General features: G+C 40.2%; 8 protein-coding genes and 1 long non-coding RNA gene across 13 annotated transcripts; 4 read left to right on the top strand and 5 right to left on the bottom strand.

Moving 5' to 3' along the window:
- Positions 1 to 7776: 7776 nt before the first annotated feature.
- prlhr2b (prolactin releasing hormone receptor 2b) lies at positions 7777 to 11892 on the top strand. The gene is made up of 3 exons (XM_046375218.1): positions 7777 to 8341; positions 9450 to 10162; positions 11375 to 11892. Exons 1-2 carry the CDS (start codon positions 7914 to 7916, stop codon positions 10081 to 10083), a joined length of 1062 nt encoding a protein of 353 aa, XP_046231174.1. The 5' UTR covers positions 7777 to 7913; the 3' UTR covers positions 10084 to 10162; positions 11375 to 11892.
- Positions 11893 to 12047: 155 nt separating this feature from the next.
- brf2 (BRF2 RNA polymerase III transcription initiation factor subunit) lies at positions 12048 to 16497 on the bottom strand. The gene is made up of 4 exons (XM_046375217.1): positions 16102 to 16497; positions 14989 to 15048; positions 14540 to 14861; positions 12048 to 13727 (listed from the first exon to the last, which is right to left on the bottom strand). Exons 1-4 carry the CDS (start codon positions 16247 to 16249, stop codon positions 12890 to 12892), a joined length of 1368 nt encoding a protein of 455 aa, XP_046231173.1. The 5' UTR covers positions 16250 to 16497; the 3' UTR covers positions 12048 to 12889.
- Positions 16498 to 16966: 469 nt separating this feature from the next.
- rab11fip1b (RAB11 family interacting protein 1 (class I) b) lies at positions 16967 to 29844 on the bottom strand. Of its 2 annotated transcripts, XM_046375216.1 has the most exons (7): positions 29285 to 29844; positions 22390 to 22817; positions 20381 to 22289; positions 18423 to 19062; positions 18217 to 18311; positions 17759 to 17873; positions 16967 to 17522 (listed from the first exon to the last, which is right to left on the bottom strand). In XM_046375216.1, exons 1-7 carry the CDS (start codon positions 29644 to 29646, stop codon positions 17316 to 17318), a joined length of 3756 nt encoding a protein of 1251 aa, XP_046231172.1. In that variant the 5' UTR covers positions 29647 to 29844; the 3' UTR covers positions 16967 to 17315. The 2 variants fall into 2 exon arrangements, with proteins under 2 accessions (XP_046231172.1, XP_046231169.1); XM_046375213.1 differs by having other exon boundaries at positions 18217 to 19062; positions 29285 to 29843.
- Positions 29845 to 32630: 2786 nt separating this feature from the next.
- Positions 32631 to 38798, bottom strand: LOC124052072 (glycerol-3-phosphate acyltransferase 4-like). Of its 2 annotated transcripts, XM_046375978.1 has the most exons (13): positions 38431 to 38797; positions 37663 to 37940; positions 36657 to 36726; positions 36263 to 36560; positions 36063 to 36137; positions 35732 to 35821; positions 35414 to 35507; positions 35160 to 35275; positions 34236 to 34291; positions 34058 to 34143; positions 33842 to 33970; positions 33639 to 33718; positions 32631 to 32965 (listed from the first exon to the last, which is right to left on the bottom strand). In XM_046375978.1, the coding sequence occupies exons 2-13, from the start codon at positions 37828 to 37830 to the stop codon at positions 32797 to 32799; spliced, it is 1431 nt and encodes a 476-aa protein (XP_046231934.1). In that variant the 5' UTR covers positions 37831 to 37940; positions 38431 to 38797; the 3' UTR covers positions 32631 to 32796. The 2 variants fall into 2 exon arrangements, with proteins under 2 accessions (XP_046231934.1, XP_046231933.1); XM_046375977.1 differs by having other exon boundaries at positions 33842 to 34143; positions 38431 to 38798.
- LOC124052073 lies at positions 33853 to 35761 on the top strand. The gene is made up of 3 exons (XR_006841925.1): positions 33853 to 34010; positions 35208 to 35296; positions 35538 to 35761. It is a non-coding gene; the product is annotated as an uncharacterized LOC124052073 (long non-coding RNA).
- A 2095-nt stretch (positions 38799 to 40893) lies between the features above and the next one.
- On the bottom strand, positions 40894 to 55810 carry cabp1b (calcium binding protein 1b). Of its 3 annotated transcripts, XM_046375941.1 has the most exons (8): positions 47961 to 48460; positions 44751 to 44918; positions 43737 to 43767; positions 43487 to 43630; positions 43165 to 43274; positions 42726 to 42800; positions 42523 to 42595; positions 40894 to 41922 (listed from the first exon to the last, which is right to left on the bottom strand). In XM_046375941.1, exons 1-8 carry the CDS (start codon positions 48009 to 48011, stop codon positions 41897 to 41899), a joined length of 678 nt encoding a protein of 225 aa, XP_046231897.1. In that variant the 5' UTR covers positions 48012 to 48460; the 3' UTR covers positions 40894 to 41896. The 3 variants fall into 3 exon arrangements, with proteins under 3 accessions (XP_046231897.1, XP_046231895.1, XP_046231896.1); XM_046375939.1 differs by lacking the exons at positions 44751 to 44918; positions 47961 to 48460 and adding an exon at positions 54665 to 55810; XM_046375940.1 differs by lacking the exon at positions 47961 to 48460 and having other exon boundaries at positions 44751 to 45559.
- Positions 55811 to 67561: 11751 nt separating this feature from the next.
- Positions 67562 to 75355, top strand: ggt5b (gamma-glutamyltransferase 5b). The gene is made up of 12 exons (XM_046375829.1): positions 67562 to 67878; positions 69598 to 69725; positions 69823 to 69921; positions 70401 to 70596; positions 71307 to 71467; positions 71616 to 71762; positions 71939 to 72069; positions 73067 to 73251; positions 73368 to 73459; positions 73576 to 73685; positions 73765 to 73875; positions 74092 to 75355. The coding sequence occupies exons 1-12, from the start codon at positions 67685 to 67687 to the stop codon at positions 74236 to 74238; spliced, it is 1701 nt and encodes a 566-aa protein (XP_046231785.1). The 5' UTR covers positions 67562 to 67684; the 3' UTR covers positions 74239 to 75355.
- A 2966-nt stretch (positions 75356 to 78321) lies between these two features.
- On the bottom strand, positions 78322 to 89289 carry ggt1b (gamma-glutamyltransferase 1b). Its single transcript, XM_046375855.1, has 14 exons — positions 89032 to 89289; positions 88412 to 88470; positions 85963 to 86167; positions 85584 to 85714; positions 85361 to 85450; positions 84952 to 85144; positions 84683 to 84843; positions 84091 to 84240; positions 81560 to 81696; positions 80435 to 80622; positions 80194 to 80321; positions 79604 to 79716; positions 79362 to 79475; positions 78322 to 78718 (listed from the first exon to the last, which is right to left on the bottom strand). The coding sequence occupies exons 3-14, from the start codon at positions 86127 to 86129 to the stop codon at positions 78572 to 78574; spliced, it is 1719 nt and encodes a 572-aa protein (XP_046231811.1). The 5' UTR covers positions 86130 to 86167; positions 88412 to 88470; positions 89032 to 89289; the 3' UTR covers positions 78322 to 78571.
- A 4214-nt stretch (positions 89290 to 93503) lies between these two features.
- lrrc75bb (leucine rich repeat containing 75Bb) lies at positions 93504 to 120154 on the top strand. The gene is made up of 4 exons (XM_046375583.1): positions 93504 to 94054; positions 99141 to 99269; positions 102718 to 102830; positions 117626 to 120154. Exons 1-4 carry the CDS (start codon positions 93770 to 93772, stop codon positions 118227 to 118229), a joined length of 1131 nt encoding a protein of 376 aa, XP_046231539.1. The 5' UTR covers positions 93504 to 93769; the 3' UTR covers positions 118230 to 120154.
- The last annotated feature ends 1523 nt before the right edge of the window (positions 120155 to 121677 follow it).

Here is a 121677-nt window from a genome sequence, read left to right as displayed (position 1 = left end):
GTAAAATCTGTCAGCATCCTCTGTGTTTATGAGGAGTACAGCCCACAATGTCATGTTTTTCATTGAGCACCAAAATATGACTCACCTGCATTGTTTCTTAGTAAAACTGATGCAGTGTAAATAACATGCTCTGCAGGCTAAGTTCAACATAAGCCTGTTTCTTCTCTTAGTAAACCTAACGTTCTGTTTACAGACATTGATATAAAACCAATTCAGGCTTTACAGCAAAACACTCAACACTGCAGGTTTCCACTCACTCTGTGGCACAAACAGGAAGAAGGAACAATATTGCTAAACCCCCATCAGAGTGATTTTCACCAGTCACTATTATCAGACAATCGAGCGGCTGCATCCATTTACGTCTTTCACTGAAGGGCTGCCACCCTCTGTGGCCATCTGGTGAAAGTCTCATTTTTTCATTTCACAGTGTCAGCGGGTTTTCAAGACAGCTATGCAGTCGATTCAGGGCCCAACTACTCTATTGACCTCCAGGTGGTAAATTCAATTTTTTTTTTTTATACTGAAAATACACGCAAAATATAGACATGCACATACAGGAACCATAGATGAGCAATTGTGGGGGGCGTGAGAAAGATGGGGCTGTCACAAAGTCCCTCAAACAGTTAGGAGTTTGGGGTTTTGTTCAATGTGCTCAGGAAGTAAGTAGTTTTAGCTACCATTCCACACTGTGTACACGATCGGAGTGTTACAGATTGAACCGGCCACTCTGCAGGTATCCAGCCAAGTCCCCACAGACTGAGCTACTGTACAGTACAGCTACTGACAGCCATGCTCTATGTTTGTATACGTCTAATTCTTGTGAATGTGATATCTCAGAAATGCCTCTAGAGAATTTTCTTTCAGCTTGCACAAACGTCCTCTTAGACTTAAGAATGAACTGATTAGATTTTAGTGGTCACAAAACACTTTTTTAAAAACCATCAATCACGAATTATAGACTCTCTAATAGTCTAATGGGAAGTGGTGACATTTTGTATTCAAAAGATCAAACGTCAGTTTCACTGTGACATTAAGATGTTTACTTTGGCTTATTCAACTCATGGACAGAACACATTATGACCATATTTAACATTTGGTCAGATATTTGAGACACTTTAGTCCACCGCAAGCTCATTGGCTTGGCTGATATGAGCTTCAGGTGATTATCATTGCACCACGTGGAGAAGCATTATATCAGTGCTCTGTAAAGATTATACATTCATGACTCGACATGAATGTACCCTGCAACTTGATTGGTTGATGGAAGGACACAACTGTGAGGCAGTAATTCTAGTTGATTTGTGGTGATGCATTTTTTCCATCTGTGTCCATACAGGCAGCAACTGTAGTCTCTGTCTTGTTGATTTTAAATATTTGACATCATAATCAGAGAAAAGTATCAGCATGTGATTGAAACAAAATGTTTCCACACAGTTTTTTAAACTTTAAAAAAAACCTTTATTGTGTTCAGTACAAATTCCTTATAAAAACCCCTTAATTTTATTTGAATTCATGGAGTCTATTTATTAGACACAAAGAGGATTTGCACAATAAACACAATCTACTGAAAGTAAACACTTGTTTACAGCCAAGATTATTAGAGCGTTTTACTTTATACATCCACGCACTCACTTTTGATTAAAAAAAATATGTTACTTTGTGAGGTTTGGGACGTGCAGAAAATCTGCGATGAATGCTGAAAAGCCCTGGCAGACGTAATAAATTAGTGAGATAAACTGGGTACAGCAAACAAGAACAACAACCCAAGGTCATGCAGGGAGGCAGTTTGTCCTTTTCCACTTTCTCAACTTTGTGAATATGATTGAATAACTGAAAGAACACAGAATTGGAAAATATCACCATAGCAGCAGACAACAAAACCCCATCCTTACTGTGCACTCAACAATCTGGCTGCAGATAAACGTAGGTGGTAAGCTGTGGTATGATCATTAACATCATGAAAATAAAGAAGACCGCAGTTCTTCGGCATGAAACCAAAGGGATGCAACTGTTGCTTCGACTGTGGTAAAGCGTCAGTGTTGCTGAGGTCGGAACCGAAATGTGGAAATGTGAAGCAGAGATGTGAAGCAGAAATGACAAAGTCCAGGGTTAAAGTATGAAACGATAACACTAAACAGAAAACTGAAAACAGCAGAAGAACCAATGGAAAAAAATTCAAGGCCGGAAAACTCTATTTTTTAATAAATGCACTGACTGCTGCCAGATGCAAACAGGCATTGACCTTCAACAATCACAGTGAGGTGCATCTACAGTAAATTCATGATGTCTGACCTGTGTAAACTTTTCTTCTGAATTAGAGCAACAGGACAAAGAAATGTGGTATTTTGGGATGTAAAAAGTTTTCTTTCAGAAGAAACTGCTAACTAAGTCCTTCCTGTAGTGTCCATCGAACACCCGTAAGTTAGGTGCTGGAGCAATGAAGAGCTGCTGCTGACCTGAGAGTTTTACTTAACAGAATGATGGTGTGCGACTTGTTCAACTGCAGACATCATGACTTGTAGGCAAAGCTCAAGTATTAATAATTACCTTAAGATGATCAGATCAGTGTAACTACATGTTAGCAGGAATAAAATTATAGCCATGTATGATATCACTGTTGAATTTTACTAATTAAATGGCATTGGATATTCTCGGTTGATTCAGCATGCTTGGTACCTGCCAGCCATTCCTGGCATTGAATGATGAATGAAGACCCTGTGAAATAAACCCATTTTAGCACAATAAGAAGAACTGACACAATAAAATATTAACCTTCATAAATCCCAGGGGTTGATGTGAATCTAGTACTGCATAGTTGCTACAAGACTGTGTTATAGCATGGCAATAAAAGGAGGTTTTTACTTTTTGATCCCGAAAAATAAATTATGGCTTCATATGTAAAATCTGTGGAGTGCACCTTTAATACTGATGGCACTTGTTTCAACAAGACATCACCAGAGGAAAATTAAAAAATATTTTTTTCCCTTTTCTTTTTTTCTTTTTCTGAGACTTTAGTGGAACCAATCCTTTAAAAGAGCCTTTTCTGCCCTGTGATTTCAGCCTTTCCCATATCGGTGTTCTTGGATCCAACTCTTCAACAAGTCAGCAGCCACATCATCAGTGTGTGATGTAGAGATTTGACCTTATATGGCAGAGTCAGATTTGTCTACATGTAACGTGGGAAGAGCTTGCCAGTCTCTTGAGTCAGACGAGGGTGTGATTCTAAGGGGCTACAGCACAGTTTGTACTGGACGGGATTTGCTCAACCTGAACAGAGCATCAAGACTCGATGTTGACGAAATGTTCCTGAGGGATCAAAGCTCCCTCAGTGGATCATCATAAAAAAAAATAAATCTGCTTCGGTGCAGAGCTCAAACAGCTGTCTCTGGTGTCTCTGGTGCTCAGATATGTGTTCATTAGCAATGCTTTATACTTGCTGTTACTGTGAACTGCCAACCTGCTATTAGCTGTCACAAAGTGGCAGCAATCACCGCAGAGTACATGGAAAGGTGAGTTGTGGTTGCCTTTCCTCAAAGCGTAGTATATTTTCTATTGTTAAAACTGAAATTTCTGTGGAAATTATATTACAGCAGGATAAATATTATGATCAGAGCATACTTAAATCTGCAACAAGCTTAGTTGCAAAACTGTGGTTGTGAAGGAATACCACTTGTGGTGTTTCACTCAAGTCATGCGTCATTTTTCACATACCGCAGATGATTAGCATTAGCAGAATTAGCATATGTCAGTACTTTCTTTGCACAGAGAAATCTGCATATCTTGTTTTTCCTCCATAAGTCGAGAATGCAGTGGACAGGTGGTAATCAAAATTCTGTAAGACCCACCAGGCAATGTAAAAAAAAAAAAAAGCAAATCCTGCATAAATGTTCCTGGGCACTTACAGATAACATTCAGTCGTGCTCTCACTACTGAATGACATGTTCCTTTTTTATACACCCTTTTTCAATTGGTTTTGGGCCACCTAATGTAGTAAAATTTTCTGGGCCATTGATTTTATATAGACTTTTATGCTTAGCAGCTCCTCTAAACCTGTAGTTGAGGAGAAAGCACACAGACACATCACACTTAGGTAGAATATACATATGTTATATATGTTATTCTTCAAATTCACCATATTTTTCATTTATATTCCCTCTGGCCAGCAGTGTCCCATTTCTTTAAAAATTGATCCTTTCACTTGCTCAGTGCTCCGGTATGAAAGCTCAAGTTTAACTAAAGAGAGAAGTGCTCCTACAATACATCATGCTCATTTCAAGTCAACATTAAGATGATTACTGTTTGTTTGTTATTTTTAAGTCACAATTGCGTGACTTTTTTTTTAAATGACACTTCACCATAATGTAGCCTAGTGGGGCCATAGGAGCAGGTGGTCCATCTCCTTGACAACTGACCACTCTATATTTTTATTTTCAGGTTTTTTTCTTTCAGTACCCCCTCTTTGGCAGCTAACTCCATCTGGTTTTTGTATTTTATCATTACTTCAGCCTCAGGCACGCTTTTCTGGATGAAAGCATTGCACTGGCAGATAAACATGTTGTTTCCAGCCACGCTGTCCTCTAAACCTGTGATCATTTTTTGTCCATGGATAGATTTCTTCCGGCTCCTCGAGGAATAAATTGAGTCTTTTTCCGGTGTCTCGTGGATTTACAAAGGATGGCAGTGTTGTCATTATGTACATTTAATGTATACGAAACATGGATGTTTTCACAGTGTAGATATTGCCCTCTAGTATTTTCCATCCCATATTGATGCAGATTTTTATTTTGTGTGTTTTCACTCTGTTATCTTTTTTCTCACACAGTTGACAAGGTTTGCTGCTTTCACAAAGCCTCATTTATAATTGTCTTTTACCACTGAAGGCTACCAAAATGGGTCGCACTGTCTCCAGGGAAGCTTTTTTTTCGATGGTGGCTCCTTTTGACATTTTGGTACAAATTTTCATCTTGAGAAACGACTGACCTCTGTTGTGCATGTTCTTATGTAAAGTGCCTGCCAATTAATAGGAAGTAGAAGGAATAACAGCCGAGACATAACTGCTGCCTGATGTCCATCATTCATTCTCCGTCTGCAATGAAAAGGTCATTTTGTTATTATTTTCAGCAAGAGAAATTACATGTCTCAGCCTTACTCTGCCATTTGGAACTGAACAACACATAACAGTGAATCACAGTGCACTTGTAAACCTTTTATCAATGGCGAGTTTGTGGACAATGGAATTACTGTGAGCACTCAGATGGGAGTTTAGGACACCAAATGGAGATATTTCCAAGAAAATGTATTTTTAAAACCTAGAAGCTCTTCGTGTTCTCCTTCACTCGCAATTTTAGTTTTGCTGGGGACAAGGTTTAATCATCAAGTTATTACAAAGGCTGCAAGCAAAATTTTAATTCCCAAAATGACTCTGTGCACGATGAACTCACCATCCTTGAGCTTAGGAACAATGCATGAAAAATTTAAATTAATTAACTAGAAACATCTAAATACAAATGGCAACAACTCATAGTTATTAAATCATTTGCAGATAGTTTTAGGTCAATTTCCAGAAATATGTTTACTTGTTTCAAAACCCTGCAGTCAGCGCCATCCATAATAATGCACGATTTCTGAGTGTTCAATCAAAAGGCAATTGGCAATGCATCATTGACAGTCCTGCACATCTGTGAACAGATCAATAATTACAGAAGCTGTCACTATCCTTAAATCTAATTTATCAGCTCAAGATCAAACGTCATCGTCAAGTCCAACATAGACATAAATCTTGTTGGAGTCTCTGCCATCTTATTGGTTTACTGTCATTTCCACATGCATCTCCCTCCCTGTGTCTCCTCTCTATGCCCCCCCTCCACCCCTCTTCGCTCTCTTTCTAAAACTGCAGCAGCTTCAGCTCATTCGCTGTGGAGAAGCGCACAAAGAGAGTCCTCTCTTCATACTCACTCAACTCATCTTTACACAGAGAGAAACACCAACACAGGTCAGTTACTGGGTCATTTTTGATTGTATGTTTGTTCATTTCTTTTGTTTGCATGCCTCAGGTCATAGGTAGTAGGAACATCTTTCCTACAAGACAAAACAAAATAAATGAACAGAGTAAAACCGAAATATAAGCACAGGTAGAGTAATAAAGTAGTGGATATATTTTAATAGATGCAATATCATGCGCACTATCCTCCTTCAAATGTCATTGTGTAAGAATTTCACGTCATGTGTCATGCTGTTAATGAACTGATGATAATTTCCAATTTGCATGTAATGCAGACCAGATTTATTTGCACACGAAAGCTTTGCATATCTATTTCTAAAATGCCAATTTTTAGAAGTAGACAAATTAATGGGCAAAGTGTTGATATGAGCAGGAGCCCTCTTATGTAAGACTTCTTGACATTGTAATTCAGAGGCCTATAGCTAGACTTCTAGGGTGGGAGATAAAAGCTTTATATATGGTATTCAAATGAGCGAGAATGGTACAGAATCTGTGAATGTGAACAAATCTCTCCCAAAAGAATAAAAACAAGCAATATAGAAGAAAGTACTTTCTTTTCGTGCCATAACATCCAAGTCGACGAGTCCTTTGGTCTGAGCACATATCGTATGTGTAGTTTCAGCTTTAAAATGAAAGTACTTCTTTGACTTATGAAGGTGAATATTTGAGCATTTCATTTATGCAGATTGGATACTTTGAACCAATAGAACTGTTCCACTGATAAACAACAGCGGTCAGACTGCAAAATGAGCTCATCAAATGAGCTTTATCAAAAAGATTACATTCTCAACATGTAAGTCTAAGCCCTTCCATTGCATCCTACTGACTGTAGTGGAAATGAATTTCATATGGAAAAAGGTCTCATGATCACCCTAAGTCACACTAATTAAAAGCTATCTGTGTGTGTGTGTGTGTGTGTGTGTGGTCTCTAACAGAAACCTGACAGCAACACGAGACCTGCAGAAAGGTAGTCACTGCAGATGCTGCAGTTGCAAATTATGCTGTTGTGAGGTGAAAATGTCTATAAAATTTGCATGAAATTTTGTCCAAAACATAAAAAAGCCACTTTAGCAAAGAGGAAGTGCAGTCAAGTACCTCACAATGTTGGCACTGAAAAACCAGTTCAAGCTGCGGCCGTAAAAAATTGACCATCAAGATAAAACCTCACAAAAATAATTTAAAACAATGCTCAAATTGTCAAAGTTATGGGGTTCCTAAGAGTTTGCTTCTGCATGAGTATCATGTTGTAAAGTGTTTTAGTTGTTTTGTCCAAAGCTTGTAGCTGTCAAGCGTGCTAATTGTCACACATTCAACAGATATATGTAAATACATTTGACTGATTAAAAAGGAAATCCTGAGGACACTTAATCATCTTTTATTTCAGATTACCCTTACGTGCTAAACATTTTATTTGTTCTTTATTGTTGTAGAAAATCAAAAGCAAAGTCACGCTCCAGATGTGGGATCAAGTGGAATATTGTGTTACGATATAACCTTTTCTCTGTAGGCTAATTCATTATTCTCTAAGAAATTATGGCACGCACAATACTGTGCTGCCCATCTTACCTGATCTCATTTGAAAGCCTTCATGGCTGTAAACCTTTTAATAATGTGCTCCTGGCCTCATACGAGAGAGAGAGAGAGAGAGAGAGAGAGAGAGAGAGAGAGAGAGAGAGAGAGAGAGAGAGAGAAAAAATGTTTTGGTAAAAGCATTCAGTAATGGCCATCCATTTTTTTAAATGTCATGACCTGTTTTCATCTGAATGCTGTTAAAATTTTGCATGGATGGAATGCACTAATTTGATTAACACTTGGCCTTTTGAAAAGCCATTAATTTTCTTTCATAACAACTGCAGACCTGTGTTATTGTATTTTGGACAGTGCAGGCACTGACAGATCTGACTTTGCAGCCATGGAGGGTAATCACAGTGGCTTGGCTGGCATCACGCAGGCAGATGAACACATTTATGAGGTTGCGGTGCAGAGCAACTCCACCAACCACACCTCCCAGTTTGCAGATGTGGCCCTGCTGCAGACGTTCAAGCCTCTGATCATCCCCTGTTATGTGCTTGTTGTGGCGGTGGGCGTCTTTGGAAATTACCTGCTCCTCTATGTGATCTGCCGAACCCGCAAGATGCACAATGTCACCAACTTCTTCATCGGAAACCTGGCCTTCTCTGACATGCTCATGTGTGTGACCTGCGTCCCTTTCACTCTCGCCTACGCCTTCAACCCACGTGGATGGGTTTTTGGCCGCTCCATGTGCTATCTGGTGTTTCTCATCCAACCAGTCACAGTCTATGTTTCAGTCTTCACACTCACTGCCATCGCTGTGGACAGGTGGGTGGATCTCTCTTCACTCCAGGAATTATTCCACTCAGCTCTCAAGTGACATTTTGAATTCTTGTTTTAAGTTTTTAAAGACCAAATAACAAAAGGTAAATTCCTTTTACATTCATTTTACACACCTTTCCAAGTCAGAAATTAGATTCGGTCATAGCCTGTCAAGATATTTCATTTATACTCATTCAGAAAATATGACGATGTGCAGACAGATTGAGTGCTTACTTAATTTTAGCAGCTTTAACAATAAGGAATCACTAGCGATGCTTAATAAATTCATGACTAATGGTCCAGTGAATTCCTCTGGCTTTGTATTCATCAGTGATTAGTTTCTTATTAGCTCATGTGATAGATGATAACTTAAATAAAAGTCATAAATTAACTGACAACACTTATATCTGCATGAGCCAAACTCTCATTTAATTATCATGAACTGGCAAGCTTGTAAATCCATTAGTTAACAAAAACCAACAGCAAAATTGCAGCAGTATGTACCTGATGGTATTGGTCCAAGTCTTTCAGCTTTATACTTCATGCACAGGAGGAACAGTCAGGGCATGTGCAGCAACAGACAGTCCACGACTCGGCTCTACAGCAAAGCATCTGCCTGCAGTCTTGCTTTCACAGAGCCGATTTTAGAGCAGAGGATGTCACATGAGGAGCAGCTGTAGACTCATTTTGCCTTTGCTTTGCTCCGCTGTTGTTGTATTATGTACACCTCTTTTCAAAGTTTAAAACTGAAAATGATTTCCCTCTTTTTCTTGTACAGATCAAACTGTCTGCTTTCTCCTATAATTGTATGGCTGTCTTGATATAAAGCACTTTGCACTGCATAGAAAATAATTAAAGGTGCTATTTAAATCAAAGTCATTTTTTTTCTCGACTATTATACTGTTTTCTTTTGAGATGTCGCACACTAACTAGTTTAAAGCCAGTGGACATTTTTTTTTACATCATCACAGAAGCTAAAAGTGACTCTGCTGCAGGACCTAATGATAAATCATGCATTAATTCATACATTGGATCATGGTTAGTCCTGCGTTAATTAAACATAAGCGTTACACCCTTACTAGAAAAAAAACCTCCTGCTCTTTCTTTATTGCAGATATTATGCGACAGTTCATCCCCTGAAGAAGCGCACCACCGTGGCCACCTGTGCCTCCGTTCTCACTGGCATCTGGCTGCTGTCCTGTGGGCTTGTAGCTCCAGCAGTCACCCACACTTACCACGTAGAGTTCAAAGACGAAGGCTTCACCATATGTGAGGAATTTTGGTTGGGTCAAGAGAAAGAAAGACGTGCCTATGCATACAGCACCTTGCTGGTCACGTATGTCCTGCCACTGTCTGCTGTCTTTGTCTCTTATCTCTGTATTACTGTCAAACTGAGAAACTGTGTCGCACCAGGACACAGGACCCAAGACCAGACAGGCGCTCAACAAGCTCGCAAGAGAAAGATCTTTCGCCTGGTTGCGCTCTTGGTGTCTGCCTTTGCAGCATGTTGGCTTCCCATTCATGTATTCAATGTGCTGCGAGACATAGACATTCACCTCATTAACAAGCGCTACTTTTTACTCATCCAACTGCTGTGCCACCTGTGCGCCATGAGCTCGTCTTGTTGCAACCCCTTCCTTTACGCGTGGCTACACGACCGCTTCCGCGCCGAGTTACGGAAGATGTTCAAGTGCCATCGTCGCATTGGAGTGCCTGCCAATCACTGCGCTGCCAGTGTGGTCTTGTAATTGCCTGGTGGAGAAAAGACTTTGTCTTTATTTTTCATGTGCTCTACTGATTCATCTTGAGTAAAAAGTCCATTTAAAGGTAATCTCCACATTACAATGTGAGCTATAAAATGAGAAAAAACAGAAACTTTGGTCTTGATGAAAGCAACCGGAAGGTGAGTTCATGCTGGAGTATTTATCCTCTGTGAACCTTGAATATCCATTAATTATAATGGAATATAGTCATTAAATATCTCGTGTAAAAAGTTGGTAATTGGAGGTCGTCACTAGCGTTAAGCTCAAAGAGATCAGTGGGTCACTAGTAACACTATGACTTATCCTCTGGGGAACATGCAAATTAGGCCATTTGGGCATGAATCAAATCTAAAGACAGCTGAGAAACACCACTGGAATCATCCTTTGAAAACTATAAATATCTATACCAAAGTCCAGTAGCTGTGTGAATATATTTCACTGGAATAAAGTGCTGGATGGCCAGATGGATAGACTGACCAGCACTGCTACTGAAGCAAGGACAACCAGCCTCGATTAAAAGATGCTTAGGTCAAAGTTGACTCTTTGTAGCTTATTCAGCCAATAAAAATGAATTATTGTGTATCTTAATCTTTAACGTAGTTTATTGTACATATGCTGTAAATCCACCCTGTCTGAAATTATGAAAATTAATGTTCTAACCTTTGTGATGAGGGGATAATGAACATGTGAGTGAAACGAGAGGAACCCTTAAGGGTGTCGCTTTTCCTTTAACAAATGAATGAGGATAAAAATGCACATGAAATGAGGAAATGCTATGAGCTGTGCATGATGACCAAATTACATGTATATTGGATATGAACAGATAATGAGACTGTCAGTTTAAACTGTATTCGAAAATGGCCTGTGGATGTGATTGTTTTCACCAGGTCACTGATGACAGAACTAATTCTCATGTGGTACTCCTTCTTGGAGCTCCGTGGAATAAATGAAATTTATGAACTTGCTCCCCTGGGCTTAAATTTTCTACTTGATGAATATGCACCTGAACATGTTATTTATCAAATTATAGAACTGTGTGTTGGCTGTAAAACTGAAACCATTGCAGTGTACTGGTTGGTTCTGTGGTGTTTTCTGTGTTCTCTAGTTTGTTTCTATTGCTTCTTGATATTTTGCTCAAAATGCATAAGACTGATTTAAATGGCATAAATTAATCAAGCTTACTCCGGTTCACTGAATAACAGAACAGGTTGTCTGTTTGTTTTCCCTGTCTTCATACGGTTTTACTTACTCCGCGTGATTTATCGCCTTCCTGCAGGCACACGGGACAGATTTATTTCTGCAGCAGGGACAACTCAACAACAAGTTTGACTGTGACTGTCATTGAAGTGATGAAACCTCACATCCTCCACCATGCTCTGGATGTAAAACACGTGCCTTCATTTTTGCTCTTGTCCCATCATTATTTTCTCGTACTCAGTGACTGAATGGTTTTGGCGCACACTGTGTATGGTGTCTGTCCTTTTTATTAATACCAAGCTAGTTGTAAATGTTGCATATGATTTTTGGTGAAAAACTTTTATTATTTGATCTGTAGCCTGTACTAACAGTAACTCTGTGGAAAATTGTGAATAAAAATGCAGAAATTGAATGACCTCTGTGCTTCAGATCGATGTAAGTGCATGATGGCAGGACTTGGAATAATATTATGTCCAATTTGGTGAGAGTGCAGTTACACCACTGAATTCACTAATTAAATAACTGGGAAGACAGTGTTGTCTGCATATTAACTGGATCTGTTGAATACATTAAAACAATGTGAGAATTTATAGATCTCCCCGGTCATTTGAGCACGCTTGTTGCTTGCAGAGTCTTAAACCTCCTTCAGGTGACCGCTGTAAATTCATGTTACCCTGTGAAATAAGACTGTTACCGTTTCTGTTCATCACATTTGAATTTTTGATCAAATTGTGAGTACAATGCAGCAGAACCTCGGTTGAGTTAATATTTCATTTTATTTAGGTATGAACATTCTGTTCACTGCTGAGTTCTACACTGTACAATTTGTGCACTGCAGTGGGTAACACTGAATTATTATCTATCATGCTTGATCATATTCTAAAGAAGCTCAGCACACTCAGAAATGAAATAAAATATTAAACTTTCTTGAGGGTTGAAGTCAGTCTTGCACTGTCGTTGCTCTGCTCTTTAAAAAAATCTTACAATTCTATCATGTACTGTAGAAATGAAAAGACGTTTCTTACTCTGAAATATTCAATAGTACAATCACGCAGTCATGCATATTGTTCCGCCTGTCATGCTTGTATTTTCAGTGAATTTAGAAATGAGAAGTAATACCATATACTTTATTTTTTTAGGTTTTATGAAACCACTCACTGTGTTGATATTCAATCAACACAATGAAGCCCTCATTGGAGGCTTGGTCTAATAGACCTTCATTTCATTTTGATTTGTCACAGATGACATTAAAAATGGATGCATTCTATTCAAGTGTCCCACGGAGCAACACTGAGCCAGGATGAACAATACCATTCATACAATGAAAACAACTGCGATTTCCTTCCTGTACAAGTCTTCCATGGAAAACACACAGAAGACGTGTCTTGTGTGTGCAATCACGTTAATTTATTCTTTCCTTTTTCCTGATGTTTAACCATCTCAACAGAGCTTTATTTGCAAACAACCAAAACAAAACACCCTGCATCCTTATTAAATTAGGCCTAAAACAGAAACTGCATTTAAGTTTAAATATTTGCTTATGCTTACATAACCTACAACAAAATATATATCAGTGGTCTCTATAAACAGCTGGCTATGACTTCTCACTCTCGGATAAGGACAAAATCTTCTGCGCCAGAGCAAAATCTCGCGCTTCTCGAGGGGTGCGAATGTACGAGTCAATTTCACTGTCAGAGATTTCCTCTTCACCAGTCACATCCTTGAGCTCAGGCTGCTCCACCCTCCTTTTCTTAGCATGAATCACACACGGGGGAGCAAACAGCACCCTCTTCCCCCAGCCTGGTGCTGGATCTTGGCTCTCCTCAGCGTCACTGCGCAGCTCAGGTACTGCGCATGGATCGTCATTTCCATCTCCTGTTCGCTGGGCCTGTTCAGTATTCGGTTCACATCGTTCTACAGAGGATTCATTTGGACTCTGCTCTACAAACTCAGAGATGTTGGAGAGAGCGGTCTCCTCATTTGGAGAATCTTTAAAGCTGGCCTGACACTCTGCCAGCACAGCATCCTCATGCGTTCGCAGAGCCCTTCTGAGCAGGGCATACCTATATTTTAGAATATCCTCCACCTGGTGAACAACATTATCCGGTGTCACCGTTTCCCTGAGCCAGGGTATCTCCTTACCCAGCTTACACAGCACCTCCTTTATCTCAGTGATTCTCTTCAAAGCAGGCTTGTGCTTATTGACTTTGGCAATCTGGCAGAATTTGTCCAGGGAGAATTTCAAGCGGTGCTTGTTGGGCCTCAAGGACTGCCATGCTAAATAGATAGCCGCCATCATGATAGGGATGGGCTTCCGGCCAGTCACAATCCAGGTATCTGCTGCCAGCTCCACCAGGGCCACGGCACGTTTCGTCAAGTCCTTGGAGTCCTCAGCCAATTCTTCAGGAACATGAAGTGAGCTGATTTTGTACCTGACAGAAAGAAAAACATTCTTAGCAACCATAGGCCCAATATGAAAAACTTATCAGAGACATGCTCAGAGGCTAAAACACCTCTTCTGTATGATTAAGAGCCCTGTTGGTTTTCTATTCTGCCTGCTTTTCAGATAGATACAACTCAGAGATTAGTTCTTTTAAAAAACAAAACAAAAAAAACAAACAAATACGAACCAACCTTCGAACATTTGTAAATAAAAGCTACATTACTGAGCCTAAGGGACTCAGGAGTAATTTATAGCAGGCCTGGGTCAGTAAAATAAGTCATGATGTTATGAAAAAAAGGCTGAGATGTTAACACTCGCAGTGAACAGACAGCCATGTGTGTGAGATTTAACCAACAAGCAAATAATCTCATTAAAAAAAAAAAAAAAAAGTAGTTACATGATGTATAAGTCAATAACCAGATGTGTTTTGAAGCAGCATCTCGTGTCCAGAAGGGACTTGGTTTTATCCAGACAGCTGAAACATCAGTCATGACATCAGAACATCATTAAACCTCAGTGGGCTTTATGTAAATGATGTGAAAAGCAGACAGAATTTGTGCTCTAGTCTGCTCTGCATGATGTTACAGCTCTGGAGTTTGTAAATGAGTTAGTCCCATTCACACAGAGTAACGTGAGCATTCGACAGTCACATAACCCTTTGTGGGACTGTCTCTGCAATGGGGAAGCAGATGTGCAGTGTATTATGACTCTTCAGTTTAACCATCACATTGCCGACAAGGGGGGTCTAGTGCGGCATTTTCCTCTCAAACACAAACGCTCAGACTATTGTTCTTCACTTACTCTTGACCGTGTGCCTCCATGACATCAGTGACGTTGATGATAGGTGCCTCAATGTTGAGAATCTTGATCATCTCTTGATAAACCACTCCCACCACCATAGGGTCTGCATCCAGCAGGGAGCTGATGGTTCCCATGGTGACTGGCCAATTGAGCAGCCTGCAACTTACAAGAACACAGCATCCAGCAAGAACTTCTTTCTTCTGGAGGCTCACTTTGATGAAACTCTCATGCTGATAGGCCTGCCTAAAATATGTCTCAGAGAGATCTTCAGTCTCTTTGTTGACCCTGAGAATCCGACAAATGGCCTTCACACGTTGCACACCTGCAAAGATATAACAAACCTATAAGAGCATGTGCATGTGAGAACAGCTGGATCAACTATATATAGACGAGCTACTATGTAATATTAATTTAGCGAGCAAAAGCTCCCCTTGGAGAGAACATCTCACCTTTTACCAGGTTTGTGCATGGCTTTTTGGCCACGGCTGTGGTTCGGCTGTAACTGACTTCTGCAAGAAACACACAGAGGCAAGACAACGACAAACTATAATGAAAAATATAACTTGCCAGAGTGTTATGATTAGCAGAGACACCAACAGAGCTTGTGCACAAACAACCATGCTATTTACCAATATAGAAACACACTGGATGACGGTAAACCATGTGTAAAAAAGATTATAAGTACACTGATTTGACCTGGCCAGCTAGGGAGTGTTGTCACTTACTATATAATGACCAGCCATGTGTTTCTTCACATTCATAGTCGCTGTAAAGCTACTCACTTCAACCATAAAAACACTACCGGTCATCCAATCCACTTCACACAAACAGCACAGATCATTATTATTTCATTCAATGGAGCAGCAGACAAATTAGTGCTACGCCCAAGACAGAGCTGAGTTTTGGTGTTTCCTCTCTAACCTTCTGACCCAGAGCCGGACTGCTCACCAGGCAAAGTGGGCCCCAAACCCTCAGGGATACTGAAGGTCCCATATTCACCATGTGACCAAAAGGTGATGGTGGCACTAATGATGGTTTTGGTGGGGTTTTTTTTATGACAAATATTCATACAACAACTTGTATCACCCATCTTTGAAAACCATAGAATTATGATCTGATTCTTAGTTAACTTTTGAGAATACTATAATCTGAATAACACCTTAAATTGGACTAAGTGTTCCCCAGTAAAGCTGACAAGTCACAAGATACTGCAGTACAGAAATGCTAAACTCAGAAAAAGTGTCTCCATTATACAGTCTAATCTGTCCACCAGAGAGCACTGGCACGTTGTTTTCTTAACTGTAAAACGTCATATTTAGTTTGCATCTTGGTCACAATTGCAAAAAATAAATCCAGAAGTTAAAATAATCGGTTTTAAATTTTGAGGTTCGTCTTATACTTCAGTCTTTTGCGGTTACACGCGTTTAATTTAACGGGTTTGGGTCTGAAAGTGGCTAAAAATCTCTTTGCAAAGAGTATCTCGAGGTGAGTGAGAGCACATTTTAGCATCTCTTTAATAATATCTGGAGGAGACAGGCAGACGGTAAGGTCGCTGTTCGTACCTGAACCTCCGACTGGTTCATGGGCCAGCACACCCTCGGACACCACTGAGCCGCAGTCCACGCACACCAGCTGGGCCTGAGAGTACAAATCGTCTTCTACGATGTTTGAGGAGCCGCAGCCAGGGCAGCTCAAACCCACACGAGACATCGTCCAAATACACCGAAACAAGCAACATTAACACTATAATGCAGGTGTCACATCCATGTAAACACCTGCAACACAAACTGTATGAACTGTACACATCTCTTGAACGACCAATGAGCAGTGGCTAGTCAGTGTGATGGGGCGGGTAAAATATGTCCGGCCAGATACAACGTTCGGTATGACGATGGTTCCGCTTTGTTCTATCAGTAAATAGTACGCCTGAAACAACGGAGCGTGGCTGTTCGAAACTTAAGTCTTTTCTGGACAGTCCTACTTTTCTTTTTCAAGAGATGAGACCTTAGAAACAAAGGAGGCTCTCCGTTGATAATGATTTTAATTGTTAAAAAGTGAAATACGAATAGTTGTAGTAGATTTGGAGGAAAATACAGGGAACCCAAATACACATAATGAAGAAACCGGAAATGGTCGTAGAAAAAATACATATACATATGTATAAGAAAACATATTTTCAGAAAAGGACGAGGTGTATTTTTATCAGAATAATTTATTTTATTTTTCATATCTTTAATGTGATATTGCAGTACAGTGCAGTAAAATGTGTACATAAAGTAAGCTGAGTAAAGTGCCTTTTGTGGGTTAGTAGAATCATGTAAACTTTGACATTCAGTACTAGAGCAAGAATCTACATTAACTAGTGCATAGTTTTGAGAGATATCTCCAGGGGACAGGAAGCGAACAGAATATAAAAAGAACAGTCAATATATTTTAATCATTTAATATTCAGTACTTAAGTCAGACATGATAGCAATAGTCAACATTTACCAAAGTTATTTCTGGAACTAATTTTATGCTCAACATGAAAATAGGGTTGTTTGAACTTCACACATATACATACTGTGACAAAGGGTCCAAAATATGACTAAATGTTTAGAAAAAATATCTTTCTCTGATTGCAAATTGACATAATGGTAACAGCCTCTGTAAGACTCATTTTACAAAATATATTTAATCATTATTTATTTTTCAGTATTTTGAACTTCAACCATAAACTGTTCAAACCTCGTAAAAACCAGGATGTTTCACTGGGAATAAAGTGCTGCAAGTCCACCTATGCAGTTTTTTTCATAGAGTTCAATGACATGAGAATACTCGGTTTCTCTTCCATGACACGCACAAGCAAGTTGTCAATGTACTCCTCCAGCTCTGATATCTTTTTGTTTCTCTCTGAGAGCTGGTTTTCTTGTTTAAGCAGCAGAGCGATGAGTTCCTCCCGAGTCAGCTGGGAGTATGGCCCTTTCAGTCCGGTGTCATTTACCTGTGAGAGTACATAATACAAGGTGAGGATGTGTGTGTGTGTGTGTATATGGAACACAAATACGACACATGACACAAAAACAATTGACAGAAGTTTCAAATGAATGCTTATTGATAAGCCAGAAAAATAAACAGTTACTTATATACGCACAAACCTTCCGGGGTTCATTTATTTTGATAACCAAAATACAAAATTCATTGACTGCCATAAAAGTTTTAATCAAAGAAAAGAAATACCTTTGTCTTCTCCTGAACTTCACTGAGGATTCCTGTTGATTTGTTGTGTATTTCCACTTGAACTACTGAGACAGGCTGCTGTGCCTGAGGATTAAGGGGCTTTACTGGTAGAAGCCTGCCACACAAAAAAAGAAGAAAGAAAGATTAAAGCACTAGCTGGATGGGACTGAAAGTGAGTGTTGTTATGCTGGTCAAAGAGAATACAGTAGTTTGCATTAATGCTGCATGTTTATTCATTCACACCAACTCTATAAGATACAACACACAATAATAAAAGCTAAGATGAATGTGTATAAATCATGCCAGCAAAATTATGATAAATAATGAGAAATATCCAGCATTGTGGATCTCTTTATGAAATATATTTCGACATGATATTGGGTGGTCTGTGGTCTATGATGGTCTACAGATGGAGACGTCATGCATGAATACTTTGTCGAGGAACTGAACTGGCTCACCTCCGGGAAGCTGCAGGAGGCCCCTCCTTCTTTTCACCTGGCTTCTCCCCTGTGCTTTGCATCACTGCAGGCCGCGACTCTTGAACTGCAGTCTCCTGGACACACGGGTAGGTTACACCGTTATCAGGTACAGTCACATCATTTGTATCATAGCTTCCTTGAGTGTTTTTGGTGACTGAAGTGCTCCACGTGGCAGCCGTCTTTACAGGAAACGAGGGAGCACGGGTCTTCTTCGAGGATTTAATTTTTGCTTGAGAGTCGCCATCTTTATCAGCAGCTTGGGCCACAGCTGGAGGCCATCGAACTGGACCAGTATTAGTTGTTGTATCATCTTGGGCTGTGAGCTCATTTTCATCTTCATCATCTTCAAATGGATTTAAGCCATAAACGGTCGGCTCTTGTTTTGCCTCTGAGCTACTGGGAATCTTGCTATCAGAAGACGAGGCTGTTTTTGGTCCAGATGATGACCCGTTATCCACGGAACGGGGTCTAGATGGTGCAGGGCGTTTACCGTGTTTAACTGCATTAGTTGTCACTTTGGCTGTACTACTTTCCATCAAGCTCTGGGCGCTCTTTGCATCTGTGGGGGACTTACTCAGAGGAGTGATCATTTGCACCGAGCGCTGCGGGAGAATGCTGACTGTTTTGACATCTTTGTCTTTGCTTTGTTTGTTAATTTGTGCCAGATGTCGTGTAGATCCGTCATGCTCCCTGTGATTCTCTCTCTGAGCTTGAGTTCTTCCTGGAGGCTGAGGAGCTTGTCGCTTCTCCCGTTGAGTGCTAATAAGATCCTTTTCATCAGTGATAGCAGTCTTGCTTCCCAGCGATGACACAGCAGATTGACTCCTGGAAACGAGACACAGACTGCATTACATTTAAGTAGACTCGAGCACTGAACTGAAAGGGGTCTCAAAGGGAACACAAAACACTCTAATGGTGCAAGAAAATACATTCGTAGAGAAGAAGTGCATCACCCACCCGCCTTGAATAATTATCTAAAACATGTCATCAAGTATGTTGAAAAGGAGATAGAAGATATTAAAATCTTGTGTAAAATCATGTGTTGCAAAACTAGAGAACAAATAAAGGAGAACTTAGAAAGTATCTGTTCATTTTCTTCCTTTGAAAAAGCGGTGTAACAGGAGGATTTATTTAAACATACCAAGCACATCTCATTCCCTCTCTGTGAAATTAGCATCCATCTTCACTGTGACTCAGAGTAATTACCTATTGTTTCAAGTCATTTTCACTCCTCGTTTATATGACACCTGATGTAGCGATGTAAGACTGCGCAATGAGACCCCAGTCTCCGCTGACAGAAGAAACATATCCTTGCTCAGGGACATGCATAGGTCCACAAGCCACGCACACACACACAAACAAGCACAGAGCCATGTAACTTTCATGAAGGTGTCAGCTTTAGGTTGCATCTAAAAAAGAAGCGCTCCGTAGAGTGGTTGTTATGGTCGTGTCATGACTGACTGAAAAACAGATGATAAACTACATTCAGATAATACACTCTGCAGATGTAAATGACTCTGACTTCATATCATTTCTATTTGGCATTCAAATTTTGTTTTACTACCTCCTTTGCTGTTCTGTTCCTGGTCCTATTCTGCTGATAACTAAGGCATTTTAATTAAGCTCTGACGAGTGTGTGCACAGACTTTAGCACTTTTTAATGCTCTTTGTATATGGTCTACATTTTGCAGACTGAAATATCTCAAAAACTATTTGATGAACTGCCAACAGAATGAATCCTACAGACAACTGTACTTCAACAGCTACTGAATGGACTGGAACAATATGTTTGTAGAAATATTCAGGGTTTCCAGATTTTCAGAATCAGAATTAGAAAAACCTTATTAATCTCTAGGGGAAACTGGGAAACAAACAGGAAACAGAAAAAACAGGCTGCACGCAAGATTGGCGCATGCGTACGCACAATTTCGTGATCCCCTGACTTTCTGCCACTTCAAGGTTGACATTTGAGATTTTGAAATGTCTCAACAACTATTTGGGAGATTGACATTAAATTTGAGGGTAAAGTTTAACTATGATTGTGTTTTATTTGTACCCAAGAGTTACATTGGTTTTGGAATTAAAGGCACTGTACGTGTGGCAGTGTTTGTGCTCCACGCAGGCTAAGATGACTTGAACCAACCTTTGTTGAACCACTGGCCCTTTGGCTGTGCTGCTGTCAGGTCCAGCAGATGAGTTGTGACTCTCCTCAGAAGGATTATTGGAAAAGTTTTCATCAAATAGATTACTAGAAGTGACTTCTACAGAGCTCTCCACTTTGGATTTTGTCCCAGCATCGTTGTGTTTTGTTTTCTTTTCTGTACTCTTCTGTTCCTCTGCATTTCTTGTTACTTTCTCTTTTTCCAGCTTCCTGGCCTCCTCTTCAGCTTTCTCCTCCCTCTTAATTCTCTCCTCTTCCTCCCTTTGAATTTTCTCCTTCTCAAGAATCTTGTTTTCTTCCTCTTGTCTCCTTCTCTCATTCTCCATCCTAATTCTTTCCTGCTCTTCCTGTCTAGTTCTCTCCTCTTCTTCAATCCTTTCCCTTTCTTTTTCCTCTTGTTTCCTCTTTTCTTCTGCCAATCTCTCATATTCTTCCTTTTCCTTCCTAGCCCTCTCTTCTTCCTCTTGTCTCCTCTCGTCTTCTTTCCTAATCCTTTCCTCTTCCTCTCTTTGCCTTTTTTCTTCTTCCTCAACTCTCCTCCTTTCTTGCTCTTCCAGTCGTGTCTTTTCCTCTGCTAACTTCTTCCACTCTTCTTCTTGCTTCCTGACATTCTCCTCTTCATTCCTCTTTCTCTCTTCCTCCACCCTCACTCTTTCCTCCTCCTCCTCAATCTGTTTCCTTTCTTCCTCCTCTAGTTTCCTCTTTTCTTCTACCAATCTCTCATATTCCTCCTTTTCCCTCCTAGTCTTTTCCTCTTCCTCTTTCCTCTTCCTTTCCTCTTCCTCCCTTTGCCTTCTTTCTTGTTCCTCGAGCCTCCTCTTTTCCTCACGCTCTTCTTCTTGTCTTTTCACCATCTCTTCCTCTTGTTTCTTCTTCTCTTCCTGCTCCTTCCTTCTCCTCCCCTCTTCCTCCTGTCTAACCTTCTCTTCTTCATTCCTTCTTCTTTCTTCTTCCTCTAGTCTCCTCTTTTCCTCTGCTAATTTATGCTCTTCTTCCTGTCTCCTAGCCCTCTCTTCTTCCTCCTTTCTCCTCCTCTCTTCCTGAGCCCTTTCCTCCTCCATCTTAATCTTTTTCTCCTCCTCCTCATCTCTTTGCCGTTTTTCTTCTTCTTCAATTCTCCTTCTTTCTGCTTCCTCTACTCTCCTCTTTTCCTCAGCCAATCGTTCACGCTCTTCTTCTCGTCTTGCTCTCTCCTCTTCCTCTCGTCTCCTCCTCTCTTCCTGAGCTCTCTCCTCTTCCTCCTTTTTGACTTTCTCTTCTTCAGTTCTCTTTCTTTCTTCTTCCTCCAGTCTCCTCTTTTCTTCTGCTAATTTACACTCTTCTTCTTGTCTCCTCTTTTCCTGAGCTCTTTCTTCCTCCCTCCTAATCCTTTCCTCCTCCTCTCTTTGCCTTTTTTCTTCTTCCTCAGTTCTTCTTCTTTCGTGTTCCTCTCGTCTTCTCTTTTCCTCAGCCAACCTCTCAGCCTCCTCTTCTTGTTTTCTAACCCTCTCCTCTTCCTCTTCTTTTCTCCTTTCTTCCTCCATCCTAATCCTTTCCTCTTCCTCCCTTCTTAGTCCATCCTCACTCTCTTTTATATTTTCTACTTCAGCTGTCTCTTCCTCCTCCTCTTCCTCTGTCCACGGTGAATATTGCCCCACTGCCCTTAGTGAATCAACAGATGGGGGAGAGCTTTCAGGGACGTCTTCCATGGATCCGTGGCCTGAACTGGCCAGACTGAAGTTTGAGCCGATGCGAGAGGTCCGGGGCAGCGGCTCCTCGCAGTATATATGACTGCCATTAATGCACAAGTTACTCTGTTCAGCAGCGGCGTGTTTTTGGTGGCCGGAGGAGGAATCTTTGCTGTCTGAGCTGCCTGAACGTTTGTGTATCATGAACTTAAACTTCTTTTTACCTGGAAGGACATATGAGAGTTAACATGGAACAACACAGATGACAACAGAAAACAGATTGAAAAACGGTGAGAAAGTGAATTAAAAACTGTTGCTCCCAACCTTCAGAGGAATCCACATTTAGACCAGATGACTGGCTACCGCTCAGCGAGGAGTTCTTTGCAGGCAGAACAGACATGGACTGAGACATGTTCCTCTGCAGATTAGACTTGGGAGAAAACAATGACTTCATCTTATGTTTCTTCTTTTTTCCATCCTTGCCCGCCGCTACCTCACCGTCTCCATTTCCCTCCTCCTCGCTGTCTGTCAGAACCTGAGTGAAGGATGGCACCACGGTGGACGCAGAATCTGATTCCTTTTTCTTGCCACGAACTTTGTCCTTGAACTTGCCCAGGCGAGATCTGGATTTACCGGCAGAAGAAAGGTCAAACATGCTGGCAGTCATGTTGTTTCTCATGAACTGGATGTCCACAAGCACCTCTCCTCTGTCCTTGTCTGCCTTGCCAGCCTTGTCCAGTAGTTTAAACCATCTGTTAAAGAGAGTCACCTATTAGAATTTCATTTTTCAAAGACATGTTCACAAATGTATCAATCCAGGATATGTTAATTTCTGCAGGACAGGTATAATTAAATCTATGATAATCAAAGATAATTCTTAGTGTAATGATTTGTTTAAGGTTAACAAGGCTTTATGTTTGACAGGAGATCAATGTGACAAGCACCATTGTTTTGGACTGGCTTTTTCATGGTGACGGAAACATCATTTGTAACTACGTCCATATAAGATAATATTTGAGGTAAAATGAGAAAAGCATGTCTAAAAGTTGCTATACAGATAAGATATGAAAATCAGAGAGTTTCATTATGAAGGTCTGGAGTTTGAAATGTATTTATCACAGTATGGCTGTGGTTCACAGTTATGCATTTTTACTGTTCAAGTGTTTTTAAAAGGGAAACTTCAGTGACTAATTTTGTTTTGTTTTTGTAATTAAATTGTCTTGAAATCATCTGAACAAAATATGGCAAGATGAAACACAGTATCATGATGTGATTCCACTAAAAATGCTGTCTACTTTGCATAATTCACTTTACTAACTTTTAAGATCTAATGCGCCACACACTCACTGCAATAACACCCAGAAGAGTTATGTTAATGAAACATTGTTCCCCTGCAAGTTATTATTCACCATAATGTCAGCTACTGAATGGTTTAAAAGGAAATCATGGACACAAAGAGGGAGATTCATGTACAGCAAGTTGACTCCCAGTCATCAGCTTCTTTATGGAAACTGTTACCCAGCCAAATGGAGAATGACTCAGCAGCCACTTGAATGTTTTTGGAAAGTCTGTGAGGACCTTAGAACAACCAGAAAACTAACCACGCAGGAAAGTTTCTTTTTTTGTTTTGTTTTTTGTTTTTTAAAGATAATACTGTCCTTGACTTTATCATTGCACTGTGTGTACTTCATCAGGATCAGCCCCGTCGTGTGGACTTCACAGGCTCTCTTACAGCTTGTGAACAATTATGCTTTGGAAACGTGTGGCATGCTTGACGTTGTGCCTCTACTGGATGTTCCCTGAAATCCTGCTCTGCAGACAGTCAACAGACAGATTCGGTTCCCTGATGGATGAAGCCTTTATCTTTAGATTAGTCTCTGTTTCTCACAAAACTATTCAGGCTCACAGAGAACCAATCTGTAATGAACAGCATCATCATCCTTTAAACATACTTAGGTAGGTGCATTGAGATATACCAACAAGTCAGGAAGGGAATCCAACATAAACACTCGCTACAACCTCAAACTAGTAACTCAAAATGTAAATCTGCAATAAAATTCAGGAAAACAGACTCAGTAAGATGCCTACTGAGAAGTTTTGTCAGCTGTGCGCTGCTCCTGAAGCTTTGTCATGGTCCAATACTGACAGAAGTGCCTCAGAATAAACAGAATAATTTAACAGAACAATGAAAAAGGAGAAGTCAGCATAAAAAGTGCCTATCAGGCAGAAATCTGAGGTCAGTCTGCCACTGAACAAACAACTCCAACCGAAATCTGGATTCCTGGGGAAATGAGAAAATGAGGAAGGGGCCGCATGTCCAAGATTGTATGTGTGTGTGTGTGTGTGTGTGTGTAAAAAGAACATATTTCCGTGTTGTGGCTGCATCATAAACTGTTGACTGTTTACAATGTAAAGCAAGTTACCTTCAGAATGAACAAATCTGGCTCAAACATTTGGTTTTAAAAACAAACACACTGAAGGAGTAGGCAGATGTAATTGAACTATATCATGTTTTGTGTTTGTGTATTGCTATGCAGTGAACTATATTATATCCCCGTCGTTTAACATAACACTTCATAGTGAGACCACGTGCCTTACAGAATCCGCTAAATACAGTGCCTTCCTCTCGGTGGTACTGAATAAGATGTTTCTGAGAGTCACCCTCCTCCTCCTCCTCCTCCTCCTTTCTCAGGAAGGCTACAGATGTCTGGCACAAACATATTAAGGAGGGAAAGGCCTTTTCCTGTAATTTGCAAACTGGATGAGACTGTTGTCACGGCTCCCCTGCCTCCTTCTGCTGTTGAGTAATGGGATGTGATTTGCACATTTCAGGCACTGACATTATAAATACTCCACTGTGAGACTTCTTCATGATTTGCCTGATGAATGTCCCTCAGCAAAACACTGCTAGACAGATCATGCATTTATTTATCATGCAAATCAAGGGAGATCTTAATCCACTCTTACGTGCTCATAAAACTGGAATTTCAAACATGCCAACTCTGCAAACTGCTGAAGCCTTTGAAATTCATATTTCGACATTAAAACTTTGCAGGGCTGAGAGGACTGCGGAGTCTGGCATTAACTCTCTGAGTTTATGATTATGAGACACCTATCTCACATACAGTCATGTAATCCATTGTTGATATAAAAGAATTGATTATAGCCACCTTTAAATTCAAAAAGCCACTAGCACATAACAATCCACACAAACATGTTGAAAAGAGAAGAAGTAAGCTGGTTCAGTTTAAACAGAAGGGAAGTTGCAAAAGTGTTTGGGCGTTAGCTGGTTGGGGTAGTAAGCAGTGTGAAGGAAGAGGAATTAAAAATGCCTCTCACTTCACAATGCCTGGATGATGCTGATGATGATGATGTTAAACCCAGTAATCTGACACCCCCGTGAAGAGCAAAAAGTGTTCTGCTCTGCTGTACAGACAGAACTTAAAGAGAATCAAGCATGACTCAACACTCTGTCAACGTATTCTGTGTTATGCACACACACATCCTTCCTTGTGAAGCCTGAACTACTGATAAGACAATGTCCTGCATGGCCTGAGCCTTTCTTATCTCAAAACACAGCTGTGTGAGTGGGAGAAGAGCTGAGTGAGTAAAACAACTCAACAGTGATAATGTCCAAGGACCGAATCCGTCCAGGGCTTATTGTATCAGTCCGCACACATAAGTGCAAGGGAGCGAAACCAGAGCGAAACCAAAGAGAAGTAATCTTTCAAGTGGGTTTTACAAACCAGTGGCTGAACTTTGTGTTATTTTTAAATTTTACAAATTAATCACAAGACGTGCTACTGCACACGCTAGGTAAAGGAGAGGGAAAACTTACGCACAAGCTGTTTCAAAACACAAAATGCTGGATGGAAGCTGTAATTGAGGCTCGCCTAACTGGAGGTTTTAAATATCCTCATACCATAAGTCACAATTCACAACTAGGGTCTAATTTTTCTGTATCAGGGGTTCACAGGGCAGCTTTTAATGCCTCTCCAGCAGATAATGGTAATAACAGAGGCACTAGAAAAAAATGCCATTCGGCTTCATTCAGCCTCCCTGATGAGCTTGTGTTTAAGTAAGAAAATGACCCTTTTTACAGAAGATGTTCTGACATGCCGTCACAGTAGGAAAAGCATGGGCATAAACACTGAAATTAGTAATGGCTGAGTTCCATTAAGCTGCTTCAGTCTCACTGTGTTCATGCTGGTTCTCTCTCAGCACTTAAATAAAAGAACCATTTTTATCCCACATTTCTTGTACTATGAGAGAAGTAACTTTCCAAAACTTTCTCTTTCCACCAGTGTCAAATTTTATTCAGTTGCTGATGTGATTTTAAACCATTCAGTGACTGATGACTAGTTAAACCAAAGCAATGTATGAATCAGTGTTTCAAAAGGACCTTTAAACCAACACAAATAAGAAGTCTTCAAAGTGTTTAGGAAAAACTGAAATGGTCTTTCTCAGTTGCTGTAGTAAATATGCAAATGAAGGAAAGCTCTATGATCTTTCACTTTGAAATTTAGCACATAATAGTCAGTGACTGAACACAACCATCCAATCATCAAGTGGTAGGCACATCAAACAAAAGCGCTCATTAAAATGTCTTTGAAATGAATGTTTTTGGTTTCATTTTTACTACCTTCTATGATCCAGAAACTGAAGTCATTTCTTTTCATTCTGTTCATTTCCACCTGGGCTCTCTAAACGATACTAAACAGTAGTGCCTTATTTTGAAAGCAACACATGTTCAAAAAAAGGAAAAAGAAATCAATAAATAAATAACAAAAAAGAGCAAAAGTTGGCTGAGTAATTTCTTTGCTGAATTCAGCAAACGCCGCATGCATTAAACAGTGGAGCTGTTGTACTGGCAGCTTGTGGAACATGTCTGTCATTTGGGTTCTTGCTAAAAAAAACTGACCTTGCTGTTGCCATCACTGTTTGTTTTTCATTGATAAACCGTAAGGAATGTGAGGTTACAGCTGGATTTAAACCTCAGAGGCAAGGTACACTCACATTCACCATTCAAGGTCTACTGAAAGAGCAACAGAAAACAGGCATTGCTCAACACCACCTGAAGCATGTGTCCTGAATGGACAAAAAAGAAAATATTTTCATGGTAAGACATCCTCATGAAATTCTATGCATGTATCAAGCTGCGCATTTTCAACACCGAAGGGAAACCAGTATCAGATATCTGAATGCGGAAAGAGTAAATGTGATCACTACAACCCCAGAACCATGCACGATTAAACATGAGTACAGCCAGGTGGAGTTCAGCTTGGCGTGCTGGGACTTGAACCCTATCCAAACCAGAAAAGTGTGCAGAACTGTTTGAAATGTTTTTAGTGTTCAAATGCATTTTCATTTTCAGTTCATTTCACACTCTCAAATCTCATTTTGTTATAAATTTTTCAAATTCTTTCAAGCGGGACGACTGATTGCTCCGAATCTAAAGGGTTTGCCACGATATGAAAATACAGCAAATATGTATCGTTTAATGCCAAAGAAAAAATGAGCAGCAAGATCCACAGCAAATTTAGCCTCACTATGGAAGACATTGCAATTCATGCAATGACCCCAAGACATCAGAGCTGAGCGACAAAGCTTGAGAAGGTGGGAGAGGGAAGTGCGTGTGTGTTGGTGTGCATTTGTGCATTCAAACTGTTTGGTATGCAGTCTGCTTTGTATAATACCGGTCACACGGCAGGGGGCTAAAATACTTAGTAACAGCTTAGGCACAACAAAACATTTTCCATTCTTACTGACCTTCAGATCTGGCTGCTCGGCCTTTTACTTCAAATTTTAAGGGCAGGGAAACAACAGATTTTCTGCTTAAAAGGAGAAGGTATAGTTGCAATTACTGGGAGTATCGAGTACCAGCGAGGCCTGTGAACCCTTTATTAGCATGAACTCAGTAGAAATGGCTGTGAATATTTTGTATAGTAAAGGCAATCATCACGTCAGTTAATTACTTCATCTATTTTGCATGGTGTGTCGGCAGCGTAATGAGAATTTCAAGCTTGATGTTTTATCTTAATGAGTGGTATAGTGATACAGCGAGTTGAAGCTTGGTACTCTTTGTGGAATCTCTCCGTTTTTGACGAGCTCAGTCAACGAAAGAGTGAATCCTTTGACTCGCGTCTTTTGCCTGAGTAAGTAATGCTGATTGGCATCCTCGAAGGCCACTGCAGTGGGACCAAATCCTTTAAGCTGCAGAGTGCGAGTGGGCAACATTCACAAGTCGAACCACAGGCGTGTGTGTGTAGTGATGCGTGGCGGTGCATATGTGTGTGTGTGTGTGTGCGCACACTTGAATGCCTCACCTCAGTGGGAAAGAAAGGTGGAAATATGATACAAAAAAAAAAAACACACCCACTTCCAAAGAGCTTTTACAAAGGCCCAAATCAAGGAAAGAATATTCAAATGGCAACACTAATCCTCAGCTTTCACAGATGCTGCATAATTTTATTGTTATAATTAAACACGTGTAACTATTAAGCATAAAACAGGGACTATGGAGTTTTGTCCTGCAAGACCACAAAGCTGCATTACAACTAAGAGACCCAGCAACCGGGAGTTGTTCCCCTGTGGTACAGATAGGAATCAACGCTGCGCAGTCTTCACTGTCCCTCCCATCATTTCTTCATTTACATGCAGCTAAGTAACATCTACCCAAGAATTACATGGTGCATATGCATATTCTGACAAGCGGCACAAAGAGATAGAAGAGAGTCAGAAGAGTCTGATGTGGAGAGGCCCAGGTTCATTTATTATCCGGTGGTTATTTTAAAGGGAGAAACATGCACCCAATTATATAAGCAACATTTTGTCTTTCGACTTGTTTTCAGGGTCCGAGCCATTTGATGCTCAAAGAAACCCCAGCAGACTGATTACTTTCAAACCTCTGAGTTATCTCACCAAGAGACAAACTCATCTTACTGTCTTGGGGAAGTGATTGACACAAATGACAAATTGTTTAGTAGTTTAAGAGTAAAAGGTGATTTAAATTTTGATTTTCACTACATATCTTTTAGTTTTTACCTGCCGGCCGGATAAAACAATTTATTTGTGGACCTGGGATGGGGAGTTTGCCTGGCACAGGTTAACCGAGAAAACAGTGGTCATTTGCAGCTCTTTTATCTCCGTCCATTCATCTACTTTTGACTTTATTCTGCCAAGCCTACTGACCCTGTCGCTCGCTGCTCTGTGCACTTACTCGGTCTTGTTGCGGGATTTGTTCTCACTGAGCTGCGGCAGGTCGATGACAGCCTGTCCGAGCAGCTTGTCTGGACCCACCAGGGCCCGGTGCAGGACGTGGACATGTAGCGTGGAGCGCTCCGTGCCTCCTCTTCCTCCACCTCCGTACTGCTGTAGCTGCGGCAGGTCGAACGAGGCCTCCTCCTTCCACACCGGTGCCACGCTCTTCTCCACCACCGAGGTGTGATATTTCTCCTTGCCCACTTGCATGACCGCGTACGCATCGTTCGTGCCGTTTTTCCCCTTTATCCTGAGGCCTCTGGCTTGGAGTACTGTTACCTGGACGCTTGTCGGACACCACTGCTGATCCGCCAGGGACATGCTGACGCGCCACTTGTTGCTGGATTCACGCCGAAATTGGATCCAAAGCACAAAACTGGCCGGTGTCAACCATGAATTCACTATGGACTGGACAAAAGTGAGGAGAAAGTTTTGTCGTGAGCTCCGTTGGGCTTAAGGAAACAGCTGATTGGGCGGAGTTGCACCGACAGGGGGCCTCCCTTAGGACAAGACACTCCCCCAGATTACACGATTTATTCAGCAAACCCAGACACTCAATTTTCTCATTCACAACGCATCGCTGATTTACTGGAACCAATGGGTCACACTTGATCCTTGCTGACATCTGCCATAGTGCATCAGCATCACGTCAACTGGCTTCGAATAAGGACAAGACTGACTTATTGATTTGTATATTTACCTGAGATGACAGTTTTTAATCTAGTCTCATGGTTGTTTTTTGTTTGTGCAAATGTACTGTAATTATTTTAAATCAGTCTCCTCCTACCTTAACCATCTTTATGATCTCTGGAAGCATGGAACCAGTGCTCTAATAATTGTCTAGGGGACCTGGAGAGCAGATGATACCTGACAGGCCGGTGACAGCTGATAGGGCTCATATGGTTGGATTCAGTTTCAGCTGCAGTGTGAATCTTAATCAGGCTGCACTGCCTGCCAGAGTCTGCATGGATTTCATTCCATCTGCAGATCTGGTGGATTGAATGATTTACCTTGAATCTGTTTTCCTGTTTGTGTGTGTGTGTGTGTGTGTGTGTGTGTGTGGCAACCCATTAATGAACTGTAAACCTTTCCCAGAACTGATTCCCTGAATACACAATTAAACCTAAAGAGGTTAATTGAGGATTAGGTAGAAAATGTATGCATTTTAGACAGTTATTCAGCTGTGTAAATCAGTCTGCATATTGACTTGTGTGCTTACAGTTGAGTAAAATGTCCTCATGAGCCAATGAGCAGGATGGTTCATGACTGAACACTGACTCCCACTGTTTAAAAAAGGGAATAAAAATTTCTGGTCCTTTGCATCACTCAAAATCTCAAACTCTTCAAAGACTTTCCTAAAACCTGAGAAAAAAAACGAAACCTACATTATCATTGCCTGAATATGTTTGATCTGACTTTCTTTTTTCCCCAGGTGCCATGAAAAGATTAAAGGTGCAGACATATATAGAGACTTGAGCCAATTAGCACAGTGACGCAAAAGTGTTGGCATCGCCAAAGTGTCTGTCAAACTGTGATGTAACCAGTGTACTATGCTCTTAAAAACTTAACTTTACAAAAGGTCGGTGTTTTTAAAAGAATATTTTAATAAGACATATAGCAAGCTCACATGGCAAAATGGAGGCAGAAAAAAATAAGGTCAACATGCGTTTAGTCTATGACCTTTGGTCAAATGGACAAACTGGCCCATAGCATTTTGTATGTCTGTCACTGTTCGACCCTTCTATGCTGTGAGTGTGGTAATTATGCTAATTTCATATCATACACACAGTTTAAATAAATCTAGACTTTACATGGCAAAAATATAAATATCAAAACACAAAAAAGTTTTTTTTATTCTGAGTTTGGTAAAAAGGCCAAATGTCACATTAATAATAAGTTCCTCCTTTTGATCACACTGTTAATTGTGTGAGGTGTCACTGTACAGTGCATCCAGAAAGGATTCACACAGCTTTGCTTTTCGCACATTTTGTTATGTTACAGTCTCATACCCAAAATGGAGTAAATTCATTTTTTCCCTTAAAATTCTACACAAAATATCCCATAATGACAAAGCGAAACAAGTGTGCTTGAATTTTTTGAAAATTTATTAAAACTAAAAAACAAAAATATAACATGTACACAAGTATTCACACCCTGTGATCAATACTTTGTTGAAGCCCCTTTGGCAGCAATTACAACCTAAAGTCTTTTTGAGTAAGATACTATAAGCTTGGCACACTTATTTTTGGGCAGTTTCTCCCACTCATCAATGCAGAACCTTTTGAGCTCCATCGGGTTGGATGGGGAGCGTCGGTGCACAGCCATTTTCAGATCTCTTCAGAGATGCTCAATACGGTTCAAGTCTGGGCTCTATATAAACCTTCTGAGGTCCAGTTCACTCTGGAGCAGGTTGTCAGCAAGCATGTCTCTGTACATTGCTGCAGTCATCTTTCCCTCAACCCTTACTGGTCTCCCAGTTCCTGCTGCTGCAAAACATCCCCACAGCATGATGCTACCACCACCATGCCTCACAGTAGGAATGGTATTAGCCAGGTGATGAGCAGTGCCTGGTTTCCTCCACACATGACACCTTTCATTCATGCCAAAGAGTTCAATCTTTATTTCATCAGACCAGAGAATTTTGTTTCTCGTGGTCCAAGAGTCCTTCAGGTGCCTTTTACACATGTAAATACCTGTATTTTTTAATTTTTATTATATCTTTCACTTTTCTTTCTTGGTCGGAAAAACTGCAAGTGCAATATCTGTACGAAAAAGAATTTCCCCAAGGGGATAAATAAAGGAATTCTGATTCTGCTTTTGGCAAACTCCAGGTGGGCTTTCATATGCATTTTATTGAGCAGTGGCTTCCATCTGTCCACTCTACCACACAGGTCTGTGGTTCCAAACTTCTTCCACTTATGGATTATGGAGGCCACTGTGCTCTTTGGGACTTTTAATGCATGAGAAATCTTTCTATACCCTTCCCCAGATCTGTGCCTTGACACAACCCTGTCTCAGAGCTCTACAGACAATTCCTTTGACTTCATGGCTTGGTTTGTGCTCTGACACGCGCTGCCAACTGTGAGGGCTTATATAGACTGGTGTGTTCCTTTCCAAATCATGCCCAATCAACTGAATTCACCACAGGTGGACTCAACTCAGGTTGTAGAAACCTCTGAAGGATGATCAATGGAAACAAGAGCCACCTGAGCTCAATTTTGACTGTCATGGCGAATGGTGTGAGTACTTATGTACATGTTATATTTTTGTTTTTCATTTTTAATAAATTTGCAAAAGATTCAAGCAACACTTTGTCATTATGAGGTATTTTGTGTAGAATTTTAAGGGAGAATTTTAATTTAATCCATTTTGGAATGAGACTGTAACATAACAAAATGTGGAAAAAGCGAAGCGGTGCGGATACTTTCAGGATGCACTGTATATATAAGATGTCATACATTCGCTGTGTCCTCATTGTCCTTTTGTTGAATCTTGATGGCGTTTGTCCCCCTCTGGATTTTCACCATCTAATTGATTGTCATCTGTCAGGTCTTGCTCACCTACAAGAACTTTACTGTAAAGTTTCTGCTGCTCTTCTTTAAAAGCATCTTTCACTTTTGCTCGTTTCAGCCCTCCATCCCTGAGAGCACACAGATAAGAAAAGAAAATCACAGACAGAATCAACATAGTGTCTTTAGTTTCGTGTTTGACAGACAGCTGAAGGGAATAATAAAGACAACAGAGTAATACTGCACAGTTGTGTCAAAGCTAAAAGCCAGTAGTGATAATGTGTTTTGTGAATCAGTGCCTACTTTTTATGCCATTAGCTGTCTCTTTTCTAATAACCATAATTACATACAATTTCCATCCAACTGTTGTGTAAACACCAAAAATGAGAAACAGAAAAATAAAGAGCTCAAAACGCTGCAAAAAAGGGCTGAGATAATCGATAAAAGAAGAATTCAACAAAGTGCAATGGAAACAGACTAAAACATCTGTGAGGAGTGAAACTGCAACCTTCCTCAGATTAATACATGAAACAAACATAAATGTCAGTTTTCAGTCCTAAAACTTTTTTTACTATTTGAGGTTTGACTGACGCCCTTTCAGTTAAGTCATCTTTTTTTGCCCAGTTTTTCTGAAATGGTGTAATGCCGCATGACTGGAGAATTAATGCCACCTACTGCTTATCTCGATGAACCAACTCCAATTATTTGCACGGCAGATGAAAACGTGCATAAATTCTCATTTTCCTCTCTGAACTCTGTTTAAATTTGTGCTACCGTTGGATGGAAACCTGGCTGATGACTCACCAGATGAGATCCACTAATCCTCCTTGTGCAGCTATGGCTGCTTTTACTCTGCTGGCAAACTGCACCGCATCCTCCCCTTCCTACACAAGGACAATAACAAATAAAAAAAGCAGGCTATGACTGCAGCAGAGAATAAACATGATGATGAATGTTCTGTCACTGATCTTGGTTATACACCAAACATTTCTTTGTAAAGCTGTGACCTCTCTGTTCATAGGCGGCAGGTACCAAACGCTGCAGACGATGGCCCAGCTGCTCATCATCCTCAGCAGATAATTCACCATGCCAAACTCACTGCTGTTCCAGAAAGCATCTCCAAACCGAGGATCATACTGCGGGACGAAAACACAAATCATATCACATATATCCAGTGTAGGTGTGAGCAAAATGACTAGAAAAAAGACAGAGGAAGTTCCTACCTTAATGGCTACTGGATAGACGGTGCAGCCAATTTCAAAGCTGCCTTTTTTGAACATCATCACTGATGTGTTGTTGATGCAAGTACCTGTAGAAGACACAGTGCGACGCTCTTATCACTAAACAACGACATTTATGGCCTTGACATGTCTAGACAAAGAATTAGATCATCACACGCACCCTCAGGGAAGATCAGGATGGGTTGTTTGTTTTTGTCAGCGACATGATCACCAAGCCTGAAATGACAAAGCAGATCAAAATATACCTAAAAATCTTTCTATTGGCCTCACTTTAAGAGTTTAAGCACACTGTCAAGTGCTACGATCACCAAAACAAATCATTATATTAAGTTGAAATCTCACTAAAAAAAAAAGACATAAAATGTGGTATATCTTACATGCTTTTGAACACAAATGTGCCACGGTTGGTATTTCATGTTTAAGTTTCATTAGTTTCATTAGTTGCTTTATTTTGTAGGGTTTTTTTCTCCTATTGTATAACATTACATTTTCACTTCCTGACTTTGTCTGTTTTCCCTCCAATTTAGATTGTTCGCCCTGATTTCTTTCACCTGCGTCTCCTTAGTTTATATATACCTGTGCTCTCTTTGCACATGTGCTGTCAGTTTGTCTGTGTTTGCTGCCTTCCTGTGATCCTTGTGTTCTATGTTCCTTATGTTTGCTGTGTCTTTGGGTTATTCTTGTGGGCTCTTTTTACCTGGATTCCCAGCTGCCTTTAGTTTGTCTGTTTCTGTTTATTTATTAAACTCTTTTGTTCACATTACCCTCATCTCCTGTCTGGGAAAACTAAGTTTTATTCACAAGCTGCTACAGGCTATTTCACTTTGATGTTAGACTATGCATTTCTTTTGTATAAACAATCTCAACATGTAAAGCAACTAATAACTAAATGTATCAAACAAATATAGCAAAAAACTACATTTCACTCTGAAATACTTGACTTAAAAACTGTACTTAAGTGCAGTACTTGAGTATGTACTAATGTACTAAGTTACTCCCAACCACAAATTGTCCAACAGCAGTGCTGAGCAAAACATAAGTGGAGCGAAAAGCAATGCTTTACACTGGGAAGATGCAGTATTACCTTTTGGCCACTAGGTGTCTGTCTTTGACTTCTGATCTTTCAAACCAGATGTGAGGAGAGGATTTGACCATGGCGCGCTGAATCATTCCCATCAACCCTCCATGTGCCTGGCCAACCTGAGATATGAGTACACTCAAGTAAGCTCAAACCACATTTCTGCTCACCCTTCATACTTTAAAAGCTGAGCTGTTATTATTGAGCTATTATTTCATAAGAATCCACACAGAAAATCTGATAGTCACAAACTTTTCTACCAAAGAGTAGCAGCCGTCATTAGCCAAGATGATGACATCAATAGGCGTTGTATGATTGGCCACACAGATACCCCCATTTTTTGGTTTGTTCTCTCTGAAATTAAACAAGTTTTTTTTTTTCAAGGCAGGCAAACAGCTTGGTGAAAAGGGAACAAATACCCAGTTCCATCTATACACCTTACACATTTCAATGTTATATTCTTTGAAACAAAGACATTTACAAAACTGTTAAAATGCGAGTATTACTGTTCTGATAGTTACATGTTTTCAGTGAATTAAAGTGTATCTTAAAAAGCTGCTGAATATCAAACATTGAACCTGTTATGATAGGTGATGATTGCTGTGAGAGCTCTGACACAGATGCGGTAACACATCAGATGAACCTTCTCACTCAGGAAGAACCTTAACCTGGAGGCAAACAGCATAATGCAACAGTAATTATTCCAGTCTCTTTAGGATGCTCACTTTAAGGTTGATCAAACAAGGTACTAAACAACCATTCAATATTTTTTAAAAGAGCAGAATAATCCATCAGAAAATAATAGTATTTTAAACCTTATTAGCTAGACATCCAGTCAGTCTTGTTTTTGATCAACATTTTAGCCTTCACATCCATGGTGAAGTACTATGACAATTGGGAGGAACTTACTCTTTGTTTGGCAAAAAGCCCACCAAAGTAGTCACAACCAGAAGCAGACTGATACCAGTCACAGCCAGAGTCACCCTGCAGAACAAAAGAACATACACATGAAGTAACACGAAACCAGTTTTCCATCCATTTGCAGCTTTTGTACAAAAGGATTAAATTTACTACCTCCACTACATAACCTGCCTATGTGCTCCTCTGACCTGAGAGGCAGAAGGATGCCATAGCGAATGAGGACTCCCAGGCCCCACACAACAGTAAGTCTCAGACTTATATGACGGAAGTGGTAGTTGCTTCGAGTCAGCAAGTTCCAGCTTTCCAGTTCCTGGGCTGAAAAGCACTTGGTCACTTCATCGTCCACAATACTTTCCACTCCTCTCCGGCAAAAGTAAAATATGTCCGCCATCTCAAACTCCGGTTCTGAGCGCAGACAGCTGGCAGAACCTCGGAGGCCCTGGATCTCCTGCTGCAGAGATGATGGGGGTTCTTTGGCTATGATTCCTAGAATGAGAGCAGAAAGACTTGAGTTCATAGGAAAGATAATGCAGGTATAGTAACAATTCATGACTGAGAAATATTGCAATATTGCTCATTTACCACTGCTATATGGTTTATAGAGTTGCTGATTGTTTTCCTTTGCTTCAATCTCCATTCGTGAAGTTGCCCACTAAATTAAGAGGAAAAAAACAGAATGACAACTACATTAGAAAACATGATTTGGTACTACATTTTCTTTGTTTGTTGTAATATTTGACAAAATAGCGTAAGAAGCAGAGTAAGAACTAAAGACTTAAACTACTGCCGAGCAGCAGCTATAAAGTCGAATAAACAGCAATGACCACTGCAGTCCACCAAATTTTATTCAGGACTGAATGTGCATTCCAGTAGGGCTGTAACCTTTGGAAAACAAACTATTCACAATCACAACATTTCTTTGGAGGAAGTGTCAGATTTGGCCACAGGGCCATCCCTGTATACCCCCACACACGTGATGGATCACCTCCCACCCTCGCACAAAGGCAGTCTAGCAAATTGAGAAAGCATTTTGCTGTCCCCTTTAAACTGCAGGTTTGTCCCCTTTAGTTCAGGTTTAATCATGACTACAGTTATCCTGAGACGGTGCTTGTGAGGAGAGCTGTGGTACAGTTCTCTGTAATACAACTCAAAAATTCTCAAACTATGACAACAGACTGACTTCATCCCAGGAGGGTAAGCTCCCTGTAGCATCTATACCAACTCAGATGGTAGTCCCACAGTTAAAAGCTTGCTCCCCCCAAGGGTCTGTCCCATAATCCAAGTCTATGAGGAAGTACAGACAACAAAATGCCCTGCTTGTCTAACAGTCCCTCTGAGATGAGAGACCTCAGGGGTCCCATTCAATAGGGAATTTTTTGGGGCAAAATCTTCTACGTCAAAAGGTCAAAATACTGCAAGACACTGCAGCAGTTTAAAGGTAACATACTGGTTCCATAATGTTGTACAATATATAATCAACAAATAAAAAAATAAAAATGCTCATTTTACCAAAAACATATCAATACAGACAGCTGTGATTTTTGTACCCTTCTAACAACATTGTGCGTTGAATAGAAACCAAGCTCACCTCAAAGATCTTGAGCAGCGTCCACATGTAGAGTCTGCGGACACCAAGAGAGACGCCGAGTACAGCAGGCACAATTATGAAGACAAACAGAATTGTCAACCACACAGCGACGGAGATGCTGAGACACCTGCACAGCATGTTGTCAACAGGAAATGTAAACCAAGTCATGCTGCTCAACAGCAGAGGAGAGTGCAAATGGACTGTACGCCACAGTGAAACCTGCAGCTTGAGGACAGGATCTTCTGGTCTGTTTGAAGGCACTGTGTCTGAGGCCAATGCTGAAAAGAAATCAAATCAGGAACAGCTCACTGGGTCAAGTATCTCAAAATAATGACTTGGTGTGTCAAAGTAATGGAAAAGTTTCTCAGAATAATGGTTTGTCTCACAATAATCATTTATGATGATAACGACAACTTTTTGAAAATAATGATTTAGTATCTCAAAGTACTTCAGTATCTCAAAATAAGGACACAGTAGGCCACCTCAGGCTAATGTCAGACTTTCTCAAATAAGGATAGCTCATTTATTTTGAGATGCTAGGTCACTATTTTGGGAACGTTTCTCATTATTTTGAGATACTAAGTCTTTATTTTACAAAAGGTTCTTCATTATAATGACTTACAAAACCTATTGTGTTATCGAATTGGTAGAAATGGGCTTTCATGGGCTATAAATTAATTTGGTTCGTAACTTGCTAGCTTGGTAAAGCTCACTTTGACGCCAGGCTAATGGGTAATAACGAGTTAGCTACTGGCCAATGGCTCTTACCGTCCTCCGGATTTAACGCTAGTCCTGTCCCGGAGGAGGATTTAGATGAAAGACGGTCAGGCAGCCCTCCATCCAGGCTAATGTACAGGGATCTTTGACTGTGATGCTGGTGTTAAAGGCTTTGAGCAGCATGCTGCAACCACACACAGAGTTGTTTAGAGTCTCCATGGCAACAGGTGGCCAATGAGAGCTGCTGTCACTGCACTGTGAGGTAGACATGGACAGTAATCTGATTGCAGTGAGGTGGTTCGGTCGGAGAGTTTGAGGTAAAGTCTAAATCTGCCCATTCGGGGTTTTTCTTTTCACTAAACTGTGTGTGCAAATTGTCTCTATTTTGAATAATTTCAAGTGCAGTAAAAGCATGACATGACATCTGTGCATTAAGAGACTTTATTGTAAGTTATGGTAGGATGTATCAAAATATAAATAATATAAAGACACACTATAATAATAATTAACTACACCTGGAATTATGTAGCATAAAAATAATGAAAGAAAACTAATTGGTGAAGACATAAATAATCTAACACTAAACGACAAATTAATATTAGAGTGTAGGTAGAGAAATACTATAAACCGGACTCTGTGGCCAAGACATTTTTAAATGAATTTATATAAATCTGTTCTTAAGTGCCTAGACAGCAACTCCTAATCATTTTCACAAGTCCTGAAAGTTTTGCTGTCAGTATGTACACTGCCTTTATAATGTTTTAAGTTAGGCCTATGGTCACGTCTCCCTTTATGATAAACACGGTATTCACACCGAAAAATAAATGCAATATGATTTTATGAGCAAGCAAAGATGGCCTGCCATGTGCTGTTTCTATTAAAAGCAAAGTTGGCTCTTACTCTGCAAAATTAGTCAGTGGAGAAAGGCCTGTGTTTATAATACTGCATAAGACCTTGCCAGTGTGTTACTTACACAAGTTTTTATAAATGTCAGAATTGTATTTGTCCCCCTCATTATTTGTTTTCATGAGTCTTCTTCCACATTTCAATAAATTATTCATTTTGTTAATAGACCACACTGACATGTTTTGGCGATGCTCCTTTTGGCTTTTGAAACAGAACATCTCAGACTTCGCTTGTCTTGTCCACAGATGTGAGTAGCTTTATTTTTATGCATCGATCTAAATATTGTCGAATGAGGTTCCAGTTTATTCTGATCTCCTTAATCAGAGGTTCTGCTTAACTGCCCATTATTTCCAAATTGATTTTGGCTTTACAGTATTAATTGTTTTTTTTTATTTTTTTTGCTTAACATTGCTTTCCATTTTGGCATTACTGCGAGATATAGATGTAAATGTTGCAAATCATATGTGATGGCTTTTGCAATTGTCACAAAGATGTGTCACCATTAAGAGCACAACTGAACACCTACAGGAGATTTTGGACAGATATGTTAATTAAGAACAGCAGGAGGTGAGAAGGAATATGCTTTTCAGTCATTCTAAAATCAGAATCAGAATCAGAATCAGAATTCCTTTTTTTTTTTTTATGGTCTTAATTACATGCTGTATCATCTTGGCTGAATAGCTTGTCGCTGGAAAGCACATTCAGGATTCACCTTGGGAGAGGTGTGCGTCAGTTGTTTCATTACGAGGTCAGGACTTGTGGAGCGCTGTGTGCAGTCACCACCAAACTGTAGGCTAATCAGCTGTTAACCCACAACATCTTGTTTTTCTACAGTGTTAAACACAGAATGAGGGGCAGATGGAAGTCCTCTAGTGGCTGGAAGTTGGGTGTCTTTGAATGAGCTTGGCTGAGTGTTGGGAAAAATTGCAAGTAGCATTTGATTTAATTTTCTAATTAATTCTTTAAGCCCAATCCTGTCCTCACATTATTGTTAATACAAGACAAAACACATGGACATTCTCACACACACACACACACACACACATGCACACACAGTTACAAGCATTGCTTCTATGCTCAAGTTTCAATAAAAACCTTTATTTTTATATATTATGCTACAAATTTCAATTGTTGTTTTTTTTGCATGCATGCATAGTTTCACAAGTTTAAGACAAGTAAAATCACAGAGTTCCCTTTAGAAGAATATCTTAACTTTAGAGCATGCATATACCCCCATGTCCATTTATAAACAGTCAACCAGTAATTTAGCTGCCCCGGGAACCAACCAACCAGCATTTCAAGCAAATATAATCCAGTGAACCATATTTCTAAAACATATTGCATACACTTACTACACTGAATAAGACTCAAATAATATTTTGGTGAACTTTCTTTGGCTTTTTGCATAAAGAAGCTAATGCAACTTCTTTGAAAATATAATAAAGGTAAGAGGTTCAAGAAATTGGTGTCAAACATTATGCTATACGGGCGGTTTATGGATGAGGTTGATTGTTCAATTCACTTTGAGGTATTAAAGTTAAAAGTATAAACGTCGCACCAAAGAGGAAAAAAAAAACACTTCTGGACTGTTTCGTAGACTCACAAAACCCCAATAAACACACACTTTTATTAAATCTGCGATTAAAAATTAAAGCATTAACATGTTTTCTCTTTCATGTATAATTTTAATGCTCTGTTGATCATCTGCCAACGTGAGTTAAGATGCAGATGATCAAACTCTGAATGTATTCATGCAGAATAATATTCAGAATTAGTAAAACATACATGTAACTTAAAGAAAGGCCTATCATAGTAGTTGGAATTAGCAACTCACTGTACCTAGAAAGGATTTCCTTTGAGAATTTTTGCTGTTGAAGGAGTCTTATGCACACAAAAAATTACATGTGTATCACAGTAAGATGGGCATAATGTTGTTAAAGTCAGAAGAACTGCATCAGTGCTACATTACATAATACATAATTACAGAACAAATATTGCCTTTCCTCAACCATGGCATGACATAATAAATATACAGTATAGAATGGAGAGAAACGACAGTATGCACAAAACACAAATACACAGCTTTGACAGGATCACATGAAATGTATGTCCGTATTGCCATATTGTATTTGTGCTTAAGAAGTCATCAGCATTATAAAAAGAATGTGCTGTATTGGTTTGGGTGTTTGCTGGCATACTGCTGTGGTCAAAAATGTCTTCTTAATTGCTACAGTTAACATGGTATATTGTTTGAGCAACATTACTCCCACTACTATTCAATCACCCATGAGTCAACAGCCACATCAGCATTAAAATGTTGTCATTACTAAAGGAAAATATGCTCTTTAAAATATACTTTGTAAAAGTCAGAATGCAGCTGTTGGTTTTGTTTATGCTCTAAGAAACAGCAGCAGCATATAATCAACAGTGTTGCTCCTGGCTGTAGTCGTCAGCCTTCGTGCTTCAGCATGGCAGTTTCAGGGCAAAGTTGATATGTTTTTGTTTTCTTGTTCAATGACAGTTCAGAAGTTCAAGATCCATCAGTAGTCTGGGTTGGTGTGTCTCCTCTTCCCCCCATGTTGTAGTTTTAACGTGTCTCCCTGTCAAGAACTCACCGAGACATCATTCGGACAAATTCTGTGAATTAAAGTAATGGACATGATTTACATTAATTTCTGTTCATTTCATTAAGGAGAGCACTTAAACTCATACAGCTCATACATCTCAGTCAAGAAAAAAAATCCAAAGAGCCCTTATTTTAATGCAAATGTATTACAATCACTTTGTGTAACAAAAATACAATATTTTTTTTGCCCATATTTTGGAAAATGTAAAATTATATTGATGTAAGAATATTTGGCGACAGAGAACACGAGTGCCTTCTGATATTTTCATTCCTGACAACATGTGTGCATCTTTTTCTGAGTGGATAATCTGTGAGGTGCCATAATCTCCTGGTATGGAGATAATCTGACAGGCAGACCCAGTGCCTTCATCCCCTCACCTCACTATCAGCATGGTATTGGGATATCAGCCACACTCATTGGAATCTTTCCTGATACTTTGAAATGTGTGTGTGTGTGTGTGTGTTTTGGAGAGAGACAGGATGATGAAAATAGAAACACACCAACAGAGAAAGATATTGTGTAAGCGGGTTCGATTTCCTGGTTCTGCACGCAGTTAAAAATGTGCTGTGCTGTGTGAACAGTCTGTCACATGCTGCATAGGATTCATCACCTTCAAAGTCTACGTGCCCATCTCCATTCAGGTCAATGTCTCGAAGGATGTCCTCCAGGTCTCTGTGTCCAACCTGAAAAAGACAGGTTATGAGGAGGGTGTGAATATGGTACAAAATCAGGCAAGTCACACAAGTGGAGTAAAGAGACAAAATTCAGACAGGCATCATGACTGATGGAGGGCAGCAGAGAGGAGGACAGTACCTGTTGTCCTAAAAGTTTTTTCATTGCTTCTCTAAGCTCTGCTGTGCTTATCTGGCCATCACCATTAGTGTCAAACTGAAAATGAAAGAAAAAGAGACAAATGAATAAAGTAGAGAAAGAATTTACCCTTTTCTTACATATGTGCCTGTGTCGCAACCAGCCAGAATCACAACCAGCATCTATTTGCTACCAGAATAAAACCCGAACACCCTCAAGTTTTCCATCACTTTTATGTGACTTTTTTTCAGCCTGGTTGCCGTTCCCATAATCCCCTCTGAAGATATCTTGCAAAAAGGTAACACTCTAAGATGAACTCTGCACATAAATATTTTACCCTGGATATTTCAACTTCATTTCAATCTGTTGGGGATTTAGTTTATCCGCAACTGTGTTGTAACACTCACTTTACTTTTTTTTGTTAACCTATGTCTTTCCTCACCTCCTTGAATGCATCCCTCAGCTCTTTAACCCCTATCATGTCAGCAGTTTCAGCCAGAAGTTTGGGCCCCATGAGCTCAACAAAGTCCTCAAAGTCAACATGTCCTCCCACTGTTGGGCAAATTGAAAAGACAAATATAATAAAAAATAGAAAGATTTATTATCATTGTATTTGCTTATGATTAGTGATGCTGAAGAACCAGGGGTTTTAAAAGTGTAAAAGTATTTATCATGAGCATTTCGTTCCGAATGTTTGTCAGAGGAATAAAAAAAATGGAGGAAATAATTCATAGACATGTACACACAGAGACAGTTTTACTTACAGTTCATGTTAATTTGCTGGCTCAGTTCAATCAGCTCCATCTCTGTTGGCATGTAGCCCATTGTTCTCATGCAGTTACCCAAGTCTTTACAGCCGATAAAACCATCTTTGTCTTTGTCGAACTCTTTGAATGCCTCACGCAGCTCTGAGAAGAGGATATGAATGCAAGAGAGATGTGAAAATACTGGAGAATATAGAGACATTTATTCGTTTTATTTTCACACTCTTTATTTTCCTGGAGTGTAACATACCATCCATTTCTTCTGGCCTCAATTCTCGGTCCTGTGAAGGATCACAGTGCACAGTTAGGTTCCAAACACTGCTGATAATTTTAAAATCATGCCAATACGCAGCATTCCTCACACAATATGATGCTGTTAAAAAAAATGAATAGGCAACTGCAGGCATGTACCACTGCGTGCCAAGAGTCTGCAGGTTTCCTCCCATCCAAACAGGAAGAGCTCATCTGTGATATCACTTGCTGAAGAAAACATGCACACTCTTAGAAAAAATAAAATAGAATAACACAGTAGGTATCAGGATAAAAAATAAAATAGCAGAGATTAAATAAAATAGAAAATCTTGTAGCGTTTGTCTCTGAAGAGGAACCTGAATCATTTACTGTAGCTGCAGCATGGGTGTGTATGTTTGTGTGTTTTTATAGGTAGTGTGAGGATTCAGATACAGTGGAAAATATGCAACCGTTTCCTCCAATTCATTGAATGAAAATGACTCAGCCTCAACCCCTGCTTACATTACAAACAGCCACGTGTGAGCTCGTCATCAGAACAGTCTGCTCTGAAGATTTCAACATCACTGTTCTCTTTAGTAACACAACATGACTTGTGTTGTCACTGTTGGAAATATGGTTGCTGTTGGAAATACTCGTCATGCAAAGTACACTTCTGCCATTGTCACAACCTTGCTTTAACAATTCTCCAACCTGCTACAAATGTCCACCATGTTTATGCGTGTTGCCGCCTCATGCATAAATATGCATACAGTCACACACACCCTTTTTGCGTTTGCATTTCTAGCTATCAAGAAGGTACTAAGAAAGGTTTCACACTCTTAAACAAAGAAAAAAAAACAAAAAAAACATCTTCTCAGTTCCACTGGGCTTATTTACATGCTGTAAGTGCTGACGTTACAATGACAGGTGATTAATACACGCATCTATTACACGTTTCTCTTGGTGAGCGTGGACTGTATTGGGTGCTAATCTCTTGGCATGCATGCACATGATATTGTCTGGACTTACGTACAGCCTGCCGGCTCTCAGCGAAGCCCTTGCGTAGAAAGATGCACGCAGGCCCCAGTACGTTGTGCATGTTGGCTCCGTTCTGGGCCAGGGCCACTAGCGGCTCAAGATAGGCCCCCCCAGAGCCCCCCTCCTCACAGGACTGCACTGCTTTGTACTTCTTCTTCTGGTCCTGGAGCAGCATCCAGGGCAGGGGGGCCAGACATGGGATCAGGGGCAAAGACAGGGGTAGAGACTGTGACTCAGATCATGGCAGCATGGAGTCAACAAGGAGGTGGGATGGAGGGGATAAGAGGTGACAGGCATATGCCTGTCAGTCATGGAAAGGTGTGGAGTCAGGTCAGTCATGATGGAGGAAAGCACCTCAGAGGGAAAACGTTGTAATTTATTATGACAAGAGCAACTGATGCCATCCACGAATCTGTCCTGTAGGTCATAATCCTGCACAACACAACACTACCAAGCTTTCATTTCATGTGTTATCAGTGGTGGAATTTGCTGTCTAGCAAAAATGCAATGCCTCTTTTTTTATCTCACTCAACACTGACAGCCTGCTCTTATAGATATTTTACAGTCTTAAGCTGCAAATTTTCATGTCTTAAAGGATATCTATGGTTTATCACAAAGTTTAGATCATTATTTCCATCAGTAATGATAACATTCACCCATCAGAAATGGTTGCAGCAGCCTCACTACAAGAAATGGAACTAGAGACACAAGGGGACAGATGATTATAAACAAGTTTTAAAGAAGCCTCCCAGTTTAGCCCAATTTATTTTGAAGAGAACATGAACTCAAAGTGCAAAATCAATAATAAATGATAAAATGTATGTTACAAAGTGATTACAGACCAACTTCTTGGCTCTTATTTAACATAATCACTATATGTGGTGCGCTTACCTTTTGAACTTTTTCTGTGATGTGAGTGAATATTAGCAACATTTTGGTGTTGTCTTTAAATGACATGGTTTAGATTATCTAATCAAACTGCTGAGTGAAACTGTGAAACTGATCATCTGACTGCTCTTGTTTCTTGCCCCATCATGCTTCGTTGTAGCAATGTGAGTGAGTACAATATGATGGCTAACCGATAGCAAGAAAAATAAAAGACCCAGGATGAAATAAAATGAAATGATTCCCTCATACCGTCACTGGTGAGAAACAACAGAATCCAAGAGTAAACTTTTATCTGGAGAGCTTTATGATTTTAAATGATGATGCTGTCTATATGTTAGTGGTAGCAATAGTGTAAACAAGGTATTTACAATCGACAGGGTTCATGCTGGGGGTGTTAGTTGTATTACTGTGACAAGGTTCTCAGGACACATCGCAAAATAATTGTGTCGTCCAGAAGATGAGGCTAAAGTTCGGCCAGCCATTTAATTAAAATCACCAATTAGCCAATCAACCAGGGGGCAAAAGTTGTCCTCACAGCAGTGATCCCAATTACAGAGAGAGCCACAAGTTAATTAAAAATGGGCAATCACTGCCTGCCAGAGGACAAAAAAAGCTTCTCTAAATAAAGTCAAATAAGGTCTAGCCGCTGCTCTGACTAATATCTGAATTAGAGAAAGGAGCAGGCTAATCTGAGGCTAAATGTTGAGCACAAGAGGTGGAAAATGCTCTGTGACTATGTACTGCACATTTTATTAAAATGAAAATGAACTGGGTTTAAATCAGTAACATCTCTTCTTACTTATGAAACATGATAATGTTGGTCAAGTCTTCAATTACTCCAGTGTAACATCCATCTCAGGAGAGGAAAATCCAGCAAAAAGCAAGTGGACTCACTGTGACAGTGAATTACGAGGGACCGTTTCTGCTGCTGCTTTAAATCTCTCTGACATGAGCTAGTTCCCATCTTCAGATGATTTTACAGTAAACACAAGACATCTACACACATACATTATAGAAAAATGATATGCATATATATACTACATTAAAATACACACAGCATCATGTGCTCTAGAAATGACCTTCACACTCCATCTGTTAACATGTCTGTTGTAATGCCAGTTCATGCATTGCTACAGTCCCCACCACAGGAACGGATGCCCACTGGGTAATCTGACCAAGTGATGCATAGAGCATGGCTGTCTGTGGGTATATCGTGCCAGAAAAGTACTATGAAGCCACACACTAGCAGTTATATAACCATCAAAAAAAAAAAAAGAAAGAAATATCTTAAAACAGTGTCAGAGGAAAGCTGAAGTGAGGAAAGAACTTCTCCAGCACTCCAACCCATTTCACACAGATGGCATCAACAGTTGCTTGTCATATTGTGCTTCCTCAAGGATGTGCAGCTGCTGACATGAAGGAAAATATATTTGTGTGGATGTCTGTCTGCTACGCTGAGAGTCTGTTCAAGCATACACGGATACAAAGAAGGCAGAAGATGCAAGAGATCTATTGTTCAAATGGAGGTTGCCATCTGAATATGTCTCCTTCCTTGTTCCTCATTTGTGCACTTGTGTTGTTGTCTAAAGGACACGGCACAATCGAATAATCTGGCTTAGTTGAAACAGCACACCTGTTTGCAACATCTCCACTAACTGGTCGCATTCCCGCAGGTGCAGGTTCTAAGGTGTCCCTTCTTCCGGTGGCTTTTAAAGTGACATCACTGTGTGACTTGACTGATTCTAAAGTTTGCTGTCATGGTCCAAATTTGCCAACTTCACCTCAGCCAAGAGGTCAAGAACCAGCAGCAGCAGCAACCAACAGCAACCAGCTTCTCTGACCTCTGTCTAAAAAGGCTGCATAGGTCTCTATGGAAAGCAACCATGTGCTAATGAACACAGAGGGAACTGATATCAAAAAAAAAAAAAAAAAAAGACACACGATTTCATATTAACGCTGTGTTAAGCTCAATACAATTCGTGAAGAATGCGCAGAATGAGTTTTACAGGAAGTCACAAAAGTCGTAATTAACAATGAAGAGCTCCCGTGTTGGCGAACATTGACTGAGACTACAGCATGAGACGCGAGCTTTATCTTTACATACTCTCCACTGTGCTTGTAGTCCAGCAACACAAACCACAGGGAAACAGTTCAAGACAGCCTGTTAATGAACATGAAGTCAGACAGCACGCAGGGCTCAGTAAGTACAGGTCCAGTCAAATAGCCTTCGGTCAGGCTGGGGACACTTCATGAGACAAACATGCACCAACAGTCAAGGGATTCAAGGAGACCACAGCAGAGTGAAAAACCTTGGAGCAGACCTTACCTTCTTGGTGAAAATTTTAAGCGACTTTACAGAGTTGCCCATTGCAAAATAAAAAAAAAAAAATCCTGCTTGCTTTATGTTTTCTCTCTAACTGTGTCTTTGTTAATGTAGCTGTTTGTAGTACGTGTATGCATGTGTGTTTGCATATGTTTCCAGGCATGCATGAGAACAGGAGTGATTAGAAAGGGAAAGAGGGTTCAGTGGGTCATTGACTAATATAAGAGGACATTTGGGAAAAGGCAGGGAAAGGAGCAGCAATATCATAGGAGGTAGAGGAGACAGGAGGGAGAGGACGAAGGACTGAACAGGGAGGACCTAGAGGCAAGGACGCTGGAAGGTAAGAGGGGAGGGACACTGACACAAAGGAGGAAATATGTAAACAAGAACAAAGGACAGGTCGGAGCGACACAAAGATAAGGAAGAGGAAGCATGCGTGTGATCAGAGTGAAATGCAAGCGCCAGGAGTAGAAAAAGCAAGATTGCTTATTCATTCCATCCTCTCTCCTACAGTGTCTCTCCTCCCCCCCTTTCTCTCTCTCTCTCTCTCTCTCTCTCTCTCTCTCGCTCTCTCTTTCCCTCTGTTCATCTGTCCGTCTGTTTGTCCCTTGCTCTTTTTCCCTCCACTCTCCCCCATTCTCACTCCCTCCACAGTTTTAAACCATCTATGTGAATGTGACAGAAGGAGTTCGTTCGGACAAGCATTTTACCTTCCCCTGAGCAAGACGCTGCAGACACTAATCCAAATATGAGCACGCACGCACGCACACACTCACAGACACACACACTCACAGACACACATATACATACACACACTTGATTAAACACACACGGATGCAAGGCTATAGAGCTAAAAATATAACATGCTCTCTCTTTTCACCCCCTACTTTACCCACATCTCTGCCCCACTCTTCCTGCATCCATTACCCCCCCCCCCCACCACACACATGCACACACACACACACACACACACATATACAGGTGCATCAAAAAGTCATGTTAGGCTTGAAGAGCATGGATTCAGTTGAAAGGCTAAATGTGCAACACATGACACATGGATTCTGAACCGTCAAGGATGCAAATCCTCACCAGCAAACACACACAGTCAAGCACATAAATGCTCTTTCTCAGGCTCCCAATCACACACGTACTGTAGTGTGTATGACTGTGTATGTGTAAGTGTATGGCTTCAGTTGGACCGTTAAAATATTGCATCCATGTCTGCATGGATTATTATTAATGCATTAATAATAATAATGATACTAATAATTCTAAAAGTATTCTTTTACTTGTAATGGACCATTTTAACAACATATTATTGCTACTTTTATTTAAATATAAATGAGACATATTTTAAGACATATAAAAAAAAATTTAACTACCTTGGTATAAATTCTTAATATTACATCTACTACTCCTCCTCTTAAAAAACTCTATGAAATGCAAATATTCTATATTTCAAAAGTTTAACTATTGGATACAAGATATGTCCTACCTCATAGAAATGTCCATTCTTAGTGTTTGTGCGTTGGATGTTACCAGTTTCCACATCACACATGTGAACGTTGCACATTGAACCATGGCTGCCATCTAAACTGTGCATGTACATACTCATTTTAAGGTTTAAGATGAGCACAGGCAAACTCTCTCTCTCCATCAGATGATCTTGAAAACAGCCTTATGGGGTAAAGCTCTGCACATACATCACTCTGCACAATGAAGGTCAAACATCCAAGTGAAGTAATAAGACAAAACAAAACAATTTCTCCACTAAAAACCACAATGCATTCATTTCAGGGTTTTACCAGCAGCATTCAGTCCCGAGATAACTTTTGTGGCAGCCATCGCAAAACTAATGAACATCTTTATTTCCCTCTCCTGTTCGACCTTGTCTATTCTCTGCTATTTTAATAAACACATTCACGCCGAAGTCATTTCACATCTCGCTCTCATTCAATATCTCTGTGTTGTTCTGCGGATGATTCATCCAGCCTCTCACCGGAGGCTCATTGTGAACTTCAGAACACATCAGACGTCAGACACAGGAGCCGTCAGCTCCCATAATGTCAGACCGCAGTGTGTACAGGCATGAGATCCATTTCCCCCCTCTCTCTGGCTGTATCCTTCTCCATCGCACAGACACACACACTTTACACATTTACATAACTGCTTCCACATTACATAGAGACGACATATCCGGAGAAGCTCATCATTTTTCAGTCATACACGGGTTCGTAGCAATATACAAAATTATGTTAAAATGGACAAAATGCACATAATGCAAAGACATCTATATGCATTAACTAGACAGGAAAAATAATTGCAGAAACAATGCAAAATAATTGCATTTGCTTTTTCATGGAGAGGTCAAATATAATCCACTTCCATCAAGTGTGTTAAATGAGAGATGTATGTGGGGGAAGGAAGCAACTGATGCGATAACTGAGTGTGTCTTTTCTTTTGTTTGCATATTGGAATGAAATGTAATCATGTCGTGGTCAAATTTCTGAAAACCACACAGCAAATTCAAAGAGGTAAAAACAGGCACAATGAGATTTTTCCGTGCTTACATTTTCTGTCGTCATCAGAAGATGTCTCGGCTGTGAAAAAACATACAATGCACACTTGCGTCATCTTCTTGTGCTTGGGCTGAGACGTCACAGTTTCATTATTTCAGACAAATCAGAAGAGCTAAAACATTCATGGAGATTATTCTGGTATCTCAGTATTATTTCATGCACAAACAGTCGTTAGTCTAGTTAAACGTCTAGTGCGTCAGCAGGGGGGAAACAATATTGAGATGTCTCATTTCAGTCAATTAAACCTCTGTTGTTTTTTCCTCTGACTCATTTATCCCTTGTCCTCTGTCTCATTCCCCTGTCTCACAATGTCTGTCACTGATTTTCCCTTTCAGCCTCAGGTCCTCATGAATATTTAGCATCATCGCACACGCGTGGACTTGCAGCGTGCGCAGTTGTGCGCACATGCTCTTACATTTCTCTGCCTAATCCTCATTTCAAAAAGAGATTTAACCACAGAGTGAATTTTTCAACCTCCTTCTTCACCAGCACAGATACAAAAATATCCATCTGTGTCTAAAAATAGCCTGTTATACTCTAGACACACTGGAGGCATAATGTTGCGGTAAATATGTTTTTTCTGCGATCTTCCCTCTCATTTGCAGCCAACTCTTTCCCCTAATTTTACACAGTTTAGCTTTTTATAACGCATCCCTCTTTTCACTCCCTCTCAGGCGTCATCAAGGTCAGCGTGACCCTGACAGAAGAGGAGAGGGAGAAGAGGAAGGGAAATTTTTGTACCATCAAAGAAACAGGGGAGGAAAGACAGGAAACGTCAGTGGGTGTGCGAGTGCGAGTTGACTAACAGGAAAACCAGGCGAGGAAGTGATGGACTAATCTGTGTTTTAAGACCTTTCCTCACATTGTCTTCAGAGCTGTCAAGTGAGAGCAGGGAAGTGAGAGCTGATGAATGTCTTATATAACAATCATCAGGTCCTCGAGCGGACTCACTCTCTTCCTATGTTATTCTTTGTCCTCCCCCCGATTTATCCAATTGCCTCACTTCCATCACTTTCTCTCTTTGTCCTTTCACTTATCCTGTCTTACTAATGTGACACACACTGGGCTGTTAATCTTTTCCTCTCTATCACACACACACACTTTGAGTTCAGACCTATTAATGCAAACAGTACTTGCTCCCTCTGCTGGTTAACACACATATCCTTTCATCTAAATTCAATTTGAAGAGAAAATTGTCATCGCCTCAATAACATTTTGTCAGCAGTAGAAAACAGATGTCTTTCAATAGCAAGTCTGTACTGAGCCTTCTGATTTAAAGCGAGGGTTTGCAGGACAAGGTCACTGAAGGTCAGAAAAACTGAAGGATTTGCTGATTGTTCAGAATCTCCTAAAAGAAAAACAGAATTTTTGCAGAGACAGAAAAAACTGCTTACAGTCTGTCCTTGATCAAGGTGTCTGGTGTAACCTGGAAAGGTCTGAATGTGCAGAAATAGTGAGACTTTCGTTTACTATGGTGCATGCCTGCTTTAGATAAATTAGTTTTTACAAAATGCTTTATCTACAAAATCATTGTATCACAACCTATCTGTGACCACCGATCTGCTAAACACATTAAAACGGTTAACCACATTTCCCTAACTCTAACCCCCACATTAGCCTTTTTGGTAATCATGATTCATCTTATAAATAAGAACAAGTGGCTTACAGAAACATGCCAGCACATGTTGGAAACCAGCTCTTTTATTCGGGTTTTACACATTTTCTCTGTCAGCTACCATGCCTGCCAAAAGATTGGTATATTTTTACCAAGACCAAAAAGAAAAAAGAAGCACTGTGTCCTCCTCCAGCCTCCAGTCTCTCATAATCAGGTCTTGATGGGTTGGGCTATTTTTAGCTTCTTCCACTGGCAGCGAATGAGTCCTGTTAGGATTGTATGCAGATCTTGATGTTGCATAAGAAAATTACGAAATGAAAGAATTTTGTAGTGTGTCATATCTCACCCTGCGTTCTGTTCAGCACTGGCTGCCATGTCTATTCAAGGAGCATTAAAGACATGTTATTATGACTGCGTGGTCACTAAAGTGAAACAGCTTGGGTAAGATGCCAAGCAGGTACAAAAAAACTGCATGCGTAGTTTTTATAGTCTCAGTTCAGTGCATTTGTCCATCTTTTTCCTTCAATTCATTCTCACACGGACATCAGTCGCTCCTTCCTGCTCTCTCTTTCACGCAAATGCTGAAGTGCACAACTGAGCGCCGTCCCCTCAGAAACCTATTTCGACTCTTGACAGCTGATATGACTTAAAGTGCCAGTGACAACATTAGAGAAAACAGACAAACTTAGTGGCTAAACTTTTCTAAACTGAGTAATCCTGTTCTTTGTTTCATCGGTTCATATTCCTCTTATCCAAAATCACTAAAAACTGCAGTTCAATTTGTCAGCAGTACTATTCAAATATACAGCGACACAATGCCTGCATGCCTTGGAAAATCAGAATCAAATAAATCAGAATTTATCGGTCGATATAGTCTTGATGAGTATGCCGACATATTTCCACACATGTCAGCTGCAGCAGCAGCTCCAGAGACTTTATATAGCACACCGCTGCATGGATTTTGCCTCATTGGAACCCCTAACTGATTGAAACTCTGGCCTAGATTGAAAAGAGTTATTTCTGGAACACATTAGCGTTTGGGGAGGCAATTGTCTCCATTTGAGCTTTTTATCACAGAGAGAAGGATTTCAGTGAAATAGGAGAAAAAGATGGGAGGAAACAGAGAACCTGCTCTACTGCACAGCTGCACACAGGACAAGTGCAGCACCTCATATAAAACTGATGTATTAGTAGGTGAACAGATGATGCAGGGGAGAAGAGATACACCCTTGATTTGCCTTTGACCCTCACTCACCACAGTATCAGTTTATCAGTTTTTGAGGTGAATACTTAGCTTTTATCATTCTGCGTGGATCAGTAAATGGTTTACTTACCTGCGTGTGTGTCTTTGTGACTGACAAGCTCTCATCACTGAAAAGTTTTCCACACAGCGGGAAAGCTGATCCCCCTGCTCTCGCTCAGGTGACAGTCACAATGAAAGCGGCTGTATTCATATTGGGATGCATGACAGACTGCAGCCCAGTAGCCCCCACCCCATCACGAAACTGATGGATACCAGATACATACAGGAGCCAGATTTGGACTCAATACATGCATTCATTTTTAATCCGCTCAATTGGGGTCACTCATGTTGCTTTAATGGGTTCCAGCTTCACCTGCATCTCACATGTGAACCTTCACCTCCTGTGATTTGATCAGATCTGCGGCTAAAGTGCACTTTTAATTAACATCTGTGCTGCAATGAATTTAGCAGTAAAGGAGCAAAATATGAAATTTGTTCAAAATATTGCATTGGCTGAGATTAAGACCGATATACCTGGCTTCCTCTTTACTGGGATTATGTTTGCATAAAGATTGGCTGGATTATGTTTGTCCTATCATATTGATACTGGATTTATACAGTCAGCGATGGACTCAGCTCTGTTATTTTTGGTTGATTTTCCCACCTTTGACTCCAAATGCATCCCCAGCTGTCCATGAAAGGGGATCTCACATTGAATTGACTTTCCAAAACTTTCCATGTGTTATGATTTTTTTGAGGGGAGTAATAAGAAATAAATGTGACCTGAGTAAAAAAATACTGTTAATATTTGTATTAAAGCAAAAAGGTTCCACATCACTGTGCCTGAACAAGTTTTCTGTTTTTAAGTTAACATTCCTCTGTGTAATATAAAACATGGCTTTCATTTTCATTGGACAAAGAACAGTTACAGCTGGTGAAACTAAGCTATACCGCTTACATTTGTTCCATTTCCCACCCAACTCGCTGAGTCTGGATTCTTGATACATGATGCTGCTCCTAATTTATTTACTTTACACCTTTAAATTGTACCCTTTGCATTATGTTACAAATGTAACAAAACCCAGTGCTGGGCTGAGATTTGTGGCAATTTAAATCTACTGTTGTGTTGCGCTTATGAAGTTCAGCTCGAATGCTTAAATTTGGTGAACTAAAAGATGAGAAGAACAACTTATATTGTCTGTACGTTGTGCTTTGGATCTACTTTTTCCAAAAGTTTATTTTGGTCTTCATGCCATCTTACCTGCCCAAAGACCGACTTCACAATGGGATGAAGACTAGAGTCATACTCGGTTGCGCTCAGTCTTTTGGATGAGCGGCTGGCAGCGGGCTGGACCGGTGCGCTGGCCGCAGGTGGGTCAGAGCTGAGACTGGAGGATGACCCGGTGATGACTCTCTCTCTGGGCTCGAAAAAGAAAGCGGCGTCGTCCGGCTCTTTTGGATAAGATGGAGTTGGAGAGGTCCTCCTGTCCTGCCGGGAGCCGCCCTGGTGATGCGCTGCAGGAGGCGGCTCACCTCGAGAGGAGTCGTGGTGATGATGAGAGTGTTTGGATCTGGTGGACTTGCTGCGCTCTTTCTGATGCCGACTCGTCCTGTGTCTAACGTCCTCCTGAGCGTAATCGTCATCCAAGGCGCTCGCGTGCCGGTGTGAGTGGCTTTTCTGCACGCGGTGATCACCCAAATTTCGAGAGTCGGCATGTCTTGGTTGGCAGAGGGGTCTCCGCGCGCTCGTCTCGCAGTCCTCCGTCCAGCCTGCATCATCGCTGCCTCCAGCTCCAGTGGGATGATGGCGAGTGCGGTGGCTGCGGTGATCGCGTGGACCGATATTCGCGTGCCCGGACCTGCGACTGAGCCCGGATGATCTCAGCAGAGACGTGGTGGACTCGCTTTTGGGGAGAGAAGAGCTCATGGTCGGCTTTCCCTCGCTTCACTGGAGAAGTTGTGGAGCTGCTGGAGGCTGGAGGTCGAGTAAAGGAAAAGAGGGCAGTCCTCCGCCACGTGCAGGTGTTCAGCATCAGCCAGTCGGACCACGCGCTCTCTAATCCACATCCACACGCGCGACCGTTGCTGTCAGAGTCCACGGCGATGAAGTGGCAGCCACCTGACTGAGCATTTGCTAATAGATGTGAAGTGCAGCCTGATATGGCAGCCAGACGGTCAGTCTGACGCTTCACAGGGGGCTCCACTAAGTTTGAATGACACCACTGTGTTGCGCTGGCGCGTGTCACGCGCAAAGTTAATTAACATCACGTCAGTACAGATTCTCACATAAAGAAGCGTCCCTATTGAGAGTGAGTTTCTGTTTTGTTATACAGAACTCCAGTTTGATCGTCTCTCTTACGAGCCAGTTTCACGTACATTCAAACACACACCTTTCAGTACATCACAAGCATCAATGCACACATGAGGTCAGACCCACACACACTCAACCCAGCAGGTGGCTGCTACGACATTTATACCAGACTGTCCTCTCTTTGTTTACCACATCTTCCTTCATGTCCTCCTGACTTGTGCAAATGAAATTCACACTCAGTTTAAGCTTTCCAACTTCTGCCTGTGAGAGAAGATACAATACAATACAATAAAACAGGGTTGCATAATCTGGGTCTGACAATGGTGCCAAAGTGTGAACATAATGGAACATTTGTGGGTTACTCAAAATAATAACAACAAAGTTCAAAAGGAAAAAAAAACCCACTGAAAGTAAAAGCGTGACAATCTTCAGTCTCATCCCATCTGCACACCCAGGGTCATAATTCTCACAGCAGATGTCCAGGGATGCAGGGCAAAAAGTATGTAATCATGTTAATATACGAGGCCAATTAGACTCTCAAGCTCTCACGAACTGTGTTTTCATAGTGCGAAGCTGCGAAATGAGCAGATTTTGCCCTCCTTTCTCTGGGGAATTTTTGTTCTCTGACATCTGTGTCTCTGCCTTCTCTGCTCCAGGGAGAGGCAAAGTAAATTCACTCCATCGCTCCCAACTGCCCCCTCCCCCCACTTGAACATCGACATACTTTAACTCCTCTATTACCTTTTAAATCTCTGTGCATCTCATCAAGGGCTGGCAAGGGCCACAAATGCTGAGTCACCATTACTCTGTAGTTATCAGGTGCAACACTGTCAGTTACACTATTGGCTTTATTGTCCTATCAACATCCGCTTCTTTGTTTTTATGATGATCAATGGAAGTCCTGGTGTTAGGATCTTAACTTTGAAACATGTGAGTCCTGCAAAATGTGTAAATTCCTACCAATGTCTTTATATGTTGCTCCTCATATGTCCCCCGCTCTTTATTTTGCCCTCCCCTTCTGTAGACATTGGACTGCAGCAGGGGACATACAAGCCTCAGGGTGCAATATGGCCCATTTAATGTCCACAGAGACTGAGAGAGTAAAAAAATAAAATAAAACAACAGCAACAAAACATAACAAGAAAATGTGGTGTGCAGTAATATACAAAATACATTTTTTTTAAAAGAACAACAACATGGACATAAGAAGACAGAGAAAAAACAGAAATAATTGAAAAGATGAAACATTTGGGAAATGTTTCCTTTTTTGGTACTCCTGTTGGGACTATGTCACTTTCTATTTTTGTATTTATTCCCCCGAACCCAACATCATCCACTCCAACACTCCGCAGGGTCAGATGGCCAAACAAACTTTTATGACAAGTGCTGCAGTACACACAGCTGCTGTTCTGCACTCACAAACAGTTACACAGTTAATGTGAATATCTTAATATTTTGGTTCAAAGTTCATGTCCTGAGTGAAAGATAACAATCTTTAATGACTTGCTCACTTTTTCTGGAGGTTTGGAGACCATCAAGAATTTTACCCATAAAAGTGAATAAATGTTTTATTGGACTGTATCAAGACTGAGATATATTCCAGGAAAAAAGATGCAAACAAATGTACTGACATATATTAACTTAATTAGCAAGTTAATCAGTAAAATTCACTCAGGCTCTGTGTTCATTTTTGTAGCATTCTCATCAATTTTTTCATATTTTATGCCATTAAGCCACAAGAAATGCAGACAAGGTGGACTGATAAATCCTGTATTGCACTTTTTCCAGTGACACAGGACAGTTTGTTTGTAAATCCTGAATAGTTTCTTCTTAGTGGCTCTTATAGTATCTCTGCTCAGCATCTTGCATTCCCATTAACGTTGTCCCTCAGCTCAGTTTGGTATTACTGAAAGATTAATCAGCAGCATAAATAATTAACCACACAGCAGCTTGGGGCCTTCAAGGTGAAGAAAGAGCTCCCTCATCTGAATCATCAAAACATTTTGATCACTCACCTAATGAGCACTTTGAGTAGGATGCAATATCAGCACCAAAATAAGTCAGTCAGGAACCAGTGTGAACCTTGAAACTGATACTTAGACAAAACTCAGGCTTCGAGTTCAGCTTTGTTGTCATTAATTGATGATAATTAACTGAACACTCCAATGAACCACAGCTCAACAAATTTAATTTAGTATTCACTCAGTTTGTCAGTCTGTCTCCCCTAACCTCAACCACCAGTTCAGTTCATACCTCAAAGCTGAAGGAGAATTTCTGCCTTGTGGTCTTGCAGTGTAGCTCCTACAATCATGTAACAGAAGCTTAAACTATCCAAAATAATTAGCCACCATATTGTCTTCATGTATAATTGAAATATTTATAATTGGGAAAGACAATCCGTTTTTAGGAAACTTCTTGCAAAATCTGTCCAGTGAAATTCAACATGAACAGGCAAGTGAGGAGGACAAATAAATGCTAATGAAGTAAACGGTCATTCAAATTTCCAAAAACTGTAAAATGCAACATAATTTGCGAGAATACACTTGCATGGCGTTGATGATGATGCATCATTCCTCAGACAACAAGGCTGAATCCATCATGAAGTGCTGGAAGGCCTGCTTTGATCATTTTTGACACTTCCTTTTATAGTATGATGCAGCAGCTGACAGTGAGTCAGATTTTTCAAACTCTATCAACATACTTTCACAATATTGCAGAAATAAAAGTCCATTACCCATTTTGATCTCCATGTCAACAGACTGGTTGCATAGCACACATTTTGACTGGCACAGCAGGAAAGACACAGCAGAAATGAATATAAGTAACAACAACTCAGTTCCATTACGTGTCTCAGTAGTGACAGTAAACCAGCATGTTCACGTCCACTAAGTGGAATGCAGCATTCATTAATATGATCATGAGTTTCCTGCTACCACAAGTCAAAATGTCTACTGACCAGTCTGTTCTCTTGCAAGAATTACTAATGCTAATTAAGGCTGTGGTTACTGTTCTTACTCTCTTACTGTTCCCTACCCACACTGGTGATATCAAGGTATTCATTCTGATACACATATTACAATGAGGTGTCCTAGAGCACAATGTGTGTTGCATGTTCTCGGGCGTTTAGGAGTGCAGCTGATGTCCTACCGTGACATGCCCCATGTACGTGTTATTCCTCTCCCCAGTTTCCTGTTAACTGGCCCCCCAGTGCCTCCTTTTCCTCTCTTTGTGATATCTTTGACAAGAGGAGGTGGTTGAGGGTTTTGTTTATCTGAACACTAGTTCATTTCAAATACACACACACACACACACACACACATATATATATATATATATATGACAGCAAAAGAAATTTGAAGATTTAACTTACTATAATAGATTTGCTCTTATAAACACATGGGAAACCAATTCTGATGAAAAATAATTGATTGTCGAGTGACTCAGGCGGTCCAATAACTACCAACCGAAAACTGATATTTAACAACCTGGGAGTGAAATACAACCAGGAACTATTTTTGTCCAGTATCATTGAAACCCAGCAAGGTCCCACAAAGCAAATTATTAAGAAAACATGAAAACAGAGGGAGGAGGCAGGGCTTCTGCAGAAACAGACACTGCCACACACTTCGAGTGGGTGAGAGGGTTTATATTTGTTTGAGTCTATATATTGTTTTTTGGAATAATCCTGCATAGTAAAGCTTTAAATGAGCTTATTCCCAAAAAAAACATACTCACGCTGTTAAACATATTTTCTAAAATATATGATGTTTGTATGATTAACTCAGCAACACCTGTTTATTGTGATTGGCCTTTTTCACATCAGACACTTCAACATGTCACACTGTGGCAGGAAAATCACAGGTGTGTTTAACAGGCTTTAATATCCTTAATAACTTGTGTCCTTGTTAGATTTTGCAATGCTTTCAAAAGCATGCTGGTATCTGCATCTTTAAGTATCTGTATCAAACAATTCGGTGTTGAAAATATTGAGTATTGATATTGTTCTAAATCATATCAGTACAACTCTTTGTATCTGCATTCATTCTGTATAAAAGTCACTGTAGTCTAAAAGTGTGCCCTAGCATAAGTCTTATCTGGTTCCCTGGCATGACATTCGATTTTCCACCCAGTACCAGATACCCAAGGTGTGGCATCACAAATTGGCTCAGTGTATGTAATAAAGAAGGAAATCACAGAGTCCCGAGTGCCAGCAATTGTTTTTATTTCAGATGAACAAACCACGACCAAACTGCTGGGATGTCGCAAGTTTTGGCTGTGCGTGAGAAGCTGGTTCGATACAATACTGTTCTTCATTCATTGTTAAGTTTGAACTCCTACATGAGCTCAACCCGAGGAAGATGAGAACCTCAGAAATTAAACGTGCATAATGGCCACTCAGTCATATCCATTGTCATCTTGGGGAGTACAGTGTGATCTCTCCAAACCTTTTGGCAGTTCACCTGTAGCAGTGATGTTGCTGCAGTGTTTTAAACATAAGGTCATTTTTCTGCGAGAGAATTAATGTTGGTCCCAGAGTCAAAATGTAATATTTGCCACTGCCTAATTGGTTTGAACTAAAATAAACACAGGCAGTGTCAACTATCATTCCAGTATCTGTTAACTGCGTGTCACAGCTAAGAAGTTTATTGAGATTATCTTGTAACGCTCTATGTGTGCTAGTTGACAGTTCAGTAGATGCATTGGAATCAAAAGCAAAGTATCCATTTTCTTAAAATGAGTCTGAATGGGTGGGTATGAGCACATGGTGATTTGTTCGTGTGCGTATTTCCAATCAGTCACAGCTGAATGAGGGAGGTGTTAATTCCTTTGAGCTTAAACTGCTTAATTTCCACCCACTCCAATAATGGTTTCATCTCTGCAAATGGAGTGCAGTTCAATCAGTGCTACTGTTACCAGACACAGCAGGTGCGTTTCACTTTGAATGTTGTGGATAAAAGGAGGGAAATAAAGACTGCTGCTGCTTAATGGTGATTTTTTTTTTTTTTTTAAGGAAGAACAAATCCATTATATGTAGCACTAAAAGGTGAAAATCAATCCGAATTTCCATATATAAACCGCTCAGCAGTTTAAGTGGCTGGATTTCATTAACTTATGAAAACATATTTGATAAATATTCCCGCTTACAAATCTTATAGTATTTATAGTATTTTACTTCTTTGGTAAAGAGTGACAAATGTCAGAATCACAAATTTGCATGAAAATGTAGTTCATAGTATTGTTTCTACATTAATGTCTTTAGCTATTTTTATTAGCTGCAGATCTTCTGCAACAAAACAGTTGCATAAATGTACTGGACTGACTTGGTAGGATGGCATATTTTTGGGATGATGCATTATCTCTGAAATCAGCGTGTGATCCAAATGCTCTCGAATGTACTCTTCCATCTTTCCCCATGCTGTTGCATTTCATTTAGTCTTTTCCCTCTTCGGGGTGACTCAGCCCGATGAACATTGGTTTGGAACTATTTATGCCTCAGAGAAAAAGAAAAAAACATATTTTGGTCACTTATCTGTCTCATCAGCCTCTGAGTGCATTGTAATGTATGTTTGTAATTACATGAACCACACTATGCACTAATGAAGACAAGACAAGTGACTGTTAGAGATCATGAATCATTCTCCTGGAGTATGTAAAGGTTACAGGCTGGGAAAGGAAGTGCTGTGACTGAAAGATCCCATGCACTAAGGTGCAGTGCACACATACTGTAGGATGGAGGATTTGAGTGAACAGGGGTTGGCACGGGTGGGTGGGGGTTTTGGTTTGACGCAGGGAGGGTAGAATAATAACTGCACACTATTTATAGGAGCACAACGACCTACAATGTGCTCCTGCATCATCTCTGTGTGCTTTTCAACTGTGAAGATACATATAGCAAGTCACACTGACTTGTATTTTACTGTGCTAGATGCTGGCTTTGTAATTAAAAAGAAACTAAATGATTCAAGTCCTTGCAATTACAGTGCGATCCTGTAGGCATTCACACCCTGTTATTATGAAAACAATAGTTCTGTGACTCTAAGCTCATGCAACAAAAATTTCCATTAATATGCATGTGTTTTCTGGCTGTTTTCTATTTGCAGGTCTTGTAAAGGTCATTACTTACTCTTAAATATCCCAGCTGTGTACAAATTCAGCTAGAACAGATGCAATGGTATACATTTATCCCAAAGAGATATTTCTACTTTTGTCTAAACTTTTAATTTCATATTAGATATGTAATGTTATAAGACAACCAGAATTATGACTCTTAACTATTAATTCACAACAATGTTTGTTTGCTTCATATGTCAAAGTGCTGCCTCAGCCTGTAAAATTGCTTTCCACCTTCTCCCTGGTGTGACATTTTGTTTTCTGTTTTCCATACTGCTTCATCTCTGGACTCTGACAACATCGTCACCAGCATTGCTTTGGCACATTTAGACTTTTCAGTCCATACAGGGTTGCACTGCTGAGGCAGTGTGGGGCACTCATACGCTCAGGGGTCACAGCTATCGTAGCAGCAGACCAAACTACACATCACAGTATCACAACTTTTACCTAGACCTGTAACTGGAATCTCTAATTCTGCTGGAATGACCTCATATTTGTGAAAACACGCTGTTAACCATTAATTTCTCTGGCTTAACCTGACCCTTTAATGGACTATCAATTTCACCAAACCGCTTCTGTCTGAATGAGACAGGAATTATAACTACCAAAACCTTATAAATTAGTGATGATGATGGTCACAGGAGCAGAGAGGTTTACAACTGAAAATATACACACCATCTCCCCCTTGTGTTGAAGTTTTAACTGGCCACTGACAGTTACCGGATATACTGTGAGCACACAGTGTTGTGTTTAATTTTAGTTATTCAAAGCAACTGATATATATATCAATGGGAGGTACAAAGCAGGTCATTCTCGTGGCACTGGACTCACATTGTTTCCCTCAGGGTCAGCACCCTGGATAGCGACAGTCGGTGCCACCGTTCCAAGAACACTCTTGCTCAGCAACCCCCAACCTGGACCACCAGGGACCGTGAAGCAGAGCTGCATGCTGAAGGGACTCCCATCACTGTAGTGTGACAGCCTTCTGGCTCTGCCAGGTCCTGTAGATTTACATCTTGCCCTGCCTGGACTGCTGCTTGTGTTTTGTGTGTTCCTTCAGTTCCAGATTGGTGCAGATTATATAAATGCAACTGGTTGCATCTGACCAGTCCATACAGGATGCCTTTAGAACCAGCTGTCGCTATTTTTCACTCTCTTAATCCTTTTGTTTTGCTAGGTGACACTACACATTCACTCGCCATCTCTGAAGATTGACTACTTTACTATTTCATACATTAAGTTAATGTATTTTGTTGCAATTTCTATATATTAATTTGATTGTTGCTGTTCTTGTTGCATTTTACCTCTTTTATCATAGCATAAGAGCCAGACTGTGACTGTAACTACAGCCTGTTAGAGACTTAAAAACAGTGGGCTTGGGTTGGGCCCAAAAAAATCATTCATCACCTGTACTTTACACGGATTGGGTTCCAATACAAAACACTAACACACTGATGGCCAAGCTGTAGCAACACCTCTACCAGAAAATTCAAAAATATCTCACATTGTATTTTCCTATTCCCCCCTACAGGCTAATCATGCGTGATCAGCCAAAAGATTATCAGATTGGCTTATCTCCATCCCGTCTGGCAGCCCTTACCTAGCCACCCGCAGGCTCAGTCTTGTTGCTCACCACTGTAGTCATCTGCAGAAACTCAGAGTATGGAGCTTTGTGGTTTCTTGTGCTAATTTGGATCTCTTCTGTTTAAATCAACAAGCTAAAACAAGTCAAGTTGGAAAGTAGACCATACTTATTTGAATAGGGAAAACAGGGCTCACTCCAGGAGGCAGGCATGGGAGCAGAGCTCTTGGCAAGCATGTGTTGGCCAGACTTTAAAGCATGGGGTATCACACTGCTCAGCTCAGTTGATTCCAGGTTGCTGAAAAGGAGGCTCTGACTTGCTGTTGAACCTCAGATTCAGAAAGAGCAATGTATGATGAGAAATAACAGGGACTTTTCTTCATCTTGTGTTTTGTGCTTCACAGAGACGTGGCTTTGTGGACAAATACCGGACTGCACGCTGCAGCTGGAGGGATTCCAACTTCTCCGAGCGCATCGTCACAAGGAACTTTTCGGCAAAACTAAAGGTGGAGGTGTCTGTTTTTACATCAACAGCGGCTGGTGTACCAATGTGACTGTGATCTCCCAGCACTGTTCTCCTGCTCTGGAGTACTTATTCATACACTGTAAGCCCTTTTACTCTCTGTGTGAGTTTGCTTCATTCATTCTGGACGCTGTTTACATCCCGCCGAGTGCGGACGCGCACGAAGCTCAGCGCGTACTACTTCACAGCTAAACTCAAACAGCTGAGGCTAGAGAAGGAGGCTGCATTCAGAAGGGGGATAGAGACAGCTACAAAGAGGCCAAGTACAGGTTTAGCAAGGAGGTGAGAAGTGCTAAATCACTGTACTCTGAGAAACTTCAATAGCATTTCTCAGCTAATGACTCGGCCTCTGTGTGGAAAGGGCTTAGGCAAATCACCAACTACAAGCCTAAAGCCCTGTCGCTTTGATGGACTATCTGCCATCCCTGACACCCCCACTCACCCCATCAACACGGCCATTCACACCCCCCACACCCCTGAAGTCATTCCACCAGTATCCACCTCAGACCCCTCCTCCTCCACCACAGCCCTCTTTATCCAGGAGGAGGATGTTAACAAGCTGTTCAGGAAACTGAACCCTCACAAGGGTCCTGGATCAGACAGTGTGTCCCCCTCCACTCTGAGACACTGCGGACGAGCTGACTCAGTCAGACAGTGTTCACAGACATTTTCAACACCTCTCTGGAGTCATGCCATGTGTCAGTCTGCTTCAAAGTCTCCACCATAGTTCCAGTCCCCAAGAAGCCGAGGATCGCTGGACTTAATGATTACAGATCTGTGGCATTTACATCTGTAGTCATGAAGTCATTTGAGCGCCTGGTTCTGTCCCACCTTAAGTCAATCACAACCCCCCTCCTGGACCCCCTGCAGTTTGCCTACAGAGCCAACAGGTCTGTAGACAACCTGACTCTACATTCCATCTGGCATCTGGACTCCCTGGGAACCTGCGTTAGGATCTTGTTTGCCTTCAATACGATCCGCCCAGCTCTCCTCCAGGACAAGCTGTCCCTGCTGAATGTGCCTGACCCCATCTGCCGGTGGATCACTGACTTCCTGACAGACAGGAAACAGCATGTGAGGCTGGGAAAGAATGTCTCGGACACCCGCACCATCAGCACCGGTACCCCCCAGGGCTGTGTACTTTCCCCTCTGCTCTTCTCCCTCTACACCAACTGCTGCACCTCCGGCCACCAGTCTGTCAAGCTGATTAAGTTTGCAGACGACACCACCCTCAGTGGTCTCATCTCGGACGGGGATGAGTCCGCCTACAGGAGGGAGGTGGACCATCTGGTGTCCTGGTGCGGCAACAACCACCTGGAGCTGAATGCCCAGAAGACAGTGGAGATGATCATAGACTTTCGGAAAGTGCCGGCTCCATCGCTCCCCCTCACCCTGACAGACACCCCCATCCTCATGGTGGACTCCTTCCGCTTCCTGGGTACCACCATTACCTGGGACCTCAAGTGGGAGCTGACCATCAGCTCACGCCACAAGAACAGTTTCTTCCCCAGTTTCTTTCCCCCTTGGACTGTTGAACACCAGCTGATTAACATGCTGCCCTACACTGATTTTTGCTCATGTCATTAACCACCTGCTGTTCATTTGCACTGTTTACCTCACCCACTTGCACTATACTCCACCCTGCACTACCTCACTTTTGGACTACCTCCAGAAACATATTAATTTTACATATGTTATTTTATTTTGTTTTACCTTATTCTATTTTATTTTATTTTATTCTTCTATTATATGTTACTTGTTACGTTCTATGTATGCACCAATCACCAAGACAAATTCCTAGTAATGTGAAACCTCTTCACTTACAATGGCAATAAAGTCTTTTTTGATTCTGATTCTGATGTAGAGTCCACCCACGTTTTCACTAGGTGCTGGACTCCCTCCCTTTCCCTTCTTTCCAATCCTGTTCATGATAGTCATGGACAGGATCTCCAGGCACAGCTGGGGTGAGTAGTGTGCCCAATTTGGGAATCTCAGAACTAGACCTCTGTTTTTGCAGGTGACATGGCTCTGTTGGCTTCATCAGTCCATGACCCTCAGCTTACACTGGAGCAGTTTGTAGCCAAGTGTGAAACATCTGAGATGAGAGTCAGCACTGTCAAGTCCGTCTCTGCCAGAAAACCTCTGATCACAAGCCGAGCAAACATGTCATTTTACCTGTCGATCTACCGTTTGATATGTATTCCAATCCTCATCTAGGGTCATGAGCTCTGGGTAGTGACTGAAATAATGAGATGAAATGAGTTTCCTCATGTCTTTAAGCCCAGACTTAGCCTTAGAGATAGGGTGAAGAGCTCGAACATCTGAAGGGAGCTTAAATTGGAGAATCCTCTCCTTTTTGCCGAAAAGAGTTAGCTGAAGTGGTTCTGGCATCCTCTCTTTTGGAGGTTTTCCAGGCACATTCAAATGGGAGGAGACCCCAGGGCAGAACCAGAATTCACTGGAGGGATTACATATCCCACCTGGTCTGGGATCCCCCAGGAGGAGCTGAAAAACATTGCAGGGGGAGAGGGACATCTGGAATACCGTGCTTAGTCTACTGCCACCACCACCCAGGCTGGAAGGATGGCTGGATGACATTTGGAAACTGAGGTGTTAACAGCAGCTTTGTTCTCATGAGAGCCATGTTTCTGTTTCAGTCTGTTCTGCCAATTGACACAGCTTAGGGGTAGACCAGTCATCTGGAGAATCTGAGGATGGTCAACATGTGCTGCAACAAAATCACAAAGAACCCAAAATAATTCTCATTTGGTAGACCCTCAACAACACCTCAGTAGAGGTATGTGACTTTCTTAAGTGCATCACGCCTCACGACTCCCTCGGTGAGCGGCTTTTGACTCACCAGTTATACAGTGATGTCACTATTCAAATGTTTTCAAGCTGCTTTTGGAGGTAGACAGGAGTGTGACAGAGAAAGACACATGGACCCAGATCTCTCAGAGCTGCTCAACAGCTGATGGTAAAGGTAATTATTTTGTTACCATTATTATATTAATGTAAACATAAAAGTGCAGATTGTCAAATCCTGTACTTCTTAAACACCTATTGAACTCAACAGAGGAGAAGAGATCAGAGGATTTGTCCCATGATATTATATCAAATGTTACAAACGACAGATATGTTTGTTATTCCTCTGTGAAACAATAAAAACTTACTACAGTGCTGTGTTGATTGCAAACTGCCAGTTTAAAAAATGGTCAGTTTTTGCAAATATGAAACCCTGGACTCTCAGTTAAAACACTCGCTGTGTCACTGACACAGAAGTCACATCCAAAAGCTGTTTCCTGTCACTATGGGTCAGACCATGGGAATGTCGGAGCTGCGGGGAAAAACGAAGTGAAAGTCACTGTTGTGCAAGGGTGAAACACATAATTGGTGAAAGTCAATCTCCAAAGAGCAGCTCTAACAAACTGCAGGGAAATAAAAAAGCATTCAGAGTCTAAAATTGTAGCCTCATTTATTTATGTTGGACGCTCGCTAAAAACAACCCAAACCACCCCCACATAAAAGAAGAAAAAAAGTAATAATAATAATTAAAAAAAAACACTGAGAAAGCCTGTGACATCATAGTTATTTCCTCTGAATTGTGGAAGACTGATTCACTCTGCTTTAACATCAGCACAGTAGCCAGTTGATGGAGGGGAGGGCTGAATCCATGTTCGGGATTAAAGCACGCCTCACTCACTGAGCGTGTGTGCGCACTGAGCTGCAGCAGCAACAGTTCCTCCAAAACTAAATGTGCTCCACAAAAAGTTTAATGGCTAAATATAAGCCGTGGCTGCTATGTTGCTTTATCTTGGCTGTCGTAATTTGCGCTGTGGCTCTCGTCTGTCTGTTCATCGCCTTACTTGCTGCCACAGGATGTCCCAGAGGCAGCTTCAAACATGCGGCTGTGTCTGCAGACTCGCAGCTTTGTTCCGAGGTCGGCAGGTAAGTAACTTTCCAAGTCTTTCTCTGACGGGGAGGAAGTCTGGTTTAATCAATGCGTAATTTGACCTGAGACTGCTTTGACGTACTGTATGTTAAACCTTTAAATAAAACCGTGAATGGGTTAATTTTTTTTTGTAGTTTGGAAGTTAATTGGTGTAACAAGACATACAGTATTTCCATCATATCTGTGTCTTTATTCAGACAAATGAGTTTAGTTATTCAGAGGTTTGCTATCAGGCTGCACTTCTTTGCTCCATGTGATTGAGATTAAAAAAAAAAAACTGAACGGAGCAATGAGATAAGCAGTTTAAGAGATTTGATAGGCTCTGCTTGAGGAATAGAAATAATACCCACAGAGGTGTGTGCAGACAAGCCTTGATTCTACTCAGCTCGTCTTGATTTACTTCCAAACTATCCTGTTAGATGCAATTGTAAGGCAAAAACAGGTCTAAACAGACACTAATGCATGTTAATCTTTCTAACATAGAGTGAATAGACTCGGCCTTTTACTGCCTTTTACTTTGTTGAATGGTGAACACCAATGTGAACTTGACTTCTATCATTACAGAGTCCAAATATAGTCTGTGTGTGTGTGGGGGGGGGGGGGGGGTTTCAGTGGAATGTGTATGTAGATCTTCCGGCTTTTGTATTCACTGCAGTCCACTGCCAGGATTTGCCAAGGGTTCAGAGACAATGGATTTAAGCTCTAGGAGTGATGCATCATACCTTTTACCTTTTGGATTCTCTCAACTTTCAGAATTTCTTCTGCTGGGAGCCATTTAAGCAAAATCTTTCAATTTCATCCCCACTTAATTAATCTAATCAGGACAGAAACAATAATATTTAATTTCTGAGTAAGCAATAACCCCAAATGACCAAGGTGTCAAACTCTTCAACGCTTAGGTACAAAATCTGGGAGCTAGTTCCCAGTCACCACTTTTTTCAAAATCTTTTCATCAGCACCCTCTGAAATCACTTGAAATCACTTGATGAGGGCTGCAAAGCCTACTTCACAAAATAAAGAGCCTATACCTGATTTTGTGCCTCTATGGACAACATCCCATTCAAAAATTCATCAGTTTATAGCATCTACTGCATAAAGACAAACCGGTATCAACAATTGCATTTGTTTGTCTACACTATTCACATGAGACTCCCTAATTAGACTCTACTGATTCAATTTTAGTCTGCAATTCAGCCTCATCAGATCTTTTCTTCTGTTAAACCCTTCAAACTACAAGGGCAAGTCGCCCTCACTTTAACAGAGCCAACTCATTGCCATAACTACGTTCCCTTGTCTGAGACCATGCCAACTTCTCAGAGAAAAGACTCATTCAGAGCTACCAAAGAGTATTCAGACTTGAGATTCCCACTCTGTTGGATACTATAACGAGTCACTTGTATTTTCTAATAGAGACAGTATACCTCAAAAGTCATATTTGAAAGAGAAAGAAAGAAAGAAAGAGAAAGAGAAAAAATCACCACCATGATCGGCAACTTCCTGGCATGTTGCATAAGCATTAGCACATGGTTTATATTTGTCTCTTGGCAGCACAACACATCGACACCCTGAAACACTGAACCCTGAGGTCCTCAATGATGCATGCATCTATCAAAAATGTGTACAACTGTGTGTGGTTGGACAAATATGTGATGATTAATTAGACTGTGTGTGCTCACAGTCTTCTTATAAATTCAGGTAAAATGATTTCTTTCCAGGAACATGCTCGAGCAGGGGGGCTCAGCAGTAGATGGCGCCATTGCAGCTCTTTTGTGCACATCTGTGGTCAATCCCCAGAGCATGGGGATTGGTGGAGGATCTATAGTCATGATAAGGAATAAAACTGGTGGGTCTTCTCATACATTTGGGTGACTTAAATTTAAATTCTTATCAAATGATTGTGAATGATTGTTTCATCATTATTCATGCTGATCTTTTCCCAGGAAATGTTAAAGTCTACAACTTCAGAGAGACTGTTCCACAGAATTTCAAAGTTAACCTTTTAAATGACTGTCCCCCAGGACCCCTCAGCTTCAGCACAGGTAGGCAGAGTTGCTCATCAGGGTATAGTGGTATATGACTCAGATTTCCATCTCATGCTAGTCATTGCAGTGTCATCCTAGTAACTCACAGAAATGTTTCCGATTAATCATTTTCCATTATTTTGAAAATCATTTAATTGCATTTGAGGTGTCTTCTTTTACTCAAGTAGAAATTATAGGAACCCTACACACATTTCCAAACACTGTTTAACCACATCATAAATGGTGCGCACTACAGTGTACCGGTAGTTGTAAACAGATATAAAACTCTCAGCTGAGATTAGATGTTATTTTTTAACCATTAAACAAATATTTTACATTTGAAATTACATTTGTTTGTCCCAATTAATAATGTCACCAAATGTAGTAAAAACACATTTTGTCTTTTTCTGTTCTGCAGTCAGTCCACTTGATGTTGTGATTTGATTTTGTATTATTTATTTAATGCAGCTTCACTGTTTCCCAACTGTACATTGTAGGAGTCCAGTGGATTGGCGTTCCAGGTGAGCTGCGGGGCTATGAGGCAGTTCACAGACAGTATGGGAAGCTGCCCTGGGCCAAGCTGTTTGAGCCAACAATCAGAATGGCCAGGGAGGGCATCGATATGCCACCATTTCTGGCAAACCTCCTGAAATTTGTTATTGTGAAAAGGCATATTGAAGCCTCCTCTCTCTGGTAAGGCTTACTGACTGAGAGCTTTTAAAAGTCTCCAGTAATCAGTATTAGCAAAAATGTAACTTGAAGAATATAGATTTTTCTTACCACTCTGATAATAATTGTTTGAGGGGCACTCACTGGATCCTTTTCTCATCTTTATGTCACTGCAGAAGTCTTGGAGCAAAGGGCTCCTATGAATCACCGGTTAAATGAATTTCAAGGCAGTTTTATGTAACTCTGGTTAACAGTTGACCAACTTTCAGGATTTCACATCGCATAATAGTTTCGCCCAGCTGACAGGCTCATTTCAAGACTTGTTGGATTAGTGAAAATGATTGGTTTATTCTATTTGCACAAGGGTGCGCACGGTTGTCAGGAGCAGAGTTTACTGACCCAGTGCTCATATTCTTTCAGAAATGTTTGAAAGCAAGATGTGAAAAGGTGTCCATAAGATGTTAAGTGTGGTGTGACAAATCTGAAACACTCATGCTTCCAGCCTGCTATCGTGAAAGTGTGCACACAGATATAGAAGCAAACTCCTGGAGAACATTTGAGAATGTTTATTGTTGAGTACAGAACATGTATGCGATATCTCATGAATTGCCTGAATTTAATGTCACTCTCTGTTAACAAAGTGGACCAAAGAGGTCACAAATCACTTAAGTATCTCCCAGTGTGTTCCTTTCTTGTGTTATAATATCTTCTTTTACATGGATACTTTTTTCCAGTGAAGTTTTCTGCAACAAGAACAAAACCGTCTTGAGTGAAAGAGATGTCCTTAAGTTCCCTAAACTCGCAGAAACCTTGGAAACAATTGCAGAGCAAGGGGCAGATGCCTTCTACTCCGGCAAGATAGGACAAGCATTAATCAGTGACATTAAAGACGCAGGTTAGTACAATCTCAAAATAGGTTGGGCAAGCAGAGGGTGTATACTTGAACAGACAGAAAAAGAAAACATACTTTTATGGACTGCAAAAAAAGTAAAGTAGGAAGGCAATTAGAAATTAAACAACTGTCTCCTGCATGTTTCTCTTAGGCGGGACATTAGAAATGGAAGATCTGAAGTCCTTCCGGGTTCGGGTGGAGGATGCGTGGTCAGTTGATCTGGACGATACTCTGATGCACATCCCTCCACCACCTGCTGGGGGCCCCCTGCTCGCCTTCATTCTCAAACTGATAAAAGGTTTTGTGTGATGTGATGACTCTCCCATGATACCTTGAACTCACCTGTACTCTACAATTTAATCTAAATTTTAGCTTATGTTTTCTAAACTCTAAATTATAAAGAAGTAAAAACACAAAAGATCGTAGAGCTGGTTGTACGTGTTGAAGGAGATGTTCTCCTTTTTTTTCCTGCAGGGTTCTCGTTTACTCCCAGCTCCCTGGATGGTTCCCAGAAGGTTCAGATGTACCATCATTATATAGAGGCAGCCAAATTTGCTAATGGACAAAGGAGGAGCATTTGTGATCCTAACTTTAATCACGACAAGGTTGGGATAATTTTCATTATTTTATTAATTAAAAACACATTAAAACAGATACACATGTTCAAATAAAATATCTCACAGTTTAACAGCTGCAACTGTCAACCGATTCTGCTGCCCCCCTCATCTTTATAGAGTCTTTTAGTGTCTTTCAGCTCGTTGTTTCGGTTCAACATCCTGAGATGGCACTGTTGTCATCCACCTTGTTTGTGGTCAGGCAGCAAAAAAAAGACCTTAGAAGCGTCCTGTATGCTGACCAGCACCAAATGATAGACAGACAAATATAACAACTAGCTGGTAATTTGGGCAGGTTGACACAAATATTAATACTACTACGACTCTTTCTCGCATGTTGGCTGTCATAATTTTAGTCTAGTGGCCTTGTGGTGAAAGGAGAAGTTCAGCTTTGTGGGAAATGTGCTTACCAGTACCATTCTCATGTCTGTAACTTAAATATGAAATTAGCAGCTGCATATGACTGAGTAAGATAATTTAGCTTAGCACAAATACTGTAAACTCCTGGTTCTGCCCAAATGTAACCAAATTCACACTTCTAAAGCTCACTGATTACCATGTGCCATTTACTTCATTTGTTTGTTTGTTTTAAAAAACTGAGCGTAAAAATTGTAAAAAAAAAAAAAAAAGAAAAAAAAAAAAAGAAAAAGAAAAAGAAAAAGAAAAACAACTATTGCCTAACTGAGCAATCTGCTGAGTGCCTGACAACTGGTCCCAGTCCCAACTGAGAAATAATTCAGCACATAACATGCTGAAAATGTTAAACTTCTTCTTTCCATTTATCTGCTTCCATGTCACACGCCCCCACCCTGCGTGTCTTTACTTACACTGAAAGCTGTCCAATTAAATCAAAAAATGCCACAAAGAAAGAAAACCAACCCCAGAAGGTTAAAAGTAATCCGACATACAGTCTAATTTCAGCTCAACCAGCAGAATACAGGATGTTGTTATATCCTTCACCAGTCTCATCATGATATTCTTCTTTCAGAGTGCAGAGCATTTGATTGATCCTTCCTTCATTAGTCGCATCAGGAAGAAGATTTTTTCAAACAGCACCCATGATGCCTCCTACTACAATGTTAAGCCCTCTACTGATCGCTTTGGGACGACACATGTGTCTGTCCTGGATGAAGATGGACTTGCTGTCTCTGCCACCAGCACAATAAACGAAGTGTGAGCAGGAAGCCCCTTCACGCAGTACATTTCTGTATCTTCTTTATGTCTTGTCATATTAACTGTCATATAATGTTTTATCCAGTCAGTTGCTTTGTTGTGATTTTGTTTTGTAGATTTGGAGGAGCCATTTACTCTCCACAAACAGGCATCATCCTCAACAATGAGCTGTCTGATTTCTGTGGGAGAACAGATGCAGTGAAAGCAGGTAAAGTCTCTGACATCAACATGGCCTTCCAGTCTAAGGCAACTGAATTAATGACATTACTTAATGTAGTCTCCTAGTCTTTTTCAGTCTGATATGGAGTGTAATTGTTGTCATAGGTGAACAACCTCCTTCCTCAATGGCTCCAGTAATACTTGAGTCAAAGTCTGGAAGGCTCCTTGTGATTGGTGGATCGGGAGGAAGCATGATTACCTCAGCAGTGGCCTTGGTAACTCATCTGAACTCTGTTTGCATACTTGTTTGTCTGCTTACTTGTTCACTTACATGATTCTCTTTTATTTTTGCAGTCAATTATGAATCGCCTGTGGCTGAGGATGACTCTTAAAGAATCCATTGCTGCACCTATAGTGTTTGTTGATTCCAAGAACAATGTGTATTTTGAGCCAAATTTTGACAAGGTGAGGTAGTCACACTGTCATCCCCACTGTCCATTAATATAATTTAAATTCATTTGACTGTGTGCTTTTATTTGATGAACAACATTTCTATTTGAGTTAATGGATTCTGGTGGAGATTACCATAATCCTACAAATTGAATCTACCTATAATCAGTTTTGAAAGTGAAGGAGGATAAGTGGTATTCACTATTCTGTGTGTGTTTTGTGTTCTGTCAGTCTGTGATAGATGGCCTCAAAGATCTTGGACACAAAGTTAAGAACACGGACTATTTCTTCAATGTCGTCAATGCCGTGGAAAAGGAGAATGGATGCGTTGTGGCCGTTTCAGATGGCAGAAAGAAGGGACAATCCGCTGGATACTAACCACACAGACCATGTGGAAGCACCACCATCCCACTCTGATCTGCTCTAAGACTTAGTGACTGAACATTTAGCCTTAAGAACACTGAATGTGTTGAAACTGTGACAACAAAATGTGAGCACACCCTTTCCTGATAGAACTGATGAGCAACAGTCAGTCCAAACACTTCTAAGTTTAAAGGATAATCTTATCTAAAGTCTTCATCACCAAATGGTGTTTGCTCACTTATCATGATATCTTCTCATGATCTCCTTTAGTTGATGATATTGTTAAAATTTCTTAGCATTTGTCCCCATAGTTGTCCAAACATATGAACTGTTTAAAAACTGCTTTATGTCTTACTACTCAGATTTCTTCCCCAACTGTCTTCTTTCCACTAACAGAGCTGTTGCTGATAAAGACCTAAGTTATAATAAGCCAGCCTTGTCCTCTCCATATATGCATTTTCAACCCAGCCAGTCTTCATACATGCACACCATATAATCTAAACGAGGTAGACTAATGCACAGAAAGTGAGGCTGCTTCTCTTACTGCTTCGATGTGCTTTCATGAGGATTACACATTCCTGACCAAAGTGTAATTGTTTTCAGCATGAGCCATAAAAACAAACCTACTGTGGTGTAACAAAAGAAAACCCACTGTGTGTCATGCTAAGCCTATTGATGAATGTAATGATGAACATGAATGTAATGTAATGATATTTTCATTTCACATTTTCTGACTAAGCTATGTAATGACGTAATGATGTAAGAACTAAGTAACCCTTTCAAAGTGACGCAATGGCATTTGAGTTGAAGGTTGTTGTTGGATGCCAGCTGTAAAAACAGGATGCTTTAACTGTGATCTTTTTACTGTATGTGAAATAGCCTTATTCAGGTCCCTGAACATAGTGTGAACTTTGTTTAACTGAGGAAATGCTGTTCAAAAATTATAATAATAGAGACCAGTGAATTCACATGAAATGAAATTATCTCAGAAACAGAAATCTATTTTCACACCACCAACATGTAATTTTGTATTATTTCTGTACTTTGACCTGTCAAAATGTTTTCTATTTTTTATTTTTACAACTGTGAGTATTTGTACTGTCACAATAAAACATAGTCTAAGTAGTCTAAACAAAGAGTCTCCAATCTCAACCTCAAGCCCTGAAAATTGCTTCAGGTCATACTTTGTTCAACCCAAACACCTCCAATATGCTTTTCACTGTAAATTACAGTTCTTTAAACATTTATCCTTTGTTGTTAGCATAGCATCATCAGCAATAATCTACATCATGTTTTCCTGTTTGCCTTGTTTCAGAGCAGCACTTTCGCATGGAGACAAAGGAAGCAGTAATGAGATACATTTCAGCAGAGTGACTCATGAATTAGTAATGATTTCTTAAGTGGATTCTGCTACGTTTTCCTTTGAGGCACTAGATGTGACTTATGAGAACATGCAAATTTTGCTCTGTGTGAAGCACCACTGTCTTTGTTGTATGACAAATGAGTTAATCTGAATAAGTTGTGACTTTATAGCTTCAGTGTCATGATATTAACAGCCATTTAAAGTAAGCATAATTTTACACTAAGCGGAAAATGTCTCTCTGCTAATAGTCTTTCACTAAAAGCAGAAGCAGTTAAATAATCCTGCGTGTTAGCACACTTTCAATCACAAAGTCCCTTGATGAGGCAAATTATCTCAACAGTGGTTATATGAAGTTATTATACAGGCCTGCTGTTTGTGTGTATGTCATAATTCTTAACTGTCATCATGCCATGCAAGGCAGTGGGTTGAATTAAAACCACGCAGGCATCGATACACACAGAGACCGAAGATTTTTTCATGTCTTAAAAGTGAGAAAATTGATCTGTAGGAGTTACATAACTCTGAAGTTCATTATAACTATGCGGAAGTGAAACTGTGCTTAATTGGGCCTTAAAGGAAAATTCCAGTGTGACTTGCTCACTTTTGCAGAATTATGAATTATGCCCAACTAAAGTTAATCCATCTCACTAAATGAAGTCTAAATGAAGCAGACACATTGTTCAAATCTAGAGCAAAGTCCAGATGGAGGCACTGAACCCGAGGTACTAACATTTTATAGCAGATAGTCATAAAGTTAGATTTAAGGTAAATTCTCTGCTCTGTGAGGGACCTCTAAAGGAATTCAAGCAGCAGCAAGAAATCTGCTGGGAGAACTAATCTCCACTTTCTAAAAACATACATTAAATCTACACCAAGGCCTTAGCACAACATCATTTGCATGAGCCTGTTTTTCTGTGACATGTGTCAGGTATTGGCCACCCTGTACACCTGAATGGATATCGTGAGTCAGCTGGTAGCCACATCACTGGTGAATGAACCAGTGATTATGAAGCATGTTGCTTTTCAATGTGCTCCATCAGAAACACAATAAAATTAAATAAAAGGCAAGTAGTAAAGGTTTCTCAAATAAAATTTTTTCCACATAAACATTTTAGCCATGCTTGCTTCATAGCCGTGAGAGATGGCACCGGAGCGGTGGATTTGAAAAATGTGTTGATCCTTAAATTTTTCATCTGCTGCCACCATCAGGACAAACTTTTATTTTGTTCATTTCTTTATTTAATGACCAAATACATGCAAAAATAATGGAATGCTGCTGCTGTGTGCATGTTTATTGCTAATTTGCAAATGTTAGCATGTTAACATGTTAAACTTAAAAACAAGCATGCTTAATATCAGCTAGCATCAGTTAACACTGTCTTTGTGAATGAGTTAGCAAGTACAGTCTGCCAGAACTGATAGCATGGCTGTTAACTCTTCCTTTTATAAACAATTAGCTTACTCGTGTCAGTCAAAAGATGTAAGAGTAAGGAGCTTGCCAGCTTTAGATTAAGGCCTGACACTAAAAACTCAAACGACTTAAACAGTGCATTTTTAATATTATAGTATGTTTATTTCAAGTGTTTATTTTGGAAAAACAACATCTTTAATGTGAACTGTAGCAAACTGATAAATGCAATGCAAAAAAATATAATGTTGGAATTGGCCGAATAAATGACCCATTCACACTGAGGCTGTTCTTAATTTATTATTTATTCATAAATAAATATATGTGACATACAATCATTAAATGTTTTGAACTGCTTTTATTTCACTATGTCTCACATTTGGAATCAGTCATCTGTAGCAAAAAGGCACTGTAATTTTACACTTTTATACGTTGCCGTAATTATGTAACACATTTGCATTCCAGTTGAGAAAAGAAGAGTCCTGAATCTCAGTGGTGACAGAGAGCAGCAACAGCTGTAATGTTGTTATGGGGTCATTATGGGCCATTGCACTCTGGGTTGAGGGAAATTACTGTAAGTTATCAACTTGGACTGTTTGTCCCTGAGGTGTGGTAGTCGTTTCTTTTAACAGCAACTTGCTCCTGTTCTGTCTTTAACCTTTTTTTAACACCAAAATCAGTGCATATATGCATTATTTTTATTCAGTTATTTATTTATTTTATTATTATTATTTATAGAATTAAATGACCAGTGTGTGGGCTTTAGTGACATCTAGCGGTAAGGTTGCAAATTGCAAACCAACCAAATACCCCTGGTCTCACCCTTCCTTTCCAAGCGTAAAGGAGAACCTGTGCAAAATATGCGAAGGGCTCTCTCTAGAGCCAGTGTTTGATTTGTCCATTGTGAACTTCTGTAGAAAAGCGGCTGTGCAACATGGCCGGCTAGATGGAAGAGAATCCCCTCCTTCTGTAGGTATATTTTAAGGCAATGAAAACACAATTCTTAGGTTCAGGAGATAATACACTGATAAAAACATTAACATCACATTCCACTTCTGCCACTAGATCCCCCTAAATCCTACACACTGGACCATCAAGAGTTCAGTTGTTAGTCACAACTGTAGTATTCACAGATCTTCTATGCTGCTAATGATTTGAAGTGCTTAACAAATATGTAGGAACTGCACAGACTTGTGACATACAACATTAAAAAAAAAAAGCGTTTCTTCTATGATTTCAACATTTAACATACCTGCGTTTTCAGCTTTCAAAAAACTAGGATGATGGTTACTTAATATTCACTATCTTGCACATTTTGTTAATTTCACAAAATGGTGTGGCACACAAATGCAAATGGGCGTGAGAGTCAATATTCAGAATCAATTTCAGACTGAAGCACAAAGTCATAATGAGCAATAACGTCACAAATGCTGTCCGAGTTGTTTGTTGTGAACAATGAGGACACAGTTTGTTCAAGACATCTCCTGGTTCTTCATTAACTCTCTAATCACTTATCTGGCTCCACTGGTGTCAAGGTTCACACAGCTGCAGTGTCTCTGTATAATTAGAGGTGTGCCTCAGTACCCTGCAGCGTAGGCCCACTTGCGAGGGTCTGACTGAGCGTGGAGTCCGTCATCGTTACGCACTATAGCCTGCACCACAGCTCCTGACGATGTGAGGTGCTCTACCTCGTGATTCTTTGACACCAAACCATCCAGGATGTTCTGCGAACAGGAGCACATAATGACATGCAGACTCCATACAAACTGAACAGGTGTAGCAGTCTGTTTAAGTAAAATCTTTTTATTGCATGGATCAATAATGCTGTGTTCATGTTCGCATTTTTTCTGTTTAGAAAAAAACGAAATGTTTATCAGTGATTTTACACTCCTTTGAAATGAAATCAGTTTTCTGTCTTAGGAAAGATTATATGTGTGAACATCTGCTATTTAGAGGAACTGTACCACATGTGGACTTTAAGAGATGTTGATATGGTTTTTTCTTATTTATTACCCTCAATGATACATTTTATACATATAATATTATGGTGTGCAAATCTTCTTCCATACTGTTTTAATAATCAACTTTTTATTTTATTTTGTGAGCAGAGGAAACCACGTGATAAGCCTTTTCTTATCCAGACCACAAAACAGACTATTACCATAACTGTGCTGAAATATTTTTCTCCTTTGTTACATTATACACACCCCTGAAGCTAAATACAATGAATAGTGTCCCTAGTGCTGGTTATAATGGCAGTATTAGGGCTCAGTTATATAGCTGGACTTTTGGTTGAAAGATTGCCTCCCCACACACCACACCACCCTGCTATTAGTCACATATATCAGTATTGTGTGAGATGCTCACTTGATCAAAGCCAGGCTCTGCCACAGTTTTGTTGGGACTCAGCTGGTTATGGAGCCTTGGCTCTGCCACGGCTTTATCCAGACCGTAGTTGAAAAACAGAGCTTTTAAAATCACCTGCAAAACAGCAAACATTTCAGCCAATGATTCTTAACAGCGAAGTCGTAAGACGGAACATTTCATTAATTTATATGATACTTTAAATGGTTACAACAGCTTGTACCAATATCTGGTTTGTGTCTTACCTGAGCAACAGAAGTAGTGATTTTTGTTCCTCCTGAACCACCAACCACCATCTTAACTTTGTTGTTTTTGTCAAAAAGGATGGCTGGACACATTGAAGACATTGGCCTTTTTCCTTTTAACAAAGTTGAATGGATGTTTATGTGAACAAGGTCAAATTACAGTAAGTGTATTTATGTATGTATGTATGTATGTATGTATGTTTGGTTTTAATGTATCTCCAGTGCTGGTCTAGTCTGATAATGACAGAACGGAAATGTAGTACATTCTTGTAACGTATCACACTGTAGAGATCGGTTTTCATTGTGACCTTAAAAGGTCTTTTCTTTTCATCAATGTCAATAAAACATCCACATTAAATCTACCTTGATTCAATGTTGTACAACTCTAAAAGATGAAAGAGTGGAGTGGAGACATTTTAGGTTTGATTCATTAAAAAAACCCATAATGCACAGTGTCAAGAAGGACAGACTGACGACTCTGCGATCTTCAATCAGCCTTCTGTTGAACAGCCAATCTCAGCCAATCTATGTTGCAATTTTACTGGTTCTGAAAACCCTTATGTATGTGTGTGTGTTGGTCTTAATATAACCTGGTCTGATGAAGTTGCTTGGTGAAGGAGGCACTCCAAAGTGGTTTGTCTGAAGTGGGGAGCTGAAGTCATCCATCTCATTGTTGAGAAGTATCCCGGTTGATCTTGACATGACTTTGGAGCCCAAACTGCAGGAAAACAATAACCATTAATATTTCATGGAAGTTAGAGGCACAAGACCAACTTGATCAATAACTATCACTGGTATGAATAATTATATTAGCCATTTAGGAGGCCATACAAATGGTTGATGGTACTGGTGGCGGCCACTGCGCTTCCATCCGCTGCTAATATGGAGAGGTGTGAGGTCCCGTGGTTTTCAGGCAGGACAAACTCTGGCTCGTAGTAGCTCATTTCGTGTGTGGTGTCATCAGTGATCTTTCCACGGAGGTTATCAGCGTATAAATCTGAAGTCATATTTTTGATGAACTTTGGAAGAGAACGTGGAACATAAAAATAATCAATACCGCAGATATTCAGTGGAAAGCATAGTTTATTCATTAAGCACTGATTCATGTTCTATGGAATGTTAATGTTGTTGCAGTTAAACCAAGACAGGCAAAGTCACTCCTGTCTATGGGATAAAGTAGCATTGACTAAAGGACTGAAGGATTAAAGGCTTGTCAGACTCTACCACATATTTTTATTAAGGTGTTTACAAGGTTACTAATTTTATAATTAGGAATAATTTATCACACTGCATATATGTAATAATGCCATACTAGTCTCTCAGAAATTATTATAGTTTATAATACAAATTTGCCACAGAAAATTCATTTTGGAAGAAATAAAGTGATGATGCTACATAGGTTACATTTTTTATTATCATGAGGAAAAGTTTTTAATAGCAAATTTGGGAGAGGTTGGCAGTGAACATCTTCCAAATGTTGCCTTTGTTTTCCTTGTTTTATCTGCCTGTGCACTGTAATTTTCGCCCATAGCACCTGCAGTATGATTCAGCCTTCTTGTGGCTGCATTTAAACAGAGCACTCGGTTAAGGTTAGGGCAATATTATGGTTAATATATATATATATATATATATATATATATATATATATATATACATGTAAAAAAATCAACACTGACTTGAAGCATGAAACATGACATGTTGGCTTTGAAAATATTTAATGGAAACTTTGAACTTTCCTTAACCTTAAAGAGTAACTAAACCACTTTTTCCTGCTGAAAATCACTTCATCTAGATATTCAGTAGTGTTACAGATCAATTCAGGTCCTTGACATTTTAGTGCAAAGAAAGTGAATTTTACATGTGTTGTGTTATAAATATGCATAGCGACTGCCCTCTCAGGTTGAAACTAATACCAAAACTGTGACTGTTTGTGTTTAGCAGAGAGTACGGCCTTACATCTGTGATGTTGAGAAATGCTGGATCTCCAAGTAAGCTCCTCTTTGCGTAAGCAAAACGAAAAGTCTCCACGATGCGATGGTAGGTTAGGATCTCTTTCTCTGTGCTTGCCACACTGTCTGAGCTCAAGTTATACCCTGTAGGAAATAAAACAATCATCAGCGGCACAATTTAAACCACAGCCCTGCTCACCTGTTTTCATTCAGATGGCTGTTGAGGTAGAAGACAGCTAAAATGGACTTGACCCAACCACTTCCTGTGCTTTATTTAGTCTAAAAGCTGCTGTGAGCAGACCATGGGTATTAGCCTGAGCTGACAGCCATAGAGGGAAACAGGAGTGAATCTGAGGAAACCAAACTATTTTGGTTTGATGGATTTCAGCTGTTGGACAGAGGCAGGAGACATAGTAAATCAGTAGGGTGAAAGTTTTGGGCAGTCGCTGAATTGTGAGCGTGAAGCCTCCACCACTCAACTGTGTCCAATTAGAGGTAAATTGGTGAGATTAGTGTTAGCGTGTGAGGCAGAGGGGTGCAGTGAGTGGGTGGCCAGTCAGTGGGTAGGAAAGGTTCAGAGAGATTAATTATTTTAGAAGGAAGTTTCACATCTAATCCTTAGAAGCAGACACTGTCGCTGTACTGAAAAGTAGCACAGAGACAGTGTCTTCAACAAGGACAGTTTGGATTTTCTGTCATGATCAGTCAACACGGAGAAAATTAAATCATTATAAGATGAAAATGACCCGGGCTAGACCAGGGTAGCAGTGATTAGCAACATGTTTATGAGTTTTGCTTCTAAGAGAAATTATCTTTGGATCTTCATTGCTTAAATAAAAAAAAAACTCTTCAGGGTCAGGGTTCAATGTTGATTTAACTTTATTCTCCAAACTGTTTAAAATTAAATGTAAGGTTGATATTGCTTTAGTAATGCTTTGCATCTCTTAATGTTGCAGTATCAACAACTCAAGTCCTCATCTCTAAAGAACAAAATGTGTTTCTCAGTGTCTTCTAAAATAAACCCGTGTGTGTGTGTGTGTGTGTGTGTGTGTGCGTGTGGAATGGAAGTGGAAGACATTTTGAGAATGATTGCTTTCACTACTCTTTAATGGAACACTAGCTGTTTCCCCCATGTTTGCAGTCTTTAAGCCAACATAAATCAGTCTGTACTGGTATCACTTTATAATAAAGCCCACAATTTACAGTTTATATTAATCGATACATATAAAATTAGCTAACGGTTCCTGCTGGTACTTAAATATGAGAAATAATGAGGTAGCACAAGAAGGAAACAATGTAAGCATTTTTAGAAACGCTGGGTATATTTGGGGTATAGTACTTCTCAGTTGTTATATGCTACCAAAAGAAATGCTATTTTCCCTTTTCTTGGCCTTTCTGACAAGTTTTTTATTTATTTATTTTTTAGAGGTAGGTCAGCTACACCCACATGCAGGGATTTATTATGCATGTGCTCTTCTTCATTGCATGACTTAAACAGAACAAGTAGATATAAGCAGCTTGTAAATGGCAGGCTGGAGTAGAAAACAAAACCTTTCTCCAGCACACAGTCATGGAAGGTTTGTATTGTCATCAGAGGACAAAACACCCACCTAATCCAGGAATGTAATAATGTCACATGAAGGTGGATCAAACTCAGCTAATCTTGAATGGGAAATGACGTACTGAGGAATCTTGTATTTATTTTTATTCATTTAATCCTTACTTTTCTCCTTTACTTCCTGTTTTAAACAGTATTAAACAGTAATACTAGGAGTGCAGGCAGTATTGACTAAATTATAGTAAAAGAAAATCCTGATTTTTACTCACTTATCTGTTTTTTCCCTGCTGTATCTCCATTTAATGTTCATTATTTTCATTTCTCGTTCTTCTACATTTCTTTACTGCAGTTCATCCTATGAGGAGCAGGAGTGCAGGGGGAGCTTCTTGGATGTTCATCTGACTTCCCAGCTTCTTTTATTTTTTAACTTTCATTACTCCTTAAAGATGATGTGGTGTCAAAGGAATATTGAGGATATTTACATATCATTCCAGTGTAGGACAGAATTCAGTTATATATTGATTAATTTTTGAATTGAAAGTTTGTGAGAGACAAACTTGAACCTTTTTAGCCCAAAAAGTTTGAGAACAGATTATGATGATGGTAAAAACAACACCCACATTGACTGGTTTACAGTTAGTCCAACAACTTATTTTGGAAATGTTTTTTAAAAATCTGATATTTTACATCCATTCTTCTGTAGTCATAAATCATGTTGTATGGCATATTATATTAGTGCACATTACACCTACACTATAAATGTGGTCTGTGTTTTAGAAAGTAGTTCATGCCAGTCTGAGGGAACTTGTAGTCAGCAGAGGTTTTTATTTTAAGAGCAGAGTTACTGTAGCTACAGGAGATCAACATGCTGCTCAGAGTGGAGTCCTTTCTCAGAGAGTGACTGGCAAAGTGAAGGCAGCTCGCATTAAAGCACATTCTCTCCCACTCAGGGTGTTTTTGGACAAAGCATCAAGGCTTACCTTTCAAGATGTTTAATATCAGTGAGAGTACAGGGCCGCTGGCGGGGGCATTGGGAACAACCATGGTGTACTCCCCCACACTCACCCTTAAAGGGTTCAAATCCAAGACAGGCACATAATCCTTCAGATCCTCCATTGTGATGATACCGCCTAAACACGGATTGACACACACTGTGGATGCACACTTTGACAGAACTGTAAATGCAAATCCTCCTCAATGTGGGAATTGCACATGCAGAGAAGGGAGCATATTTGTATAATTTATAACATTTTCTGAAGTCTGTTTAGCAAATGGCTGTTAGTGCTAGAGATAGGGGCAATAATGATAATAATGTGCTCCATTAATGCGACATTAATCTGCTTCCTGGGTACGGAAACACAATCTAATCTGCAAAAATAGCTTTTTGGGTTGTAAAACAATATCTAAAACGATGACTTAATCTTGCAACTTGAGTCTGGTCAGTTCAACATAGTAACATAGCAAGCTGATGAGGAATGAGAAAAAGAAAAACAGCTTTTCTACAAATTATATTCAACATCAGACTGTGCTCATCAAGCTTCCTAATTCAAATGAACAACAACAAAACACTACCTGCTGCCTGAATATCTGTCACAAGGTTCTGAGCCAGCGGTCCCTCGTAAAAGGCACCTGCACCCTCTTCTGCTATTTTCCTGTAGGTTTCTGCAAGCTTGGGAAAAGTGATGGTGTCGTTTTCTTTTAGTATATCACCATTTTCCCCACAAAACACTTCACTGAAACAGAGGGGGGAAAAAAACATTTACGTGTATGAAGGTAATGCACATGTCTTAAGTGACTTTCTAAAACGATGATTTTATCCTGCTCAGAGTGAGGCCTCTCACCATAGGGCTGCGTCATTGCGGATGGTTGTCCTGTATCTGGACAGAGAAGAGGCAAGTGCTCTGCCCACAGGAAAACCTTTTTCTGCGAGATCAATGCTCGGCTGGAATAAGTCTTTCCATGGCAGCTTGCCATGTCGATTGTGTGCCATCTCATAACCTCGAATTTCCCCTGGTACAGCAACAGACAACCCTCCTACCAACCACGGAAACCAAGAAAAGACTTACATTACAGACATTATTTTAGGGCACTTGTACATACTACTGCTGAATTTGTTTTCGGTCATCACTCTGAGAATTTACAATCTAATCTCTGACTGCCACTGTCAGAAGGTCTTCCTCTTTCACAATGATATTAACTAGAGCTTCCCTCTACTTATGACCACGTCAGGTAGCACAGGCTGAACATTACCTTTCCGGGATAAATCTGTATTGTTCCCAAACATATTCTCCGTTGCATTGCGTGGTGCCGTCTCCCTGGCATCGATGGTCTCAGTCAACCCTGTGCATGAGTTACAAATGATTTGGGATTCAGTTGATCAGGAAGCTGTACGGGTTTATTATGTCAACTGGGAAAGTGAACAACAGAACAACAGTCTCTGGTGGTGTTGAGGTTTGTTAGAGTAAAACTGTACCACTTTTTGCGTCATAGATGTTAATGAAAAGTCCTCCTCCGATGCCCATACTTTGAACGTTCATTAGTCCAACACACAGCAAAGCAGCTATAGAGGCATCAACTGCAGACCCCCCCTTCATCAGTATGTCTCTGCGGTAAAATTAATTTAAGCACACCAAATGAAGAGAGGGCTGGATTAGTTTTTACATTTAAGATCTTAAGACCCTGTGCTGGCAAAGGAATACATAAAATAAATAAAGCAGGTTCACAGGAATTTGTAAGTATGCTAAAGTCATGCTTGTGTAAGTGCATGGGTATGGCTGTAAAAGCAAGCAATGTTATATGTTTGCATGCATGTATGTATAACCTCAAAGACGTCTCAGTGTGTAAGCTCTCACCTGCCGACCTCTGAACAAGGCCCGGCATCTGCTGCCACAGCCGCCTTCAAGTACACATGCTCACCCTGACGCCCTCTTCTCTCCACACCGAAGAAGACGCCCACAAAAGTACAGACAGATGCCAAAAGCAGCACAGTCAGTGCCACAACTATTGTCTTGTTGACCATTTTTATACCTCAGGAACAACGAATAGTTTATTCAATGCCTGTCAGGAAAGGAAAACATTATTTATATTTCAAAATTTATGAACATACACTTTGTAGAATCTGAGTCAAGCAAAATCAACTGCAAGCCCAAAAGAGTTACACAGATCAAAAGGATTATTGATTTTAAAATTATATGCAGGTCTGTTATGTACACCACAAGAGGCTGATATATTGTTTAATTTTGCAGTGGAATCAATAAATACCAGACACTGAAATACTGAAATATCAGTTAATAGGTTCCACATATCAAATCTACCCATATGTAATTACTTATATTTACTCGTATATTGTACACTGATGCTTATTATTGGAATTATAAACCTTATGAAAGTAGTTTGCTGAAATCTAAGCAATATTATTTTCATTGTCATTACTGTCTGTTAATTTAAGACAAAAGTACACTTGGACTTAAGGATGAATTAATTAGATTTTCGTTGCCAACGTTCAAAACACGTTTTTAGTCATAACTCAAGAATTCATCAGCTAATTACGACAAAATTTCACACAAATGTCTAATGGCATAAAATGTGTTGACATTTTTTATTCAAAAGGTAAAAGATCATCTTCATCATAATGATCTGAAAAAACACTTTTCTGGCCATTATTCAATACCAATTAGCAGACTGTAACCTTTTTTCAGATACTGAATTGTTGAATCTAATCTCACGTGTCCACCTTGAAACTGTGCTGACTGTATAGTTCACCAAGTTGCAGATTTGTATGAAGTGTCCACATTTTTGAATTGCTCAATTAACTTCTTCTTGTTCTATCAAGCGGCAATTAATTAACAATTGAATACTGAGGGGGCAACAGTTTGTTACCAGAAAGTTATATCAGTGTGTTCAGTTACAGCATGTGCCAACAGGTGAATGATGTCAGACGCGACGGAGTTCAACAGACCGAGGAAGGCAAAAGTTAGCTTGGGCGTCACTGACTCATATTAATTGATAACTTACTCCACCAATTAACATCATGACTCACCATGGACAGTTTACAAAAAAGAATCAAAGTTGATGCTGCACAGCCAGAGATATTGTTTTCTTTCGTCCACATGTTCTTTGTCCCTGCCAAAAATTGCTGCCTACATTACCCACAGTGCATGTACGTACATGTACGTACATGTATGTACGTACATCTGGCAGTTCAACAGAAATACATCATGGGAGTAGCAGCAAATGTTGTCTTTTGCCTCTAGCCTCAAGCAGAGATGAACTGCAGAAGTCTGATGAACTCACTTCTTTCTTACTCCATGACATTTTTTATTTTTTTATTTCAAACCTCCTGCCTTCAGCCTCAACTGACACAAACTCAACTAACATCGCTTGGGGGAATTTATAAGACTCACTAATTATGGTGTATAAAATCAGAGGCATTTCCCTTTAAACAGATGCAGATTGAGGGAGTCCCACAAATATAGTCTAGCTACTGTGCTACAGACTATAAGGTCACTCTATCAAGAAACCTGACATCAGTTAAGATCTCATTCACTCCAAGTATCAACAAAGAGTCCAAGCTTACCTCCTGGCAACAGGTCAAATTGTATTTAGAACCCTTGTATAATCATATAATACTGAAAATAAGTTCATTCCACCTCTGCTGACATCCTTAAAGACTCACTGTGTAAGACTTTGTAAAAAGAAACACTAATTTTAAGTACCTGTCAACATGTAAAAGCTCCAGGCTGCTACACATCAAATATTATAAATTTACATTTTTAACGTTGAAGTACTCAGGAGTGTCTGTTCTTGTCATGCAAGTTACAAAGCAGATCCCTGTCAAAGAGATACCACCTGAAATGTGTATTTAATAAACTGTAGCTTGCACACATAACAGAGAGGGGTTTGGAAATTATAAATAAATTATAAATGATCTGACCGCACGTCAGTGTGTCCCTCTGGCTGTGCTTTCAACAGCCAATCAGAATAATAGAAATGAAAAGCTTTGAGCATTTTACCTTAATAATACCTCCCATTTGTTTCAAGCCCTAAAGTATTTCTCTGGTGAGTCAAAGGAGCGAAAACACAATAGACAATAGCTGTTTGTTGAACAAACTATCTGTACAGAATTGTGGCTTGAGTTCACATCTCAAAATAAATATTTACTTCAACACTTAAAACCTTAAAGGGCAAACAACATATGGAGAAATTTGAATCGGCATGTTTTGTATTAGATTTGAATTCAACATGTGCCGCTTGGATGACAAATGAACTTTACCAAATATGTAAAAAAAAATTCTGTCCTACCTTGATTCCTCCCAGGGGGTCTCAGCAGCAGGCTGCTCACTGTATGCGTTTCCCACAACCTGCAGCAGTTGATAGGTAATAGGCTTACTGTTGTCCTCAATGAATAACTACGACAAAGTCATTAAACTTTAACCCACCCTACCATAAAACACATATCCTGTTTTACTGAGAGAAGAAAAAAAAATGAAGACAGATATAGCAACTTGAGATGACATTTAAGTTATAAATCAGTCTTCACATAACTTTGTAAAATACTATGAAGTAACTGAATGACCCTGAAAGTGAGAGGAAACTACAGTTCACTCAACGAATAACCGTTTATTTGTCGTGGCACTCAAACTTACCAGCAACAAAGATTAACAATTCACTAGATGACTAGTGCTTTATCTGCAGTGGCACTCAGTTATCTGCAACAAAGATGAACTAACAGTAGCCTCCTGTTGCTGATGGTTCATTTCAAATAGATGACATGACTCTAAGTAAACACTTTCTCAGAACTGTAAAATAGGGAACTGTTTCACAGCTCGGATGCAACACAGCTCGAGAATGCAAGATGTTCATGGCAACAAAAAAAAAAAAAACCCTTTGATTTAAAAGTTTTAAAGAAAGTGCCTCCTCACCAGGAAAATGAAGGCTTTCAGGGCTGCGAGGGAGAAGATCACATCTGCCATGAGGGAAGGAAAGAACACTAAGAAAAAACTGCAGGGGAACAGTGTGAAGGGGTGCAGAGCTGAATGAGAGGGCTCAGTTAAATAAGCAGCCAGGCCAATAGGTGTGAGGCAACAGGGATAGGACAGACTCACAAATTTGACACAGAGGCCCCAGGGCAACTATCCCCGGTAATCATGTTATCCCATGTAACCACCGATAAAACGGTTCACAGAGAAAGTGGAAGAAAAAAAGTGCTCAAAAATCTAATTTGCTGAAGTTCCATATGGCCAGAAGGTGCTCAAGGAGGAGTGGTCTGTATGCAATTAGACAACTTGAATTACCACCTTGAGGTTGTAATCATCAACACCTGTTTACATCCATGTCTGTTCAGACCCATGATCTTTAGAGTAAATTTTTTTAAAAATTTCCAGTGATAAACATGCTGACTTCATTTAGAGACTGTTTTTACAGAGGAACACAGAGGACTGATTGAAAGCCTCGTCACATGGTGTAACAACCATCACCTGAAGCTCAGTATCAGGGAAACCACTGAGCTTGTGGTGGACCACAGCTGGATGTCTGTTAGTGTGTAAGTACAATGAGAGAACCAAAAATCAGAGTCAAAATCCTCACATGTGTTCACATGCTTGGCCAGTAAAGCAGATTCTGATTGAACACAAACAAGCTACAAGTTCTGAGACGTTGATGCGTCACATAAATCTTCAACCCGGCAGTCAGCACAGCTTTAAGATTAGCATCTGACCAAATGTGAAATATGGTCACAGTCTGTTCTGTTCCTGAGTTATGTTGTTGAATAATGAACAGAAAAGTGTTGTTGACGTCAAAATGAAGTTGGCCTTTGACCCTCATTACTTTATCATTTCATCCAGTTAGACATTTGTGAGAAATGTTGTCAGAATTAATGCATGAATTCTTGAGTTGTGGCCAAAAACATGTGACCTTTGACCTCTGAACACCAAAATGTGATCAGACACATGAATGAATAGGTGGACAACTTAAAATCCTAATCCCTCTGACCACAGAGACGTAAAAAAACAGACAAGCAATCTTAAACGTGATCCCAAAGTAGTTATGTTGAGGTTAAACATTATTCAGGATAACACAGCTTTTTCTTAGCGAATGAAGCAATGGTGCTGCAATATTGTTATAGGAAAATATTTCCACTTCCAAAATACTTTTAACAAAGCGACAGCACCATCCAAAGAGTCTCTGTCATTTGGCCCCTGCATTGAACATTTTAGTTCCAGCTGTGGTAAGACCAACACTTGATGTTTGTGTTTTCACAGCTGCACCCCATCATCTGTGCTAAATATCCATAGTTAGTTTCATAGCTCCATTTAAACCGAAACAGGCAGGGTACGGCCACAACCTGACAAAACATGGTTAACCACCATTATGCTGTTTTCTTTTAATGACAAATCACTGGCTCATTTTCTGAGGATTATCGTCTTCTGTTTCACAAAACCGAGGCTTATGCACACGAGCCAGTGCTACTTTACATTCAGCCTGGACAAACGTAATGACAAATGAGATTTGATACAGAACATATTGTTTATGTATGAGGATAATACAAGCATGCATCATTAGTAATTTAAAATAACATCTTGAACTGGCATTTAGCCTATAGTGACCTCTAACTGCTAAACCTTTCCTTTATTCAGTTAAAACAAAACAAAACATATCTGCTGTCTTGTCATTATTTTGTTTTCCTGTGCATGCAAAACATCTTCAAATTTTCATCTTCTACCACTGACAATGTAGCTTTATCATATGTCCTACCAGGTTTGTCTTTTTCTTCTTCTCTTGCAAATTCGATTACTTTGTGTATATAACACATGCATGTCGAAGCCTGATAACATAAGACAAATCTGTTCTGTGTAGGTGCTGCAAGTCAGCCACAAATCCCCACCTCAGTGAAGACTTGGACAGTTATTCTCACACTGAGCCCATGATTCACATTAAATTTAAATGCTTGTAAACTGTGATGTCATGTGGATCTGGGTCTGTTTGGAGCTGTGAGTCCCGTGCACTCACTCGGGTGAGCCTAGTCCAACTGATCCGGATCCTGCACCACAAACCCTCTGCATCTGTCTATAGACCAGGTCAGGTGTACAGCTTACATGGCAGTGGAGAGTTGCTTGAAACTTCTCAAAAATCTTCTTGTGTGTCTCTTGTTATTGGAAATAAACTGAAGCATCCCTCTGAGTAAGACTGGAATAAAATCACGCGTCTGACCCTCGTTGTTGGAAGTGTGTGTCTCTCAGGCCTCAGATTAAGCAACGTGATGTATTGTCTCGAATTGCTCACCAGAACAATGCATGCATTTTCTCATCTGATGCCCCATCACTAGAAGGACATCATTTGTCTCTTTTAGAAATATAGTTTTCTGATGTCACAATACTTTATTTGAGGTTCATCCAGCTTCATCTGTGTTAAAATAACTACTCGAGGTTGGGGAGTGATTATGATCACGATTTCAAGCAGGGATGCTCAAAGTGAGGCTATAAGGTTGAGTTTGGCCTGCTAGATGTTTCCAAAAAAAATAATTAATGTAATTTATTTTAAAAAAAACAATAATAATATAAATCATGGTTTATACTGTTTTATTTTTTGTGGGCTACAGCTACTTTTTTTTGCTCTAAATATGGTTAATTATTTTCTATAATTCATATTTATTTATACTGCACCAAATCACATCACAGGTCACTTTCCAAACAGAGCAGGTCTAGTACAAACCTGATTGTATATATGGTAAATGGTAAAATAGGAACTGCTACATGCTCAAACAAGGTGTCAAGTGAAAGCAAGAACCCAAACAATCCATGAGGAATCCTGAAATTCACACAGAGCCAATGAGAGCCATTAGGCTACAGTACCAGCATGATGGGCATGCACCAGATGCTGGAGAGCAACTATGTTAATCTGTTCTCCAGGATGGACCTCACTGCTGTTTCTATGGCCTTGCATTTAGTCTGGGAGGTGATACGACTTATTATGCTCAATCAGACTAGGGGTTATTTGGTGATATAAGAGGGTTGTTATTCTGGGCCGACACCAGATTAGGCTTTGAAAGCTCGGGCCTGACGCAGAGAGACACAGATTCACCCCATGCTTTTAGATGAGTAACAAGATGCATCTGTGTCAGTGATAGTGAATGCAGTTTAGAGCTTGAAGCAAAACTCTGGGTAGCAATCACACAATCGAAATCACCAAAATGGGGTTTGACAATGTAAGTCTATGAAAACCACTTTTATGTTGATACTTTGTGTTTCTTTATGTTACACCTTCTTTGTATTCAGTTTTCAATTTTATGTTGTGACAACACTGTGCCTATGATGGGGTTAGGATTAGGCACATAACACCACTTGGTTAGGAGTAGGAGAAGAACATGTTTTGGCTTATTTTATGTGCTCTTTAAGTCACGTATTGTGTGTGTGTGTGTGTGTGTGTTTGTGAAGAACAAAGAAACCAAACAGGAGAAATCTGTATAAATTTTTATTATTTTTATCTGCAGAAATAGATGGCAAACTGTGACTGTGGACTTTAACTAAAGTAGACTAAAAGGCAGTGCTTTATGCCCTTTCCGGTTGAAGTTTCAGGTCTGTTGCACCTGCTGACACACCCTGAGGTACACCTCTACATCGCTGCAGTAAGGCAGCTGTCTCCCAACCCGTCTGTCTGTGCTTGATCAGTGCTGCTCCTGATTTAATGGACACACAAATCATGAGTTTATGCAGTCTGTATAGCTAATGGTTATACTTCAGAAACTATTTTGCAATTTAAACAGGGGAGTACACAGCAAACTGCACATCCTGCAGCTACTTAAACATCATGAATGTACATCACTGTCCCCCAAGACCTGAGTGAATCTGCACCCAAAATGGAGTTACATATAAGTTCTCTAAGTTGTTATATCTTAGTCATGGAAACTCTTCACATCCACCAGCTGAGCCTCCACCTGCACCAAGTGTTAATGGATCATGGTCCATCAAAGTCTGCCATCCTGAGATCCTCAGAGTGAAAAATCAATGTGAATATCTTTAAAATGTACTGAAATCCAGTGCATCACCGCTGCAATAAATGCTACCGTTGTAAAACCCAGATTGTTATGTCCAATTGTCACTGAGAGTGTCCGAGATTTTATGCTCTGCAATTATAATCAAGGTGCTTGTCTATCTGCCTGTCTGTCTATCTATCTATCTGTCTATCTGTCTCTTTTTCCTATTCTCTGAAATTACATAACACAATATAATAACGCAGGATTAAACCACTTTCTCTGATTGACTGCGGGTCACATAAACAACCTGTGTGTTATGATGTGGGGTCAAGCAAGAAATCTAAGCTGCCAACAGTTTCCTCCATGACTCGCGCTCAGGCTGTGCGGAGAATCACGATCTGATTGGCTGAGGAGCGCACCGAGCGCTGAGTAAAGCAAAGGATGCCACAGTGCTCAGGCAGTGCATGGACGGATGCAAGCGGGGGCACGACGGCGAGCCCGGCCACACGTTGTTGTTATGATGATGCTTTACAGTTCAGAGTCACCTTGAAACTTTGAAACTCTATTTTACTGAGGGCAGAAATATTTCGGCACATCTCGCTGCAAGTTAAGTGTGATGTTTTGGCTGCATGTTGTAAAATTCCTCTCACCACCACCTCCACCTCCACCGATACATCCCCTGAGGAGTGATGGGTTCTAAGTTGACCAGACAGAGGAGTCTCGATTTTGAGAGCAAATTATCCAAAAGAAGACGCCAGAGGAATGACGCCCTGGGAGAGAGCGAGAGAAGTGGCGGCAGAGGAGACTTCTTGTTTACGTCCTTGATGCTCAAGTCCGACAAGCTGCCAGGGATGCTGCGGAAAACCAACCACAGCCCGTATGTCAGACGGGTGGCGTGGATCCGGGAGATCCAGACGCTTCTCCGGGAGCAGAAGACGGAGCAAGCAGCCGAAGTCCTCAAACTGCTGAGAAAGGTGAGGGACCGACATTATACTGGGATTAACGTGGCGCTGAGCTCGTCAGTCTGCACTTTATTCTGAGTGGAAACGTGGTTGTCAAAGGGAGACACGCGGTTTGATTGACACTGTAAATGGGTTTATAAACACGTGGGTAAAAAACAAAAAAGTTTGCTTACATTCACGAGTTAAAAAGACAATTTCTTTTTTTTTAACTGCAAATCATTTATGGGTTCTTACATGACTGAGAAATTGCTAATTGCTTGAAAATATAAATAATACAACAGCAGTTTATTCAAACGTTTTGTCCTTGATTTTTATTAAAGCAGGCTGTTTGTATTGGCTGTTATGTGCAAATATTAAATGCCATGCATGTAGCAGAGCATTCAATGAATGATTTAAAGTGATGGCGCTCATTAGAGGAAACCCCACTTTTCATGGAGCACGTGTTTCAGCAGGTGTCACCTTGTTAATCATTTTCTGATTGCTCAAGTCATTTATTCATCTGCCTTTTGCAACTTCTCATAAATGTTTCACAGTGAGGAAGCCTGACTGACATAAAGGACAACACATAGCTCCTTATTTTAATATTGCCAACCACAGCCCGTATGGAAGAAAAGAAGCCCTTATAATGAGGTCGATGCCTCATTTGGGTGAGACGCTGGTCTGAATCAACCACCTGTTTTGTCTGAAAGGGAATGGCTGGGAAGCCAGCTAGTTCATGCTCTGAATATTCAATCAGTACTGAACAACACAGAACAGAGTGTATAATGTGTGTGCCCTTTGAAATATATCAAAACCAATTAAGGACAACTTGGTCAAATTAATTAGAACTGCTTTCATTTTTCATAAGTGGATGGTTGGCATATTTATGTTCTAACAGATCATATATAGCCTATAGACTCTTGGTAAGAAGAGCTTTCTTTTTCAGGTTTAAGGCTTCCAAAGCAAATCAAAATAACATTAAATGAATGCCAAGTTGTGTCTGCTCTCTTTTTCTGACATTGTTCAGTGTCTCCTGTGTGAAGGAGGTTTAAAATATATATAAATGTGAATGTTAAATACTCAGATCCACCTAAATAGAAGCGGTTTACACAAACTCACTTGATGCTCAAATGTGGTTTCGTTAAATAGCTCTAATCTGTCCCCGTTTCACAGCATTGTGCAAGCGCTTCTTTGTCGTGAGCTTCGTAGCTCCCAACTAGAGGTAACATACAGTAGGTTTCTTATCTGCTTACACTTTCCTGTGTAACACCTTTCCTTTCCTAATCCTCACTTTCTGAAGATTTATCCAAACTAGAGAAAAGAAAAAGAGAAATAGTTTTTAGAGCTCAGCTTGAGCTTTCCATTGCCTTCTGGTAGCTGTGGACTGATCAAAGGGAAACAGTTTTGAAGTTCAGACAAAAGCAGTTCTGATCAAGAGGGGCCCCCTGTCATGAAAACTCCCTGCCCATCTGTACGGTGCAGTTGAATAAATTATCCAGAAGTGTGCAGATTAAAGCAGGAAACAACGCTAAGGAGAAGCTACAGGCGTCTGAACAGATGACAGATTTGTAGGTATCTCTTCTGCTCTGCACAGAAACCATTAACTGAAGATACAATAGGACTGGATTTGTAAAGCTTCATACTTGTGTAAGGGAATATGACTCGTGCATATAGTTTCCTCCGACATGTCTGTGCTGATTCATTAAAGCAGTCCAGCCGTCAGTTATATTTTATGAGAAAAAAAGATTTTAAAGATCAACATGAACATTTGCTGATCATAAGCAAGGGATGCTTTCTGTGTAGCTCGGCATTTAAACTGCTCACAAAGCACGGATACTCCCTCACTGAGGTTAAGCCAGAGTGCTGCCACTGTTGTGTGTTGTTGGGGCTGAAGCCAAGTGTCTGACTAACAATGCTTCAACACTGACTACTGGCAGAAGATATCCTGTTTTTTCTCTCCATCAGCAAAGCAGCTTTTCCTTTCAGAGATGGATGGATTTGGAGATAATCACCTTGAGATGATGGATGCTGGAACATGTTTCTTTCACACTGAGGAAGTCATTACAAAGAGGAACCAATAACACCAGCCCACGCGCTGTATCTCCATCGCAGATCTGTCTTCTGGGCCATTAAATTAATTAGTTTGGGATCTTCTAGATATTCATTAGTAAACAAAGAATCAGCAAATACTCATATCAATTCCACTCTACAACATGCACACTGAGCAGCCAATGTGCAACGATGGAGAAGGCACTAATTAAGGTGTTCTCTGTGGTGTATGAAGGTTAGCTGTCACAGCACTCATATTTATTTATTTTATTCAACTGTAAATACCTCAGTTCAAAACTGCTGGAGATTTTGTTATTTTTAGGTCCATTTTTGCATATACTTTCTACCTCCCTGTAAACAAGACAAAATGACCCAAAAATTACTAAAGCACACTTGTCTTTCGCTGAGAGCCAGATGAGATGATTAATCTTAAATCTGCATGGCAAATATGAAGCTACAGCCCTAGCCAGCTAACTTAGCTTAGCATCAACAGACGTCAAGTTGTCTCACTTTATCTTCGGACAGAGCCAGGCTAGCTTTTCCCTTCTGTTTACAGACTTTATGCTAAGCTAAGCAAACTTTCCTGTTACTGTAGCTTCATACTTACTATAAAGACATCAGAGGGCTGAGAAGCGAAAAAGCTTATCTTCCAAAATGTTTAATTATTCTTTTAAATACGATGAGTTTCAGAGATCATCGTGACAAACTAGGATCATTTGAAAATATGGGAACATATTTTCAAAAAGGTCAAATTTTTGCCACTTTGTTCATGTGGCCTGTAGCTACAGCATAAATATCAGAAAAAGATTCTGAATATTCATGTACTGGAGTGTCCATTTGTTCGTCAAAAGACTGAACACCAGAGACTCACTTTGTAGGTAGTGAATTATATTTCAATAAAATGCTCAGTTTATCATAATAGATAAAGATAGATAGATAAATTGGAAAACTGGATAAAAGTACAGTTTTTATGGAATGTTTCCCTTTATTTGAGGGGCATATTGTTATTATGAGATGAACAAGGACATGTAAGAGTGTAGAAGAAGAAACTATTCCTCATACTATATGTCCACATAAGCTGCCACATTGACTTCTTCCTTCCTGCCTATGTATTGTTGCTGCTGGCCAAGCATTTGTGTCTTAGAATGATTATGAAAACCTCTTTTCAGTACTTTTTCACATGAAAATCCAGCAGTTTTGACTTTTAAACTTGAATTTTGAGATGACTGTTAAAAAAAAAGCCACAACATTTAGCCAATCCGGTAAAGAACATTTAATCCTTCAGTCCAAGAAAATAAAAGTAAGTGAACAAAACCGGAGTTAGAAGGTCCATCACCTGACAGCTGTGACATGTTTCTCACACTGAAGCAGCAAACTGTGGCACTGGATTTGTCACAGTGTGCAATATATTTAATTGGATTCTAATGAACTGTGTGTGTGGGACGATGTTCTGCGATTCGGAGCTCATCGCTTTATTCAGACTTTGTGACGAGGCAGACGTCAGATTAGATATGCAGCTTTCACGAGGACATTGTGGGATCTGAAGGCACACAGGCATGCACATAGGCATCGTGTCAGTGACAAACAGGAAAATATTTCATGCTTTTATAATTAGGAATCAGTCAAATTAATCCACAGGATCAGATCTCTGTGGATATTTTCAAAAATGGAACTTCATCTCAGCTGTGAATTCCCCCACAAAGCCACACAAAAATATATGCTACAGCTGTTTAATGCAACATCATCATCATCACCCTCATAAAATAATCTCTGTGCTTTCATTTATGGACACATTTGGTTTCTGCACTAAATGAGGTTTATTGCAGGGGGGAGCTGGTCTGGAGGATAGTCCAGCGTCAGGGAATCCCACATAGCTCGGCTGTAATAAATCATCCCAAAAGCTGGAGGAGGAGAAAATGCTGATGGAAGATTTCCTCTTTGCTTTCAATATGCCCCTAAGCGTTAGAGCTGTCAGAGCGTATAGAGCATGTTTAACACAGATTCAACCTCCAGCATGCTATTTTAATAGCTTTTCAGTTGACTTTTCAGCTGACATTATTTACTCTTCAGTTCCACAGCTTCAAGTTGTACACATTTACATTACATAAAACACTCATCCCTGTAAAGAAGAGGATGCTGGTCCAGTGTAACATGTGTGTTCTGTTGTTTTCATACAGCAGCAGTAGATTTGTATCTGAAGTGTTGTTATGGATTACAAGAGAAATAGGAGCCTTATGCCTGAAAAGAGGAGATTTTCATTGACTTTCTTTCCTCTTACTCCCAGCCTTTCATCTCTGTGTTTCATCTGCTCACTTTCGCATCTTCCCTGCTGTTTTTTGCTTGTTTTTGATGTGTCTGAAAACATAGGTCTCAAATACTGGCTGCTAATGACACGTCAGCTCTCAAAGCATTACCTGAAAATGCATGCAAACGATCATTTATATCGTTACTGCAAATAGCAGCCTGAATGTGATCCAGATATCATCAGCCCCTGGGCATGTGTCCTGCTTCCTGCTTTTATTAAACTCTTCTGAGCATAAACACAATATTGTACTTTTGAATTATGAAGATTAGAAGTAGAAAGCAGAAGTGCACTGGAATCAACAAATATTCCCTCAGCTGGTTTAGAGATGTGTTTTATGAAAATGATAGGAAGTAGCGTGGGTGAAACTACAACTTAATACCTGCAAACGAATATAACTGTACTTTTGAAGACCACACCACCTTAAATACACACACACTTACTGCATGTGCATACACACACCATCGTCAGCCCTAATCAACTGCACTGGGTGTTAACACACTATGAGGGCAAAACCTTATCAGCTGGAAGCATGACAAGAGGGCGAGATGAAAGAGAATGATGTACAAAGCTTATAAACATTGGCAATCTCTTTTAATTTAACGATCCATGAAATGACATTGAATATTAAATTAAGTGTGAGTCAAACATGGCTGTTTTAATCAAATTAACCTTGAATTTCTACACTATGTATTTCTTCATGTATTTCTGTATTTCTATGTATTAGATTGAGTTACCCAGATCACTTTCTCCTCTCTTTTCTGTCAGGATTTGGGGCTCCTGGGAACATCACTCAATGACATTTTGTACAAAAATGCAGCTTTTCTCAACCTGGTGGATCCCATTTCTCACGAGTTGCTGCTCAGTCTCGCCCGGGACCTGCAGTGCCCAAAAAAGGTATGAAGTCCACGGTGATCCTGTTTGCTTGAACTGTTTCAACGTTGTTTTTACATTCATGAAAAATGTATGAAAAAAGGAAACAGCTCCTTGTTAAAAACACAACAGACTTCACATTAATTAACAGGAGGCACAAGAGACAAGAGAGGCAACTTGTCTGCGTTTATTAGCCATGCCTAAGTGCATGTGTCATATTTGTTGTCATGCTATTGTGACAGCAAACTGTCAGTTTGTGTTATAGCAAATACAAAAGCTAGCAAGCGTGAAAAATTACATTGTAGGTGTTTAACTATTAGCTTAATGGATCACTTTGCACATTTCGCTTTCTCCAGAAAGTCTCCAGAATTTGGTTTGGTTGTAACTTTTATCATGTAGGGATCCTGCGTAGTACTAACGAGGTCACATTTTACAGGGAAAAGGGATCATCACAACATTTTAACATTAATCTCTTTTTTGTATACCGGTAAACTAATTTCACAGCTGCAATGGTCATGGGGACTAAGTAAAGGAATAATTTGATATTTCTGCAAATATGGCCTTTTGATGAGAAGAGTGACACAACGCGTCATCATGTCTGTATGATAAATATAAACCTGCTGCCATCAGCCATGAAGTCTGGAAACAGGGTGACACAGCCAGTCTATCTCTGCCCAAAAGTAACACAATTCGCCTGCTAGCACATCTTATGCTCACTGATATTATATCTTGATTGTTTACACTGTTAAAAAAGTGTGAAAAACCACAAGTTTTATGAGGTGATTATGGATGCAACCAAGAAATGTAATTTTTGCAGCAGTAATAACAGAAAAAACCTTGATAACTTTATACTGCGTTATCATTCAATATAACCACATACCTTTTGCACATCAGGGAAGTTTCTCATACAACTCATTTTACATGTGGAAAAGCTCCACTTGGTGGACAATCTGGAGGACTAAACGTGGCCAAATGCTCAGGCCCAGCTACAAAGGGGGACACCTACATGCTAGAGAGGTCAGAGATGAATGACAGGGCCAAAGGGAGGCACTGGGTCGGGATTTGACTCTGCAGAGTCACCATGCCGTCTGTCTACCCTGCTGCCCCTGTGCTCTTTCGGCATGGTGGCAAACGGGCATCAGCTGTGCTCCAGGACCTGCAGGTGTAGGCGATTATCTGCCTTGCATGCGTCATGCTAGAAAGTGTGGTCATCATGCGGAGGTCAACAGGGCTGGCAGTCATGGCCAATGGCACCGAGACTTGCAGGCCAGCGTGGGTTTGGCACCAACAATGAGAGCACTTTGAAGAGTCCGACAGGCGGCAGATGGGATCAAACTGGAGAAGATGATGCTGCTGGAGTCCACTAAGTGTTGTGAAGTCTGTTGGGTCCAAGGTTACAGACATCTCTCGCTGTTTGTCAGGGAGTGTATGAAAATTATTAAGAAAAGGAGTTTAGAAAAGGTAGATTTTATCTTATTTCATTAGCACGAGTAGATGAAAGACAACTTCTGTATACTCTAACAATATTTATATTGTTTTTGACAGAAACTACCCTCCCAAGGTGATAGACAATCTGAAAACAACTTGTTTAGCTTCAAGTGACCTTCTAGTGGTCACAACTTAACAACGGAATCATTTTTACCTAAATCATCATTAAAACAGATTTGCCATTGTAAAGGCACAGACAGCACAGACTAATGTGTGTTTTGTCATTTTTATTTAATTTGATGGTTTTGACATTTTGACATGTTGTGCTGAGGGTGTTTCTAAGTCCAGAGGAGGTTTCAAAGACAACATTAATAAGCCTTGAGGGGGGTTTTGGTTTCAGGTTATTCCCCACTCACAATCATTTTTGTACAGTCCCTAAGGTGCACTCCAACTACAAAGACTGAAAAAATAGAGCAATTCCACAATTAAAATCAGATGATTATAATCTGACATAATTCTCAGACTAGTCATTGATGGGTTTTGAAGCTGTAAAAGGTTTGTTGAAAGCAGTAATATTTATAGCACAACAGTATTTTCCTCATTTTCAGCTGTGAAAATTATTGACTTTTTATCAGTAAGACAAGCCTTTCGATTATGCATATAAACTACATTCAGATTTATATGATCAGTTACATAAAGGACTGGTCTTTGGAAATATAAATCTAAATGGGTGCCAGCTCATCCATTTGTAGCATGGCATACAAATCAGAGAGATTAAAATTCAAATTACATTTTAAATTGTGGTGTGTAAGTGTGAAGATGCAGCAGAAGTTGCTCAGAGTGGGAGCAAAACACAGACCAAGCAGCCATTGTGGTTATCTAAAGTCTGCTGTTATCTGTTTTGGGAAGGGATGGGTTGCCTTAAGATAAAGTCACTGGTCTTTCTGGTCTTTACTTACCGAGTCCAGATGATAATCACCTGCAAGAAACTCTAATCTTATCATTGTTTGCTTTGGCGAGGAAAGCCCAGGAGGAAGGAAGCGAGGAGCTGGCAGCAATGTTCTCCTGACTGGCTGGCGACCCGTGGCAGGATGTTGTGTCAGACGTGATGAGGATGTAGAGAAGCAACGTGCTGGAGTTAAGGCCTGGCAGCTGCCCCTGTGGCCAGTATTTCCCACCTCACTGAGATTTATGTACATTTATTCAAAGGCATACAGAGCGGTAAAAAAATATCCAACTTCTGAATGGTTTGAAGTTCGTAGTCATCACTTTGAGACAGTTAATTTTTTTGTATGTTTAGTTCGGATATACCAACTGGGCGCATCCCAGACACCACTTATAGAGTTATAGAACTGCACTTTTATTGACTTTGTTGATTCTTCAAGACCGCACATTCACATTTTCTAAGAATACTTTCATATTGTGAATCAGTAACCTCACATTCAGTCGTCCAAGTGGTTGAAACAGCAGCGCTCGAATGTTTTGAAGTATGAGGCATGTTTGTTGCACAAGAAGAGAAGTGGCAGCAGGAATGGTTAATCGCCTTAAGGTAAATTGCCCCTGTCCTTTTTCTCTCTCGCCACATTGCCTCTTTCTTGTTGTCGTGTTGTACCATTAATTAGATTTACCCTGCTCAGCACAACCCATTCCATTTAAAGCCTCTGACGGAGGAGGAAGAGAGAAAAGAGAAGGCAGGGTGGAGGGGGAGGAGAGACATGGACCAAGAGGAGGAAAAATAAATTAATGTTTTGATGTAGAAACTGTTTGAAGCAGCTGTTCTCCAAGGAAAAGAAAGAAAGTTGATCTGTAGTTTGCAGGAAGAAAGAAAAAAACGATTACTTTTAACCATCCATCCCTTTGAAAACAGCCCCTTTTTGATTTTGTCATATTAAAAATATAGAGTTTATTGGCTCGTTTGGTCCCAGTAATTTCTCAAACATGTGATGGCTCATCCTCATTTACTCATGAACAGCTACTGTTTGTTTTTGGATTCGTCATATGCTCTACATTTGTATTTGTCTTCCATCATTTGCGTGTATTGCAGGAGACCAACTCATTCAAGTCCACTAACAAGATCTGCCGCCAGCTGATTTACCACCTGACCCCTCACTCCAAGTGGACGAGACAGAGCGTGCCCAGGAGGAAGTCTCAGGCCTGGTGAGTGTGTCCTCTCTGCTGATCGCCTGATACTGTGCCGCTGCAGCAAACGCATCCTCAGCATACGCATCAGTGCAACTCCTAAAGCTCCCAGAGCCTCTCTGACACAGAGGGAGTTTGGGAGAAGTCCAGTTTCATGGGGGGATGATTTACCTCCAGTATTTCAAGGTTACATCTGTGGTGGTGTGTTAATTAGGATTGGAGGGTAAAATTATTACTTCCTTTGAATGTATTTCTCACTGCAAATTAGAACAAAAAATAGCAAAAAACAAAAAACAGAACTGTAAGTAATTCTCGTGTTCTGATCCTATTCTTTCATAACTGTTAGATTACGTGGTAATATATTCTGAGCAGTATAATTCCTCTCTTATGTACAGTATCTTTAATGCAGCCTTATACCAATTATACAGAATACTTGAACATCTGTTTCATAAGGGAGAGTCTAACCGCTTTCAAAGTGCTTAACTGAGGTTGTTGCTGCTGCGCTGGCATAGGGGGATGGAATATCTGTACCATTCAGACATTTTGATGTGCCTTCTCAGTGGAGGAACAAGAGAATTCATGGACAGAAACATGAAGATGGGATTAGTTTGTGATATTAAGCCCTCAATGTTCCACCTGTTGAATGCCACTCTGCAGTCAGCCCTGTGGCTCTGATTCGGGTCTGCATATCTAATTAAGTCTCTCACATAGTTCACATTTATAGCTTTTGTACTCGACATATTTTGCCACACAGCTGAACCGTACAAATGCATGTAGCTTCTAAAGTAACTGAAAGCAAGTGGCACAGATGAAAAGCTGATCCGGTGTCGTGTTAACTTTTAATGTTCGGACTGCAAGTGTGACAGTTGCACAGAAGCATAAATGAGGTCTGGAGAGAACATCTTTGCTACAGTTTGCAGACCATCAGGATCTGTACACTCAGTAACATGAGAAAGATCTCAGGTTTGGGCAGGTATAATTGTTGGAAAATGGAAGCATTTTTAAACGTAGGGTAGATATATGGTTCAGGGTATGATTTTGTTGAAAACCTTTTAAAGCAGTCAATAAATCAAATGCTCTTACAAAAAAAAAGTAGTACAGCCTCCCTCCCTGCACGTCTACCTACATTCCTCACTGCCCACGCTATTAGCGAGCCAGTCGCATGAGAAGGGCAGAGAAAGTGCAGCCAAAATTTTCCAATACCAGCATGCTAACTTGACACCCATGAGTACAGTAACTATGGTCATTGTTTATGTTCATCATAATACTGTGTGGGGGTTTTTTTTTCATATGAATGAGACATGAGGTATTTGACGTACAGCCAACAAACTGAAGTTAGTTTTAGGTTGTATAGAAAACAGTGTGTGTGCTCAAAGAAGGACCAGTGTTACTGCAGCAGTAACTGCAGAGTTAATTTATTATTTTTTACAAGCCATGCTTCTCTTGTATAATCTAGGACCGAACGGCTCTGAGCTTTTAATTGAAGCTCATCGTCAGTCTGTGGTATCTTGCGAGGATAATCCGTCCGTTTCGACACTTGTATCCCGACTGTTTCCCTTCTGATGCTGCTGTGAAGAAACGTCAGCTTAAACACCACTTATAACAAGTGTGATGCATTTGTTGATACTTTAACAGCCCAGAGCATGACCCCATGGGGTCATGCATGCTGCAAGAATGACCTGGAGGCCAGCGAAACAAGAGCCTAATAAAAAACTATAAGTTAAGGGGCACGGCTAACAGTCTGAGCCAGATTTGGAACTGGTTGAACTGCCGCCAGACTGCATACTGATTGCCCTCAAAGACTGATTTCAGCAAGTGCAGGAACGCGGTGTAAACAAATGAAAAGGCTCAAATTAAGTAACAGGTACATGCGTGGAGACATTATGAAACAAACAAACAAATAAACAATAAGAAGAAAAAAACAGCTCCAATGATGATCATGAGGCTCCTTCTCCCACAGCAATTAACCCAGATTGAAAGATTTTTTTGACAGCTTGAGTTAACTTCCCACCCCAGTCTCTTGGTTGCAATATTTTCGAAATAACATTCAACAGAACAACAAAGCAGGCTCTCCCAGTGTGCTCATTAGCAGCTTCAGTCTCTCTCACAGCCTCCACTGCAACCACCCAGACAGCAGCACTAACTGTGGGCTCAAACCAGAGTGCTTCTTTTTCTGTGTGAATTCCACGTTCACCAGCAGAAATGAATGTCTCTGGATCCGATGAAGCATTAGGACACATTTTAGATGTTTTCAAATGCTTTGTTGTTATTGATCTTTTCAGCTCAATCCTATCTTTCTCTTTCACTCCCAGTCTGTTTCCTCCTGCCTCACCTTTCTGCTCCCTCTTTTCATTCCCTTTCCTACCCAGGTCCTGGATCTCTTCCTATTTTAAAATGCCTTCCTTGCATTGATTTTTCCTCCTCCCCTCTTTTCCTGTGGGATTTTTTTCTCTCCTCCTTGTGAGAGTCCATTTTGTTCAACAGTTGCCACACAGAACGGTTCTGCAGTTTGAGCTGAGGCTCTGGGGAAACGCTCTGTCAGACGGAGAGAAAAAAGGGGGAGGCGAAATCACTGCAAGGCTGCTGATTAGAAGTCATGTATTTCCCTCTTTCTTTTAGAATCGATTGAGAATTTCATCTCTTCATATTTAGGAATGAAAAAGCACACAGACTATATAGCATTTGTATGTTATTATTTTCTTCAAGTGATACTGGAAAATCTGTTTGATCAGTCTAGAAAACTGCTGCAGCCTGCTCTCCAACCAGGGCTCAGAGTGTGTTGTTCAAAAATGAAAAATCTTTGCAACTGATCGCAAATCCACCTCAGGTAACACATAAATCATAGTTCAAGCTTTATTACTCAAGCCTGTTTTGCTTTTATAACACTGTAACTGCAACACTTATACTGTATATTATCATGGCAATTTCATTTTGCTCCACAGCCACATGTGCATGCAGGGTTCCTGGGAAGTACAGAGTCCCCAGAGGAGTTTTTAATGTTAGTGTAATTGGCATTGAATTTCAGATTAATCAAGCTCATATTTTTATATTATGCTAAAATTGCCCCTGCAGCACATTTTCAAGAGATTGGAGTCTGATTGCAGATACTATTTCATTGCTTATCTTTACTGCAAGAAAGTAGTTGGTGTGAGGCTGTTACAGCAGCCATTACAGACACATTTTGAGGAATTATTGTGGTTCAAGAAGACGACTGACTGTATTCAGTGTTAAGCTTTCTAGAGTAAACACACCCCAACTGTTGAAGGAAATCTGTGTGCATCTTGCTGTTTTATATGAGTCAGCGTAGAATACACTGTTCAGCAGAATAACTAAAAGGATTTATTTATGTGCAAATATAATGAGGCTTGGTGGTGATAAGACTGAAAGACTGAGAGCTGTGGCTATGACAGCTGTTTGGACAGGTGTTATCAGCTGTGGGTGAGCTGTCTGGATCCTGATATTTGACCCAGACCTCACACTGTTTGAACTAAAGTGCCCTTTCCACCCACAGCTCACACTGCACAGGCTGTCCAAAAGTCATTTTATTGCTTTTCTTATCTTCATATAAAGCTTGATAGTTACTCAACACAGGGTTGTTGTCATCATAACAAACAATATGTTACCAGCTTGTTTCTTTGACGTGGTTTCCACACGTTCAGCTGCCAGAATGTACTCTGCATGCATATCTGCAAATCAGTGTTTGTACATTGAAATAACAAACGCCTCCTTTAGATAACAATCGAGAGCCAAAGGGCTCACTGCTCATCTCACTGTCAGCAACAACATGTGGATACATTTAACATCATGAACATGTTTGAAAACACTTCATGTAAGAGCAATATTCTCAAAGAAGATGAAACACTTGAGCCCGTGTCCTGAAATTTTAACAGTTTTATTATGTTTTGTCTTTATCGTTTTCATTGTGCAACAGCAATAAGAATGGTCAACAAAGCTGTTATGCAATCAGCTTTATGACAACAATTCAGTCAAAGATTGATCTGCATTCTGTCATTCATTAAGTACAAAAGTGATGAGGACTGCTCTCCAAACTGACTGCAGCTGTTTGCTAGCTCTCTAACTTTTGCCTGATTCGAGTGAACTCTGAGCTTGATTTCTCATCAGACCTTCACTCAAGCCCCCCCCCCCGTCTCAGCATCCTTTTTATCAGCAGTGACAGCGACACAATGACCCTTCCTTATACTACTGAAGGCATCAGTATGCTTCGAGCGTGCCTGTCAGATTGTCAGACAGCATCATCAGCCCACATGGCTGCTGGCAAGAAAGCCATTACACGGAAATGGCTGCATCCAAACCTTTCGACAAAGGAAAACTTGACTGCAGTTGTCAACAAAACAAACTGTATGGAGGAATTGATCTTTACCATAGGATTACTATATGATCAATAATTAGTTGCTATAGACGTATTGACTACATGTGTTGATAGCACTTGCATATATCCCATTGTATATGTCAGTGGAAGACCCTGCCATACAAGTCACTCATGCCAATCCGTTCCTCATTCCTGAACAGGAAACACACACCACCACCTTTCAGACACTGGAACTGGCACAGCTGCCTCCAACAATTTTCGTTAGCTTTCTAAAAGTGACAGTCTGAAGTCTCTCGAACTCTTTACATTCTTCGTGAAACTATTGCCACCATATTTCATTTGCACAGTGGAGTGCAACACTGTGGATGCCTCCTCCCTCTCTTTGACAGAGGCTTTTTTTTGGGGGGGGGGCATTCACAATCCTTTACTCATAGGCTAAAAAAGCTGATTTCCTCAAGTGGCACCTCATGGCATCCTTTCACTTCTGAATCATACTCTGCAAAGTATTAGCCAGAAAAACCCATCTCGGCATCTCAGCTATATTTGGTTGAACAGTGAAAGTTTTTTCAATATCTGTGTAATAGTCTAGATGCTTATGACCTCTTTTTCAACCACATTTCAACGACTACATTTCTAGTCCAGATTCCTCGTCTGCTTCATGGCTAATCACCCGAAAAGTGCTCGCTGGGATTCTCTCTCTCCAGTTTCTCCCTGTTCTGCTCAGACTAATTTGCTCTAATCTTCATAGAAATCCCCTCTACCTCTCCTCCTCACTGTCACTCTGAGCTCTTCCCTTATATGATCCTTCAGGGACCACAGCAGTACTTTCAGCCGCTACACCATCTACGTTTGCAGTCCTCCCTGTTGTGTGTGTTGGTTGTCTGTGATTATTTGTTAAGCTCATTCCTCTGCCTGCACATATCGAAGGCCACATTTACGTTGAATCTAAACAACATATTGTCACTGTAATTTTAATCATGTTAGTATGCTGATGTTAGCAGTTAATTCAGCTTTAGAACAGCCTTTAACATGGCTCCAGACTCTTCGTGTTGTTTATTTAACCAGGAAGTCTCTTCAGATATATTTTCTACTTTGAAGGAGAAATGACAACATGAAGAAATATGATGATGAAATGACACAGCATGAAAAATACACACAGTATAGCACAGTAAAATAGAGAGGCACAAAAGCCATCATTTAAAGGTTCAGCATGTGGGCTTTAGAGGGATTGAGGAAGCAAAATACTGCATTTTCATTAGCGTATTAATACCTGCAACTAAAAATCGTGTATTCTCGTTAACTTAAAATTAGCCTTTTACATCTGCAGAAGAAGTGGATCCTCTTCAACAAAGTCATGTTACATGTGTTACACTGCCATGTGCACAGTGTTACACACTGGATTTGTTTTTAAATTAGTGATTTTTGCCCTGTACACCAGGTCAGGGTATTTTCTGCAGTTCAAAGTGTTCTTACTGTGAGGTGAGGGGCCTATAATTATAATAAGCCTGCACCTATAATCTGATTACACCTGCTCTCTGTCGGGCTGTTGCTGCTGTGTCATGTCTGGAAAAATTAAGCAGATAATTCAAATTTAACGCATTTACTGTACATGAGGCATCTGTGCCGTGCGTCTTTAACAAGTGTATGACCTATTTCTGGAGCTAAGTTACCCCCCGAAGTGTGCACTGGAAGGCCAAACACCCTCTGACTCAGCAGGCCTGACCTCTGACTGAACTGAGGGCAAAAATCTGACAACACAGGGGAAAAAAATATGTGGAAAAATATGAATTTGTGCTTTTGGCAACAATGGCAAGTATTCGGTTTGCTCTCTATGGTCATATTTCCATTCAGAGATGGCAGATCCCACTTGACTGCACGCTGCTCTCTGTGTGCTCAGTCTGTTTTCTGTTTGACCTCCACTTTTAATAGAGACTAAGAACCAGCCACCATCATCGTGCATGAATAATTGAGGGCTTCCCGCCGTACAGACCGAGATCCTGGAGGATGAGGGGGAGGAGGAAGAGACACTGAGTAACCGTTGCTCCAGTCTTCAGGGCACAGAGCTATAATGAAATAATTAGAGAGATTAAATTTGTTGATCGGTAAACACATGGCTGGAGGTGTTTTTAATCAAACAGAAATGTAAAAACTTTAAAAACTGCACAGCTTTCTTGGTTTTTATCCAGGGACTGAATCCGTGTTAACCTCTCATCGATTGGATTTTAAATGTAAATCTGAGATAAGGCTGCTGCTGCTGCTTGAGAACACCAGAAACAAGGATTGTTGTTCTTCTGTTAATCTTTGGGTCTCGTGTCTTTAACGCCGATACAGATCAATCGCCACGATCAAGGCCCTTGTTCTGTGTGTTGGAGCCCTGCATTTTAATGCTGCTTTCATAACTGTGCCTTGCCATAGCATGGCAGACCCATGCGTACTCCTCCATCATATACAGTTATGTAATACAAACTGTTTTCTGTGTGTTCTGTCGCAGTATCCTTTTCTCCTGTGCGTCTAGTTTGTCACATCGAATCAAGTCATGGGTGAATTTATAGCTCACCCGTAGAGTACATTTCGTATTTTACACGCTGCACAGTGGCATTATGGTACATTCTGCACCAAGAGGTTTTATAATCATTGGCACAGCACAAATATGGTTTTATATTATTTGAAGTAATCCATGTCACATCTTTGCTGTGCTGTTTGTGCTATTTTTGGTGTAAAGTGAGATTGAGAAAGAAATAAGCTCATTTTATTTCTCCCTTCCCTTTGCAATGTACAGTGTATCATTTTTTATGTTGTACATTTTGCAATGAGAAGGAAGGTTATTCTTGTTTGTGCTGTTGGACTTGTTTCCAACATTCATGTTCAATGAGCCCTTGAGAGTTGTGAGATGTAGCATCCTGAGTTGAGTAAGATTTACTGCACCCAGCAGCCTTCTGAGTCCTTTTTTGTCCTTTTCTGTGCTAATTAAAACTCCACCTGCACATCTGTACACAAGACTGATGAGAATGGCGCTCCAGCCTTCAGGATTCGACGTAGCTGTTTGTAAGGGGGAACATTTGTGTCTCCTTGTGACACATTCCCATTATTTTCTTTATTTCCTCTTTCTTTAAAGGCTCGTGTGCTGTTGCTATCTCTGCTGTCGGTTCACACCATGTTGACGTCAACGCTGCTACTTTCTCTCAAACTTTGCATTCAAAGTTTCCATGAACCGAGTGACTGATGTGAGATGTCAAAACACAGCACAGCCCCGGAGCTGCTCCATTGAGGACATCAAATGGAGGAAGCCTTAATCATGCCATTCGCTAAATGTTTCACTGAAATTTAATCCAAATCCAAATGAGCTGCCGGGCTATTTTTTCCTTTCCAGAAAATGTTCCATTATCTTCATGAAACTGGAGGACGCTGGCTGATGCATGCAATCAACACTTTCATGTTTCCCAGTACATTTTCTGCAGAACCGTAGTATCTGTGTGACAGTCGCATTGAGAAAAATTTAACAACAGCACAAGAGTAACATATTTGATGCTAAAACTGTGCTGAGTTAAACAAACTGGTTTAGGAAATCTCATCACGGTAACCCACAGTGCAGGCCCGAAGGCACATTCAGATAAGAGAGAGAAAGCAATCTTTTCCCAGATGCTCACTTTTCAAGGATGAATTTGTACATTAGACCCTTGTAGGCTCTCCCACGGCTGAGCTAGACTACTGCGCATGTATTATACAGATGCCTGGAGGCTAAACAGCTAAGATCGATCCAAGGAACAAACAGGTCAAGACCAAAGCGTTGATGAAGCAGACATTGATCTGACCAGTCCCACCGGTCTGTGGCACAGCATCCACATCTTATGTTTCTCAAGTGCTTTTATTTCATTCCCTTAAAATGAGTCAAGAGTCTCTCTGCATGCTCAGCAGGAAGTAGTATACAGTATTTGAATTTGTATTACAGAGTTTGTCCTCCCAGCTATACAAATACAAATTGAGACAATATTTTTTAAAAAAAGAAATATTAAGATATAAAGCTTAGTATGCCAAACTAACTGTAAGACAATCACTGGCGCCACCTACTATTATGGCTTAATTTAAAAATTTGTTAATATTTTAGTTATAGTTAGTGCTATAGTGCTTTAAAAATCAGTAACATAAGTCATGAATAGGAGCTTATTTGGATTTCCATTTGGATTAGCAGTTTTTTTAGTTAGTACTCCTATTCTTCCATAAAACACTGGCAGCGCAGTACAATATTTTGTTAAATGCATCTATTCAATACCACTCTCATATCTGTCCGGTAAATAGGAATCTACAGCCAGCAGCTGGTTAACATAGCTGAGAGAAAATATGAGACAGGTTAGCTGTTTCCTCCTGTTTCCAATGTTTATGCTGAGCTAAGCTAACTGTCTGCTTGGGCTAACTTCATATTTAACGTTTTATATGAGATTGCACAATTTTAGATTAGATCCATTTTCTCATTTGTCTTTTTGCAAGAAAGAAGATAGCATTTTCCAAAATGTGTTTTCCTTCAACTCACTTTGTGTTTCATGCGAGTACAGTACAGTACACAGTATTGTTACATTAAATCCAACACTAAATGAATATGAGAGAAAAAAAAAACAATCTCTAACACTCACCCCGTCCCTTGATGCATTACTAATTCATGGGAATAAATGAAGAGGAACGTGTATTCTGTGTGGGCGGACAGACTACAAGTTTCTCCTGCCATTGGCTTTTAACTCTCACCCTGGTGGCAGAATAACGAAGAATGGTATGCTTTTCCTTGTAAAAACTGTCATTGTGTTTTAATCCAGAAGAACATACATACTGGCTCAGCCCCATCAGCTGTTTTTAAAATGTTCACCTCTCCAGCCCACAGTCTCCTTCAGGCTAATGGTAGGAGTGTTGGGTTGCATTCGAGCGGAAATTGATTAGCAGAATGGTGAATTTGGGATGCTGCAGAATAAAGCTGTATCTCGAAGCCACATTCCTTCCTTCCTCTAAGTCGGGTCCTACAGAGGCTAGCCAAGACTCCATCCTAACGACACATCCTTTGGAACAGGCTACCAAGTGTGCGTCACTGAAAAGGTCTTTATTCATTTATCTATGTTGCTGGCTCTTTACTGTTGTTGTTTGACATTTTTTGAAAAAAACAACAAAGCATTATGCACATAAACTACAGTTGGTGGTTATGATGCTTTGCCCCGTTTGCAGCAACAAAAAGAAGAAAAAGAAATGTGCACATAGGATTGTGGGTACTTTCAGTACACCGAGGATACACATACTTTGACAAATCTATGTGTAAAGGAGTCCTGGACATTGGAACATTCCTTATTCGATGACATAGCGTGCTTGAAATTCAGCCATTTGAGCATCGTCCCTTGACTTTGAGATGCACACTCGGTGCAGACTGACTCTGAGTGGCACCAGACACGGGTTGTAAAATGAGTTCATATAGAAATCAGTGGGCCTGCAATGACCTTTAATGGACCTTTAAAAAGAATAATAATAAGAGGAGGAAGAAGAAGAGCCTAATCTTTAATTGTATATCACTTTTTAAAACAAAGAGCTTGCACAGTTTTGTTTCAGGGTCTGAGGTTGAGTGCAGGTTAAAAACAAGTAACGAGTGAAACCCCAAAATCAATTTTAAAATCAATTGGAAGCCAATGCTAATAGCTGCAAATGGGGATAATGTGATCTCTTCTGTGTGTTCCTGTTAAGAGTCTGGCTGCAGGATTCTGTATTGAAGATGTGAGCAGAGCAGGCTTTGCTGCTCAGTTGTAGTAATTGATTCTAGAAAACAAGAAAACATGTCAGGGAATATATATATATATATATATATATATATATATATATATATATATATATATATATATATATATATATATATATATATATATATATATATATATATATATATATATATATATATATATATATAGGCTCATTTGAGCAGTCAGTTGATTACCTTTTCTAAGATCTTTGACAGAAATGGAAGTCTGGGAATTGCTGATAGAATATTCTCTCCACAATATGCACCTGTATATTCTTTAATGTAAATACTTGGGGAAATAATGTTGCAAACAGCCCAGTGTTTTCAGAAATTAGAGGTGTAGATTTGCACACTTGATGTGGAAAGAAGTTGCTGTAGCAGATGTGTTTTGTGTGCTGCTGTTAGTCACTGGGTAGCTTAGGCTGTCTGAGTAAATCTCTGTATCATCCCTGTGTCAGCCAGCGAGTCAGATCAAGCCACTGTAGGTTTCTTACAGTCCAAAGTCAAATCCGCTGCTGTTTAAACACCGTTTGAATCGCTGATATCTATCAAAACACAGTTTCTAAAACCAATAATTAAAAGATACATTCTCTTGCTTCGGTCTGACCTTTTCTGTAAACTGGGACTCTTTTCGCACGCTACATTTCAACATCACAAACCCCAGATGTTTCAGTTCCTACCTCTGGAGTTTACATAACTGAAAAACAAAAAGGACCCTCAGTCAATGTGTAAAAGTTAACAACTTCCCTGAGGAAAGACATGCAATTAGGCAGCCTGTCTGAACCCACATTTAAGCAGGCAATAGTTTGACACATGAGACTCAGCTCTTATTACATTCCTGAGCTGTTGCATCAGTTGCTCCTGAGGATGTCAATAAATGGATTTCCCTCAGTTATTTGCTTTTAAATGAGTCCTGATGCGGGGGACACTCTTGTTTCAGATCGTGTTTAGGCTATGCTTTGAAATAGTTTGTGTCTGAGCCGGTCCAAGAGGATATGAACCACTAGCTTCAAAGAATGGTAGCCACATCTGAGGGAGCGAGATGAGACATTTTGTTGTTTATGCTGTTATCGTTTCATGGTGATGGCCTTTAGTGTAAACCGTCAACTCCTGTGACCGGCCAAGCAGCCTGTGGTCGGAACTGTGCCCACGGAGTTGGGAGCCAGCAGATTTGTAAGAAAGTATGAAGTTGTCTTTACTCTGTCTCATTAAAGCATATTGGAGCCCACCCTCTGCCTCCACCACCCACTCTGTTCCTGCCTGACTTTGTCTCTTGGAGAAGTTCTTCCTACGCAAAGACAGGCACACAGGTGAGAGGGGAAAGCTCCAAGTAGGAAATAAATCCTCCAATAATAAGTCCAAGAGAACAAAATCTATGCTAATATTTAGTTTATTAAGCAGGTACAATAAACCCTCAGAAGTCACAGGAGTGATTGAGTGTGGCAAGAAGCTGCAAATACAGTGAGACCTTTTCAAAGCAACAGTCATTCTGAGTGAGAAGATTATTAATGGAAATTAATTAGTATCAGCTTATAAGTTGAGGAATTTGTCAAGCTACAAAGGCTGGCTTTATTTATGGCTTTAGTGCCACCAGCAGGTCAGAATTTTCACTTATTCTATGAGAATTTCATCAGAGATGGAATCTCATTGACAACTGGTACGGATATATTAGAAATCTATTCAAAATGAAGGTCTTTTTAACATTTTGGAATCTACATGAACAACAAATGTGAATCTTTACATATTATGAAACAGTGCCTTTTCACTATCTATCCTATCACTGTCTGATCACCATCACGTGCTAATACGATGTGGCCTGTGTCACTGCCTGAGTTTCACTACAGTTGTTGATCTTGAAAAAGGCCCGAAGGCCGAACGTCGTCACACTGAAGATAAATACGTTTGGAGCAAGCGTGCGCAACATTTGTTTTCCATCTCCCCAGGCACTGTTCCCATCAGGATAAACTGTAATAAATATACAATTTATGACATTCCCATCAGCTTTGGCTGTACTTTGTGTTTATTAATAATTAGCAGAAGCCAGCGAATGTAGTACATTATTCCTGCTAATCATGAACATGTGATGATTAACAGGATAGTATAAGAAATGAGACAGATCTCAACCTCTTGTTGGAATAAATTAAATTAAATTCAAAGACTAAAGATGAATTGATAAGGCAAACAGTCACTATTTGCAGTGTCAATAAATAGTTGAGGAGAGCACATATGGGCAACATGTGCACATGAATATAAATAATATTGACATTTTCAAGCATAAAGAATTTGTAGAAAGACTTGGGTGACCAGATGGGAATTTTAATGAACTTACAAATACAGTAAGCCACTGCAAAAAAGAGCATGGGTGCTTTATCAGATCAAAATGCAGAACAAGAAAGAGAGTGAGATTATAAGAGGAAAATGAAGAGTGGCCAATAATAGAGAAAGAAAGTGAGAGGCAGTGAGCAAGAGTGAGGAAATGAAGGAGAAAGAGATGAATTATAGCTTACTCCAGGAATCAATAATCTTGTGAATCACGGCCTGGTGTGCTGCTACAGATCTTTTTCTTTCCTTTAACTGAGCAGAAAGGGTTGACAGATGGAAAGAGTACAGCCTGCCGATTTATAAGGCTCCCAGACAGACCAGAGAGAGACGCAGGGATAATCCTCGCTGTGCCTGCGGATGCCAGGGACAAGTGAAGGCAAACAAAGAACAAGATCAACCTTAGGGTACTTAAACAAAACATTTTTCTCCTGTTTGTCAGATTTTCTTTAAAACAAAGTCTCCCACGCTTCCACCTCATTATCATTCGTTTGGCAGATGTCTTCCCTCTGACTTCCTCCAAGTCTACACGCCAGTGAAAACAAGTGGAGCCTAACATACTGCAGCAAGCTCTGTCTTACTCTCCAGTGCAGCCATGACATGCATGCAGCCTCTTTAGGGCAATGCATATTTAACCACATTCAGCTATAGAGAGAACATTTTTGTTTCAGTGCTATCAGGGACACAGTGATCCAACCTGACAGGTGTTGATAGTTACAGTACTATTTTTCTTTAAGATACCTTCTGTCTGAAGTCTGAAGTCACTGGAATAGATTATCACTCGCCTTTAACACCCTTGTTTCTCACCCTTTTTTCGCTTTATAGTGTGTTCACCCATCTATCATCTAGGCTTTTATACTCCTGTCTGTTCCACACAATATCTCAGAAGAGGTTCATCAAATTCTGACAAAACTTTAAACAAAAGTTTGTCTTTCTTTATTATTTTTTTAAAAGAAAAACTCTACTAGTAGATCCCACTCTTGTATGTACGATAAATCTGAAGCTACTGCCAGCAGCCAGATAACTTTAAATTAGCATAAATACTGGAGGCAGGGGGAAATATAAAACCTGGCTCACTCTAAAGATAACAAAATCTGGCTGCCAGCATTTCTAAAGCTCACTAATATATACCAACATTTTAAATTGTATTCTTGTAACTCAAAAGTGTTCATTAGTGTGTTAGAACTGCTGGTAGGTGTATTTTGTTAGTTTTGGAGAGAAGCACACTAAGTTAGCCAGCTGCTAGCTGTAGCTGAACGGGAACTCCACTGGATTTACACATCAAAATTTGTTTTCAGGGCTTGGATTGTACTGCAGCCTATGCAAAAATAAATAAATAATAATAATCTTTTGTGTGCCCTCGTTTCTGCGTGCAGCAAGTGAGGATAGCTGCTTCTGAGTTTTGAGTTTTTGCACCGCAACTTTGGTGGTCAAGTTGCATTCTGGGTCATTTGGGCAACAGGTTTTGACAAGAAAGGGGAAGGTGCTAAAAAAAAAAACAGATTTTTTTGTTCAATGTCAGTGTGCCACTGCTAAATGTCTGCAACGCTAAATCGGGAACTCCTTAAACATACAGACGTAAAAGCTATACTTTGGCTCAAGGGACTCGCTACAGCTTTTTATTATCTCTGCTTTCACTGACCAGATTTTATGAACCCTAAAGTGATGGTGTATCTCATTTCAACTTTTTGATGATGCTACAAACTGATCCTGATTAGTTGCAGCTTGAGACAAGGGGATCACACCAGTGATTTGTCATGTTTTTCAAATTTGCTGATCAGCTAAAGGGACATATTTGTGTCTCACTCACGCAGTATTGTGAATACATGTGACCTGGTTTTTAAAAATCCAAAGAAAAAGGTCAAAACAAGATGACATCTTTGTTTCTAAACATTTTCGTTCTTATTTTGCCTTGTTAGTTCTGTTTTCCAATCACTCCTTTATGTCTTTATTTTTGTTTGATGGTTGTTTTGTACTTTTGGACTTACAGAGCTGGCTTAGAGGTGGACAGCCGGAGCTTTTCAGTGGGTGACATTCAGCCCCGGTGGCAGAATTTGTTGCTTGAGGGACTTTAAATGCAAATTCTCGTCTCTACGTTATTGATCGCTCCACTCCGCACACTCTACTGGTGTACACTTCAGAGTGTAGAGCTGTTTCTTTTTTGCATACTTTGCAGTTCCTCTGTACTTATGGGACAGTGTGGCACCCCATTAAAGAGCCTTTTAAATCAATAACCTCAGTAAGCAAAGATTGTTTGTCTTTACTTGCTTTTTAAAAATTAAGTGCCACTGCTGAAAAATTAGCACACCTTCAATACTGTCTGCAACAAATGGCCATTATGTGATCCATGTTGTAAACAAAGTGACAGTTGTTTGTCGTTTTGTCTACTCTTTCAAACAGTCTGAAGACCACCCTGAAGAAGAAAGTGTCTGGGGATGTGGTCAACCTGTCAGGCATCCCGCTGTCTGGCCGAGACGTCCACCGCGTGGCCTTTTACCTCCAGAGCAGCAGTGACGCCGTGTCGGCCGTGGACCTGAGCTTCACTGAGCTGCAGGACGACAGCTTACGCCTGCTGCTGCCCTACCTCAGCTGCCTGCCAAAACTAACCATACTAGCTGTCAATGGTAACCGCCTGACTGTGGCCATCCTGAAAGACCTGACAGATGCAGTGAAGGATCCTAAGAAGTTCCCCAGCCTGGCCTGGGTCGACCTCGGCAACAATGTGGATATCTTCACCGTGCCGCAGCCGCTGCTTGTGGCCCTGCGGCGCCGGTTTGGCTTACGCAGTAGCCTGCCCACCATTTATGAGTACAGAGAGGCACAGGCTTTCGGTGGCTACAACCCAAACATGGAGACCTCTGTGGAGGAGCCCAGTCTGTACGAGGAGGTAGAGGGAGAGGAGGATGATAGAGAGGAGGAGGAGGACAGGCTGGAGCTTCGAGCCTGGGGCTTCAGAGAAGAAAACCAGTCAAAAAATGTGGCAGTGCACTTCTGTGGGAGGTGATCGCCCAGAGCCACTTCCTGTTAGACTGGCTGTCTCTTAGATTCCTCAGCATCACCTCTCCCTAAGTTTAGCTTCCTGTGTTAGCAGGTGTCATTGTGGCAGATGCTTACAGTGACCCACATGTTTCTGAAAACAGCTTTGAAAAAAGTAACTGTGTCGTGTGTCCCTCTGGATGCTCTGACTACTGAAACTCGGCAGTGTGAAGCAGGCAGCTCTGTGCTTGTGCAGACACTAACACATTTATTTATGGATTGATTTGACCTTCATGTGTCCAGGAGAAGCTGAACTGAACGTGCCTGCTGTTTTCCAGTGCTTTGCGTTGTTAACGTATTGTGGTCTCACACACTGACATTTCCCACTATTTGTTAGTCTGTCCACTGGAGCAGCTGGATGTTAAGTGCCTTGCACAAGGGCACCTCTGCTGTAGAGGCTGAGAAATGAGGGAAGATTCACGTTCCCTGAGGGCATTTACCCAGCTGGTTCGGCCTCTCTGACAACTTTGCCCCCACTGCTCCATGTCTGTGAAACGTCTTGATAAATCAAAGCAACTAAATGTGCTACTTAGGAAATGGATCACTTTGAGTTCCTCTGACATTTTTGCTGTGATATATTATGTTTTCAGTCAGAGCTCAACTGCAGTGAGATTATTTACATCCATTTTTTCTGTCGAACCACAGCGGTTATTTGGGAATTATTTTTTTAATAAATGCTGAGTTATGGTAAGCAAATCAAACATACTGAATCCACTTTAATTTAAAATTCCAGCACTGATGCTTCGGTAGGTATTGATAACACAGCAAAGATACTGCAGCTTTATGGGGACGTCTCAGCCTGATACGCACAGGCAGACATGCAGACGACACACACAGAGTTTGAGCTGCTGATGAACTGATTACTGCCTCTATCAGACCTTGTTAGGACCCTTTCAGGCACAGATGGTGAGCAGGCGATCCATTTTTTTTTCAGCAAATAGGACTAGCCCCAAATAATTTTGTCCACTGGTGGTTTGTGAATAATTCTGAATCAGGCCATAAGCAATGAGGAAAATGTCCACTCCGTTAACACATAAATGGCAATGAAAAGACAAATAAGTAGCTCTGCTTTTATCTTCTCCTCTGTGGTGCTACAGCTTGCACATGCGTCTCGCCTTGCTGTGACATGCATGAATTGCAACACTTTCTTTTTGACATTCACATCCTTTTGTATTGCTTTTTTAAAAGATGGGCATGATTATTTACTGTAGCACATCAGATCCTGCAGAGAGCATGTTTACATATACATTAATATTCTAATAAATTTGAGATTGAGTTTTGGGCGGCATTTGATAAAATGTTATCCTGCCTACAGATGTTAATGTGTGTCTGTTCTCTTTCCATGCTATTATTCAGGAAAATCTGTTGTTTGTTTCTACAGGGATATTAATGAACAGGACAGTTTGTGTGTGTGTGTGTGTGTGTGTGTGCATGTGTGTTTGTCTATGACAGCATAAGAAGAGTGTGTGCCTGTGTGCATGAGTGTGTTGTGGACATGCAGAGTAAATTACTACCTTTGATCGTCGAAATGAAATGTTTACTCATTTGCACTTTAAGGACGACTCTGTCCCTGAATGCACACGCTTTGTGTTTATGGGTTGTTGTTGACATAAAAACAACTCAGCGAGCCGCCCACATCCTAAAATAAATGTTTTATCCCAGTTTTTTTTTTCTTGTTTTTGTTTTTGTTTGTTTTTATTCAATGTAAACCATCAACCTTTGTATACACGCCTCACACACACACACACACACACACACACACACACACACATACTGCCATAATAAAAACAGTTGTAAATTAGCTTAATTTTGATTTGGGCTCATTAATTCGTGGCCCACTTTTAAAGATAAAGTGATGTTTGCCTGCTGTTGCTTCAGAAATAAACATGATTTGAATAACATTTACATTTTGTGGACTTTTTGTAGTTGGCAAGTCAGAGGTAATCAATGATCTATCACTAATAATGCATGGAAACAGTGATAGATGGCAGATAGGGAAGAATTTAATAATGTGAGATCCCATCATGTATTTTTATTGCTGCAGATACTAAATCTTTAAATTAGCAAGACATATGAGTGGATATAAGCAGGCTGATTTATTAAAGATGGTATCCTGAAATGAACTGACTGAGCTTTTGATAAACAGTTAAGATAACTTTCATCACTTGAAATTTTTTTGGCCATTTGTGAGCAGCACAACAAGCTGTGAAGACAACACAGACATAGTAGAGGTTATCTGACTAGCAGTGGCTGAGCAGATCATGTTTCTGCTGACCTGATGAATGCAAATCCGAGTTTTACCTTCAGTTTAGCTCATTTTTGGTCTCCTCCAACTCCTGAGGAAAATATCTGACTCTTCAGCTGCTAAATGCTAAATGCTGCTAATGCCATGATTGTTGAGAGCTTTTTCACAGCCAAAACATTTGGGGAGTAGGAAACAGTGATCTGAAAGAGCTCGAAAGGTTTGTAGAGCCTCATAGAGCAATAATTTGGTACAGTAGGTAATGTAAAATGAAGATGAATTGTAAAACCTTTTTTTTCAATGCTATAGAGTCTGAAACTTTATTCAAACCTTATTTGGGGTTATGATCTTCACATTTAACCTCCCTGACAAGCTAAACTATTAAAGTTTTAGTTTGTATAGTGGGCTGTGCTGTGTACCTGTATCATGTTACAAGGTCTACAGCTAGAGTCTACGCTATCAACACATATTAACATATTCATATTCTATTATATATTATTTAGATAAACAGTTGTGATGGAATTTTTGCATGTTTTGTAGTAACAATAAAATAACAATGACCTGGTGAACCCTACTGTTCTAGCCCCATTGTAAAAAACTTCCTGGGTATAAAGAAGATGACAGGATGATATCTTTATCCCCACAGGAGATTACACGCAGTTCTAAATTCCTGAAATGGGTTCACTGCCTTTAATTGTACCCCGACTGTTTTTTTATCTGCAGAGGAATGTTTGTGAAGCTCCAAACAAAGGACCAGAGGCATATCAGAAAACATAAAATGGGGTTAAACTTTCGGTCAGCGGGACACACCTCTGAACTGCTTACTGCCATGTGGTTCTGTGTGTTATAGAGATCTATAGAGACTAAACATTTTGGTGCATGCTACCTTTCCAGTCTTGTTCTTTTTTTTTGACTCACTACAGGCAGACAAATATATTGCCGTAACACAGTTAAACCTGGGGCCTTGTCTTACATTTTACATTGACAAAGAAGTGTTAGTGCGGCATACCCCACCTTGGTCAAACTTCTACAAAACCCTTAAAGTTAATAATTCCTCTCAAACATGACGGACACATTCGAGAGAGTTTTTTTTTCACCAGCTGCTTTCCGTGTCAGCATTTAATACTGCAGCACCCTGCATGGACCTGTCACAGACAGAATAATATCAACATCC

The sequence above is a fragment of the Scatophagus argus genome, chromosome 20 (assembly GCF_020382885.2).
Source record: "Scatophagus argus isolate fScaArg1 chromosome 20, fScaArg1.pri, whole genome shotgun sequence".
Taxonomy (NCBI): domain Eukaryota; kingdom Metazoa; phylum Chordata; class Actinopteri; family Scatophagidae; genus Scatophagus; species Scatophagus argus.
This window is presented reverse-complemented; position numbering and strand designations above follow the sequence as displayed.

What these genes read in the sequence shown, in the direction of transcription:
- rab11fip1b (XM_046375213.1), bottom strand. Translation starts at nt 29,646, where the DNA reads ATGTCCCTGGCGGATCAGCAGTGGTGTCCGACAAGCGTCCAGGTAACA. An exon ending in AAATGTGGATTCCTCTGAAG is followed by an intron (nt 22,290 to 22,389) that starts GTTGGGAGCAAC and finishes ATGTCCTTCCAG; the next exon opens with GTAAAAAGAAGTTTAAGTTC. An exon ending in GGGCCAGTGGTTCAACAAAG is followed by an intron (nt 19,063 to 20,380) that starts GTTGGTTCAAGT and finishes TCTCGTTTCCAG; the next exon opens with GAGTCAATCTGCTGTGTCAT.
- ggt5b (XM_046375829.1), top strand. Translation starts at nt 67,685, where the DNA reads ATGTGCTCCACAAAAAGTTTAATGGCTAAATATAAGCCGTGGCTGCTA. An exon ending in AACAGATGCAGTGAAAGCAG is followed by an intron (nt 73,460 to 73,575) that starts GTAAAGTCTCTG and finishes TTGTTGTCATAG; the next exon opens with GTGAACAACCTCCTTCCTCA. An exon ending in TTGAGCCAAATTTTGACAAG is followed by an intron (nt 73,876 to 74,091) that starts GTGAGGTAGTCA and finishes GTGTTCTGTCAG; the next exon opens with TCTGTGATAGATGGCCTCAA.
- cabp1b (XM_046375939.1), bottom strand. Translation starts at nt 55,330, where the DNA reads ATGAGCTCTTCTCTCCCCAAAAGCGAGTCCACCACGTCTCTGCTGAGA. An exon ending in TGAAGTCGGTCTTTGGGCAG is followed by an intron (nt 43,768 to 54,664) that starts GTAAGATGGCAT and finishes GATCCTTCACAG; the next exon opens with GACCGAGAATTGAGGCCAGA. An exon ending in AAAAACTTTTAGGACAACAG is followed by an intron (nt 42,596 to 42,725) that starts GTACTGTCCTCC and finishes TGTCTTTTTCAG; the next exon opens with GTTGGACACAGAGACCTGGA.
- prlhr2b (XM_046375218.1), top strand. Translation starts at nt 7,914, where the DNA reads ATGGAGGGTAATCACAGTGGCTTGGCTGGCATCACGCAGGCAGATGAA. An exon ending in ACTGCCATCGCTGTGGACAG is followed by an intron (nt 8,342 to 9,449) that starts GTGGGTGGATCT and finishes TCTTTATTGCAG; the next exon opens with ATATTATGCGACAGTTCATC.
- LOC124052072 (XM_046375977.1), bottom strand. Translation starts at nt 37,830, where the DNA reads ATGACTTGGTTTACATTTCCTGTTGACAACATGCTGTGCAGGTGTCTC. An exon ending in CGCTGCTCAAGATCTTTGAG is followed by an intron (nt 36,727 to 37,662) that starts GTGAGCTTGGTT and finishes CTCTTAATTTAG; the next exon opens with TGGGCAACTTCACGAATGGA. An exon ending in ATGACGGCTGCTACTCTTTG is followed by an intron (nt 35,276 to 35,413) that starts GTAGAAAAGTTT and finishes CTCATATCTCAG; the next exon opens with GTTGGCCAGGCACATGGAGG.
- lrrc75bb (XM_046375583.1), top strand. Translation starts at nt 93,770, where the DNA reads ATGGGTTCTAAGTTGACCAGACAGAGGAGTCTCGATTTTGAGAGCAAA. An exon ending in TCCTCAAACTGCTGAGAAAG is followed by an intron (nt 94,055 to 99,140) that starts GTGAGGGACCGA and finishes CTTTTCTGTCAG; the next exon opens with GATTTGGGGCTCCTGGGAAC. An exon ending in ACCTGCAGTGCCCAAAAAAG is followed by an intron (nt 99,270 to 102,717) that starts GTATGAAGTCCA and finishes CGTGTATTGCAG; the next exon opens with GAGACCAACTCATTCAAGTC.
- brf2 (XM_046375217.1), bottom strand. Translation starts at nt 16,249, where the DNA reads ATGTCTCGTGTGGGTTTGAGCTGCCCTGGCTGCGGCTCCTCAAACATC. An exon ending in ATGCACAAACCTGGTAAAAG is followed by an intron (nt 14,862 to 14,988) that starts GTGAGATGTTCT and finishes ATATCTTTGCAG; the next exon opens with GTGTGCAACGTGTGAAGGCC. An exon ending in ATGGAGGCACACGGTCAAGA is followed by an intron (nt 13,728 to 14,539) that starts GTAAGTGAAGAA and finishes TCTTTCTGTCAG; the next exon opens with GTACAAAATCAGCTCACTTC.
- ggt1b (XM_046375855.1), bottom strand. Translation starts at nt 86,129, where the DNA reads ATGGTCAACAAGACAATAGTTGTGGCACTGACTGTGCTGCTTTTGGCA. An exon ending in ACCAGTACCATCAACCATTT is followed by an intron (nt 80,322 to 80,434) that starts GTATGGCCTCCT and finishes GTTTTCCTGCAG; the next exon opens with TTTGGGCTCCAAAGTCATGT. An exon ending in AAGCAACTTCATCAGACCAG is followed by an intron (nt 79,717 to 80,193) that starts GTTATATTAAGA and finishes CTTTGTTAAAAG; the next exon opens with GAAAAAGGCCAATGTCTTCA.